At 43.9% G+C, this 126,527-nt stretch overlaps 1 protein-coding gene across 9 annotated transcripts; it reads right to left on the bottom strand.

Annotated features, from left to right (window-relative positions):
* Positions 1-8,004: 8,004 nt before the first annotated feature.
* Positions 8,005-96,117, bottom strand: PRPF40B (pre-mRNA processing factor 40B). 9 transcript variants are annotated; one of them, XR_012881389.1, is made up of 26 exons: positions 96,083-96,117; positions 94,787-94,867; positions 80,463-80,606; positions 78,503-78,571; positions 73,273-73,326; positions 70,780-70,890; positions 65,716-65,836; positions 64,540-64,567; positions 60,682-60,867; positions 59,020-59,128; positions 57,460-57,524; positions 40,002-40,166; positions 37,066-37,177; positions 35,826-35,976; positions 35,541-35,674; positions 34,592-34,706; positions 32,046-32,137; positions 31,081-31,197; positions 30,855-30,992; positions 27,105-27,200; positions 22,194-22,349; positions 17,884-17,986; positions 17,736-17,797; positions 17,477-17,644; positions 17,264-17,362; positions 15,657-16,116 (listed from the first exon to the last, which is right to left on the bottom strand). XR_012881389.1 is itself a non-coding variant. In XM_075852229.1 (25 exons), exons 1-25 carry the CDS (start codon positions 96,083-96,085, stop codon positions 8,774-8,776), a joined length of 2,577 nt encoding a protein of 858 aa, XP_075708344.1. In that variant the 5' UTR covers positions 96,086-96,117; the 3' UTR covers positions 8,005-8,773. The 9 variants fall into 9 exon arrangements, 7 of the variants coding, with proteins under 7 accessions (XP_075708344.1, XP_075708343.1, XP_075708341.1 ...); XR_012881388.1 differs by having other exon boundaries at positions 17,238-17,362; XM_075852229.1 differs by lacking the exons at positions 15,657-16,116; positions 17,264-17,362 and adding an exon at positions 8,005-8,866 and having other exon boundaries at positions 31,177-31,197.
* Between the last annotated feature and the right edge of the window lie 30,410 nt (positions 96,118-126,527).

The following is a 126,527-nucleotide window of genomic DNA, read 5'->3' on the forward strand; positions in this document are numbered from 1 at the left end:
GCTGCCTAGACACTTTAAACAATACCACAACTGCAATCCTGTCTCTTTGATGATCCGTGGTATTGAACGTGTACATTGTGGCATCAGAGGGGGGAATCTGAGGAAGGTTCTAGCCCAAAAGGAGTGTATGTGGATCGTCAAATTGGGATCCATGACACCCGTCGGCCTTAATGAACAACTTAATTTCGCCTCTTTCCTATAAAATCCCCTACTACCACTGGCTTTTAATTTGGATTTTAACTGTTTGTGTCTGTTTTTTAACCATATAGGTACTCGCTATACCATGGTTCTGATAGCTCCTTGTGATGAGAACCCGTCCTTCCTGATTTGCATCCACTCTGAAGCACGGAGGGAGAAGAACCTCTGGCTATCCGCAGACCCACCTATGCTGTGGATCCATTCTTCTTTTTATTACATGTCTTTTCTCTTTAACATCGTCTCTGTCTGTATGGTGCATGTTACATGCAACTGTTTATTTATTGATTTTCCTGCTTCTCGCAGTATATTTGTACTCATATTTTTGTATTATATGGATTATATCTGTGTATAATCCGTCACCATAGGGTTCTTGAATGTATTCAACCTGTTTGTGTATCCACCTTCTATGGATAGATATTCCTGCTTTTTGCAGTATATTCAAATTTATATTTTTGTATTATATGGATTCTATCTGTCTGTAATCCGTCACCTAGGGTTCTTGTATTTATTCCACTTGTTAGTGTAATCACCTTCTAAGGGTGAATATCCTTCCTCCTCATATTTTATTATGTCGTGGATCTTATGCATTGTTTTCTTTTCTCACTTTTTAGTAGTATACTTCTACCATTCATAACACGTTATTGTTGTAAACATCAATCCTTTCTTTTCCATAGAAGTTTTAGCATTGCACATGTAATATTGTCCTTTTGACAGTGCTTATTCTAGCTTATTCTAGTTCCGGATCGCATTAGAGGCATATCTATGTGGCTCACTTCTTAGTAGTGGGACATCGATACATACCTCCTTCCACCTCCTGTGTTTTCTATCCAATCAGGTGCGCACATCGTCTGCGTGACGCTGGTCTGTGGCCGGCCCCTTCCCTTGCCCCCTGTAGCGCACTGCGCATGCCTTGGATCCCTATACGCGTCGGGGATCCTCGGTATGCGCTCTGGCGCTGGGGGCTGGAAGTGGGGCATGCCTCACTTCCGGTCTCGGCAGATGACGTGCGCCGTAATCTCTTTGGACTGAAGTAACACTCAATTCACCTGGGGCTTGTCCTATTTATACTCCTCACTTCCTTAGACACTTTACACCCCTTGAGGAAGCACATCGCGAAACGCGCGTTGGGGTTTCGTTTTACACCAGCTTGACTCTCTCAGTTACCGTTTACTATGGGTAAGTTATCTTATGAGTGGGTGGACTCTTGGCTTACTTAGGCTTCAGACCTCACACTTACTCTCTATACATGACTTATGGTCTGTGTATCTTTTCCAGGTGCCTGTGTTGCTAGTAGGTCCTGTACTACCTGTTTTCATGACATTTACCTTTATGAGCATAGCTACCACTTTGCTGCCTCATATTGTTGTTGTAAACTTACTCTTCTCATGATATCCTTAGTCCATCTACCTGATTCTATGTATCTTATACTGCCCTGCATTATTGTATCATAGAGAAAGTCCTTTTAGCTGTGCTACAGTGAAATTACTCAGAGTCCTCATTTCCAGCTCTGTACCTTTTTATTCCTTGTGTATGTCCTTATATGTTCAATAAAGTTTTTCCTTTTTACTTTTGGCTATCATGCTCCATTTTGTCTCTAGTGTATATCAGTATATATAGGAGTTGCCTCCTTTCAGTACTAGGGTAGTATGCTATACCGTAAGCATCTAGCCCCACATGTGCTGTATGAGTTGTTTTGTATATTCTCTAATCAGTAATGTAGTCACTGTATGATCTGCAGTGAGATGATGGGTGGTGTGATTATGATAGGATTTATTTTTTGTGAAACGGCATCTCCCAGCATATCCTTACCATTGTTCGGGCTATGCTGGGAGCTGTAGTTTTACGCCGTACACACCTATACGGCATGGGTTGCACTAAATTGAGCTGTATTTGTTCTGGGGCTGTATATATGTATCGAGCTTGATTCTGGTGTTGTGTATAGAACCATATTGCTTGTGAAATGTACAAATAATTTTATGCTCGCGTTACATAAAAAGAAATGACACGTCGATTGGTAGAGAAAACAAACACGGTGAAGGGGAAGGAGATGTCGGGAAAGAGGTTGGGGGGGGGGGGGTGCCAAACTGAATCTTTGCCCCGGGTGCTGGAGAACCTAGCTACGCCTCTGCTTACTGGTAATTCGGTTTCTAGGAATCCTCCATGACAGCACCCTTATTTCCCTTCCTAAGGTTCTTAGGCGTTTTGCGATGTTAAGGGTATGTTTACACGGCTTATTTTTGGACGTTTTTCGGGCCGAAAAATCGGAAGTAGAACGCTTCCAAACATCTGCCCATTGATTGCAATGGGAAAATGGCGTTTTGAGAAACGGCCGCGTAAAAAAACGGCCGCGAAAAAGTGTATGTCACTTCTTGAGCCGTTTTTGGAGCTGTTTTTCATTGACTCTATTGAAAAACAACTCCAAAAACGGGAGCAAAAAACGCTGCGAAAATCGCGAGTGTCTTAAAAAACTTCTGAAAATCAGGAGCTGTTGTTTTCCTTTGAAAACAGCTCCGTATATTCAGACGTTTTTGAGTTTGTGTGTGCACATACCCTAATAGTTATTTGTAAAACACTGATGGAGTTAGGATGGTGAGGGGCTTTTAACCTCTCTGTGTTTCCTGTCTCTATTAGGGTGTGGAGTCAACTTCCTGTGGTGCTGTCATGGGGGATTCCTAGAAAGCGAATTACCGGTAAGATCTAATTCTGTTTTTGTTGTGGAAATCATTGCAGATTTTCCAAAGAGGTTTTATCTGTAGATTTAGTGTGAAACATAGATGGTAGCAAACTTTATGTGCATCAGTGGATTTCCAGTGTTTTTTTGCAGCGTTACCGCTGCGTAAACACTGTACAAACCACAACAACACTTTGCATATTTTAGTGTGGAATTTATGCTCCCTGTTCAAGTTTATGACGCAAACACACAGCATCTCCGCTCAGAATACGGAGCATAAATTAACCTGCTGCAGTTTTAGAACGCTTTTTTCCACACAACTTTTCTATCTTCTTTCTGGCCGCGTGTGGCTGAGATTTGCAGAAATCTCATCCACTTTGCTGCTACTGTAGATGCTGCGGTTTTTCTACATGATATTCTGTTAAAAAAAATACATGCAAAATGTGGAATTTCTTCAAGCCAGAACCAGGAACAGAAAAAAACCTGAATAAATATATAAAGGAAGGCTTTATAGTTCTGCTCTCCTCCATCCACTCCTAGTATTGGTTTAAAAAATGCATACAAAATCTGCAGCAAATCACTGTGTGAACAAGGCCTAAGGCCGGGTTCCCACAGGTTAGATACACTGTGTAATAACTGTGCAGCGTATCCGACCTGGAACCCACAGCATCGATTCTGTCAAAATAACGGAACCCCTATGGAACGGTGACAAACAGAAACCATTAGCAAAGCTTCCGTCACCATTGGGATCAATGGTGATGGAAACGGAAAGCTATGGTTTCCGGTTGCCTTTCCAATCAGCTGTTCATCCGATGGAAAGTTCAGACGGAACCCCTCAACGGAAACACAACGCTGATGTGAACAGGCCCAAAATTGAGATGCTGCTGATATAACATACGCACCGCAGGTCAATTTATTAACGTTAATGCTGCGTTTTTTTCCGCAGCATGGGCATGAGATTTACAAAATCTCATGCACTTTGCTGCTACTGTAAATGCTGCAGAATTTCCGCAGATTATTCCATTGCGGAAATTCCGCACTGTTTTTGATACATGGGAACCCAGCCTAAGGGTATGTTCACATGGGCTATTTTCAGCTGTTTTTGGGGCCGTAAACGTCCCAAACAGCTGAAAATCGGAAGCAGAACGCCTACAAATGTCTGTCCATTGATTTCAATGGGAAATACAGCGTTCTGTTCCGAAGCAGTGTTATTTTACGCCTCATTTTCAAGGGAAAACAGCTACTGATTTTCAGCAGTTTTTTAAGCAACTAGCGTTTTTTGCAGCGTTTTTTACAGCTATTTTTGTAGCTGTTTTTCAATTGTCATTGAAAAACTCCTCCAAAAATGGTTCAAGAAGTGACATGCACTTCTTTTTACGGAACAGAACGCCGTATTTCCCATTGAAATCAATGGGCAGATGTTTGTAGGAGTTCTGCTTTCCGAATTTTCAGCCGTTTATCAGGACGTTTGCGGCCCAAAAAACGGCTGAAAATAGCCCGTGTGAACATACCCTAAGGGCACGTTCAGAAGTGTCAGAATTTTTCCGCTGCAAATGTTGGTGCAGATTTGGTGCAATTACGCAACGAATCTGCACCAACATTTGCATATTTGACAGGTAATTCAGATGTTGCAGATATCACAGCGGACTTGCCACAGATTTCAGTTTTTGCATTGCGAAGGCTGAAATCTGCAGTGAAATTCCGCTTCTTCTCCACAACATAATGTGCATGCTCCGGAGGGAAAAATCTGCACCGCAGCCTGATTTCCACACAGTTATTTTCTGCAACGTCTGAACTAACTTTCCTAAAAATGTATAGAAACAAATGTAAAAAACGGCTGCTGCAGAATTCCACTGTGGACTGTCCACAGCAGAATTCAACAGCAATTCCGCCACGTGTGAATGTGTCCTAAGGGTGCAGTCACATGAAGCAGATTTTGTAGCAGAAATGACTGACTAAAATCCATTCCATTTTTCTGAATGGGGTTGTTGCTGCAGCAGGTGTATAGATTTTTGCAAGTTCCATTCAAATGCATGGAACTGATTTTTAGTCGCAGAAATATTTGCAACAAAATTTGCTGCATGTAACTAATTTTTCGGGTAAGTCCACACCTAGCGTAAACCCTTCTGAATTTTCGTCGAGATTCCACAGATTTTTCGCAAAAGAAATTGATATGCTGCAGACTGAAAATCAAGTACATTTCCGCACGTCTTCTGTGCAGGTTTTTTCTGCAGTGTGTGGATGAGATTTGTTGAAATCTCACCCACTTTGCTGCTATTGCTATTTCCGCACAGTAAATTCTGAGCAAAATCGTTCGGCTAAAACAGTGTAAATTAATTGCTAAACGATTTTGCAGGTAAACCGCTTTTTTAACCACAAAAACATGCGTCTATTAACAAGCACTTTGAAAGCCGCGACAAACAGGGAGGCAGAGTGGCCATATTTTAGAAGCCATAACTTTTTTTATTTTTCTGCCGATGCAGCTGTGTGAGGGCTTGTTTTTTGCGGGATGATGTGTAGATTTTATTGGTACTATTTTGGAGTACATGTGACTTTTTGATCACTTTATCAACATTTTTTGAAAGCAGAATGAACAGAAAACCGCAATTCCGTCATTGTTTTTTTATTTTTTACGGTGTAGTTGGGGTCGTAACGGACAAGGCAATACCAAATATGTGTAACTTTTTTTTTTTTTTTTTCATAAAGCATTTTGTAAGGGGAAAACATGGTTTATTTTTATTTATTTTTTACTTGGGATATTTATTTATTATAACCTTTATAAAAGTTTTTTTTTTTAGTCCCACTAGGGGACTTCACTATGAGATTATTTGATCGCTTTTATAATACACTGCAATAATTTTGTATTGCAGTGCATTACTGCATGTCTGTGTAAAACTGACAGGCATATGTTACGCCATGCCTCTGGCCTAACAGGCATTGACTAAAGGCAGGCCTGGGGGCCTTTGTTAGGCCCCTGGCTGCCATAGAAACAACCGACACCCTGCGATCGCATCGCAGGAGTGCCGGTGGGGTGAGAGAGGGAGCCCCCTCCCTCTAAAACCACTCCGATGGGGTTAAACGGGCGGGATCGATACTGATTTAGATCCTACTCATTCGAGCAGGTCTGCTCCCAGCGGCATTTATTTATTTTGATGCAGTGTCGTAAAATAACTACTGCATCAGTTAAAGCTCGTTAGTGGCCACCGTAAAAACACCAATGGGCGGTCACTAACGGGTTAAAAAATCTCATCCAAACGCTCCGGGAAAAATCCTCTGAGAGAATGTGCATCAATTGACTAGCAGTGCAGATTAATCCACAGCATGTCAATTTATGCTGCGGAATCATTGCACTTTTTTCCTATTAAGCTCAATTGGGAGGTAAAAGCCGCAACAAATAAAAATGTTGCAATTTTTGCGGCGGAAAACCTGTGATTCTGATGCAAAAATGACAAAACTGGAAAAAAAAACAGTTTGTTTAAATCTAATAAAGTCTACTTACTTCCTTGGCATTGTCATAGTGGCAGTTCCTTGTTGCCCGGGCTGCTAGCCTCCTGAAATGAAGTTTCATCTCATGTGACTGCTGCAGCCAATCACAGGCTGAAGGGGTCACATGGGCTGCATCACAGGAGGCCTGGCTGCACGGAGACTAGAGTTGGGGGAGCATGGATGCGTTGCTATGGCAACTCCAGTGAAGTTAAATACTGACTTTTTTTTTCTGCTCTACTTTCTGCAGCGGCGATTCCAATCGAATATTTGCACTACAATTTGGTGCAGTCTTTCGGCCGGAATTCGCTGTGGATTCTATGTTGGATAAACTGTGTACTTTTACACAGCGTATACGACCTGTCTGAACATACCCTTAAGGCTGCAGATTTTGTTGCAGAAATTTCTGAGAAGGCTGTAACACTCTGAATTGTTGCTATAATCATGCCTCCAAATTTTCAAGTATTGCAAAGAGGGACAGCTGATGTGGTGCGCGTAGCCTCCAAACCTGCCCAATCCCCACCCGGTTCAGCCCACACAGTATCATGCTCCCATAATGCCTCCCTACAGTATAATGCCCAAACAGAACCCCCACACAGTATAATGCCCCTATAGCTGCCACCCACACAGTATAATGCCCCCATTGTCCTTCCCACACAGTATAATGCCAAATAGCTGCCCCCACACAGTATAATGTCCAGATGCCTCCATACATTATAATGCCCACAGATGCCTCCACAATATAATGCCCACAGATGCCTCCATACAGTATAATTCCCCATAGCTGCCCCATACGGCATAATGCCCTCATAGCTGCCAAATACAGTATAATGCCCCCATAGCTGCCACCATAATATAATGCCCCATAGCTGCCGCCATATAGTATAATGTCCCCATAGCTGCCCCCATACACTATAATGCCCCATAATGCCTAATAAAAAAATTATAAAATACTTACCTAGCCCCGATCCCTCTGCTCCTCCGCTCTGTACTGTGTACTATGAGTGGCTCGGCGCAGACAGACGTGATGACCTCACTGCATCGCACCTGTCTGGGCCGAGCGGCTCACGCCGGCTTCACACAGTGAATACTGAGGCAGGGAGCTGACGGTTCTTTGCTTCAGCATTGGATTCAACTATATCTGCATCCTGAGGATGCAGTTGTCACGGGACATACCATTGGTCGCCCGGAATCCAGGACGGCTGAGAGATATGCTACAAGTGTGTCAGAGAATCACAGTACAAGCAGATAAGGAGTGAAGAGGAAGCAGCGGCCCCTTCTAAACAGCTGATCGGTGGGGCAGCTGGGAGTCAGACCCCCACCGATCAGATATTGATGGCCTATCCTGAAGATAGGCTATCAATTTCTTATGACTGGACAACCCCATTAAATGCAATGTAATAGACAAATGGAAGCAATTTTAGATGTATTTTAAGGTGGCATTGTTTCCTCTAACATACTGGGCCCTTGTGCAGCTGCATAGGTTGCACGTGTGACTGCCCCTGACCACACTGCATTGCTACTATAATTGAATATGCAAACAAAACCATTTGTAGTACAGACATGACAGAGTCTCTGTGTCTATTTAGCACACAGCTCAAAAGGTGGGGAAACACCGTAGAAAACACTGCAATGAGAATAGGATTTCTTTGGCTTTTTTTTAATAAACATTTTCCACTATACAACAAATTTGTCAGCCTGACCCTTACCGGTGACTGTACAGTGACAATGACTAGTTGTGTAAAATCCTTACGCTTGCTGATGTTTTGCAGAAACCGCAGTCAGATTCTGTGAACTGATAAGGTTGTCTGGGATTTTTTTTTCAGAAAAAGCACTACTCTTGTCTATGGACTGTCTGGAATTGTAGCCTATCCCAATTAAACTGACTAAGGTCTCTTTCACACGGCAGTACTTAGGTCAGTATTTAGGTCAGTATTTTGCATCAGTATTTGTAAGCCAAAACCAGGAGTGGAACCTGTAAAAAGTATAATGGAAAGTTTTACACCTCTTCCGTATTTTGTAACCACTCCTGGTTTTGACTTCCAAATACTGACGCAAAATACTGACCTAAATACTGATGCAATGCCAGACACAGCCCATGGCCAAGAGAGGCACTGGTGTCTGGAAAATAAACCAGAGACTTTTTCTCACCTCAAACAACTCCTTTAAAATGAACATTGGGAATTATGTTTAAAAACGAGTACAAATGATGAACAGTGATGCGGCTTATTGCAACCAATCAGATTACAGCTCTCATTTAACAAATGAAAGAAAGCTGTTGACTGTTTGCCAGGGGCAACCAACCTGTTTATATTTTGGACTATCTTTTATACAAGACCTCCGAAAAGTGCAAACCTATCAGCTCAAACAGTTGAAATGCATGACCATAATAGCACTCCGGTGTGTGAAAGCCAAATCTATCTACTGATCATCATCCAGCTGCTGGAGTAGACATCGTCGCTTCTTCTCCAGTTCTCCTTCACTCAGCTCGCTCTCTGATGTGTCCCAGCCTGTCTAAAAGATAGACAGCAATGAAAAACGGAAAGATGGGCTAAATTAAATAACCGGACACATGGCTGGAATGCAGACATACAAAGCAAAAGGGACAAGAAAGAAAAAACGTATGACGCATTATACAAGTCCATTGGAGTAATATGTCAAACCTGTGTCTGCAACGTGTTCTGGGTGTTGCTGGTAACGTAGTTCCATATATACAACCTCTCATCTATATACTCACAACATTTACTAAAGTCCAAATCTCTGAGCCTCCCTGTCCATCTGATCACACCAGTCACTGTTCCCACTGCTCGTGTGTCCACGATTGTAAGTTTGGTCACCTCAGTAACTGCTTCACTCAGGATGTTATACATTGACTAGCTCATAGACTTTAATAACCAAATGTATGCCAAAAGAGTGTCTTTTTGACATCTGTTTAGCTGGTATACGTTGAGATAGTTAATATCAGATCAGTGTGGGTCCGATTCCCGGCACCCCCGATGAGCTGACTGAAGGGGCCACAGTGTTTTTCGCCACGGCCTCTTCAGTGTTTCCCAGGCACAGCGCCATACACATCCGTAGCTGCTGTGCCTGGGATTGTTATCCCAGGAATGCTAAGGTTCCATCAATCGGCTGATGAGCACGGGCGCCGGGAGTCGGACCCCTACCGATTTGATGTTGATGGATGTAAGGATAAACCATCAGTATAAAATGGCCTGGGGAACCCCTTTAATCTAGGTCTCCATGATCATTTATGCTAGAATGGTACACATAAGGACGCAGCATTTTTTTTTTAGTTATTTTTCCATCTCCGCATTGCAAAAGTCTATTTTTTTTTTTCACTTTTCCAAGAGAGTGCCGAATATTTATTTTACATATCTCAACTGGGTTTGGACCCTTTTTCGAGCACCAAAGAAAGCCAGGGCTATCTGAATACCTATATAGTAACTTCGGACTTTTACCTGTCTGAGCAATTCTGAAATTGTTTTCTCGTGACATATTAGTGGAAAAATTTGGTCGATAAATTCATTGCTTATTTGTGAAAAACACCAAGATTTTTCTAAATTTAAAAGTATCTACTTGTAAAACAGATAGTAATACCACCCAAAATAGTCACGAATTAACATATCCCATATGTCTACATTAGATTGGCATCGTTTTTTGAACGTCCTTTTTTTTTCTAGGACATCACAAGGCTTAGAAATTTAGCAGCAATTTCTCACATTTTCAAGAAAATTTCAAAAGGCTATTTTTTTCAGGGACCAGTTCAGTTCTGAAGTGGCTTTGAGGGGCCTTATATATTAGAAACCCCCAATAAGTTACCCCATTTTAAAAACTGCACCCCTCAAAGTATTTAAAACAGCATTCAGAAGGTGTTTTAACCGTCAGGCATTTCACAGGAATTAAAGCAAAGTAGAGGTGAAATTTACTAATTTCATCTTTTTTTTGCCGAAATTCATTTGTAATGCGTTTTTTTCTGTAACAGAAAGTTTTACCAGAGAAACGCAACTCAATATTTATTGGCCAGATTCTGCAGTTTTTAGAAATATCCCACATGTGGCCCTAGTGTGCTAATGGTCTGAAGCACCGGCCTCAGAAGAAAAGGAGCACCTAGTGGATTTTGGGGCCTCCTTTTTTATGGTTTGAAAAGGTCTTGTGGTGCCAAAACAGTGGAAACCCCTCCCCCCCCCAAAGCAACCCAATTTTGAAAACGACACCCCTCAAGGAATTTTTCTAGGGGTATAGTTAGCATTTTTACCCCACAGATTTTTTGTTGAATTTATTGGAATTAGGCCCCATGTACACGTACCTATTTTTTCCAGTCCGTAAATACTGGCGTAAATACGGGTCCTTGGTCACACGTATTCGACCTGTATTGCACCAGTATTTACGGACCCGTGCCCGTAAATACGGGTCCGTTGTCACCAGTATTCCACCCGTATTTACGGGCACGTTTTCGATGCAAAATTGCACTGCACTAATCGGCAGCCCTTCTCTCTATCAGTGCAGGATAGAGAGAAGGGACAGCCCTTTATGTAGTAAAAGTAAAAGAAATTCATACTTACCCGGCCGTTGTCTTGGTGACGCGTCCCTCTTTCGACATCCAGCCCGACCTCCCTGGAAGACGCGGCAGTCCATGTGACCGCTGCAGTCTGTGATTGGCTGCAGTGGTCACATGGGCTGTAACGTCATCCCAGGAGGCCGGACTGGAGAAAGAAGCAGGGAGTTCTCGGTAAGTAGGAACTTCTATTTTTTTTACAGGTTGATCTACATTGTGATCGGTAGCCACTGTCCAGGGTGCTGAAACAGTTACTGACGATCGTTTAACTCTTTCAGTACCCTGGACAGTGACTATCCACTGACGTCGCCTAGCAACGCTCCCGTAATTACCGGTGCAAAACGTAGTCACCCGTAATTACGGGATCCCCACAGACTTCTATGGGCCTGCCCGTGCCGTAATTACGGCCTGAAATAGTACATGTTCTATATTTTTCAACGGCACGGGCACCTTCCCGTAAGCATACAGGGAGGTACCCGTGGCCAATAGAAGTCTATGGGCGCGTAATTATGGGCCGTAATTACGGCCCGCGATTACGGGCGTTTTTACATTCGTGTGCATGGGGCCTTAGTCTGTGAAGATGAAAATCTTTTTTTCTGAAAAAACATAGAATTTTATAATTTTTACAAAGAAAAGAAAAGGCACCAGAACATTGGTAAAGCAATTTCTCCTGATTACGGTAAGAGCCCATATGTGGTAATAAACTGCTGTTTGGACCCATGGCAGGGCTCAGAAAGGAAGGAGCGCCATTTGGATTTTGGAGCGCAGATTTAGCTGGAATGGTTTTCGGTGCCATGTCACATTTGCAACGCACTGGAGGGACCAAAACAGTGAAAGCCCCCCCCCAAAAGTGACCATTTTGGAAACTACACCCCTCAAGGAATTTTTATAGGGGTGAAGTTAGCATTTTGACCCCACGTTTTTTTTTTTGCTGAATTTATTGGAATTGCTTTGAGAAGATGAAAAGCTACTTTTTTCTGAAAAAACATAGAATTTTCAAATTTTTACAAGGAATAAAGGAGAAAAAGCACGATAACTCGCGAGTACGGCAATACCCCATATGTGGTCATAAACTTCTGTTTGGACACATGGCAGGGCTCAAAATGGCAGGGGTGCTACTTGGCATGCAGACTTTGCTTGATAGGTTTTTAGGCGCTATTTTGCATTTGCAGAGCCCCTGAGCTACCAGTACAGTAGAAACCTCCCAGAAGTGACTCCATTTTTGAAATTACACCTCTCAGGGCATTCATCTAGGGGTGTAGTGAGCATTTTGACGCCACCGGTGTTTCATAGATTTTTTTAGAATTAGGCCGTGAAAAGTAAAAATAATTTTTTTTCCTAAAATATGTCGTTTTCGCTCCCAATTTTTTTTATCTTCACGAGGGGTAATGGGAGAAATTGAGTAACAAATTGTGTGATGTTCTTTTCGCCTAAGTATGGCAATACCCCATGTGTGGCCCTAAACTGCTGTTTGGGCACATGGCTGAGCTCAAAATGTAAAGAGCGCCATTTGGCTTTTAGAGCGCAGATTTTGCTGGATTGGTGTACGGGCACCATGAAGAGTTTTCAGAGCCCCTGAGGTACCAGAGTACAGTAGAAACCCCTGAGAAGTGACCCCATTTTGGAAACCACACCCTCAAGGCATTTATCATTTGCCAAGGCTCAGAATTGAAGAGGACCATGCGCATTTGAAGTTTATTTTGGTGATTTCACAGCATTGACCCGCAATTGCAGGGCTCTGAGGTCAAATAGTAAAACAAACCCCCAAGTAGTGACCCCTATTTTGGAAACTGCACCCCTCAAGGCATTTTTTAAGGGGTGTATTGAGCATTTTGACCCCACAGGGTTATTTTTTTATTTATTTATTACAAATGAATGCTCAGTGGATGGTGCAAAGTGAAAATTGCAATTTTCCACTGATATGCCATTTTAGTGCCCAATATATTGTGCTCAGTTTGTGCCACTGCAGACAAATATCTTATAAACTGTTAAGCGGGTTCTACCGGGTATGGCGATGCCATATATGTGGAAGTGAACTACTGTTTGGGCACGCTGCAGGGCTCCGAAGGGAGGGAGCGGCATTTGGCTTTTGGAGCGCAGATTTAGCTTGGTAGTTGTTCTGTTTGGGGTTTTGCTGGTATTTCATGTTATAATGTGGGGGCGCATGTAAGCTGTGTGGGGTACATCAGGGCATATGTAAGCTGGGCAGAGTACATCAGGGCATAGTAAGAGGGTATAATAATGTAGTAAATAAATAATTATCCGCAGATGTGTGGCCAGTTGCGCACTGATAAATGGCGCCCAATCTTATCCGCTTTAGGAACACTCTGCATATTTTGTGTTGCCATATTCTGAGAGCCAGAACTTGACCACGACATCTAAGGGGTTAAACTGCCAGGTTCCCAGCCGTTAGCGTGAGGTGTCGGCTGTACAAAACAGTCAGAACCCTCATGTGATAGCAAGAGCACAGCTCCTGTGCCTGCAACATCAATGTGTCGTAACAGTATGGTGGTTCATGGGAAAAAACTGCTCACCGCGATTTACTATAACGGTGCAGGGGAGGAAAGAGTTAAAACATGTTCCTGTTAGACAGCTAAGGGTAAGGCAACACGGTGCATCGTTGACGTGATTTTGTTGCGTTTGAAAACCGCATGCGGTCAACTGCATGCGTTTTTTGTCTCTGTAATGCTGCCGTTCTGTTGCATTTTTAAAGGAAATCATTGATGGACATAGTTTTCACCCATGATGAAGTTTGTTAGGTGCTTCCTGTATATAGTTCATTACAATGCATTGCAGAACTGTTCGCAAAAACACAAGTAGTTCAGCAACAACTTCGGCAGCGCGGTCAGTAACTGCATGCAGTCGGACATTATGAAGATGCCGTTAACTGCACAAAAAACACATTGTAATATAATAGCAGCAGTCTGTCCATAACAAACATTTCACCATTCACTTCTATTGAAAAATGACTTGCTGCAGTTTAAAAACGCAACAAAAACGCACCGTGACTGCACCGTGTGGCCTTACCCTAAAGCAGAGGTCGATTGTCAAAGGGACAGAGGGATCAGGAGAAGAGCATTCCTGGCTCCACAAAGAGTATTCGCCTGCTACAACATGTTCTCTGGTGCCTAACTGGATTACAAGCCAAAAGATCTTTTTTTTTTTTTGAACATTCTGTGGTTTGGAGATTTGGAGCCTGTCTTGACCCTAAACGAAGCGCAACATTTTCAGCCATAAAATTCTGATATAAATGCATTTACCTTGACTCTCTGAAAAATTACCAGTACTTCCCTTGTGAAAACGATTCTCTGTTCTATCTTCGAATCCAACCTGGTTCTGCTCAGATGGGTGAAAAATTGCCCTTTAACCCCTTAATGACCGGGCCATTTTGCACGTTAATGACCAAGGATTATTTTTTGTTTTTTCACGGTCGCATTCCAAGAGTCGTAACTCTTTTTTTATTCCGTCGACATAGCCGTATAAGGGCTTGTTTTTTGTGGGACGAGTTGTATTTTGTAATTGTACCATTTTTAGATGCTTATAACATATTGATTAACTTTTATTAACTTTATTTTAGGAGAGAATTGAAAATAAGCAGCTATTCCAGCATTAATTTTCACGTTATAAATTTACGCCGTTTACTATGCAGCGTAAATAACATGTTAACTTTATTCTATGGCTCGGCACGATTACGGGGATACCAAATATGTAAAGGTTTTATATGTTTTTCCTACATTTGCACAATAAAAACCCTTTTAGAAAAAAATTACTTGTTTTTGCATCGCCGCATTCCAAGAGACGTAACGTTTTTATTTTTCCGTCGATGTGGCCGTACGTGGGCTTGATTTTTGCGGGACAATGTGTCGTTTTTATTAGTACTATTTTGGGGTACATAGGACTTATAGATGAACTTTTAGTTTATTTTTTATGGGGGGAATGGGAGAAAAGAGAGAATTTTGACGTTGTTTTTTGCGTTTTCTTTGGACGCCGTTCATCCGGCGGTTTAATTAATATGTCCATTTTATTGGTCAAGTTGTTACGAACACGGGGATACCTTATATGTGTATGTGTGATTTGTTTTGACCGTTTTACTAAATAAAACCACTTTTTGGGCCAAAAAAGTAGTTTTATTTGACTTTGACTGTAATTATTTATTTATTTTTTTCACAAACTTTATTTAACTGATTGACATTTTTTTTTTAAGTCCCACCAGGGGACTTCACTATGCGATGTGCCGATCGCATTTATAATGCTTTGGTATACTTAGTATACCAAAGCATTATTGCCTGTCAGTGTAAAACTGACAGGCAACCTGTTAGGTCATGCCTCTGGCATCGCCTAACAGGCAGATGCTGAAGACAGACCTGGGGGTCTTTGTTAGACCCCCGGCTGTCATGGAAACCCGACGGCGACCCGCGATTTGTTTGCGGGGGCGCCGATCGGGTGACAGAGGGAGCTCCCCCTCTGTCAAACACATTAAATGCCGCTGTCACTATTGACAGCGGCATTTAATGGGTTAAACTGCCGGAATCGGCGCGCGCTTCGATTCCGGCAGTTGCAGCAGGAGCCAGGCTGTGTATAACAGCCGTGCTCCTGCCTCTGATCGCGTGGGTACAGTCTCAGTACCCGCGCCATCACAGGACGGATATATCCGTCCTCCTGCGCGAACTAGCAGCTGCTGAGGACGGATATATCCGTCCTTCGGCGTTAAGGAGTTAAGCCGTTACATTTATTTGTTGCTCATCAGTAATCTCTTCATTGATATACTGTGCCAATATGTCATATGTCTGAGATCCCATCACTTTCATGTACTAAGACTGCATTATTGCTGAAACCAATCTGTCCCCAGACCTGCGTCGTAATATACTCCTCTAGATCCATGTTTTTCTTCTGGCAGAACATCTAGGCAGTTAGCACTGTGAGCCCTTCCTTTATTGATGGTCTGTTTCACCCTCCGTCATAGAACTAGCCTATTGTCAACCATCCCTACTGGACTTCACCACCATCCCATTCAATGGCTTTTCTGAACAGGTGCTTTATTTTTACTTGGAAGGTCTATCCAGTACGCCTCCGATAACCAAGCTCAAAGGAATGTTCTGAATCAATAGTTGCCATACTTCCCATACAAATCTGGGGCTTGCTTTGCCAGTCTCTTACTACTTTCTTGCATATATCACGCCTAATGGAGAGACTGAGACACCTTATTTATCTGTGGAACAAGATAATAAATAAATACTAATTAAAGCTTCCAGAATTGCTAAGAAGTCTGTCTACTCCTTTTCTATGTTTAACTTCTAACAAACTACCTTTCAAATGGAGAGGTTACGGGCTAGAGCAGGGTCCACAACTGGCAGACTGCAAATGCCAGTTGTCCGAACCAGTTGCGTCGCCGGGTGGATTCCTGGGCGACTGCTACATTCAATTGTATCTGCGTCCTCGGGACGCAGATACAATTGAGTACTATGGCGGAGCAGGAACATATCAACTCCCTGTTCCGCCATTCACTAGGCTGCAGACCACCTTAGGCCTGCAGCCTAGAAGACGCTGGGAAAGGATCCCTACGCAGGCGTCACTGCATAGCGCCGGCCTACAAAAGGGTCTCGGCTCATAGGCTACAGGCCTGACGTGTCTATGGAGCTCCGTTTCTTGCGGGAACGGGGCTAGGTGAGTAAAAAATGTTTTATATGTTTGGGGGACACTATCTACAGGTGGCATTGTGGCACTATCTACGGTGGTATGGCACGATCTACATTGGGCACAATACACAGGGGGTGTGGCACTATCTACAGAGGGCACTGTGGCACTATCTACAAGGGGGCTGTGTGGCACTATCTACAAGTTGGGCTATGTGTGGCAGTATCTATAAGGGTGTATAAAACTATCCACTGGGGGTGTGTGGCATCATCTACAAGGGGGGATGTGGCACTATCTATAGGGGGCTGTGTGGCACTATCTACAGGGGGGGGTGTTTGGAGCTACAGTATCTACAGGGGTGTGGCACTATCTACATGGGGATGTTTGGCACTATCTACAAGGTGGGTGGCACTTTCTACAGACATGGTGTTTTTGACACTATCGATAGATGTGGTGGCACTTTCAATGGGGGGTGCGTGGCACTATCTACAGGTGGTGTGTGGAACTATCTACAGGGGAGGGTGTGGCACTATCTACAGGGGACACTGTGTGGCAACTATATGCAAAGGGCACGATGTGTGGCTCTATCTACAAGGGGAACTGTGTGGCACTGCCTATAATAGGCATTGTGGCAGAGAAGTCACAATAAGTCAAAATGGCCTATGGCAAATCTGTCCCGTATGAATATAGCCTTACTGTTGGTGTTCAGCTCGGACCTTCACCTGATGGCAGATCCAGGTGAACGGACCTTCACTAAAAATAGTTGAGTACCCCTGGACTAGAGTACTGTTTCCGTATTCTTAAAGATGAAGTGCTTGCTCCTATATTTAATAACAAATGTTATACAATAATAACCCTAACACACAACCAATTCTGTTTATAAAGTACCGTACATCAGCAATAAAGATTTTACTTTGTCCCCTAAAAACACTCACTTTTCCCTTCCGTGTAGCCTGTTTTAGTGACCTGTGGCGACTGTCTGCAGACTCTGTGTCTTGATCATAGTCTCTATCTTTCACTCTCTCTTTCATCTGTTCATTATCTTGATCTCGTTCTCTCTTACTCCTCTCTTTTTCCTTTTCTGCTTCGCTCTCAGGACTGTTCTAAAAAAGAAACTATGTTTCATTGTTGACTTCTCTTCTGTTACTCAACACTCTATAGAACCTTATGAGGAAGGCTTTTGTACAGACTCACAGATTTGTGTCTCTTTTTTTTATTCTTCTTTTTCTGTCTCTTGGATTTCCTGGAACTATGTTCTGGGCAGAAATAAAAAACAAAGCAAATAACAGCTCACTGACACGAAGTACCACATCAAAGGACTCCACATAGGTGAAAACTATACCTGAATCACCTGATGATGACACTTCAGACCCTGATTCTGAATGGTTTCTCTTTTTTCTTTTTTGTGGGCGATGCTGGTAATTTTCCTCCTCTGTTTCTGATGTCTATAAGAATCAAATATAACAAAGAATTTATAACAATGTAAGGTAATTTTTCAAATGCTGCAAGAAATAGCGAAGTGCTCAAGTACCAATCATCAGTAACTAAGGCTCAGTTAGGCCGCATGCACATGACCGTAGCCATGTGCACGGCCGTGAATTTCGGGTCGGCCCTTCAGCGGAGTGTCACCCGCGAGCCACCCGCAAATCGCGGGCCGTGCACATGGCTGCGTCTATTATTTACTATGAGCCACGGTCGTGTGCATGGCCCCATAGAAATGAATGGGGCCGCAATTCTCCCGTGGATTTTCGGGGGAATTGCGGCCGCAAAAGCACGTTTGTGTGCATGGGGCTCTGTTCACACTTGCACTATGAGCCTCCATTTCGGATGCATTGCTTTTGACAACAAAAATAAGTGTTACGGAAGCCCTGATGGACCCCATTAATTAGTCAATAGGGTCCGTCGGGCTGTCATGACACCACTGTGAACAGAGCCTACATGTAATAATTGTCATTAAGATTTAAACAACTCTAAGAAAAGTGAAACTGTTGTTTATCATTGATGAATATTTCTTGTTATATTATTGTTATAGTTGTTTATTATATATGGTTATTGTTGTCAAGTGGTTAAATGTTCACGATCGTCCTCCGAATTTCCTATTAAGCTGCATTTTCACAACAATTAAAATTGTATTTGAAATAGGTCCGAGAACGTATGATAATTGTAATAATGTATATGACTATTTTATGCTTGGAAAGATTTTGTGAGTATGGTTAATGGGCGGTTTATGAATAAAGACACGTTTCAATCATTGTAGATGCTACAAGATTTATATAGATGACTTTGTCAAAATTTCATTTCATTTAGATGTAAGGTCGGGTTCCCACAGGTCGGATATGCTGCATAAAAATCACGCAGTGTGTCCGACCTGGAACCCGCAGTACATTCCGTCCCAAAATTCTCACCACATTGTGGTGCGGTTTTTCGAACTGAATTTCCGCTGTGGAAGAAAGTGCTCATACTTACCCACTCGGACTTCACTGCACGTAGTCCGGCCTCCTACGATGACGTTGCAGGCCATGTGATGCTGTACACTGAGATTGGCTGCGGCGGTCACATGGGATAAAACGTCAACCCAGGAGTGCAGAAAGAAGGAGGGCGTTCTGGGTAAGTATGATTTGTTTTTGTTTTCCGTCGTTGCGATTTTTGGGGCATAATCGCTGCGAATACACCGCAAAAGTCGCAACACTTCGCTTTCGCAACGGAAAATCAACGAAAACGCAGCATAAATTGACATGTTGCGGAATTAAATTCCGCACCGCAGGTCAATTTATTAACGTTTACGCTGCTTTTTTTTCCGCAGCATGGGCATGAGATTTTCTAAATCTCATCCACTTTGCTGCTACTGTAAATGCTGCAGAATTCCCGCACACAATTCAGTTGCGGAAATTCTGGTGGAAGTGGGTGAAAAATCATTTTTATGTAACCTATAATTATCTTTTAAGAAGGCTCTGTACCTTTAGTATTCCGTTTTTTAGTGTTCCTGAGCATAAGAGTCATATAGTCGTTTAAAAAGAGTCATATCTTCATTCATCAAGCCTTTCCGAGTTGACCCCGTCTCCTTACTTTTGATTGACAGCTCCTTGCCTTCCCCAGCACGCACGAAATCCCACGCTTGTGCATCGATGTCCCGTTCTGAAGCGTTCGCACAACGGAACACCATAGCGGGGCGTGCGCAGTAACTAGATTTGAGGCCCGGACAATGCAGGGAAGGGTGTCGGAACATACATGACTGGCGCATGCGCGATATCTCAGATTTCGTCATTCAGGTCGGGCCAGTTTTCAGCGGTGGGCGGGCATAAGAAGAGAAACAAACTAAACTGCCGGATTATTACCATAAAAGGTGCGAAATGTTTGCAGCCTGTTATTTACGGTCGGAGGAGGCGTTTAGGAGAGGGGATAACGGCAATGAACTTTTGACAGCAGCGGGTTCCCTTTTAATTCAGACAACCAATATATTAGGAGACACCGTCTCTAATGAAAATGCTTGTGATTTCTTCAGGTAACAAAGTTAAAGAGTTCCCCCATTTTAAAGGCTATGTACACCTTTGAGGGGCATTTTTTTTTTCTTATAAAATAGGTCAGTCAGTGTGTTTGGTGCAACTTTATAATTAGTCTTTATTAGAAATTCGTTTTACTTTTTTAGGTACAGCTGCTCTGTATTCTCTATACAGAGCAGATGTATCGTTCGCTATTACCTGAATCCATCAGTCCCGCGGACCTGACGGGTTCGGTGTCAGCGGGTCCTGCATGTCTCTGACACACAGGATCTACCTGTAATCTATCACATATGAGTTATGAACTTAGATGTGATAGTTTACAGGTGGATCCTGCGTGTCTGACCCGCTGTCACTGAACCTGTCAGTCCCGCAGAACTGACGGGAGCAGGATTTAGTGCTAGATACAGCTGCTCTGTATAGAGAATACAGAGCAGAAGTATCTAAAAAAGTAAAACTAATTTTTAATAAAGACTAATTATAAAGTTACACCAAACACACTGACTGACCTGTTTATTAAAAAAAAAATGCCCATCAAGGTTTACATAGCCTTACCCATTAGGGAGCATTTCCAGAATATGGCCAGGCTGATACTGAGTTATAGGGAAACACAACCATGGATATTCACAACATTGGGGAACAGCAGGGGATTCTATGTTCCCCTGCTAGAATCTTCCTTCCAAGAACTGAAGGGCTGGATATTTATGGATAACTGGGTAAACCGGTCACAGATCTGGTTGTTAGGCTCACATATCTATTTTTGTAACTTCAATCTCTATGAGCTTCCATAATGCTTTTAGACAAGGGTTTAAGCAGGTGACAGGTCAATTCTTAGTTTAAGAACAGAGGTTTATCTGGGAGGTTGAATTAGGTACTATCACTGAGGGAACCACAATGTAAATGTCCATTACTTTCCTCTCTTTACATTTAAAATTGCCTAGTTTTTTTTTTCTTCCCTTCTTCGCCTGATCACCTAACTGTAAGGCTGGGTACACACGAGCATGTTACGTCCGTAATGGACAGAACGTATTTCGGCCGCAAGTCCCGGACCGAACACGCTGCAGGGAGCCGGGCTCCTTGCATCATAGTTATGTACGATGATAGGAGTCCCTGCCTCTCCGTGGAACTACTGTCCCGTACTGAAAACATGATTACAGTACGGGACAGTTGTCCTGCAGCGAGGCAGGGACTCCTAGCGTCGTACATAACTATGATGCTACGAGCCCGGCTCCCTGCACTGTGTTCGGTCCGGGACTTGCGGCCGAAATACGTTCCGTCCATTACGGACGTAACATGCTCGTGTGAACCCAGCCTTATAGAACACAGGAGAAATGGTGGTCTAGACGAGGCATCCAATTTAAGAACAGGGCAGAATATTCTTTCTTTGGCACTCTTAACACAGTATCTACATCTACAGTTCTAGACATATCTACAAAGAAATGGTTCGCTGGTCTCTCCAGTGCAACGTGCGGTCTGTTGATGAATCTGCTGTAATCATAAAACAATGCCAGGTCGGACCTCGCATGTTTTCCAAAACTTTTCTACTTGTCCACTTGAGATCTTTGCTAAATGAGACTCTGAAGCTTCTCCCACTTTTGCCAATACATTCGTATGTGTCAAAAAAGGTGACACTGTGGCTTCATGAATATGGCTTTTAGAATGAACGCCATATTTTTTTAATGTATTTACAGTAGAAAACTGTTGTAAATACATTAAAGGGGTTGTCCAGGCACAGGGCGGTTTTTCATACTGATGATCTATCCACAGAAGAGGTCATCAGTATATGATCGGTGGTGGTCAGACAACCGGACCCCGAACAATAAGACATTTCGGCTGCCTTTGGGCACCCCAGCCGTGACGGAAGCAGATGGCTCCGGTCACAGTATAGCAGTCGTGCTGAAGTACTGCAAATCTGGCCCTATTCAAGTAAATAGGTACAGTGTACAGAGCTATCTGATTCCCGGAAGCAGCCGGAACAGCTGATCGATGCGGGGTCTGGGTGTCGGACCCCCACCAATCATATAATGATGACCTATCCTGTGGATAGATCATCAGTATGAAAAACCGACCCGTGCCTGGACAACCCCTTTAATTAATCTGCTGGATTAAAAGACACTTCTTTAGTGTACCCTATGTAAAAGTAATGCCAGCTTACTTTCTCTACTGCTCCAGCAGTATCCCATGTAGATATGTCTGGGACCTTCTTCCTCCCCCACTCCGCAGGATTAGGTGACTGAGAATGCTTACGGTGGTGCTTCTTGGATTTTTTTGAGTGTTTTTTGCCCTTGAGATGGTGATGCTGACATTCATTCTGCAAAAATATCAAACAAACATCATGAAATGCAGAATAAAAGCCTGAAACAAGATTCTTCAATGTTTAAGAGAAAACAAATCTACATTTATAACAAATATTAATCACAAAATATTTGAATGCAAAATTACAACTAGGGTATGTTCAAACGGGCTATTTTCAGCCATTTTTCGGGCCGTAAGCATCTCGAAAAACGGCTGAAAAATCGGAAGCAGAACGCCAACAAACACCTGCCCATTGATTTCAATTTGAAATACGGCAATCTGTTCCGACGGGGCGTTTTTTTACGCCTCGTTTTCCGATAATGGCACGCAAAAAGACGCCCGCGAAAAAGAAGTGCATGTCACTTCTTGGGACGTTTTTGGAGTCGTTTTTCATTGACTCTATAGAAAAACAGCTCCAAAAACGGCCGTAAAAAACGCCACGAAAAACGCGAGTTGCTAAAAAAACGACTGAAAATCAGGAGCTGTTTTCCCTTCAAAACAGCTTTGTATTTTCAGACGTTTTTGGTTAAAGAGGCTCTGTCACCACATTATAAGTGTAATATAGATTACAGCAGTGTTTTCATGGAGTTATGACCTATTTTAGATTTATGCTAATGGCTTTCTTAATAGATAACTGGGCGTGTTTTTACTTTTGACCAAGTGGGCGTTGTGGAGAGAAGTGTATGACGCTGACCAATCAGCGTCATACACTTCTCTCCATTCATGTACTCAGTGCATAGTAATCTTGCAAGATCACGATGTGCTGTCACTTACTCACACACTAACTTTACTGGTGTCTTGAGAGTGAATAGACATCGCTTCCAGCCAGGACGCGATTTCTATTCACAATCCCGACACTTCGGTAATGTTTGCGTGTCACTTACTCACACAGCACATCCAGATCACGCTGTGCTGTCATTTACAGCGAGATCTCGCGAGATCACACTTGCTGTCATTAAGTCCCGCACAAATGTTACCAAAGTGTCGGGATTGTGAATAGACATCGCGTCCTGACTGGAAGCAATGTTCTATTCACTCTCAAGACACTTCAGCAAAGTTAACGTGTGAGTAAGTGACAGCACATCGTGATCTCGCAAAATCACTATGTGCTGAGTACATGAATGGAAAGAAGTGTATGACGCTGATTGGTCAGTGTCATACACTTCTCTTTACAACGCCCACTTGGTCAAAAGCTAAAACACGCCCAGTTGGGCATTAAGGAAGCCATTAACATAAATCTAAAATAAGTCATAACTTGGTGAAAATTGTTCGTTTTTCTAAATAAAAAACACTGCTGTAATCTACATTACAGCGCCGATCACATTATGTACAAAATAGGCCACTTACAATGTGGTGACAGAGCCTCTTTAAGCGTGTGAACATACCCGTACAATCACTCCCTTCAGTCAGCATATAGAAGAGGCACATTTGCAGCAAATACAGCCTTGAATCTATGGGCACAGATCTCTATCAGCTGGGTGCCTGTGGTCCAGTAGTAAACAGCTTTTTTTTTTTTTAACTGGATTCACACAGAGCATTTCTTCTGCATTTTTTTATGTTTTTCGTGCCGTTTTTTGCGGTGTTCGTTTATGCTTTTTTTTTAGTGTGGCCAGATGTTACATTAATGTCTATAGTAAAATATCAAATGCACTACACACAACTGCGTTTTGATTTGTGGCGTTTTGGAGGCAATTTTGTGGTCAGTGGCGTTTTTTTTCCAAACGTAGCATGCTCTGGGTATGGCATTTGTTCAGGCGTTTTTCCCATAGGCTTCTTTACAGGACCTCAAAAACGCCAGAAAAAAGGAATGTACAAAATAATATCAAATGAAAAACGGCACTAAAAACGCAATAATTAAATGCATGTTACATTTTAATAAAGCGTTTTTGTTGGTGCAGTCAAAATTGCCAGAAAAATTCTGTGTGTGAAGGAGGCCTAAGGCCAGGATCACACACAGTTTTGATGCAGTTTTTGGCTCAGTATTTTTGCCCAAACAGAAAAGGACACAAAAGAAAGTAGATGCATCAGTCTTTTCTTTATACCTTTCCTTCCTTGATCCACTTCTGGCATTGGCTCGAAAAATTGAGTCAAAAATGGCATCAAAACTCCAAGTATGATCCTGGCCTAAGCCACAAATTCTTAACTCTGAAATCGTTGCAGAAATTACTGAGACTGATCCAAACATTTGAATGGGGTTTGCAAAAAAAAAAAAAATGTACAGTAGTGTTAAAAAAAAATAGCAGTCCAACATTAACCTGATGAATCAATGTTTTTGGTAGAAGTGATATTTTTACATCAAATAAATTACTCGTACGTGTAGTAGAAAAAAAAAAAACAGAGCCAACAACTAGGACATGCATGCCGCTCATTCTGATTCACTAATTGTTCAAAATAATAGCAGTGAGGAGTTAAATTGGTGAGGTCATACATTCTGTGGAATGACAGGTGTCAAGTTTGACCCTTATTTCAGGTAGGAGGGGGCAAATATTGTACATGTTGGTTACAGTGCATTTTCTTCTCAAACACTGGGGAAAATGGGTCATTCCACACATTGTTCTGATGAAAAACGGACTTTGATTAAAAAGTTGATTGGAGAGGGAAAAACATATAGAGAAGTGCAGCAAATTATAGGCCGCTCAGCTAAAATGATCTCAAATTCCTTGTGGCAACCAAAACCTGAAAGACGCGGAAGGAAGCAGAGAACTGCTGTTGGAATGGATGGAAGAATAGCAAAAATGGCAAAGGCTCAGCCAATGATCACCTGCAGAAAGATCAAAGAAGCTCTGAAGTTACCAGTGAGAACTGCTACAACCAGAAGACGATGAAGTGAAGTCAAGTTACCAGCAAGAACTCCCAGCAAAGTCATGTTGTTGAAAAAAAGACGTCCTGAATAGGTTAAAATTTGCCCACATTTTGTGGACTGATGAAAGCAAAATTGTTCTTTTTGCGTCTAGTGGCCGCAGACAGCATGTAAGCCCCTGAGCACTGAATTCAAGCCACAGTACATTGTGAAGACAGTAAGGCATGGTGCTGCAAAAATTATGATATAGAGATGTTTCTCATACCACGGTGTTGGGCCTATTTATCACATACAAGGGATCATTTTGAATATATCAAAATACTTGGGGAGATCATGTTGCCCTACGCCAAAGAAGAAATGCCCTTGAAATAGGTGTTTCAACACGACAACAACCCAATCACACTAGTAAGCGAACAATATCATGGTTACAGACAAACAGGATTGAGGTAATGGAGTGGACATCCCAATCCCCTGACCTCAATCCCATAGAGAATTTGGGGTGACATCAAAAATGCGGTTTATGAGGCAAAACCCAAAAATGCAGAAGAACTGTGGAATGTCCTCCGATCTTCCTGGACTGGATACCTGCTCAGGTGACAGAAGTTGGTCGACTCCATGCAGCACAGATGTCCAGCCGTTCTCAGAAACAATGGTTATGCCACGAAATATTAGTTCAGTAAAGTGAAATCTGAAACTATTTTTCCGTTTATACATTACATTTTGAGTTATTAAAGAAAAATGCTGGCACTGCTATTTTATTGAACAGCCTAATATTCCTTTTTCTTTACTTTCTGTAAAGAATTAACACAAACTGGATCAATGTTGTTATTCTTTTGTGTAGTATTTCCAGTGCATTTGCATTGAGGCAAATAAACGTTATTATAATGATTTTGTGCTTTATTTGCTTTTTTTAAAACTCTCACTATTTTTTTTTAACACGACTGTAACTGTTGTACAAACAATCCGATTCAGATGTATGGCACAGATTGTTTTTTTGCAGACATGTCTGGAACAGATCAGCCACATGTGAAGATACTCTTAGGGCGGATTCACATGAACGTGAATTGCGTCCGTGCAGGCCGCGTGGTTTTCACGCGTCTCGCATGGACCAATAGAAGTCTATGGGGCAGTACAGACAGTCCGTGCTTTTTGCGCAGCGTTTGTCCGCTGCGTAAAAAGCGCGACATGTTCTATATCTCGGCGTTTTTCGCGCATCACGCACCCATTGAAGTCAATGGGTGTGTGAAAACCACGCATGCCGCACGGAAGCACTTCTGTGCGAACTGGCTGTTTCGCGCAACAGCTGTCAAAAGGATGAATGTAAACAGAAAAGCACCACGTGCTTTTCTGTTTACAAACATTCAAATGGCGTGTCATAATGATGGCGGCTGCGCGAAAACCACGCAGCCGCGCATCATATGCTGCTGCCTCACGGAGCTGTCAAGTGGCTTTTGCGCAGGCAAAACGCCACATTTTTTGCGTGTGCAAAAACGCCACGTTCGTCTGAATCAGCCCTTACAGTGAGGATTTATGGTAAGTACCATAAGTATTGAGAATGAAGAGTTATGAATTCAATTATGATGCTGAAGAAAATATAGATTGCTTCGTAGGCTTAAGTAGGTTTAAGCAGTGCATGAAGGCTCTGTAGCTCCCTAGTTTGGAGCCGCACAGCCTCCGTGTTATGCTATCCTGTACCATGCACCTCTATGGGAGCTCTACTACGGCTCGGCACAAAAAGGAGCTGTAATATGCCCATGTGCATGAAGCCTAACATTTTCTAAAGTTTATCATTGTTACTCAATATAACTTGAAAAAAATCCAAGAGGGTGAAATTTTATTAAGAGGCACTGTAAATGAAAAGAATGAGTATATGAGTGTTCTATGAAATACATCATTCATAATGCTCATGCATTCATCCTAGGATCCAAATATGAAACAGAAAGATATGCAGATAGGAAGTTGTGGTCAAACCTCAATAGACAGCATAAATTCCTTGAACAGACGGATCCTTTCTGATTCCACTGTAATCTGGTCAAAAGCAGTGTCACCAACAAAACGCTCTCGTACCTGCACAAATATAAGTAGGATCTCACTTACAGATTCTAGTAACAAAGGCATGAGGATGAGGCTGAATTTAGAGACACCATAGTAAATAATAAGAAGCCACCAGACCAAAAGATGATCCATAATTCATGATGATGTTCAGGCCCAATACTAAGCATTAAAGATAAAAATCACGAAGATAAAAATAAATACATAAATCCCCTTTTCCTGTGTTAGTCTTTTATATTTTCATTCAACCATTTCTCATAGCTGACATATCTGAAGGCTAGCTAACAACCAATGTGGCCACAATTTCAAATCCCAAGGAACTGTCACCCAGCTTTATGGGACCACTAAATGGCGAATCTATGTAGGTATGCAGTGACACTTTATCAGCTCCGTACTCGTGGATAAACAGGCCAGGGGCGGACATACCATTGGTGCAACCTGTGCCGATGTCACCTTAAATCAGTCTTCTTCTGTCTATTAGATTGCATGTAAATGCCTGAGCTATTGAATTGTATGGCTCACCATTACTGATGGATTGTTAGAGACATAAGGGGGTGATCTATGATGAAATATTGGAGAACAAGGGCCCATATACTGTTCTTGGACAGGGACCCCCTGAAATAGGCAGAATTGCAGGACAGGATTCCATGGGAAATGTAGTGTCAGCCATACTGGTCATTTTTAGATCCAGAATTCTGCGCTGATTAATTTCTTAACCCTTTCCAGACTGGGGCAGTTTTTATTTGTTTTATTTTTTTCATCCCCGCCTTCCATGAGCCATAATATTTAAATTTTCCTGTCAACATAGCTATATGAGAGCTTGTTTGTTGCGGGACAAGTTGTAGTTTTTAATGGCACCATTTAACGTACCATATAATGAACTGAGAAACTTTTCACAATTATTTTGTGATGTGGAATGGAAAAAAAAACGAAATTAGTTTTTTCTGTGGTAAAAATTACATGTTAATGCCATTTTAAGGTACATGTGAGCTTTTGATCACTTTTTTGTTCATTTTTCGAGGGAGATGAGGTGACTACCAAAACAGCAATTCAGGCGTTTTTCATTTTTCTCTTTTATTTTTACGGCAGGATAAATAACATTATATTTTAAGAGTTCAGACATTTACGGAAGCTGCGATACCACTTAGGTTTATTTTTTTATTGTTTACATTATTTAAAAAAAAAAAATCTTAAAAGATTTATTTTTTTTAACTTTTTTTTGTATATTGTTCAAAACCTTATTAAATTTATCCCGCTAGGGTGCTTGTACATGTGGTCGATTGATCACTGGTACAATGCACTGCAATACTTATTTAATGCAATGTATGGGACTTTTAGCGGGGCTTAACAGGAGGACCAAAGGGCAGACCTAGGGGGCCTTCATTAGTCCCCCGGCTGCCATGACAACCCTTCCGGACCTCCATAATTGCATCGCGGGGGGCAATGGGATGACAGAGGAAGACATCCCCCTCTGGCTAATGTCATGGTTGCTATTAACAGGGTAAATATATCTTTACAGCTGTCAGAGTTACGATTTTTTTCAATATATAGCTCCAAAACAACTACATAGACGTAGAATTAAATAATAAAGTGCTGCCACCACTAGGGGGAGTTTAGGAGCTTATTGCATACTGTGCTATTATTGAGTTCAATGTATAAACATTTAGCAGTCCACTCCTATGTTCCCCCTAGAATTTTGTCTTTTTACTATGCAGGGGACTTGGAGATTTGTATTAAAAAAATGGAACTCCAACTGCTATAAAGATAAATGAAGAAATTAATCAGCACAGAAATTTGGACCTAATAAGATTTAAAAAAAAAACAAAAAGGTGTCCATGGATGGATATTCAATTTGTTGAACATGAATAGACCGTAGTCTGCTACTTTTTATATATGCTAACTTGCTTTTTGTTCATATCTTCTCTACTTGCTTTTTGTTCATATCTTCTCTACAACAGATCCAAATAACACTGCCATCTTTTTTATCCTGTCCTTTCTATTAGGGTATGTGCACACACACTAATTACGTCCGTAATTGACGGACGTATTTCGGCCGCAAGTACCGGACCGAACACAGTGCAGGGAGCCGGGCTCCTAGCATCATACTTATGTACGATGCTAGGAGTCCCTGCCTCGCTGCAGGACAACTGTCCCGTACTGAAAACATGATTACAGTTGTCCTGCAGCGAGGCAGGGACTCCTAGCATCGTACATAAGTATGATGCTAGGAGCCCGGCTCCCTGCACTGTGTTCGGTCCGGTACTTGCGGCCAAAATACGTCCGTCCTTTACGGACGTAATTAGTGTGTGTGCACATACCCTTAGAAGTCACAAAGTTTATTGATCTCTATATATGGATCAAAGACACTTCTATGTCTTACTTTCACCTTTAGGCTGGATTCACACGAGCATGTTCGGTCCGTAATGGACGGAACGTATTTCAGCCGCAAGTCCCGGACCGAACACACTGCAGGGAGCCGGGCTCCTAGCATCATAGTTATGTACATCGCTAGGAGTCCCTGCCTCTCCGTGGAACTACTGTCCCTTACTGAAAACATGATTACAGTACGGGACAGTAGTTCCATGGAGAGGCAGGGACTCCTAGCGTCGTACATAACTATGATGCTAGGAGCCCAGATCCCTGCAGTGTGTTCGGTCCGGGACTTGCGGCCGAAATACGTTCCGTCCATTACGGACCGAACATGCTCGTGTGAATCCAGCCTTAGGGTCTATTCACATGGCCGTGATTGGTCTGTGAGATACGGATCGTTTGTCGGCCACAGTTCCTGGACCGAAGACAGTTCAGGGTGCCGGAGTTCCTAGATTCATAGTTATCTACGATGCTAGGAGTCCCAGCCTCCCCACAGGAATACTGTCCGATACTGATTTCAGTACAGGACGGTAGTCCTGCAGAGAGGCAGTGACTACCAGCGTCATGGATGACTATGATGTTAGGAGTCCGGCTCCCCGAACTGTCTTCAGTCCCGGAAATGCGGCCGTGTCTCACGTGTGAATAGACCCTTACTTGTTTAAAAATCTGGATAAAAATCTGGATAAAAAAGAACACTCGTGGCTCTTCATAAGATTTATATACAAAAAAGCAGTAGTGTACAAAGAAGTGATGGATCACCATTATGGTGCTGGCTTTTGCAACACAGGACACCCTTTTTATGACCGATGAGCCAATTCCCGAACCCTTGCAAACAATGCAGTTGAGAGAGAGAGAGAGAGAGGAGTCCTACCTACACAGTTCCTCACCACTTAGTAACAAAGGGGTTGGAATAACCAGGGCTATGGAAGAGCGTCATTGCAGCCGTATAGTCTGCCACTATGGTAAGTATGCCCTTGTCGATAAATCATGCACCCTTTAGGCGTGACGCTTTGTGCATTACACTGAATGAGAACTATAAACGATATACAAATGCTGTATTCATGTGTATAGTGAGGACGCTTCATAAAGTACAAACATATAATTATAAGTATGATCTATTACTGAGCCTCTGCAATTGTGGCACTGCTATTATTTTATGAGGCCAGGATACACCACAGACATAAGCACACTCACAACCAAGAGGCAGTAACATCTAGATAGAAGCTGCTTTATGACATAAATCTGTGAGATATGTCCACAAATTGGTGGCACATAAGTTTCCATACATTGACCTCTTACATCATCCCAGCTGCTGTCTAATTCTAAAGGTGGAGCCGCCTGCTTTAACATGCTTTTAAATGTAGCTTCCTTCCTTCGAAACTTGCGAGCTTCTTCCTTTCCCCGCTCACGTTCCCGAGCCTCTGCTTTCTCCAGCAGCTAGATAAAATGAAAAAAGAGTTAATTCCCAGTATGGCTTATTCTCATTCTGTACGTTTCGTTTATTCTATCCCATTGTATCACTTACACTATTAAATGTTAACTTGATGTTCCCTGCATCAAGTGTGGCCGCCCGCTTGTCAAAACTGATAATGTGTGCAAAGTCTTCAAATGTACTATTTACCTCAACACTGAAGTTACGATCCTGTTAGAGGGAAAATCTTACAATGAAAAGAACATAGAGTAGATGTAGTCACTGACGAAACATGCATTGCCATACTGGGTTTTCACATAATCCCCATTCACATAACTTTAGTAATAATGCTGCAGAGCTCTGTGATGGGGGAAGCATTCGTTTGCAGAATATGCATATTATTGGCAGATAGGAATCAAATCAAATTAGTTCGCTCCAAGTTGAACCTTTTAACAAAATTAGGCTACATTCACATGAACGCAGCCTACCTCGGACGTGAAAAACTGCCGCTTTCCACGTCCAAGGTGGACCCGTTGTCACGGATCCCCCATAGACTAGAGTTTATGGAGGGATGCATGACACGCGGTCGTGAGAACGGCCCTATTGAAATACATGGGTCCGTGTGACGGTCGTTGTTTTAATGGCCGTCACACGGACAAGATTCACGTTCGTGTGAATGAGCCCTTAGACCGTGATATATAAAGTACTGCGAATAAGTATTTGTACCCTCATAGATGTCATCTGTTATTGTATATTTTTTACACTAGTCTCTGATCATTAAACAACACGTCCTATTAATCATATAATACCTGATTAAACACATAACACAATTATATTTTATTTATTAAAATAACATTATGGCTGTATTTATTTTAGTTAAAGTAGTCACCAATAAGCATAGTATCCTCCATTGAATGTTGTAGTATAGACCAAGAGGAAGACTCGGTTCCATGATATGGGACTTTACATGGAACTATGCAGGCTGCAATACAGCACCATACTGCGGGACTTATTGCACATAGTTGTAGGCATGAGACCTTATTATAATTTTCATCTTTTAGCTAGTTTGCTATGCTCACCTTCAGAATATCTTTTATGATCTTTTTCTCATCATGGAATCGAGCCTTCAGATCCTCCACATAGAACTTAAATAGGTCGAGTGGAGTAGAGCCTGAAGCAGAAGAGATTAGATCATAAAAATTATTTACAAACAAAATTTACTAAAGGCCAATGATTGGGTGAACGAGCGCCTGTTACGTACGCTCGTTCCCAATCACTGTCTTGTGTAAACAGTGCCACAATCTGCCAAAAATTGATAAAACGATCGTTAGTCAGCTAATTGCATCTTTTATGTCGGTAGCACATCTTCCTGTGTAAACATGTGTTGCAAAATGTGTGGGAACAAGCGATTGTATTAATAATTGTTCATCCCCATACTTGCTCATTGCTCTGTTTGAATGGAGCAAACATGCGCTGATTGACATGTTGTAATGTCGATCGGCGCTCGTTTAACGGGCAGGACCATAAGACACATTGAGTAAACTAGAGGAACCAATGAGTTGTGATAATATGCGTTTTTGTCATAACTACATATGAAATCAGCGTGCTATAAAATGTCACACACTTTCAAAATAATGAAATAATGTTAATTTTATTTGCACTTTTTTCAAAATTAAAGAAGGACTTCGGTATTCTGGTTACAAGTAAGCTAAGCAGCAGTGCTCAATATCAAGCAGCAACTGCAAAAGCAAATACGATTTTATGGTGTATAAAAAGAACACCTGTGATCCCAATGTAATGTTGCCCCTCGATAAATATCTCGAATATGAGATTCAGTTTTAGCTCCACATTGTAAAAAAAATATAAGGTAGCTGGAGAGGGTTCAAAGCCAGACGACTAAATTAATAAATTGGATGGACTTATTCAGCTTAGAAAAAAAAGTCGTATTAAAGGTAATCTAACAGGTATAAATTATTTGTGGTCAAGACAAACAACTGCCATATGATTTATTAATTTCCAGGACTCTACAAAGCATCAGGAGACATTCTTTTTACGTATGGAGGAAAGGCGAATCAGACATCAACACAGAAAACGGCTCTGTACATTTACAGTAGTCAAGCTATAGAATGCCCTAACCCCAAGACCACAATGGCAGATACAATGACAAAATTCAAAAAAGGGCTAGAATAATAATTCTCAACCTTTTTAGCATCAGTACCCCTGAAAAAAAAATTCTTAGATCAGGGAACCTCAACCAATCAATTTTTTTCAAAAGAGAATAAAAGGCTAAAATCAAGTAATAAGCAAATACTTCTAAATGTATCCCGAAAATAAAGATTTTATTTGTAAGCAGAATAATAATTCACCCAGACCCCTAAATTAATTCAGACCCCAGACCAGACACCTAAATTTAATTTAGACCCCCGACCAAACCCTAAAATTAATACTGACACCAGACCCCTAAATTAATTCAGACCACAGACCAGACCCCTAAATTTAATTCAGACCAACGACCAGAGCCTAAATTAATTCAGACCCACGATCAGACCATAAAATTTATTCCGATTTGAGACAAGACCCTACAATTAATTCAGACCCCTAACCAGACCCCTAACACTTAATTCAGACGCCAAACCAGATCCCTAAATTAATTCAGACCCTGACAAGACCCTAAAATTGATTCAAGCCCCTGACCAGACCCTAAAATTAATTTAGACACCAGACCAGTCCCTAGAACTAATTTAAACCCCGGACCAGTCCCTAATTTAATTCAGACCCCAGGCAAGGGCCCTAAATGAATTCAGACCCCAGACCAGACCCTCTTCACTTTCAGCTGCCGCCGCACACAACGTCCTGATGCTGCCAGGGCCTTGTGTTCCAGGTGGTAGCTTTGCCACTGCCGAGACACTACCCTCCTCCAATGCATCTATGACGGCAGGTCTGCAGGGTCCGACAACTGCAGAACTCTTGTCGTGGTCCCACTGAACCTCGGCTGGGAAAGACTGGGCTACATGCTTATATAATGACAATTGGCATAGTGGGCCACAATTAATCAAGCAATTAAATAAATATAATTGATTGGAGAAAGATTGAACCAGAGAAGAAAGAAATCAGTATTTTCCAAATTGTCTAATTTGATCAAACTTGGAAAAAAAAATAGCCTTGCTGTCCATAGCAACCAATCAGAGCTCAACTTTCATTTCTGATACTGCCCTGGAAAAATTAAAGTTGAGCTCTGATTGGTTGCTATGGACAACAAAGCCAGTTTTACTCAGTTTTGATAAATGAGGCTTCTAGAGTTACTGTACACTTTGCAAAAACCGATAAATAATTATTAGTGAACCTCTAATTTGTGGGCCTGGTAATTTTAACCACATTTATCGATAACTGTTCCTTGTTTTGTTAAAACTAGAAAATAGCATGACACTAACAGGCTCAATTCACCTTTCTCACTCCAGTGACAACTTAAATTCCACTTACATCTGGAGCATTTGCGATTAAGGAATGTTACGTAGCGTTTAACCATTTGAAGCTCTAACATAAGTAGTCGATTACCACTAAATAATTGTCACTTCGTAAGATCGCTCTATTGTTGGAGGCAGAATTCAAAGGTAAAGAGAATCACCTGTCTGTCCTAGCATGTTAGAAAAGCGAGAGTCAGTGCTTACTGACGGGTACAGCTCCATCCAAGTAGACATGGAGTGCAACTGACCAGTTTCATGCAGCTCATCAAGAAACACCTGGAAGAAGAGCAAACAGAATAATAGTGTTCTATAATGTTACCAGAATTCCGTATAAAACAAGAAAATAATGATGGATTTGCATAAAGTATAATAGTGAAAATAACAAACCATGGAAGTGTTTGCTATGTTCAGGATACCTGGCTTTTGGTTAGATGTAAAATGCTGCTCCGTGGTAGTAATGTTGGCCAAAAAAAATTAATTCAGGAAACAGTAATACCTGGACTGCCCTCGGGTGATTAGAAGTGATAAAAAGTTGACTGGTTCTCATAAAAAATATTAATCAAGTCTAATAATATTAAAGAGGACCTGTCTCCTCTTCGGGGATGTCTATTTTAGTAAATACACCAATGAATATTCTCCATGAAATAACAATTCTGGAACATCTTTTCTTGTGACATTCCTCTGTTATTCCTTCTAGAAATGTATGAATAAATTACCATTCCTTTTGTCAAAGGGGTGTGTCCCAACAGTCTCACTGTCAGCACTGATTGGACATTGTCAGTCTGCGTAGAGACACACCCCCAACTGGATACACCCAGTTGTTAATTTATTCATACATTTCTAGGAGTAATAATGGAGTAATGGCACAATGTAGAGCTCTAAGAAAAGATGTTCCAGAACTGTTATTTCATGGAGAATATTTCCTAAAACAGACATGTCAGGAGAGGTGAGAGGGCCTCTTTAATTGAAATAATACAAGAATCCAATAAGTGTAACAATGGGACAATGACGTAAATTGATGGGTGCTCAGAAGTATGGCAGTAAATTTTACACTGAGCCTCGCCATATGAATACTATTTGTAGAATACTTGCGACGTATTTAAGATATACCTGGAAAGTTTCGCGATTTTTACGTTGCTGACGCCTTTCACGAAATCTACTTTTTTCCTTGTCCTCAACTTCATCTTTTTCCAGAACCCGGATGTGCTCCTCAAAGCAAATGAGTGCATCTTCTTTATCCATATCTAGAAGAAAATCAACACCAAGTGACTACACCCCCTAGCATTTACAGCAGAATCACTATCTTAGTACCGTATGTTGTTTTCCAAGAGTCTAAAGAATCAACCACTAATGCTTCATTCCATCACAGATTTGCCACAGGTGTTATATACTCACTCTGCAGTTCTTCATCCTCAGCAAACATTGGATTATCCATTAGGTACTGTTGGGCCTCTGACCATGTTGTTTGGAAGCTGACATTGCTCATATTATCGAGGATATTTTTCAATGCTTGTACATTGCGTTTCCTCAGCTGCTTTGCTTGTTCCTAGATAGATAGATAGATAAAACAAACAAACTTGTCTTCCACATCTCAGCTCTAATGGGTATGTAAATACTTTAGACACTTATCTGTAATAGGACAGGCTGAATAAAATACTATCTGCAAATCTTAAAAACTAATAAAAGATTAGAAATGTAAATTTTTTTTAAAAATAAATAAATGAAATGTGTGGGGAAAAAGAGAGCCCTGTGGATCTGAGAAAAAAAGAGAGAGCTAAATTGGGTAAGAATTGGGTAAGAATAATGAATTCCTAATGGTATCATTGCATTCTAGCAGAAAATTTGGGTCCTGAGAGTTGTAACCAGGATGAAGACAAACATTACACAGGTTAACAATAGCTTTAGTAAATGACAGTAACCTACCCTAGACCTGAAACCCAGAGGAAAGCCCTGAATTGTCTGTATCACATAAAGTTTCACAAAGAAACTAAAAAAAGGCACCCAAATTATTTTACACCTGTACTTTACCTATAAAACGGATAAGACTAAACTATTGTTAACAGTGTTAAAATAACTCTGTTCACATTGAGTTTTTTTGGTGTGTTTTTTGACGTGGAAACTGCATCAAAAACCACGCCAAGAAACAGCCAAAAATGCCTCCCATTGATTTTAATGGGCGGCGGAGGCGTTTTTTCCCGCGAGCATAAAAAATTGCCCACGACAAAAACAAGCGACATGACCTATCTGGAGGAGTTTTCCGCCTCAAAAATGCCATCAAAATCAATGGGAGACGGTAAAAAACGCCACGAGTGGCCACTGCGTTTTTTTGACGCCACTTTTGCTGAAATTATCTGCATAAAACGACAGAATGCTGGAGCTCAGCATCTGACAATAAGCCGCCACTATGCTTCAAAAGTGTCAATTTGATATCAACTGTCAGAATATGAAATGTAACGGAGCGAAACTTAGCAAAGGTGGACTGACAATGTCACAATTTATTGAGGAGTTCAAGTTAGATGAGTTCTTCTGTATGAAGCTCCAATATACGGTGCGAAAAAGTTCTAAATAAGCACAAATGCTATGAAGATGACATAAATCCTAACAGAAATGATGTAAAGGGAAAAAAAGTATTTACCTTTTCTTTTTTTGCAAGAAAGAATAGCACATCATCGTAAATTTCTTTGCGATCTCTTTCCGGAACAACTGACCACACTTCTTCATGTTCTCCAAACATTTGCTCAGCTTTCCTACAAAAACAGACACATTTACTGATATTGTTTTACTAATAAAAATGAACAATTTTAATCTTTAAAAAACATGTAACAAAGACTACAAGGACTTCGGTAAAGAGTTCAGTGCACTTTTCATGGATTGCTGCAATAGTTAACTGCGCATCTGAATCCTGGGGGTATGTTCACACGCTGAGTCAAAGACGTCTCAAAATACGGAGCTGTTTTCAAGGGAAAACAGCTCCTGATTTTCAGACGTTTTTGAAGCTACTCGCGATTTATTTTCGCAGTGTTTTTTACGGCCGTTTTTGGAGCTTTTTTCAATAGAGTCTATGAAAGACAGCTCCAAAAACGTCCCAAGAAGTGTCCTGAATTTCTTTTTCGTGCCCGTTTTTTACGCGCCCATCGGAAAAAACGGCCCATCGGAACAGAACGCCATATTTCCCATTGCAATCAATGGGCAGATGTTTAGAGGCGTTCTGCTTCCAATTTTTCATCCGTTTTCGGCCCAAAAATGGCCGAAAATAGGCAGTGTGAACATACCTTTACACAGAGCCTTATATCCTTATATCACACGGACGCATGTATTTCAATGGGGCCGTTCACAAGGCCGTTGTTTTAATGTACCGTGTGAAGGGTCCGTTGGGAAATAGAGCATGTCCTATTTTCTTCAATTTTCACAGATCCCTCGATAGATTCAAGCCTTTGAGGGATCTGTAAAAACGTGTGTTGCACGAGTACAATTCGTACATGAAAAACGGCAGTTTTTCATGTCCGAGTTTGAACTCGTTCGTGTGAATAAGCCCTTACTCTTGTAAACTCCGCCAGTTTTGCTCTTGATTTTCTTGCCTTTAGTTTTGGACACCTACCATTGTCATCCACATAAGCTTTCAAAGAGCCACTTCTTATGTCACCTGGTGACCCAGAAAGTCCTCCAACTCCCAATCTTATTAAAAGTAAGAGAACCTTCCTCTTCCATCCTTCTTATAAGGTGGAGATATGTTTGACTTTATGAATGCCTGTAGATTATTTAACATATAAATGTTTATCACCCTCTCAGACACATACCCTGAGCAGTTATGGTTTAAATATCTAGAAATATGCTTTATGTATAATCAGTTTTTATAAAATGTTTACAATTTGAAAAATTATACCAAGAAACAAATGCAAACACTTAAGAAAAGTCATATACAGTAAATAGTATGTAGCAAACCCAAAGCCCTAGAACAGAGAACCCCAACCTTTCGCACCTTGTGAGCCACATTAGACTTTGAGTGATAGTTGGGAGCCACAATCAACTCAAAAATGCAGGATAGACATAGTTACATGGAGAAACAAGAAAACATGAAATTGCAAACATTTTCAGATAAATATTGCATTGTGAAATTGTTTGGGAAGTTAGGATATGTCTACAATATTGTTTATTTGCATGTCGTATTTAAGCTAGTGCATATGGTTATGATCATGACTCCCGAACCACTGGTTCGGGACCACTGCTTTAGAGCATGTTACAGTTGATGTCTGTAAAATGAATGATTTTCTTAATTTGCAGATTAAGGCTGGGTTCACACACCCTATTTACGGACGTAATTCGGGCGTTTTACCCCCGAATTACGTCCGAAAATACGTCTCCAAAGCGGCAGCAAACATCTGCCCATTCATTTGAATGGGTTTTACGATGTGCTGTGCCTGCAACATGCCATTACGTATGAAATTCCGGAGCTGTTTTCTCCTGAAAACAGCACCGTAATTTCAGCCGTAACGGAGGCTGCCGTGTGAACATACCCTTAGGGTTCAAAGCCCTGGATGTATCAGTGACCACAGAGTTTAGTCCATCGTTTGTCCCTATACAGTATGAATATTGTCGACAGCACATCCCCTGTTTATACAGGGAGATGTCGTGCAAACAAATGACCACTTTTATGGCAGCATAAAAGATCATGCGTTTTCTTGTTCGTCGTCTGATTGCTGGCATGTTTATACAGGCCAACGATTGGGAACAGACATTCATACGAGCGCTCGTTCACCTGATTAACTGCCCGTGTAAAAGTGTCTTAACTGTACTGGTCATATGCGTAAAAAGGACCTGTCATACATTAATCTGCTGCCGTACCTGGGTTGCTGTTTCCCTCCAAATCTAGCGCCGTTTTTTTTATGTTTCAAGGGGCTTAGTTCCATGCTTGGCAGTGGGGACCACCCAGTTGTCAATGTATTCATAAATTAGCATATCAGCCGCCGTAATGAACGAGCTAATTGCAGAAGTACGGAGGCACCTAGCAACATGAAATAAACGGCGCTGGAATCGGGCGGAAGGCAGCAATCCAGGTTTGGTGGCGGATTAACTATTCCGGGGACATAACAGGTCCTTTTTTAAACTTGTGGATAGAAAGAAGACAGTTGAAAAAAAAGGTAGTAATGTACACAGAACTAGCGGTTTGTTTGATTGGTAAAGGGTTATTTTTGTGGTAGAATTAGGCTAAAAGATGTTGAAAAGTGGTTGAAAGGAAACTGGAACATTAATCTGTAATATGCGTAAAAAGGACCTGTCATAAATTAATCTGCTGCCGTACCTGGGTTGCTGCTTTCCCCACAAATCTAGCGCCGTTTTTTTTATGTTTCAAAGGGGCTTAGTTCCATGCTTGGCAGTGGAGACCACTGTACAAGTACAGAGTCAGTTCTCATATTGATCTCAATTGTTATTTTCCCAAATAGGTAATCTATAGTTAGCACTGTATATTATAATTTTGCTATAAGAAGAAAGAAGTTGTAACATATTGATTTAAAAAAGTTGACCCTTGAAATTGTATTATTTATTTCTGATGGGACTATATAGCTTCAGTACCTGTATCGAGTGATTGATGTCATCTTCTCATGCTGTTCTAAGAAACTTTGCAGCTTCTCTTTAGCTTCCTTAGCCCTGAGTCTAGTTTCTTCCTTCTCTTCTTTTTCACGCTGTGATTTGTAAGCATTGAATGCCTGCTTCTTTTCACTCAGTTTCGGCAGTGCACTGTGCAAAAATAGATTTGGGAGTATAACCCATCAACACAGTAAATAAATCCAGACTAACAAGCTCAACAAAATGCGGTATGTTGTGTTCACAAACGGAGACCATGGAGGCCAATCCTCCAGTTCAGAACATGTGCATGCACCCTTTTATCCTTTACCAATGACTGAATTTCAGCTGAATATGGGATAACATAAGAAGAAAAATAATATATTCATCTTTTAAATCCCCAGCTGTTCCAGCGATGCCGATCCAGTGGTCCCTTGCTGCTCTGTGTGTACACTGCTAAAGCGATGACGTCACACAGCACGTGACCACTCCAGCCAATCACTGGCTGGAGTTGTCACAACCCTAGCAATATAAACACAGACAAGTGTGAGACCCCTGGATTGGTGGCGGATTAAAAAGGTGAGTAAAATCATAACACTTAGCAGCAATTTATCTGCTTAATTGTCAATTCCAAATGGGGTTGTAGTCTGCTGGACCTCATGGACCTTGTCATGGTTGGCCTCATTTTCATGTCAGAACCTGGTAGGATTCTATGATAGGCCAATACAACCCTGTACATATATAGACTTACCCAAATCCCTTAGCATGCTGCCTATAGATATTTGATAAGTTAAGCTGATATAGGCATGACGGCATTAGATGTGATAAGTATATTAGAAGATGAGAAAAAAAGAAAAATAACATTAGTTTAACCAGGTAATTAAACCAGGTATTGGTACTTTTGGCAGTGTGGGCAGGTGCCAAGTCCTGCTGGAGAATGAAATCAGCATCTCCATAAAGCTTGTCAGCAGAGGGAAGCATGAAGTGCTCTAAAATGTCCTGGTAGACGCTGCATTGACTCTGGACTTGATATAAAACAATGCACCAACACCAGCGGATGACATGTCTCCCAAACCATCACTGACTGTGGCAACTTCACACTGGACCGCAAGCAACTTGGATTGACGCCTCTCCACTCTTTCTCTAGACTCTGGGACCTTGATTTCCAAATGAAATGCAAAATTTACTGTCATCTGAAAACAAGACTTTGGACACTGGCCAACAGTGTTGGTCCACTGTGTTATATCAAGTCTAGAGTCAACGCAGCGTCTACCAGGAAATTTTCGAGCACTTCATGCTTCCCTCTGCTGACAAGCTTTATGGAGATGCTGATTTCATTTTCCAGTAGGACTTGGCACCTGCCCACACTGCGAAAAGTACCAATACCTGGTTTAATAACCACAGTATCACTGTGCTTGATTGTCCAGCAAACTCGCCTGACCTAAACTCCATAGAGAACCTATGGGGTAATGTCAAGAGGAAGATGAGAGACACCAGACTCAACAATGCAGAAGAGCTGAAGGCCGCTATCAAAGCAACCTGGGCTTCCATAGCCCCTCAGCAGTGCCACAGGCTGATCGCCTCCATGCCACGCCGCATTAATGCTGTAATTCATGCAAAAGGAGCCCCAACTAAGTATTGAGTGCATATACTGTACACACTTTTCAGTAGGCCAACATTTCCGTATTAAAAATAATTTTTTAAATTGGGCTTATATAATATTCTAATTTTCTGAGACTAAATTTTGGGTTTTCATTAACTGTTAGCCATAGTCATCAACATTAAAAGAAAAACATGCTGGAAATAGATCACTCTGTGTGTAATGAATCTATATAAGATAGGAGTTTCACTTTTTGAATTGAATTGCTAAAATAAATATACTTTTTGATATTCTAATTCATTGAGAAGGACTAGTATAGTGCAATTTCATCATAATTTTTTTAACGTGGCAGAACCTTGGTGAATTGGATGGCTGTAATATATTTAAATTAATTTTCCTGAAAATGTTAACAACAGAAAACCTGGGTTAGGGCGTATACTGTCCATGGGCGATAATATGAAATGTGCAATTGTAAAGGTCATATCATGGATGTAAGGCTTTGGTGTTAATTTCAATGTTAAAAAATAAACCAAAACAGCCTAAGACCTTATTTACACGGTGTGTCCAAAAAATGGACTGTTTTTCATGCATATGAATGTCTGTGCTGCATCAGTGTGTTTTCCATTTGTCATCCGTTTTTCTCGTCCCTTTTTCTCCTCTGCAAGCACTTTCTGCTTTCACTTTTTTTTTTTTAATCTGCACTTATTTAGCAACTGATCAGCGAAAAACAGACAGCATACGAATGTCATCCGTGTGATGCTGTTTTTTTTTCATGCAGCCATAGACTTTAATGGGCTTCTGATCTGCAAAAATAGACTAGAATGGGGGGCGTGGCCAGCTATGAGAGTGTGAGGACGTGTTTCCCTGAGCTCCTCCACCAGCTTACCTGCAATCAGCTACCATCCTGCGTTTCCAATGGGGAAGACGTCTAAAAGGACCAAGGCATCCTCCTCTACACGTCCCGCGTCCCCATAGGGTGACATCGGGACGTTTTTCGGAAGACAGACCACGATGCAACTCCTGGTTTCACTCTGGTCTGAGGCCTGTGAGCAAGATGGCCGACCGCCATCTCTGCCTGTGCTGCCCCAGGGATCCGGGAGCACTGCACAGATGTCTGCCGATGTTTCCCTACCTCCTCAGGTGCCGATGCAGGGGACAGCGAGCTGCTCGCTCCGTTCCAGGGGCATAGATGAAGCTGGGCCCCGTGTATCCCGGCCCGCCGCCATCCGAGATGGACGCCCGGATCGCCCCACGGTCTATCCTGAGCCTGCTGCTGTGTCCCAGCCGTCCTCACCTGCTGGGGAGGCCCGGAGTGCGGGGTCTCCACTGAACTGCCTTGCTGCCGCCGTGTCTGCTTCTGGAGCCGCCGCTCCACTCCCGGTCACGTGTGGGGCCTTCCAAAATGGCTGCCGGCACTCACCATCAGGGCAGCAGCGGCCGGAAATGAACGCTTGGCCCTCTCTGAAGCCGGCACTCCTGCAGGCCTCGTCTCCGCTGCCTGCGGTTCCTCCCCCTGCAGCATCTACCTGTCTGCTGTCCGCACCTGCTATGTGCCCATCTGTAATAGAGGATCCGGGATCCGCCGACGCAGACCCTCTGGACCTGCCTCGTCCTGCAGCTGCTCCATCCCAGGAGACCTTGTCTCATCTCCTTCACGGGAACTGTGAGTACGGAGGTCACGGACCTCATGTCACCGGGCCCACTGCTGCGCCTTCAGGGTCAAAAGGCCAGATCCCCCTAGGGGTGGCCCCCTCGTGGTCCTCCGGCTCTCCATGGGGTGGCTCCCCGCATGTCCAGCCGACCACTCCGCCCTTGTTGCTCCAGTGATCTCCTCCACACCATTGGCCTCTGTCCTCCTCCCATGTGCCTAGTCAAGGTTCCGATATTTTTTCTTCCAGTCCTCCTGTCCTGGACTCTGCTCACGACCCGGACGACATTTCGGCTGTTTTCAGATTAAGTCACCCAGACTCCTCATCTGTACCTGTCTGTGAAAATCGCTAGGCCACTCTTTTGGATATCTGTCAGATAGTTCAAACGTTACCCACTAGGGCGGATATGTCTTCCTTTGCCAAGCAGATTGTGGACGAATGTAAAATGGAGTTTACACAGTTTCGTGCTGAACTTTCTTCACTCTCTACGAGAGTGGATGCTCTCGCTCATGACCGTGTCACTGACTCTGCTACATTGGCCATTATGCAATCTACCCTGCAACAACATTCTGCTCATCTGTTTACTCTGTAACAACATATGGATGATATTGAGAATCGTAATCGGAGGAACAATCTTCGTGTTCGGGGTCTGCCTGAATCTATCCCTGCTTCAGATCGTTTCTCTACTCTGTCTACCATCTTCAATAACTTATTGGGTCGTCCGCCAAATACGCATATTGAACTTGATCGTGCTCATAGACCTCTGCGCTCACTGAATCTTGATGACCAGCGGCCCAGGGATGTCATTTGTCGGATTCAGTTCTATGCCATAAAAGACTCTATACTACAAAAAACTAGACAACAACCTAGCATCTTCCATCAAGGTACGCAGATACGTATCTTACTGGATCTGTCTAGACACACCTTGGCGCAACGATCTGCTCTCAGGCCACTTCTGGAGGTACTTTGGAACCGAGGCATCATCTATAGATGGGGCTTCCCCTTTGCCCTAATGGTCCGACAAGAAGGACATCTCTACACTTTGAGGGCTACGAGTGACTTACCTGACTTCCTTCGGGATCTAGGCCTTCCTCCCATTGCTATACACGAATGGCCTTCATTGTTGTCTTCTGGTGGCAGAGGCTCTCACACAGGATGCCCCGCGCGGTCGCAGAATACGGTCTGGTCACGGCCTCGACAGGGAGCCTACACCGCCTAGAGATTCTGCCCGTTCAGCCTGATAATTTGGGGTGTACGTTGTCCTGTTTATAGACTTTAGGACTTATTTTGCTATCTGCCATTGACTTTCTAGGTCCCGGAAGTCTTCTTTCGTTCCCGATTACTGTAGGATGTCTAATTTGTTTTCTGCCTCAAGTATTGTTTTTTCCTGCTGTTCTTCCCCTCTATTTTCAGCATATCTATAATAATAGCTGTTTATATTTATATTTTTGTTATTATACGCTGGGGAGCACGGATTGCTCTTATGTATAGCTGTCTCCTTCCCCCTGTAGGTACCGGACCAACACGGCGTGCAGTCGACGCTTCCTGGTCCTTCACATTTTTTTGCTTCGTTTTTGCGGCAGTCTTGATTTTACTGCCTTTTTTGTTGATGCTTTTGTTTTTCTTTAATGCTGTGATTTCGCTCCCGAGACTGTCCCTTCCCCTTCTCTTCCTTGTGGTGATCCTGGACTCCTGCTTTTTCTGTTAATTTCGGAATGTTTCAGAGAGCGGTTCTACCTACGTCCATAGCTGACTTCACTGTAGCCTCCTTCAATGTGAAGGGGTTGAAAATGCCTGAAAAGAGAGCGCAAATCCTGCATATCTTCATAAGCGTAAGGTACATATTGAATGTTTTCAGGAGACACACTTTAAGGAGGGTCACTCCCCTGCTATTAGACACAAATTTTACACACACTGTCATTTTAGTAACAACTCACTTTCCAGATCGTGTGGAGTTGCCATAGCTCTCCGTAAATCCCTCACTCATCAGGTCATCAAAATCGTTTAAAAAAAAACATTTCAATTTCTGCATCAAAGGTACGAGAATCAAATCCCGCGTCACCTCAATCCCCAAGTACCGCATTTGTGCAACACATTGGACCGAGCTCCCTATTGTATCCACAGGCTCAACCAGGGGGTCTATCAGAAGTAGCGCTGATTTCTGCCAATTAATAGTAAGGCCAGAGAGATGCCCAAACTAATCCACTAAGGACATAACCGCTGTTAAAGAGGGTCCCGTATCTCCCAAAAAGAGCAATGCATCATCCGCATACAAGGCAATTTTATTCTCATAATTTCCATGCATAAAACCTGTGAATGCTGGGGAAAGCCGAACCACTGCTGCCAAAGGCTCTATAGCAATTGCAAACAAAAGGGGCGAAAATGGACACGCTTGTCGTGTACCCCTGTAAAGCTGAAATCTCTCCGACAAACCCCCATTAGCCCTAATTCCAGCCTTGGGACCAGAGTACAAAACTTTAACCCAGGAAATGGAAACCGGGCCTACCCCCATACTTTCAAGCGCATGCCATAGATAGGGCCATTCAACACTGTCAAATGCCTTAGCGGCTTCTAACGACAGGATGGCTCTGCTACCCATATTATCCGGCGGAATCTGTAGTCTAAGAAACAGACGCCGAATTTTAACAGATGTCGCCTTACCTGGCATAAAGCCCGTTTGATCATAATGAATAACGGAGGAAATTACCTTATTCAACCGGTTGGCCAGTGCTTTTACAAGAATTTTGACATCCATAGACAACAGGGAGATAGGGCGGTAGGACTCGGGAAGCAGTGGGTCTTTACCCTCTTTGGGAATCACAATAGTGGCCTCACGCATGGATTCCGGCAAAAATCCCACCTCAAGGGACTCCTGAAACACCTCTAACAGCCTAGGCAACAACACATGCCCATAGTTTTTGTACACTTCCGTGGGCAATCCGTCCACGCCCGGGGCTTTCTCATTGGCCATACCACACACAGCCTCCTGCAATTCCTCCAGGCTAAGAGGACCATCTAACAGGGCCCTATCCTCACTATTCAGACTGGGGAGATTAGCCTTCCCAAAGAAATCCCTAATATCTGCAGTAGTAGGGGACACCTTTGAGGAGTACAAGGAAACATAAAAGGACTGCAATATTCCCAGGACCCCCGGGGTATCAGAAATTAAGGCACCCGCACCGTCTTTCAAAGCAGCAATATGGGAGGACACTTGCTGAGCTTTAGAAATCACAGACAACATGTGACCAACCTTTTCCCCCTCCGCATAGAACCTCTGCTTAGCAAACTGTCTCTTCCTATCTGCCACCTCTAGAAGGTGGGTTCTCAGGCACGTCTGAGCCTGTTTCAAGCGCTCACTGGTAACCGACACTGGATTCGTTGTAAAATCGACCTCGGCAGCCGTCACATCCGCATGCAATTTATCATCTAGAGCCTTTGACCTAGACTTCGTAATATTGATGAACTTAATCACTATCCCTCTCAAGTAGGCTTTCATAGCCTCCCATACTGAATGCACCGATGCCGACCCCGCATTAAATTCAAAATATTCCCGTAACAACACTGGAACCTGTTCCCTATCATGCATAATATTTAACCAAAATGGGTTAAGCTTCCACCCCCGAGAACCGGTATATCCCACTACGGGTTCCAGAACCACCCGCAAGGGAGAGTGGTCCGACAAGGATCTAGGCATATACTCCACTTCCCTTAACCTAGGGAGCAGCGCCGGGCTGCAAAGGGCCAAATCAACTGTCGATAGCGAAGCATATGTGGAAGAGAAACAGGAAAACTGCCTATCCTGGGGATGTTTAACCCTCCATACATCTATAAGACCTAGTTCAGTGATAAGGACCCCAAAAGGAGTTTGTTCCGATCCTACAGATTGGCCCGTAACTCTACATCTATCCCAGGCCGAATCAGGGACATTATTGAAGTCTCCAAGCAAGAGACAAGAGATGCCAGGATGCAAGGCTACAAAATCCAATATCTCCATCAGCAAGGCCGAGAAAAATGGAGGAGGAATAAATACTAAGGCCCCATGCACACGAACGTAAAAACGGCCGTAATCACGGGCCGTAATTACGGGCCCATAGACTTCTATTGGCCACGGGTACCTCCCCGTATGCTTACGGGAAGGTGCCCGGGTCGTTCAAAAATATAGAACATGTCCTATTTAGGCCGTAATTATGGGGCTCCCGTAATTACGGGTGACTACGTGTGTGCACCCGTAATGACGGGAGCGTTGCTAGGCAACGTCAGTGGATAGTCACTGTCGAGGGTGCCGAAAGAGTTAAACGATCGGCAGTAACTCATTCAGCACCCTGGACAGTGGCTACCGATCACAATATAGATCAAACTGTAAAAAAAAAAGACATTCATACTTACCCAGAACTCCCTGCTTCTTCCTCCAGTCCGGCCTCCTGGGATGACGTTACAGCCCATGTGACCGCTGCAGCCAATCACAGGCTGCAGCGGTCACATGGACTGCCGCGTCATCCAGGGAGGTAGGGCTGGATGTCGAAAGAGGGACGCGTCACCAAGACAACGGCCGGGTAAGTATGAATCAAAAACGTGCCCTTAAATACGGCTGGAATACTGGTGACACCAGACCCGTATTTGCGAGCACGGGTCCGTTAATACTGGTGCAATACGGGTCGAATACGTGTGACCAAGGACCCGTATTTACACCAGTATTTACGGGAGGACAAAAATACGTTCGTGTGCATGAGGCCTAAGACAAGGACAAGAAGCTGTTGGTCAATTCTACAAAGCAAACAAATATAGCGGCCCTCCACATCAATACTCTGCGCCATGCCCTGGAATGGTATCTCTATGCACCAAGATGCTAACTCCTCTAAAGTTATGAGAATAAACAGCATGGTAAGCAGAGGTTATCCACGGCCGTCTCAGTAAATCTATTTTGTCCACAGTAAGATGCGTTTCTTGCAGGTAGTATATGGCAGGACGACATTTCAACATAAACCTAAATACACTGTGTCGTTTGGTAGCATCAGAGAGCCCTCTGACATTCCAGCTAATTATCGGCGATGCAGACATAATTCACATTGTTACCATAAGGGGAGATACAGACGGACGTTGCGTTTTTGCGCGCGCAAACAACGCTGCGTTTTGCGCGCGCAAAAACAATTTGACAGCTGCGTGTGTCATCCGTGTCTGATGCGCGGCTGCGTGATTTTCGCGCAGCCGCCATCATAGAGATGAGGCTAGTCGACGCCCGTCACTGTCCAAGGTGCTGAAATAGCTAACTCTTTCAGCACCCTCGACAGTGAATGCCGAACACAATATCGAAAAACCTGTTGAAAAAAAAGAAAAAGTTCGTACTTACCGAGAACTTCCCGGCCGTTGCCTTGGTGACGCGTCCTTGGTGACGCGCCTCTCGACATCGGGCCCCACCTCCCTGGATGACGCGCCAGTCCATGTGACCGCTGCAGCCTGTGCTTGGCCTGTGATTGGCTGGAGCTGTCAATTGGACTGAATTGTCATCCCGGGAGGTCAGACTGGAAGAAGACGCCGGGAGTTATCGGTAAGTCAGAACTTCGTTTTTTTTTACAGGTTCATGTTTATTGGGATCGGTAGTCACTGTCCATGGTGCTGAAACAGTTTAACTCTTTCAGCACCATGGACAGTGACTATCTCCTGACGTCGCGTACCGATAATTTTTTTGCCGGGTTCGGCCAAAACGTGTTCGGCCGAACCCGGTGAAGTTCGGTTCGCTTGTCCGGCTTCGCTCATCGCAAAGACACTCCGTTTGGATGTTCGGAAACAGAAAAGCACGTGGTGCTTTTCTGTTTACATTCATCCTTTTGACAGCTGTTGCGCAAACACGCAGTTCGCACGGAAGTGCTTCCGTGCAACCTGCGTGGTTTTCACGCACCCATTGACTTCAATGGGTGCATGATGCGCGAAATACGCAGAGTTATTGAACTTGTCGCGCTTTTTGCGCAGCAGACAAACGCTGCGCAAAAAGCACGGACTGTCTGTACTGCCCCATAGACTTGTATTGGTCCATGCGTGCCGCGTGAAAACCACGCGGCCCGCACGGACCGAATACACGCTCGTGTGAATCCCCCCTTAATACAAAGCAGACGCATCCCCAAAGCCCGCCCCCTCCCAAACCAGAGTACACAATATGGTCGAATCCCCACCTCCTCAACCCTCCCAAAACCTTTTTCCCCATAACTAAACAGCACTACCGCAATCAATACAATAATCAGGATCAGATGAAAAAAACAAAAAGAACAAAAACATTGGGGTTACTGTAACACATTACCCAACCAATGCAGAAACAGTGAGAAAGCAGTACCCCTCACTCCCCCTCTACCCCTGCCACCCCTAGGAAAAAGTCCAAGGGGGCCAGAAGCAAAAACACAGCAATATGACGTTGCACCAAACATTAAGCATGTAAACGGGTCCATTAACCCCTTAATGACCGGGCCATTTTGCATGTTAATGACCAAGGATTATTTTTTGTTTTTTCACGGTCGCATTCCAAGAGTCGTAACTTTTTATAATTCCGTCTACATAGCCGTATAAGGGCTTGTTTTTTGTAATTGTACCATTTTTAGATGCTTATAATATATTGATTAACTTTTATTAACTTTATTTTAGGAGAGAATTGAAAATAAGCAGCTATTCCAGCATTGATTTTCACTTTATACATTTACGCCGTTTACTATGCAGCGTAAATAACATGTTAACTTTATTCTATGGGTCGGCACGATTACGGGGATACCAAATATGTAAAGGTTTTATATGTTTTCCTACGTTTGCACAATAAAAACCCTTTTAGGAAAAAAATTACTTGTTTTTGCATCACCGCATTCCAAGAGACGTAATTTTTTTATTTTTCCGTCAATGTGGCCGTATGTGGGCTTGATTTTTGCGGACCAATGTGTAATTTTCATTAGTACTATTTTGGGGTACATAGGACTTATAGATTAACTTTTATTTAATTTTTTATGGGGGGAATGGGAATGGGGGAAAAGAGAGAATTTTGCCGTTGTTGTTTGCTTTTTTTTTGGACGCCGTTCATCCGGTGGTTTAATTAATGTGTTCATTTTATTGTTCAAGTCGTTACGATCGTGGGGATACCATATATGTGTAATTTGTTTTGACACTTTTACTAAATAAAACCTCCTCCTGCATTATAATTGTACCTGTGTCGATAGGACACAGGTACAATTAGAAGCAATGAATGACCGGGCACGTTCCGTGCCCGGCTATTCAACGCTTTTGCACCAGTGAAGCTACTGGTACCTTTTGTACCAGTGAAGCTTCCGTCGATGAAAGGCGCTGATTGACAGGGAAAGTCATCCTGCCCAGCCAATCAGCGCCTTTCATAGACCCTTCGTTCAACCCGCAGGAGACCTGCGCATTGTAATAAAAAAGTGTGTGGCTGTATCTACAGGGGGGACTTTATGTACAAGTGGGACTTTATCTACGGGGGGGGGGGACTTTATCTACGGGGGGGACTTTATCTACACGTGGGGGGCTTTATCTACGGGGGGGAGGGTGTCTCTACAGGGGGGCTTTATCTATGGGGGGGGTGTCTCTACAGGGGGGGCTATATACTGGGGTGGGCTATCTATGGAGCACCATATACAGGGGTGGGCTATGGCTACTTGGGGGCTATATACAGGGGTCGGCGATCTATGGAGCACTATATACAGGGGTGGGCTATATCTACAGGGGGTCTATATAGTATATAGCCCCCCTGTAGATATAGCCCACCCCTGTATATAGTGCTCCATAGATCGCCCACCCCTGTATATAGCCCCCCTGTAGATATAGCCCACCCCTGTATATAGTCCCCCTGTAGATATAGCCCACGACTGTATATAGTGTCCCACAAATAGCTCCCCCTATAGTGCTCCACAGAAAGCCCACCCCTATATATAGCCCCCCTGTACATATAGTCCACCCCTGTATATAGTGTTCCACAGATAGTCCACCCCTATATATAGTATATACAGGGGTGGGCTATCTAGTGGAGCACTATATACAGGGGTGGACTATATGTACAGGGTGGCTATATACAGGGGTGGGCTATCTGTGAAACACTATATACAGGGGTGGACTATATGTGGAGCACTATATACAGGGGTAGGCTATATCTACAGGGGGGCTATATACAGGGGTGGGCTATCTGTGAAACACTATATACAGGGGTGGACTATATGTGGAGCACTATATACAGGGGTGGGCTATATCTACAGGGGGGCTATATACAGGGGTGGGCTATCTGTGGAGCACTATATACAGGGGTGGGCTATATCTACAGGGGGGCTATATACAGGGGTGGGCTATCTGTGGAGCGCTATATCTACAGGGGGCTATATACAGGGTTTGGCTATACGTGGAGCACTATATACAGTGCTGGGCTATCTGTAGAGCACTATAGGGGGAGTTATTTGTGGGACACTATAAACAGGGGTGGGCTATATGGGGGCACTATCTACACGGGGCTCTATGGGGGCACTATCTACAGGGGGCTCTATGGCAGACTATCTACAGGGGGCACAGTGTGTGTGTGGGACACGGTGGATGGTGCTATTATAATTAGAGGTGCAGTGTATGGCGCTATTATATTTAGGGGCGTAGTGTGTGGTATAATGAGAACTTTATCTTTATTTATAGGTGTAGAAATGTTGGAAAAGTGAGAAGCTGAAGACATCTGAGCGGCAAACTGCAGAAATGTGCTGTGACCGGGAGAAGTCATCATAGAGGTCTGGACCAAATGGAGAAAAATAACTAGAATCTGAGACGTCACCGGTGAGTCACTTAATGTAAATGTTTATTCTGCCTCTTATCAGCACTGTAGTCACTGTATGATCTGCAGCGAGATGGGTGGTATGATTATGACAGGATTTATTTTTTGTGAAACAGCAACTCCCAGCATATCCTTACCATTGTTCGGGCCGTGCTGGGAGCTGGAAACAATTTAGTGTGAATCTATACGTCAGGGGTTGCACTAAATTGAGCTGTATTTGTGCTGGTGCTGTATATATGTAATGAGCTTGGTTCTGGGGCTGTATTTATGTACTGAGCACTATTCTGATGTTGTGTAGAGAACTATATTGCTTGTAAAATGTACAAATGTTTTTATGCTCGCGTTACATAAAAAGAAATGTGGAAAAGAAATGACACGTCGATTGGTAGAGAAAACAAACACGGCGAGCGGGAAGGAGATGTCGGGAAAGAGGTTGGGGGGGGCGCCAAACTGACTCTTTGCCCCGGGTGCTGGAGAACCTAGCTACACCTCTGCATATATAATGCTTTGGTATACTTAGTATACCAAAGCATTATTGCCTGTCAGTGTAAATCTGACAGGCAATCTGTTAGGCGATGCCGGAGGCATTTGCTGAAGGCAGACCAGGGGGTCTTTGTTAGGCCCCCGGCTGCCACGGAAACCCGACGGCGACCCGCGATTTGTTTGCGGGGGCGCCGATGGGGTGACAGAGGGAGCTCCCTTCCTCTGTCAAACACATTAGATGTCGCTGTCACTATTGACAGCGGCATTTAATGGGTTAAACTGTCGGAATCGGAGAGCGCTTCGATTCCGGCAGTTGCGGCAGGAGCCAGGCTGTGTATAACAGCCGGGCTCCTGCCGCTGATCGCGTGGGTACAGTGGCAGTACTCGCGCCATCAGAGGACGGATATATCCGTCCTCCTGCGCGAACTAGCAGCTGCAGAGGACGGATATATCCGTCCTTCGGCGTTAAGAGGTTAAAGACACAGATCCTCTCAAAAATTAAAAAAGAAAAGAGAGAGGTCCCTCCAGGGAGACACCTCACGTGTCAGGAGGTGCATGCTCCAGGCGAAGTTGTCCCTCATGCTGATCGAGCCACTGCAAAGAGTTATTAGGATCCTCAAAGAAATGGGTGCCACCAAAGCTGCCACCAGAAGTTTGGCGGGAAACAGCATCGAGTAGACAACTTTCAACTCTCTCAAACGTTTCTTGATATCCATAAAGCAGGCTCTCCTGTTCTGGACCTCTGCCGAATAATCCGGGAAGAGAGAAATTTTGCATCCATTAATGCTGAGGTCCGGCATATCCCGAGCTCTACGTAGCAAAGTGTCCCGATCTTTAAAGTGAAACACTTTGGCCGGAATTGGGCGCGGTGGTCATCCTGGTGGTAATGGTCTGGTGGGCACCCGATGCTCCCTCTCAACGGCAAACAATGGTGACAATACATCCTTCCCAAACTGTTGGGCAAACCAGCCTTCAATAAAGTCCGTGGGGTTAGTTCCTTCTGCCTTTTCCGGGACCCCAGTAATGCGGACATTGTTGCGTCGAGATCTATTCTCCAGATCGTCCACCTTTGCCCATAGAGCAGTGGAATCTTGCACTGCCCTCCGAGATGTCTTCTTAACTTTAAGCATGTCATCCTCCAGGGTCGAGGTTCTAGCTTCCATCTCAGTGGTCCTCTCAGAGATCTTATGGACATCTTGTCTAAGGACAGACAGCTCTTGTCTCATGCCTCCCACCTGTAGTGACAGGAAACTGATGGCGGTGTTACACTTAGAGATAGCCTTAAGCACATCTCTCAACGTGGGTTCGCCAGTAGCCCCCCCAGGGCTGCCACGTGTTTCGGCCTGCGACCGTTGCGGAACCTGTACTACTGCATTCACCGTATCATCCTCGGACGACATCTCTGCCGAGTCAGACCCATCCGGCCCACTCTTCTGGGGCCATGCAGCCGATCCCTCCTCTGCCGCGCTACCATGTCTGGCATACTGTCTGAGGCGATCAGCAAAATCCGACTTCCTCTGAGCCTGGGTCCCTGACCTCCCTCTCGGTGCCATCTTGGAAATCGGCATGGCGCCCGGCTTTCAAAGAAGTTTTACCGCTTTTCCACGGAATAGCGAGCAGCCCAAGGTATCCCCAAGAGCAGGACGAGCAGGAGATCCCGTTACCGTGCAGAAGCACCAAATGTGTTCACTAGTAGTCAGTGCAAACCAGATAAATGACCGGAGTGGAGGCAAGAGATGTGAAGCGTGCGTCTCACTCCATGCACGGTCAGGCCACGCCCCTTTCATGCCTTTGTCTAGTGAGATGGCTGAGGAGATGGAAGCTGATTTTACCTCGCCGGAGATTCTTGCAGTTATTAAGGACCTCCCGGGGGGAAGGAGTCCCGGACTGGATGGGTACACTGGCAAATTTTATAAAACATTGATTGACTGTTTGGCGCCACTTTTGCTCCAAGCCTTTAATTCTGTCTCCCCTGAAGCCTTGTTCCCCACTGGCTCCACCTTGGCCCATTTTACGGTCATTCCTAAGTCGGGCAAGGATCCTCAGCTTTGCTCCAGTTATCGCCACATCTCCTTGCTCAACGTCAACCTTAAAATGTATGCCAAATTGTTAGCAAACAGATTGAATAAACATCTCCCTAGCTTAGTACATCCAGATCAGGTGGGATTTGTGCCTGGCCGGGAGGCGCGCGATAATACCCTTAAAACCTTTGATATTATCCATCATGCCCAGACTCACCACATCCCCAACATGATTCTGTCTCTAGATGCCGAAAAGGCATTTGACAGGATATCATGGCCTGCCCTTCATCAAACTCTTCAACACATAGGACTCGGGCCTTCCTTTCTTAGTAAGCCCTTTATCACTCCCCGTCTGCCCAATTAAAAATAAATGGCTCCCTCTCTGCGCCATTTGCTATTCATAATGGCACCAGGCAGGGCTGCCCTTTGTCCCCATTGTTGTATGTTCTCGTTATGGTGCATCTCATGGCTTCCATTCGGAACAGCACGGATATTAAGGGTGTTCTCATAGGTGGGACAGAATATAAGTACTCTGCATTTGCTGATGACCTGTTTGTTTATCTCACGAACCCGCATATATCTCTTCCCTCGTTGATATCCGAGCTGTCCCGTTTTGGAACATGGTCCAATTTTAAGATTAACATCTCCAAGTCTGAGGCTTTGAATGTATCCCTCCCATCCTCGACGCAACCACTCCTCAAAAGTAATTTTCCCTTCTCCTGGCCTGCTACGGGTATAACATATTTGGGTGCACGTATAAATTCTGATCTCTTGCAACTGTTTGCCGATAACTTTACCCCTTTACAAGCTTAATTTCGCACAGATCTCGCCTCTTGGCATAAAAAGGAATTCTCCTGGTTTGGCCGTATTAACATTATTAAAATGTCACTCCTCCCCAGGTTGCTGTACCTCCTGCAGACGACCCCTATCTCCATCCCATCCTCTCATTGGCTACGTATCCAACTATGTTTTGGATCCTTCATATGACCTATGGGTTGTCCCCGACTGAGTAGGACAATTCTTACTTGCTCCAGGGAGACGGGTGGGGTTGGTCTGCTGGACTCACGCTCGTGTCCTTGACTTCTTTCATAATCAATACTCTAAACTTTGGGTTTGTCTAGCCCAACAACTCTGTACTCGTACCCTATCTACTCTGCCATGGACCCTGCCTGGGAATATACAGACTCCCGCCTCCTTTGTGGTTCTCCATACCCTCTTGGCACTGCAGTCCTCTGTGGCGGGGGGCTCACTGGTTGACCCACTGGGTCCACTGACCCCTATTACCGGTAACCCTGCCTTTCCTACTGGGGAGGCGCGTCTTTCCTTCCTGGGTAGGTCTCCTGCCAATCCCATGTACTTCACTCAGGTCCTATCCGATTCCTCTCTACTCCCATTAGCCACTATCTGCCCAGCTGATACGCCCTCACCACGTCACATATTTGAATACTCCCAGTTAAAACATTTCTATAGTGTTACTAAGCGCCGGGCTCACCTTCACCGGCCGCTTACGGACTTCGAGCGTTTGTGTCTCCACCCTGTCCCCTACGCGCGCCATTTCCATACTCTATAAAATATTCCTCTCCCAGCGATCTCCTCAGCTCCTATCCTTCTGCAGGGCTTGGGAGACAGAATTGAACGCAACATTTTCTGACGCGCAATGGAGATGTTTTTCCCTTTCCCAGAAAGCTTCGATAACCATACAAGCTCAGGAAACTAGCTATAAAATTATTTCTAGGTGGTATCAGTCCCCACGGCCCTGCATAAATGGTACCCATCTGTACCTGACACGTGCCGGCATTGTGGGCCGACAGGGGCAAATGTCCCATATTAGGTGGAGTTGTCCCCCCCTTGCGGAGTTTTTGGGAGAAGGTTCTCCAAATTATATTAGTGGTTACTGGGGTCTCGGTCCCTAGCTCACCCGAGGCGGCCCTTTTACTTATGTTCCCTATGTCATTAACCATTTACAAACGCTCTCTACTTAGACACCTCCTCCAAGCTGCCAAATCAGTTATTCCCCGCAGGTGGCGAACGGCAGTCCCTCCACTGCTGGATGAGTGGTTCCAGGAGGTTGCTTTGCTACAACGAATGGAGCAGCTTCTGGCTCATTCTGCGGCTGCTTCTACCAGATACATGGACACTTGGTCCCGTGGCTTATGTTCCCTTCTTCTTCCACCTACCGTAATGCGGTGACTTGAGATACACTGCATATCCTCTCCCGAGGGACTTCCTCGGGCGGGGACTACATACAGATGTGTGGGGATTTGCTTGCTGTCTCTGCAAGGTGCATAGCTGCTTCTTATTTACTCACGATAATCCAGAATCGGGGGCCAGGTTCACCATGAACCCCCCCCCCCCCCCCTCCACCTTGCCTCTTCTTTTCCCTTGTCTGTTTCTATCTTCTCCTTCCCTTCTTGTGTTTGTCTCAAGTGGTCATTGTCTTCCTGTGATTGCGCTTATCCACTTTTGCCATTGCATTTTAGGGCGTATGAGAAGGTGAACTGTTGTATTTTTTTTTTTCTTTCTTAAGCAATGCTCCTTTCTCATATACTTCCTTAGACTGCTGCAGTATTTTGCACTTTCTATAGGATGTGATGTTCACTCTCATGTTTGGGCTGTGTCCTCATTTGCCAGGTTTTTTCTATTGTGGGGACACATTTTCCCTAACTGTGTTTGTACCTGTTTGTCTTAAGACCAATAAAAATTTTGAATATATAAAAAAACAGACTAGAATGGGGCATGCTGTGAGATTCTTGCAGCAGACACACGCCTCATGAAAAAATACAGATGTGTGAATAGCTCCATTAAATTGAATGCGTCAGTGAGCTGTCTGTTGTGGAAACGGACAGCACACTGAAAAATACATTTGTGTTAATAAGGCCTAATATGGATGTGACATTTAGAGACAAAGAAATATGACTCTTACCTGTACCGTGGATCATTTATAATCATTTTCATTGCTTGTTCCCATGATGCATTCGAAGGAACACCCTAAAACCAGTAATTCAATAATATAAGTTGTCCTGTATGGAGGTGTGATCAATTAAAGCCGGCATTTTTTCCCTATTAGTGTGAATAGGGACAAAAAGAGGATCTGCCACTTACCTGGCATGTCTGTTTTAGTAATTACTCGTATTCCCCATGAAATAAAAATTCTGGAGCAATTCTCTTTGGAATGCTTCATTATGCCATTCCTCTGTTATTCCTCCTGATAACGTATGATAAATTGACAACTGGGTGTTAACAATTCCCTTGTCAAAGAGTGTTGTCAATGTATTCATATATTTCCCGGAGGAATACTAGAGGAAAAGCACATTTTACGGCTCCTCTTTAACTAAATATTTCAAAGAGAACAATAAGCCATTCATTTTTATTTAAAAAAGGAGACACATGGTTTTTAAACAATTTTCTCAATTATTATTGAGTTAAATTCATCAGCAAGTAATCTATTTGGGGGAGGTAAGTAAATTACAGAGTACTGGGAATATGAAGGGTCTCTGAGGAGTTTATGTGCAATATATTTAGTTGAGGACTGATCTTCAGATTGCACTATAGTCTATCAAGGTCCAAACTTAGGTCCTATTAAAATTGAATAAATACTTTTCTTGACCCAGTGGTTGGCATTATTGCCTGGCAGCGCATGGCATGGAGTTTGTATGTTCTCCTCGTGTTTGCATGGGTTTGCTCCAGGTTCTCTGGTTTCCTTCCACACTCCAAAAACATACTGATAGTTTAAGGCCGAGTTCACACGTAGAAATGGTTTTCAATGCGGAAAATCTGCAGTGTATTACAGTAGCAGCAAAGTGGATGTGATTTGAACAAATCTCATCCACACACTGCGTAAAAAACTTAATCGCTGATTTTCTGTTGCGGTTTTACCACATTGAACTCAATGGGAAGGTCAAACCCACAACAAAAGATAGATGCTGCCTTTTTTGCGGTGGAAATGCTGCGATTCGGCCGCAAAATTCGCAACTCAGAAAAAAAAAAGCTATACTTACCCAGAAGTCCCTGCCAATCACAGGCTGCAGTGGTCACATTGGATGAAACGTCATCCCAGGAGGCCAGGCTGCAGGACCTCAGAGGGAGATGTGGTGCGGTTTTTCGGACGAAATGTGCCGCGGATTCTAAGTCAGATACGCTGCGTGGTTATACGTAGTATAACTGACCAGTGTAAACCCGGCGTAATTTGGAATTTAGATTTGAGCCTCGATGGGGACAGGGACCGTTATGAGGGACCTATGTACAGCACTCTGGAACATGTTGGCGCTATATAAATTAATAAAAAAGTAATAATAAAACAAATAACTCTAACTAGTTCAACAAATGGTTTTATATTGTGAATCAATGTTGATGTCATCATCAACGTGGAGAAGAATAGCCTGCTTGAATACATAAAAATGTCTTCTGCATAATGTGACGTATGCTGCGACTATTAAAAATACTAATATCTGAGACATTGTAATAAAAGTACATTATATTTTACCTTATCTTTCAGAAGATCTTTGAATAACTGCTTAGCTTCTTCTTTTGTGCTCCAGTGATAAAATCGTTTCTCCGGATCTATTTTGCTATCTTCCATTTGTAGGTTTTCACTGCAAGACAGAAAAAATGTTAATTGATCAGGAGCATGCATTCATCCATTCACATGATCGGGTGAATATATTACAGCTACACATTGTCATTTTAAAGCAAGAAAAAGGGATATTTGATCAGATGAAGATAAGTCACATACAATGTGCTACTCAGTGGAGTCTTATGGGAATGACTGTTGCACAAATGCACATACAGAAACAATCTGTAGTCTTGCTTGTTTCTATTGTGAACACAATGAAAGGGGTTTTCCGGTAGTCAACCACTGAAGGTCTATGTTTAAGATACACTATTAATGTTTGAATAGTGGGGATCTGACCCCTACCGATCGGAAGAATTAATGGACTAGATGGAGCAGCATGGTCCCAATCATTGTGTCTGTACATACAAGTCGTTATGCCTGGTACTAGCTTAGTAGGTCATCAACTTTTGACTCCTGAAAAAGTCTTTTAGAAAGCATGTATGAATGATGATAAGACTCCAGGATCGGGCTGGCCGAGTATGACCTAAATCAACATCACAATTATTTAAACATGTAACCTCTTTTACGATTAATGACCGATTTAGACCACACCTCTTATTCACATGTCACGCCCCTATTTGCATGCCACACCCCCTATGGTGAAAAAAATTATTCTGACCAAGCAAAATTTGCTCCATCAGTCAGAACAGTTCTCATTTATGCTTCAAAATGTTTCTCAGTCATTAGTGGTAAACTCTTCCACGCAGTGTTTACTTTATCTTTGGTAAAGAAAATAAATCATGTGGGACGTGACATAATTCATGGGAATTCTTATAGTGTATCTGTTCATGTTTGACCCGTTCCTGGTTGCAAATAAAAATCTGAATCTTCATCATATAAGATAAAAACAATTTTTACGTCTATGGCTAGATTCAATCCAATATAAGTCCAAATGATTTTGACTTACCATTATTATACACAGACGAGTCACATTATAATGACCACATCCTACTTTCGATGTCGGCAGCATATCCCATGAAGGAAGTGATGTGTCGTGGGCTGGCTTGGTGGGTATATAAGATGTGCGATAGGCTGTCTGAACACATATCACCATTGTTGCCATGGGTAAAAGGCATGCTTTATCAGAATTGCAAATAGGGATGATCATTGGCTAAGGGTGACGGTATTTCTCAAACAGCGCAGTTTGTGAACTGCTCGCGTGCTGCTGTGGTGAAAGTGTATCGTGAGTGGACAAATGGCACCATTGAGAATAACCGACGTGGAAACTGCGGAGCACCACGTGCCATTGATGTGACAGGTGAACGTCAGCTACGAAGGTGCGAGAGGGCCGAACGACACGCTACAGTGTAGCAGCTCTCTGAAAATCAACCAGGGGGGTACCAGACGTGTGTCTAAAACAATAGTTCAGCAAACCCTGCTTACACATAATAATTATATTTATGTATTTTGCCATATTTTGCCATTCTAGAAAAGTGAGTGGTGGAAAAAAATCTGCATAAAACCAGTAACGTACAACTTACTTATTGGGGGTCCTTACATGGATGAATGCTGCTAACAGATCAATGACCCCACCTATTAAGTAGCTCCTTCTGGTTAAATGTAGCATCGTCTTGTGGTTTCTCTGTTTCAGCGGTGTCAGCTGGCTCTGGTATACAGGGCGGCAACACAGATACCTCCTCAGTAGGTGTCATTTCAGTTTCAGACAAAGCTGGCGTAGAATGAGGACTGGAGGCTGCAGACTTATTTTCATGATCAATTCTGTAAATATTATGAAAAGTCTGTTTTAGATTGTTGCTTATTACCTCCTTTATTCATATTAGCTGTATGCGGGAACGGATGTCATGATATAAAATTATACTTTCTCAGTCAGGTAAAGTGTCAGTACACACACAGGATAGGTGATGATTGTGTGATCGTTGGGGGCCCCACTGCTGGGACCACCACCAATCGCAAGATCAGGGATCCAAAAATCCCCTGTTTCTCCTCACTGAAGCCCCGCAGTGAGGAAAAGCTTGAACATAGCAGCGGTCGAGCATTCTCCATTCACTGTCTATGGGACTGACAGAAACAGCCGATTGCTGTACTCGGCTGTATCCGTCATATTCATAGACTTTGTATGGTGCGGCAGCGCGCATGCTTGACTTCAATGTCCTCCTCAATGCGGTGGGGCCCCCAGCAGTCAGATAATTATATAATTACATGGCTTCACGTTTAAACAATAATTGTTATTTATTTTAAGGGGTATTTCTACCAACAGGACATTCCATAAATGTCTGATAGGTAGGAGCCCCACCTCTGGAGCCCCCAGCTATTGGGCGAATGAGTGTCCCGTGATGGGATTGAGTGTTTGGCTGTTACTATAGCTCCCATAGACTTCAGTGGAGAGAGCCATGCACATGGGTAGCTAACTCTGACCGTTCTTTCCTGGTATTTGTGGCTGCCGCTGCCCATGTTGGATTACCAAGTCGAAAGGGAAGGTCTGGCATATTCTATCCATATGACATAAATGTTGGTTGGATTATCCTTTAAAGGCGTTTTCCAGTTGCAGTAAGAACGTTTATTAAAGGGGTTGTTCGGGATTACGTATGTATAGTTGTTTTTATTTTAGAATTGGCTATAAGTGGCCATGATACCATAAATATATTAACTTTCTAATTTAGTTGCATTCAAAATTCTGCAAATGTTATAATCTGGGCATGGCAGCCACACATGTACCCCCACCCGTAGCACATGGCCTTGGCTACTTTATCCAATAGATCTCCTGCTGATGTTTGGTTGAGGGGAGACCGTGTGTGCAGAATTTATTTGTAGTAACATGGCCACTACTGACCAAAACTTGAAAAAATTAAAACCACTTAAAGGGATATAATTGTGTCAGCAAATAAATGGAATTCGCTATATAATGAATATGTATACAATTTTCTAAAATACTTTCTATATCAATTCCTTGCGGATTTTAAGATCTCTGCTTGACTATCCAATAGGAACCCTCATTGTTTATTTCCAGTGGATAAAAATGTCTATGGTCATATGATGGGCACACAGGTTATTCCTGTATCCAGACTAATCATTGACTTTTTGTTACTGTAGGGAGGGTGAATAATTTATCCCCAGGATCAGGGCAGTGGGGACTGGTCTCACTGTCGACTACGGTATTCATCCCGTTAAAACGACGGAACCCTTGCACAACGGAGACAAACTGAAACCATTGTACTGGATCCATCACCATTGAAATCAATGGTGATGGAAACGGAAGCCTATGGTTTCAGTTTGTGTCAGTCAGGGCTCCACTTCGACAAAAAGCTCCAATGGAATGTCGGAACGGATCCCTGACGCTGATGTGAATGAAGCCTTAGAAAAAGAAAATGAAATAATTTATCAGTAAATATTGGGCGTAGGAACTACCTGCCATATTTTCTGATGTATTTACTCTGTTGCTGTGACTTATGACAGATGATACTTATAACTGTTCTATCAGAATTTTTCACATTACATTTGTTCTTGTTTTTGACACTATGTTTAATTAATGAAATAAAAGATCACAATTGATTTTCTTTATTTCATCATTAATCAATCAATCAATCAATCTATTTTTTGTTGTTTTATTGACTTGAATGTTAAAACCTTAGTGAAAATCGACAGTTTTTTTTCAATGGTAATACTTTTTTTTTATTGTGTATAACTAAATGAAAATCTGAAATATGACTTAGAAAAACACTAGCATGAACCCTAGGTTGGCATGGCTGATGAATGGGGTCAGGGAAGAGGGACACATTTACACATCCTAATCTTGTGTGTCAAAGCACCTTGTCCCATCCCTATACTGTGATATCTCTGTGTCCATTATCTCTGTGTATTTGTAATTTATTTTTCCTGGAGTGTGACATCAATGTGTGTATTATTTTTGTGCTATGAAATCGCAGGTGTGATATAACAGGTGATATTATGTGATAAAAGTTAACCTCCGGTCCCGCAACAACATTTTAAATATGATGGGGTATATGAAGTAACATTTTCCTGCTGCCCTCCAATTGTGCCCCTCTGCTGCTTTGGGGTCCTCTCTGAGTTGTCCCTACATGGCTGCAGCGCTTCTTATACTTCGTGTCTGAGACACACCCACTGTTCTCGGATTGGCCAGAGCTGCTCCAGTGAGCAGTTCTGGCTAATCCGACAACAAAGAGAGTGTCTTAGACTCAGTCTATGAAGTGCTGTAGCCATTTTGGGACAACACAGAGGGGACCCCAAAGCGGTGCATCCACGGTAGAGGGGCACAACAGGAGGGAACCAGGTAAATATTACTCCATATACCTCATTACATTTAGAATTTTGTCATGGGACTGGAGGGTCACTTTACTACATGCAGTGATATCATAGCACGGGAATAATGTTCTCAGTGACATCACAGTACAGAGATGATGCAGACAGTGATGTCTAAGTACAATGAACAAATTGATATCACAGTACAGCAACATTACAGAACAGGGAAAATAAGCAGCAATGTCATAGTACAGAGGTATTAAACACGCCAATGGAACAAAACAGGGTTAATAAACGCAGTGATGTCACAGCTAAGGAATAATGCACAGTGATGTCAGAGTTAAAGGAGAATGTAAGAAGTGATTTCACTGCATAGGGAAAATGCAGACAATGATGTTGCTATACAGGGAAATCACACAGTGATAATAAGAACAATGATGTCACATCACAGCACAGGAATAATAAACTAGTGGGTAAACGGACAGTTGTGGTTGTGCAGTCTAGAACATATTTCCTCCTGAAGGAGAGTGCCTCAACAAGGTGGATCAAAAATGGAAAAATAGACAAACTAAACAATGTCTAGCACAAAGTGCGGTTTCAGGAGGAATTTCTATTAGCTCCAGTTCACACTGAGTTTTTTTGGTGCTGATTTAGTTGCAGAAACCGCGTTGGAATCAGCGACAAAAAACGTCCAAAATCCCCCCCCCCCCCCCATATTCCAATGGGAGGCAGAGGCGTTTTCTTTCCTGGGCTGGTTTTAGCCGCTCGTGGAGAAAAAAAGCGGCATGTCCGTGGTTACCCCTCCTATTGAAAGCCATGGGAGTCAGAAAAAACCAGCAGATCTAGTTTACAAGCGTTCTTTGCTGCATTTTTTGCCCGCAGTCCTTGAATTGGCTTCAATGACCGTGGGTGAAAAACACTGCGAAAAACGTGGCAAAAAGAAGAAGACAGGTCAAAATATGCCTCAAAACTCTGTACGAACTAGGCCTTATAAACTTTAGCCTTTAAACTGAGCAAACAAACAAACAAACAAACAAACAAAATCCCACAATGACTGGATGAAATTGGTGTTACAACATATTCCAATTATGACATCACAGACATGTCATAAGATACCACTATCTCCCATGAAACCCTCTAGAAGCAAGGTTATCTGAAATATATGTTACTCACCCAGCTTCTTCCTCTTGCTTTATCAATACTACAAAATAAACACAGAAGCTGTATTAGGATATCGCTCCAAAATGTGTACTTCTAAGCGTAGTTCACACAACCCCTTGTACCACACAACTATATGATCAATCTCCGGCTAGAGAATACAGGTATCCATTAAACAAGTCCTGTTTACCTTGCTATATATTGGCATCAGTTTAATGAAAAGATTCCGTCAAGTTTGTTTTACCATAGCATCAGCTTTTTCAGGGGTGTATATTGAAAGTAGGTGATGTATTTCTTTAGCATTGTTTTTCCGCACCATGTTAGTGTAAGTAAAGGCAGTGGTAAAAGCTTGTGTCTGTGTTAAATAATTGAAAGGCAGCAGTGATCTGCAAGGTCATGTTAGAAACACTACCCTTCCCAATGAAACTGATGAGGTATAATGCCAAAAACCCTACTAATCTTCAACCATTATTCCATACGGATTGATTACGTGCTAGCTGACTACCATCTCTTTTATTCACCCACTACTTTATTACTGCCCTAGTAGAAACGCGCTCATTCCTTCCTGTTAGGCTACATGCACACATTGCGTATTTTGCTGCGGAAAATACGCAGCAAAACCGCAGCAACACACAGGAAATTCGCAGGTAAAAACCGTGCAACGTTTTGATGCTTTTTTCGGCATGTTTTCATGCTGCAGGTTTTGGTGTGATTTCCCTAGGCAGATACAATTCGCAAGCGGAAACGCAAGATAAATTGACATGCTGCGGATTTTAAAATCTGCACCGCAGGTAAATTTATGTGCGGAAAAATACAGCAGCGTGTTCATGAGAGTTCCTGGAATATCATTGACTATGCTGGTACTGTATTACGCTGCGGTTTTCCGCACGTAATATGCATCCTGTGCATTAACCCTTACAGTGCCAAGTGATCTTTTAGGAAGCATTCGCCTTTAAGCTAGCCAAATATCCCAAAAAGTTTGGCATATTGCGCATGTTAACTATGTATGTAGGGCTCAGCAAACCCACAATAATGCTCTGGAATAGTTGAAACTATTTTGGACCTTAACCACGAGCTGAAAAATATGCAGTCGCTGCAAACATGGTAAAAAGCTTGTTTTACAGAATTATGGGACTCACGCACTCAGAACGAATGTTTGCTGTCTGCCAAACATCGCTGCATATTCCTTACCCTCTAATTCCTCTAAGTCTTTGGGTTTGGTCCAGCGGGACTCCTTGGTCTGTGAGTTGTAGTAATATGGTTTGCCCATATCAGATTTATATTCCTTCCAGCAACACTGTGACAGAAGAAGCTGCGAATGAAAATGCAAATGCTTCAAGTGATTAATTCCCAGATATTTTACAGATTTGAGGCCCTTTGATGTTCATTATACAGTCCGTCCTTATCTACTGCTATTCTTTCATTACAAAATATACACAACCTGGAAATATTATGGACATGTTCGGGATCAAATAACTTTTACAGCAGAAATATTTAAATAAGTAGTAGAAAGTAAAAGGTACAAATGCAGCAAAGCTTTACAACACATAGTATAGAAATACACATCACAGTGTGTTTAGCTGTGGTTTTCCATGGAACTTTAGTTACATTTTTTCTTCTGCTTGTATTGATGCTTATTTCTTCCAGTGACAGACGGGTCAATATTACACAAGATTATAGTGATATTGTGAGTACAGATACAGTACTTAACGGAGAAACTATAACAAGACATAATCTTATACTGTCATAACCATAGCAGACCCGGTGTATACTGTACATGAGAGCTAAATATCATCCTACTTACTAAAATAAGATATGTCTGGCTCAAGGATTGAGAAAGCTCAGATGGCAAAAGTAGCAGCAGCTTATTGCTCCAAAAATGTACAGGGTGGGCCATTTATATGGATACACCTAAATTAAATTGGAATGGTTGGTGATATTAACTTCCTGTTTGTGGCACATTAGTATATGGGAGGGGGGAAACTTTTCAAGCTGGGTGTTGACCATGGCGGCCATTTTTAAGTCAGCCATTTTGTATCCAACTTTCATTTTTTCAATGGGAAGAGGGTCATGTGACACATCAAACTTATCGATAATTTCACAAGAAAAACAATGGTGTGCTTGGTTCTAACGTTACTTTATTCTTTCATGAGTTATTTACAAGTTTCTGACCACTTATAAAATGTGTTCAAAGTGCTGCCCATTGTGTTGGATTGTCAATGCAACCCTCTTCTCCCACTTTCACACACGGATAGCAACACCGCAGAAGAAATGCTAGCACAGGCTTCCAGTATCCGTAGTTTCAGTTGCTGCACATCTCGTATCTTCACAGCATAGACAATTGCCTTCAGATGACCCCAAAGATAAAAGTCTAAGGGGGTCAGATCGGGAGACCTAGGGGGCCATTCAACTGGCCAACGACGACCAATCCACTTTCCAGGAAACTGTTCTTCTAGGAATGCTCGGACCTGACACCCATAATGTGGTGGTGCACCATCTTGCTGGAAAAACTCAGGGAACGTGCCAGCTTCAGTGCATAAAGAGGGAAACACATCATCATGTAGCAATTTCAGATATCTCGTGGCCTTGAGGTTTCCATTGATGAAGAATGGCCCCACTATCTTTGTACCCCATATACCACACCATACCATCAATTTTTGTGTTCGAACAGTCTTGGAGGGATCTATCCAATGTGGGTTAGTGTCAGACCAATAGCGGTGGTTTTGTTTGTTAACTTCGCCATTCACATAAAAGTTTGCCTCATCACTGAACAAAATGTTCTGTGTAAACTGAGGGTCCTGTTCCAATTTTTGTTTTGCTCATTCTGCAAATTCAGTGCGCCGATCTGGGTCATCCTCGTTGAGATGCTGCAGCAGCTGGAGTTTGTAAGGGTGCCATTTGTGAGTAGCTAATATCCGCCGAAGGGATGTTCGACTGATGCCACTCTCCAGTGACATGCGGCGAGTGCTACGCTGTGGGCTCTTGCTGAATGAAGCTAGGACAGCCACTGATGTTTCTTCATTAGTGACCGTTTTCATGCGTCCACATTTGGGCAAATCCAACACTGAACCAGTTTCACGAAACTTGGCAAGCAGTTTGCAAACTGTAGCATGGGAGATGGGTGGTCTCGTAGGGTCTTGCATTGAAATCTGCTGCAATGACCCGGGTACTGCGTTCACCAGACATCAACACAATTTCTATCCGCGCCTCACGTGTTAACCTCTGCGACATGTCAATGGCTGTAAACAAAGAGAAGCTTGTAAATAACTCATGAAAGAATAAAGTAACGTTAAAACCAAGCACACCATTCTTTTTCTTGTGAAATTCTCGATAAGTTTGATGTCACATGACCCTCTTCCCATTGAAAAAACTAAAGTTGGATACAAAATGGCCGACTTCAAAATGGCCGCCATGGTCAACACCCAGCTTGAAAAGTTTCCCCCCTCCCATATACTAATGTGCCACAAACAGGAAGTTAATATCACCAACCATTCCCATTTTATTTAGGTGTATCCATATAAATGGCCCACCCTGTATAATAAGTGAATGGGTAAACCCCCTTGTAGGGAATCCCCCTTTTACATACAAACAGAGGTGACTGTCATATACCCTGTCATATGTCGTATGATATATACGTGACTGTCATGTAATTTACAAAGCAGCAGGTTAGACATCACAGTCTGTCGTTTTTACGTAATTCCCCTCCTCACAACATGATGTCATGTGCATACACATAATTACATAAATACGCTGCTTCCAGCAAGTGAAGCATATGTTCTTCAAAATAACTTTCATTACCGTGTTTCCCCCTTAATATTAATAAAAATTACCAGTAAAGTTATTGAGTTATCCTAAATGAAAGATGAAAAGATGCTGTACTACTAGAAAAGAATTATGCCGAACCTTCTCATTAGTAACGTGATTCGTGGTACAATTGTGGCATTACTGCACTTGACCTGAATTTTTCCCTATGGGAGAAAAAGGCATGGACAGCTTGCTATGATCGCAAGAATTCCTACAATGTTGTCTTGTGTGCCATTTTTGTGATTGACACCCTACTTCCCCCATATGGAAACATTGCCATTGTTCAGCGATTTTCATGGTTCCCCGTGTAGCCATGAAGTATACGTCATTCAGACTCCATAATGAATCATTTTATGAAGGATTTGTTGGCTTTGTTTGGTTCATTGCTAGCAGTGGATGTTGCTGGGTGATGGTGTCACATCCACATTCCCACTCTCCTGTGGAGATCTGGGTGCGTCACACTATACTAGTGATAGGTGCGCAGCTTGTATTAATACTCACTCCTTGGGAGTGTGGATATCCAGGTAAGTACTTTATCTATAAGGCAGGTGTGAAAGAGGGCCAGCGAGGTTTCAGTAGTTCGCTTGTTACCTTGCAGCATTGAATTTCTGGGTTTCAACTAGACCAGTACACGTCTCCATTGAGTTTACATGTCCCCACCATCCCCCTCATGTTTGCTGGGCTTCCTTCCATACTCAAAAACATAATGATAATTTAACGGCACATGCACACGACCGAGTGTGCCGTCCGAGTCCCGTCAGTGATCCGAGGAAAGATAGCACATGTTCTATCTTTCCTCGGATCGGAGACTCGGACCATTTTTCACGGACCCGATTCACCTGTCAAAGTGAATGGGTCTGTGAAGACGATCGGGTGCCACTCGGATGCTGTCAAAATCGGCCCGAGCGGCAGAACGGTCGTGTGCAAGAGGCCGTGTTTGCCTATAAATTGATCGAAGTATATATGCATGTGTGTGTGAGATAGGAACATTAGACTGTAGTCCTAATGAAAAAAGAGACTGATATAAGTGTATGCACACTGTGTCCAGTGCCGTGTACAATGTTAGTGCTATAATAATGACGGTAATAAATGAGTCTCTTTCCCACACATTATATATATTTTTTCTTCCGTCATAGCCATATGCATGTGTAGCATACTGGCACTGCATCACGCCTACAGCACATCTGCAGTTCGTCTATGGACATTGGGATGAAAATAAACATTCTGTATATGCAAGTAATCACCTTTTAACTTGCAGAACAAGCTTGGACCATAATAGGCAATACATACCGTATTTTTGAAGTAGAAGATGAACTTCTTAGTAAAAAAAAAAAATCTGAAAAACGGTGTGTGTTATAGCTTGAAGTCAGAGTGCCTGGTGGAGCCAGATCCCTCTGACCATTTCCTTAATGATCAGGCAGCGTGCTCATGGTTTGCCTGATCATAGAAAGAACAGTAGGCTACTCAATCATAGCCGCACAGTCCTCTCTGTCCCTGCCTGGTATTGATTTGTATGATCAGTGCAGGCCGATGTTCTCAGCTTCCTGTAAGAGAGACAGGACGCCGCAGGACACATTGTTGGAGCCTGGAAAGGTGAGTATATAAGGTGCCGTTTCCCCTTCATTGTCCTGCTTGGAAGGGGGTACTGAGGTTAGGCCCCCTTAAATCAAGCATTGAGGGCCAGTCCTAATCATAGGCTATCAATGTTATAGTACCCCTTAAACCCCTCCATTACCCAAAACCATCATTGAAGCAGCCGTTACCCCTTCCATTACCCTAGAGCACCAGGGAAGCAGGAACTAACCCCTCCACTTTCTAGGACCACCAGAGAAGCAGATATTAACCCCTTCCCTACCCTAGACAGCCAGAGAAGTAGACATTAACCTCTCTACATACCCTAGACTACCAGGGAAGCTGACATTAACCCCTTCGGTACTGTAGTCAATCAGCAAAGGTGGCATTAACCCCTTTATAACCATAAACAACCAGGGGAGCTGACATTTACCACTTCACTACCTTATATCATTAGAGAAGCTAGCATCAACCCCTTCACTACACTAGACCAAAAGGGAAGCTTCAATTACACCCTCCACTGTCCTCGACCACGAGGGTGGCCTGCCATTAGTCTGAAATATTTTCTTCCTTATTTACTGTTGTCTAAACTTGTATGCATCTTATAGTCCAAACATATTTGTAAGTACATTGCTGCATTTCTAATTTCATATTGTTTCAAGAATATTTAAATAAACCAAGAGCTCCTTTATACCACAACATAAATTATTCCAAAAATATCCGCAACATTTTAAACAACATCCTGAAGGTGGCTAAGGACTGTTTATATATCTAGCTAATGGCAAGACTTTTATCTTAGGTTTCCTGTGTGACTGCACAAAAGAGCTTATAGGCTTGTAGTGTGTCCGTTACCTATGTACCATCAACTATAGTTCTTACCTCTGTTTGAGATTTTAGCTCATCTGGCTTCTCCCAGGTGGACTGCTTGGTTTCGGTGTTGTAGTAGTAGGTTCGCCCATCTGGGGCTTTGTGCTCAGTCCATAGAGACTTCTATGGAACAAAAAAGAAAGAATTTTATTTTTATTTTATACAAATACATGTCACCATACTACCCTGTGCAAGTCCCAGCTTATCTTAGAACATAACGTATTTCATTCTGAGAATGGCAAGGTGTAAACATGGAAAGATCTGGGCCATAGTAACATGCATGAGTAACAGCGAATTCACTGAAATGTGACATCTTGCCAATGTGATTAAATAAGCTTAAAAAAAAAGTACAACAGCTACATGTAAACCTAGGGAAATGATTGCTCTTTGACCCTGAATGTCAATTACTTAATTGAATTAAAGCAGCATCCTGACAAGTGTTGCCCAGTCTGAAAATAAAGCTTAATAGCTGTTTAACGAAACGTTATGTCCCTTTCTGATATAGGAATCAATTCCTCACAATTTTCTCAAAAGCCAGAGGCTGAAAAACCCAGACCTAAGGCCTTATTCACACGAACGTGTCCGTTTTGCACGTGTAAAAAACGCAGCGTTTTTCCTGCGTTGCAGTTCCGTGTGGCATTCATGTACGGTGTGCGTCTGCGCTTTTTACGTGCGTATGTCATCCGTATCTCATGCGTTTTTTACGTCAGCAAAAACAACTGAAGGAGATGTTTTTCTTATTCTCATCATTTCTTTAGCAACTGTTGAGTGAATCACGGACAGCACACAGATGTGCGTCCGTGTGCTTTCCGTGATTTTCACGCACCCATTGACTTCAATGGGTGCGTGATGCGCAAAAAAACGCACAAGTATAGGACATACAGTGAGTTTCACGCAGCGGACACAAGCTGCGTGAAAAACACTGGAAGTCTGAATGGTCCCATTAAATTGCATAGGTCCGTGTGACGTCCGTTTTTTTTAACGCGCGTAACATGGACTTGAAATACGCTCGTGTGAATAAGGCCTAATACTAATACAAACCTAATACTGTCAGAGTTGTTTGTTTCAATAGTATCCAGTCTAGACAATCCTTTGTGATCTAAAAAGCTTCAAATCCAGGGTGATTTTACCTACACTAATACACTGTTGCTATTAAGAAAAGTAGAGAGAAAATTCTGGACTGGATACACTTGTAGCATACCCTCAGCTGTGAGAATTATAGGTCTGTATGGGCTTTTCAGCCTGTCGAGGCAAACTAGAATATTTTCATTCACTAAGAGAAAGCAGAGAGCTTGAAAATTAATAGGAATTAAAACACAAAATATATTAAAATCTTTCATTATACTGTGATTATGTTTTCTACATAAGACCAGACGTCTTTAAAGGGGTTATCCGATGAATTATTTTCATACCAACAATCCCTAAATGCTGTTAATAGCTGTATTAAAGTATTATTTTTTTATTATTTTTTTAAAGTAGTGTTTCTAGCATAAGAAAAAAAAATTCTCAGCTTTTTTTTTTGCTTCCCTGTATCCCACTTTGTGCTGCTGCTAATCTGTGCTGCTGGAGCAGCATCAGTCTCCTTTCCCCTCGGGCAGCCATCAATATAATTTCTCCTTGACTTTTCCCTGCAGAGAGGTAATATGGGATCCAGAGTAGTGAAGATATATACTGTGTGACATCTGCAGTATGCACTTCCTTAGAAACCAATGAAAATATAATGAAATAAAACAATAATGGCTAACTGGGCATGTGCAGAGTTCGTATCTGCTGTCAGTATAAAGAGCGTTACAGTCCTAACAAGCTGAAAAGAAGGCGTCTCCGCAGCTATGCTGCCATACTACTGCAGAGGATCTGCTCCTTCCCTGACGAGCAGGGCAGAAAGCTATTTTTATTGGCTACGCTCCAGTAACAAAGGATTACTATTCAGAGAATTTGTTGCAGGGAGAGTGAGCATGCGTGTCCACCAACACTCACCTTAGGTGGCCATGCACATTGCTATACACTTTGAACAACAGGTGGCACCATACTTTTTAAGTAATAGTCCTAAATCTTCACTGGATCGTTTCTTTAACAGCATTTAAATGGCAAACATCGTCCATTTTTTATAATCTATTCAATGAATATCATATTAAATGGCGGGACAGACCCTTTAATGTTTATAATTTATCTTACATGGGTTAGGCTGAATTATTAATTTTATTAATATACAGTAATAACAATGTATAGTTCTTATCAGTCCCACATGTGCCAATGTGTTGCAGATTAAATATACAGTTTTACTATAATGTGAAAATAAAGCCTGCAGTTATTTATAATAAAAATACAGTGTGATGATAGCAAAACCTGTAATTTACACTATGAAAGCGTATACAGTATGTTTAGAAGGAAGTGGCGGCGTTGCCATGCCAAGAAAATGTGACAATGCTGCATGCATGGAAATTTACAATTATTGGGTATAGAAGAATACAGTAAAGAAAAATGAATATTGAGGAGGGGGAGTACCCTTATTGAAATGTCTTGTGAGGATGAGTTCTCTTCTGCAGTTGTTTTCAGTGTCTGTAAATGCACAGTACACAAAGAGTTGTTATAAAGAGTACACACTTTTTTTTATCTTCAGAAAACATATGAACCAGTTGTACTTTATATTCTCTATGTGCCTAAATATACAAAACTTTATGCCGTGAATCGACACAAATATATAAGGGTAATGTTAAAAAAAAATAAAAATCTTATACATGAGAATGGTCCAGGAATTGTACAGATAATTTCATCTTAAGCTGCCATGTTGCATATACTTGTTCCCACTTATTACTCTCTTTCACAGATAGTAGGTTGATGTTTCAGGGTCTAAACTGACCCCTGTACTTGTTTTGCAGCTATGCTCCCCACACCACTTCTGAGTGCTCCATGCCACATACACTCACCAAGGAGCTATGGGAAGATGCTGTAAAACAAAGCATGTGCCTCCCATAGTCTAGTCTAGGGTTCTGCTGGCATTTGTTCCTTGCTGTCATTATAATGAGACCGCACAGGCTATAGTAACTGTCCTTATACACAGAAATGCCGGAGACTTAGTATTAGGCACTGTAAAATGTGAGATGACGTGAGACCACAGAGGGAAGTAAATAAGAATTTAGATAGAAGCCTGTAGAGTTCTGTAATACAATTTATATCACTGCAGTGAGCACATCTCTCATCATTAACTGTAACCTTATTGCTTGTCTGGGTTGTTGCAAAGCTGTTCTACAGAAAACAAGAGGACAACTGGTTAAGAATTTCCATAAGATGGACCTGTCAAGGGGGATAAGGGGCAACGAGCTTAGCAACATATAGGTTTACTAACCGTTCAACAAACTTCTGACATGCTATAGTGACATGTTAGAAGTTTTGATTGGTGGGGGTCCGAGCTCCCAGACCAGACATGGGCAAACTACGGCCCGCGGGCCACATACGGCCCGTTAGGCTTTTTAATCCGGCCCGCCGAACTTGTCCAAGATATATCCGTCCTCAGCAGCTGCTAGTTCGCGCAGGAGGACGGATATATCCGTCCTGTGATGGCGCGGGTACTGACAGTTTACCCACGCGATCAGCGGCAGGAGCACGGCTGTTATACACAGCCTGGCTCCTGCTGCAACTGCCGGAATCGAAGCACGCGCCGATTCCGGCAGTTTAACCCATTAAATGCCGCTGTCAACAGTGACAGCGGCATTTAATGTGTTTGACAGAGGGGGGAACTCCCTCTGTCTCCCGATCGGCGCCCCCGCAAACAAATCGCGGGTCGCCGTCGGGTTTCCATGACAGCCGGGGGTCTAACAAAGACCCCCAGGTCTGTCTTCAGCATCTGCCTGTTAGGCGATGCCAGAGGCATGACCTAACAGGTTGCCTGTCAGTTTTACACTGACAGGCAATAATGCTTTGGTATACGAAGTATACCAAAGCATTATATATGCGATCGGCATATCGCATAGTGAAGTCCCCTGGTGGGACTAAAAAAAAAAAAGTAAAACCGTTAAATAAAGTTTGTGAAAAAAAAAATAAAAAAAATTACAGTCAAAGTCAAATAAAACTACTTTTTTGCCCCAAAAAGTGGTTTTATTTAATAAAACGGTCAAAACAAATCACACATACACATATATGGTATCCCCGCGATCGTAACAACTTGACCAATAAAATGAACACATTAATTAAACCGCCGGATGAACGGCGTCCAAAGAAAACGCAAAAAACAACGGCAAAATTCTCTCTTTTCTCCCATTCCCCCCATAAAAAATAAAATAAAAGTTCATCTATAAGTCCTATGTACCCCAAAATAGTACTAATGAAAACTACACATTGTCCCGCAAAAATCAATCCCACGTACGGCCACATCGACGGAAAAATAAAAAAATTACGCCTCTTGGAACGCGGCGATGCAAAAACAAGTAATGTTTTTCTAAAAGGGTTTTTATTGTGCAAACGTAGAAAAAACATATAAAACCTTTACATATTTGGTATCCCCGTAATCGTGCCGATCCATAGAATAAAGTTAACATGTTATTTACGCTGCATAGTAAACGGCGTAAATTTATAACGTGAAAATTAATGCTGGAATAGCTGCTTATTTTCAATTCTCTCCTAAAATAAAGTTAATAAAAGTTAATCAATATGTTATAAGCATCTAAAAATGGTACAATTACAAAATACAACTCGTCCCGGAAAAAACAAGCCCTTATACGGCTATGTCGACGGAATAAAAAAAGAGTTACGACTCTTGGAATGCGACCGTGGAAAAACAAAAAATAATCCTTGGTCATTAACGTGCAAAATGGCCCGGTCATTAAGGGGTTAATGTGGCGCGTATTTCTCTTTATTTCACTTTAATTTTCACTTCGTTTCACGTCACCATTAAGCCCTTCGGTTTTCAAAGAGTACAATATCAGCCGTCACTTTGCCACGAAGCATGCAAACTATGCTAGCAAGCAGTCAACACAAGAACGGGCGGCTACTGCTCAGAGGTTGGCAGCTAATTTACAGAGTCAACAGAACTTTTTTCTTGATAAATCACAGTGCGTATGTTATTTTAATCTATTTACATTTCCTCCTCCCAGTATCTGCGAAATAGTATGTAAATGCCATATCTTGCATATTCCTTGAGACAAATTTATTAACTGATAAGGGCTATTTTTCACATTTGAAAGACAGTTAATAAATTGGGTTGTAGTGTTCTTACTGTGCTATGAGGTTTGCACACACTACATTTAATGCTTTAGTATATCCGGCCCAAACACTCCCTCCAAATGCTCCTGGCCCGGCCCCTCTGTCAAATTTTAGAACCCATTGTGGCCCGCGAGTCAAAAAGTTTGCCCACCCCTGTCCCAGACCCACACCAATCGCTAAAATGAAGCGGCAGAAGTGCCCGTGTGAGTGCTGAGTCGCTTCATTTCTGTTCGGGTTTTTACGGAAAGCTGATGTGGCGGAGTACGGGCTCATAGACTTTCTACTGAGCCCATACACCGTAATATTGATTTCTGGAAAAAGCCGAACAGAAACGAAGCGGCTGAGTGCTCACACAAGCACTTCTGCCGCTTCGTTTTAGCGATTGGTGGGGGTCTCAGTGCTTGGACCCCCACCAATCCAAACTTCTGACATGTCACTATGACAGGTCAGAAGTTTGTTGAATGTTTAGTTACCCTTTAAGAGAAACAAGCTTGGTAAATGATGGCTGGAATCACCGAGTGAGCCTATGAGTCCCACTTCGCCTGACCACAGAAAGTGATTGACAGTTTTCCCAGTATAAGTGTGTATACATGGAAAAAAATCTGCATGGATTTTATTGCATGCTGAAGATTTTAGCACCTTATTGTGACACGAACGAGCGTGACAGTTGCCAACTGAAGGCAGACATCTGTGGAAAAGTTGATCTGCCGTGTTGGATTTTTTCCGATGTTGTCGGGTGCAGTCCTTGGAAAGTTGTTCATGCCAGACAACAGATCTGCATCCCATCAATAAATTCCCAGACCAGGCCACAGATGAAGGCTGGATTCACACGAGCGTGTGCGTGTTGCGCGTGCAAAAAACGCTGCGTTTTGCGTGCGCAAAAGGCACTTAACAGCTCCGTGTGTCAGCAGCGTATGATGCGTGGCTGCGTGATTTTCGCGCAGCCGCCATCATTATGACACTCAGTTTGTATGTTTGTAAACAGAAAAGCACGTGGTGCTTTTCTGTTTTCAATCATACTTTTTACTGCTGTTGCGTGAATCACGTGCGTCCCACGGAAGTGCTTCAATGGGTGCGTGATGCGCGAAAAACGCACAAATATAGGACATGTCGTGAGTTTTACGCAGCGGACTCACGCTGCACAAAAATCACTGACTGTCTGCACGGCCCCATAGGCGAACATAGGTCCGAGCGACGCACAGAAAGTGATTGACAGTTTTCCCAGTATAAGTGTGTATACATGGAAAAAAATCTGCATGGATTTTATTGCATGCTGAAGATTTTAGCACCTTATTGTGACAAGAACGAGCGTGACAGTTGCCAACTGAAGGCAGATATCTGTGGAAAAGTTGATCTGCCGTGAAAATCACGCGCATTGCACATAGGTATATCACGTAAGTGTAAATCCGCCTGAAAGCAGTGGTTGACCATCGATTTGTAATTTTAACTTCTGGAGTTGTCACCCAAATCTCGCGAGATTACGGAGCTAAACGAGATTTGGTTTCACTTGCCGGAATCTCACAAAAAAGAGTCAGAAGTGTCAGGATTCTGAGTACACATAACGTCCAGGCTGGATGGTCATGTGTATTCATTATCAGGACACTAGTAATGTTAGGGCTTGTGTATGAGGCTGCACATAGCGATATATCTATATCGCTAGTGCAGTGTAAATGAATGGAGAGGAGTACATGATGCCGATTGGTCAGCGTCATACACTCCTCTGTACAACGCCCACTTGGTAGAAAGTAAAAGTACGCCCACTTGGGCATTAAGAAAGCTCATTAGCATAAACCAAAATAGCTCCCAACGTTGTGAAAAAAGATCGTTTTTTTTAAATAAAAAGCATTAATGTCACCTTCATTACAGTGCCCATCTCCTTATATAGGAGATAGGGCACTTATAATGTGGTGACAGAGCCTCTTTAAGTGTGATCGATATTAGCTGGACATCAGCTTTCTACCGAGCTGTAAGTTCAGCTGAACTGACAGACGCGGCTTAAACAATACAGCTTCTATGTATACAGGATACATAGAAGCTGTATCTTAAAAAGGAAAAAAATCTTTTCATAAAAGTGAATTTGAAAGTTACATTAAAACACTAAATACATTCATTTAATAAAAATAAAATGCTAGCAAAAGTGTACATATCCTTTAAGAACATGTGTTCTAAATGATTTACCATACATGCAAATGAAATTACTTGAATGAACAACACTGGTGATTAGTTTTGAGGACCATTTCAACTTTCCAAATATGTTTAGTAATTTTTCTAAGTTATCAGAATGGATAGCCCTGCAGAAATGCTCCCATAATGGATCAATAAAAGACTAAAGAGCAAATTGCAGTGCAGTCGATGTAGTTCAATTTAAGAAGCAGTTGTAGAAAATTTTCCTAGAATTGCTACTATGTAAAACTGCAATCCTGCTCACTACAATATAAATGACAACAAACATAGGTAACAGAACATATGACCATGGCATTATTATAAATCTGGAGTAAAATAATTCTACTTCCCATTTGTATCAGGAAATACTGACTTTAGTAGTGCTGGTTGTTACAGCTGGCATCATCATAGTCGGCATCAGTGGTGGCGCAAGACTTGGGGGCTTTGATAAAAAACAAAATTAAACCGGCCCATGTTAATTTCTTTAAGACAAGATCCGGATATTGTATGATGTGATATTGATGTGATGTGTAAGTCAGTTACTCATGAGTTATTAGTAAAACGGTGCATGTATTTACAAGTGCCATTCAATGTGATGTTTCATGTGAAAGAACTTGATCACGTCCTCTATTGGCACTGACGCTGAACATGTATACTCTAGCTGTAACGTCTATGGTCGCTGACCACGAACTCCTTCCATCCGGTCGACGCCCTTCTCTCCAGAGATGCCTGGACATGCGGCCGTCCTGTTCCACAGTGACCACCAGGGTGCGCTCGCGAGCTCAGTCCAGACAAGGAGCCAGGTCGCACACAGGTGGGAGATTGAGCTGATTGCTCCCAGAGCACACTGGACTATAAGAAGGGCCCTGCCCCTTCCTGCCATGCCTGAGACTTGTTGTCAATATCCTAGTATGTCTATGTAAATAGTCTCCTAAGTGCTTTCCAGTGCTCCCGTTCCTGCTACCTGTAACCTGTATCCCGTCCTATCCTGGGCAAGTGCCGTGTTGAGCTGAAGTCGTGCTGTGCTGTGTACCACGCCTGTCCTGCTGCACCACGCCTGGCGCCTGCCTGCTGCCTAGTCCCAGCCGAGCCTGTCTTGCTACTGTCTGAGCTACCCCAGGTATACTATATGAACTATAGACTGTGACCTCTGTTCTGTTGGCCAGCTGCCATATCGTCAAGGCGGTACGGCCCAGTGGGTCCACATACCCAACGTGACACTAGCTCTAGTGATTTACAACTTATGAGTAAGTGACTTTCTTTCTTACTATTGGAAGTACATTTCTATTAAGAAAAAAAAAGTTCCGTTTTGGAAAAATCTCTTATAGTTTTACAAGCTCCTATTTTGATAATGCTATCAGCTCAATGATCCTGTGATCCAAATATAGAATTAACTACCTAAATATAGTTATTTCACTTGGGATACCTCCTGATGTACACAACCTATATCACATTCTAATAGCAATGACTAGAATCCAGACATTTTACTGAGTTGGTAAAGGGAGACTTGATAATGCATATAGGGGTACTTCATCTCAGGTAAGCAAGAGGACAGGACTAAGGGTCCTCTTACAGGGCCCGACGTAGGCCGTGTAAACGAGCACCGATCAACGAGACAGCTTGTTGATCTGCACTCGTTTGCTCCTTTCACAAGGGGCTATGTACGTATCTATGCTCGTTACTATGATCGCTCATCCCCATACATTTCTATCATGTCGGCAGCATATCCCCGTTTATACAGGGAGATGTGCTGCCGACAACGATAATATTTTCAGCTGCATAAACTCTAAAATCAGCCGATAAACAAGTGTTTGCTCGTTCATCGGTTGATCGTTGCCCTGTTAACACATTAACACAGGGCAATTATCGGGAACGAACATTCTGTGAACACTTGTTTGCCCGATAATGGGCCCGTGTAAAAGATGACTTTGACAATGGTACAATCAGCAAGTAACACATCTGGCTACATTGATCTCAGATTAAACATTTTCCACACTGTTAGAAATCTTTTGACATGTCTTAAGATAGCGGGATAAGTAGGAGATTGACTTTCATGGTTCTAGTTCTTGTACTTGATATGGTGATACACAACTTAGTATTCCTGACACTTTATTTGCATATGACAAACCTCTAGCTAGAACATAACATCAGAATAAAATAGAAGGATATTCAGCTTATTTAGAAGACATTTGCATATCTTTGCTAACATCCAAAATCAAAAAGTGGACAATTTTTAGAAACAAGACGTACAAAGCAATTTAAAACCACACAGGATCTCTATTTATAAATTATAGACTGTGATGCAGCAACAGCCATGTCCGAAAAACTAATACCTGAGAAAGAGGAGGTGGTCCTGCCATGGGTGGGATCATAGGTGGCATCATTGCATGTGGAATTGGGGGCATTGCTGGTGGCCTCTGTCCTATTGGCGGCAGTCCAATTGGTGGAAAAGGAGGTGGAAGGCCAGGGGGTGGCATCTAGGAAAAAACATAAGAATAAAGTGACTCACTAAAACAAACTAAACATTCTAGATACAAATAAAATGCAAAACAAAAGTAAAAACTCAAACGATCATTTTTACATATTTCAATCAAGTTTGGTAAAAAGAAGTAATGTAGCTCAGTTGTGAACCATTTCATAGCCATTAGATACCCAACATATAAACCACACTTTAATATTCAGTTACAAAATATCCCCTATATTGGTCTCTTATCTATTCAGAGGTTTCTTATCTGTAGGAAAGATGAGTGACAACCAATTTGGACACCTTTACAGTTTATTACAAGTTATATGTATTAGATTACTGGAGTTGGGTATTTGATCTGAAGATTTATTCTAATTTGAAGGTTTGGAAGGAATTTTGTTTCTATAAACTGGAAAAAATTGTCTTCTGCCAGTAAGAGGGGTTGTTTTGTCTCCCTCTGGTTTAGCACTGCAGGAGAATAGGTTGTACTATGTATTTTTTTTAAACCCTTCTAACTATGTACCTATGTAGTTATGCAGTGATACATCTGCAAAGATAGGCAGCTATATGACGCCTCAATTCTAATGGGAGTTGTAATGGTGGCCATATTGGTTTTTAACCTGCTCTCTCAGAAACAAATATAACCTAGAAATGAATAAATAGACAGTATATTAAAATTCTACATACAAGAGGACAACTTGAGGACTTTATTTATATTTGTGTTTTTTTTAGATTTTAGGGGAAAACATTATTTAAGATATATGTAAAATGTTAATACACCTAATCAACAGAATGTCTACAGGTAATTTATAACTCTTGTTACTTGTGACATTATATGTAATAGGAATAATCTACTTTGTGAGGATTTACAGGAGTAAAGGCCCTTTTACAGAGGCCAATGATGGAGCAAACGAGCGTTCATATAAATGCCCGTTCCCGATCATTCAAACCATCAGAAAACGCTCGTTCATCGACTGATCATATCATTTATGCATCCATAAATATTTACTTTGTTGGAAGAACATCTCCCTGATTTCGACATGATTGCAATGCAACGTAACAACACTCACTCGTCCCTATACATGACCAATCATAGCTCCTTGCGAAGGAGTAAATGAGCGCCGATCAACAAGCTGCGTCGTTGATCGTTGCTTGTTATCGCAGCCAATATTTGCCAGTGTAAAAGGACCTTAAGTGTCTCTTTTCTAATCAGACAGAGATCACAATCAGTGAATGTGACTTTAATGTGACAGTGTTCACTGGCAGCTGTCCCCTTCCACTAACCTATTTATTTTTTTAGTACCATAAAATAATCAGAATATTAATAAGATACAAATAAGAGTAACTGAACTGGCTAAATATAATGCACTAAGCCGAAAACTGTGTTGAGTTTTATACTACCTTGCATATTAAAGGATATCGGTCATGAGGTCCCTATTTTATTTGCTTTACTACACAGAGTATTATGCACTATACAGAAAGCAAAAAAATAAATCAAAAAATATATATATACACAGTGGCGTAGCTATAGGGGTCGTAGCCAGCAGGCCCCCCTCACCACACTAACGCTGACTGAGCTGTACTAAGGAGGAGTCAGGAAAATCACACTGCCGCACTCCACGCTGTATCAGGCAGCAGTGGTGAACGTGCATGCGCTGCTGTGCTCTTAGGCTGGATTCACACGAGCATGTTCGGTCCGTAAAGGACGGAACGTATTTTGGCTGCAAGTCCCGGACCGAACACACTGCAGGAGCCGGGCTCCTAGCATCATAGATATGTACGACACTATGAGTCCCTGTCTCGCCGTGGAACTACTGACCCATACTGAAAACATGATTACAGTACGGGACAGTTGTCCCGCAGCGAGGCAGGGACTCCTAGCGTCATACATAACTATGATGCTAGGAGCCCGGCACCCTGCAGTGTGTTCGGTCCGGGACTTGCGGACGAAATACGTTCCGTCCTTTACGGACCAAACATGCTCATGAATCCAGCCTTACCTTCCAGTCATTAGGATGAATTTGCTGTGGGCACTGGTCTATATGCCTGGGTTATTCTCCCCCTTCCCTCCTGCAAAGACTTTCAGGACATTGTAATTTGACAGATGAGCTGCCGAATAACTTTAGATAAGACTAGGACTGCTCAGTCTGCAAGCACCCTGCCCTCCGGTCTTATCTTCTCTGCATTTGCCAAGGAAAGAGAAAGAAAAACTCTGATTTCTTTCTTCTGAACAGTGCAGAGATATTTCGATCTCTATTTAAAATGTGTGCTGCTTTGTATATCTTAGTGCATGTTAACTATACTGTACCACTTTATGGTTCACTGTCCATGAAAGATATGAATATATGGTATGGGTGGTAATGAGGAATAGTTTAAAGCCCATGTAAATCTTTGGAGGGCAACTTATTATTTATTCTATTTTTTTATATAGAAATAAATGGATAATGGGGTGCAAGTGTGTGAAACATGGAGGGATAGTGTGTACGTCATGAGGCACAACGTGTATAGCCAGGTAGAAGCCTATTTGTGACGCCTTGATAGTTCATAGAGCGGGCTACCCAGCTTGCTATGCCAAACAACAACACACCATGCTCTCCCAGCATCAAAGACCCGGCTGTGTCCAAGAGAAGCGAATATACGTAATAATGAAAAATACCTGGGGTATTAGTGATCATTTTGGCCAAAAGGACGCAAGCTCGCAATCGACAACAAGGATCCCCAGACTTGCGAGTCCCTAACTCCTTAACTGGAACAGAATGTTCCTGATGCACAGACAGAACCGCCTATATTTCACTTATAGTTTTACACTTGCACACACACTATTAATTTATTATTTCTTACTACACATCCCATGCACCACACACACCTCTCCCCTCAAGACTAGTGGGAGTGGCTATTATTATTTAAAGCACCTGCTCACTCCTTCATCAGCGTTTCTGACCTGGCTGTGTCCATTTGTAAGTATGGCCTTTTTCGGTGTTTTTACAATAGATACTTTGTCCATGAAGACTTGTCATGAGACAATCCACAGTCATGCGGACCCCACAGTCTGTCTCAGCATACTGCAGGAGGTATTATTAATTTAGGAGGCTCAAAGGGGATTATTACTTTGGGGCACTAGTACTGTAATGTTGCACAAAGGAGTGTACTATTACTCTGTAGGGGCACTGGGGGTAGCAGCAGCAAAAGACGTTTGTGTGCAAATACGAGTCATGGCTGGAACTTCGAAGAAGTCAAGAAGGGAAGGAAAAGACGTCACCTGTAAGTCATTGGATGTAACTGTACTGTGCTCACTTTTCACTGTGTAGAACTGTTATCATTATTGGGGGCTGCATTATTTAGAGGTATGGGGGGGCGGTACAAAACATATGTCTTGAGGTTTGGGTCCATGACCTTTTTAGGCCCCAGCAATGCCCCTGGCTACTTGTGCTTCATTAATGGGTCACTTAAAGAGGCTCTGTCACCAGATTTTGCAACCCCTATCTGCTATTGCAGCAGATAGGCGCTGCAATGTAGATTACAGTAACGTTTTTATTTTTTAAAAACGAGCATTTTTGGCCAAGTTATGACCATTTTTGTAGTTATGCAAATGAGGCTTGCAAAAGTCCAAGTGGGTGTGTTTAAAAGTAAAAGTCCAAGTGGGCGTGTATTATGTGCGTACATCGGGGCGTTTTTAATACTTTTACTAGCTGGGCGCTCTGAAGAGAAGTATCATCCACTTCTCTTCAGAACGCCCAGCTTCTGGCAGTGCAGATCTGTGACGTCACTCACAGGTCCTGCATCGTGTCGGCCACATCGGCACCAGAGGCTTCAGTTGATTCTGCAGCAGCATCGGCGTTAGCAGGTAAGTCGATGTAGCTACTTACCTGCAAACGCTGATGCTGCTGCAGAATCAACTGAAGCCTCTGGTGCCGACACGATGCAGGACCTGTGAGTGACGTCACAGATCTGCACTGCCAGAAGCTGGGCGTTCTGAAGAGAAGTGGATGATACTTCTCTTCAGAGCGCCCAGCTAGTAAAAGTATTAAAAACGCCCCGATGTACGCACATAATACACGCCCACTTGGACTTTTACTTTTAAACACACCCACTTGGACTTTTGCAAGCCTCATTTGCATAACTACAAAAATGGTCATAACTTGGCCAAAAATGCTCGTTTTTTAAAAATAAAAACGTTACTGTAATCTACATTGCAGCGCCGATCTGCTGCAATAGCAGATAGGGGTTGCAAAATCTGGTGACAGAGCCTCTTTAAGAGACCCAGCAACGCCGCTGAAAATTACAGGTGGACGGGGGGCCCAAGCTGAATTTTTGCACCAAGGCACAAGAGCCTTTAGCTACGCCCCTGTATATACAGATCTCCATTTACCGAGACAGCAAATTCCCTATTTTCTGTTAGGTCCAGAATTATTTGGAAAGTGACACAATGTTCATGATTTGGGTTCTGAATGCCACCACATTGGATTTAAAATGAAACAACTGAGATATAATTGAAGTGCAGACTTTCAAGTTTAATTCAAGGGGTTGAACAAAAATATTCTGTGAAACGTTTAGGAATTGCAACCATTTTTCTACACAGTCTCCTCATTTCAGGGGCTCAAAAGTAATTGAACAAATTAACATTATCATAAATAAAATAAAAAAAGTAAATACTTTGTAGAGAATCCTTTGCAGGCAATGACTGCCAGAAGTCTGGAACCCATGGAAATCACCAAACGCTGGGTTTTCTCCTTTGTGATGCTTTGCAAGGCCTTTAGTTCAGCTGTCTTCAGTTGTTGCTTGTTTGTGGGGTCTTTCTGCCTTAAATAGGCTTTGTCACCAGATTATAAATTCCCTATCTCCTACATAATCTGATTGGCACTGTAATGTAGATAACAACAGTGGTTTTTATTTTGAAAAACTATCAATTTTGAGCAAGTTATGCACAATTTTAGATTTATGCTAATTCGTTTCTTAATAGACAACTGGGAGTTTTTTACAATTTTACCAACTGGGCGTTGTAAAGAGAAGTGTATAACGCTGACCAATCAGCGTCATACACTTCTCTCCATTCATGTCCATTTGTATTCACTAGACAGCATGATCTCACAAAATCATGCTGTGCTGTCACATACACCTACATTAACGTTACTGAAGTGTCTTGAGAGTGAATAGACATTGCCTCCAGCCAGGACGCGATGTCTATTCACACTCCCGACACTTTGGTAAAGTTTCTGTTGGTAAAAAGGTAAAAAACACCCAGTTTTCTATTAAGAAATGAATTAGCATAAATCTAAAATTGATCACAACTTGCTCAAAATTGATCGTTTTTCAAAATGAAAACCACTGTTGTTATCTTCATTACAGCGCCGATAAGATTATGTAGGAGATAAGGCACTTATAATGTGGTGACAGAGCCTCTTTAAGTTTTGTCTTAAACAAGTGAAATGCATTGCGGGTTGAGATCTGGTGATGGACTTGGCCTTTGTCACGGTGTGTGGGTATTTGGACCCACTAGACCGCACCGCCGTAGCAGGGAGGCAGCTGGCCAAACAACAGGGAACTCCAGCAATACAAAGTCCCGCACAAGGGTACCTGGACTGTCCAGACAGTGGTAGCAGCTCTAGCATGGATGGAGATGGGTGCAACAGGCAACGCCAGACATGGCGGATGACAGCAGGTGCCGCAGGTTGCGCCAGACGTGGCGAATCCCTCTGGACGTGGCAGATGACACAGGTGCAGTAGACACAACTGCAACTAGTAGGCACAGGAACAAGAACACAGCACGGGATATAGGAACAGGTAACAGGGCACGGGTAACAACTGGAACAGGAAATACTAAGGTACCATTTGCAAGACAGACTTGGGAATTACTAACAATGCTCAGGCAAAGATCAGTAGGGCTGGGGCCTTCTTATAGTCCAGGAAATGTGCGCACGCTGGCTCTTTAAAAGCGGGCACGAGCGTGCGCACGCACCCTACGGGACACAGCGGACCAGAGCGGAAGTGAGCGCTGGCGTCTACTGGGAAGGAGGTGGGGACCAGCGCTCACAGATCCATGGCTGCGGGCGTCAGGAGGTGAGTAGACCCGACGGCCCGCGGTCATGGACGCTACAGCCATTGCAGAATATTCCACTTCTTTGCCTTAAACTCCTGGGTTGCTTTCGCAGTATGTTTTGGGTCATTCTCCATCTGTACTGTGAAGCGACGTCCAATCAACCTTGCTGCATTTGATTGAATCTGAGCAGAAAGTATATCCCTGAACACTTCAGAATTCATCCGTCTGCTTCTGCCTTCAGTCTCATCATCAATAAACACTAGTGACCCAGTGCCTTTGGCAGCCATGCATGCCCATGCCATCACACTGCCTCCACCATGTTTTACAGAGGATGTGGTGTGCTTTGGATCATGAGACGTTCCAAGCCTTATAGATACTTTCATCCTCCCATCATTCTGGTACAGGTTGATCTTAGTTTCATGCTGTTCCAGAACTGGGCCGGCTTCTTTACATGTTGTTTGGCAAAGTCTAATCTGGCCTTTCTATTTTTGAGGCTGATTAATGGTTTGCAGCTTGTGGTGAACCCCCTGTATTTTCTCTCATGAACTCTTCTCGTTACGGTAGACTTAGATACTGATACACCTACTGCCAAGAGAGTGTTCTTCACTTGGGTAGATGTTGTGAAGGGGTTTTTCTTCAGCATGGAAATGATTCTGTGATCATCCACCACTGTTGTCTCGCGTGGACGTCCAGGCCTTTTGGAGTTCACGAGATCACCAGTGCGCTCTTTTTTTTCAAGAATGTACCAAACTGTTGATTTGGCCACTCCTAACATTTATGCTCTCTCTCATGGATTTCTTCATTTTTTTTCAGCCTAACGATGGTCTGTTTCACTTGCATTGGTAGCTCCTTTGACCTCACGTTGTGGGTTCACAGCAACAGCTTCTAAATGCAAGTGCCACACCTGGAATCAACTCCAGACCTTTTACCTGCTTAATTGATGATGGATTAACGAGGGAATAGCCCATGCAGCACATTTAATAGTTTTTGAGATAATTGTCCAATTACCTTTGGTCCCTTGAAAAAGAGGCAGCTACATATTAAAGAGCTGTAATTCCTAAACCCTTCCCCAAATTAGGATGTGAATACCCTCAAATTAAAGCCCATATTGATTATATAACTGTATATGCAATATTTTTTGGTACACAGATAAAATGCCAAAATGTCACTGTCCAAATAAATCTGGACCTAACTGTACCTGCTCACTCCTGGGCAGGCAGAGACAAACAGAAGTGTCTACACCAGAAAGCAACTGCCTGCCCAGTAGTAAGCGCTGTTTATACACTATAGAATGAAGTCCTTGCAACCTTTGCTATCCTCTTCTTACTCCTAGAATCTTCATTATTATTTAGAATATTGAGTCCCACTCCTGCGGATAAGTTGCCTAGTATATTATAATGTGGTTTTGATGTGAACTTGTACTGCTTATAATATAATTGCTATTGTGGACATTTTTAATCCTCTAGTTTAATCTTCTAGTTCTGTACGTTTTACTCCTTGTTATGCAGTTATTGACTTATATCTTATTTAGATCCCCCGGCGAGGGGTTTAATGTAATGAATATAACTGTAATGAATATAACTGCGATCTGTTTGCTTGTATGCCAATAAATATGTTTTGAAACTAAAATGCAGTCCCTGCTGAGTGTTTCTTACTTTAAAGGGAAGGTCCACCTATGAATACATATATATGGTACCCTACATATAACGTTCAGTAACTTGTGATTCCCAGTTCTGCTGCTTGTCACTGGAAGCTTATCATCAGATACATCCTCAATAGTTTAGCCGAGCTCCTATTCTGCAGTAGTTAGTTTTTTCTACATCAGATTACTGTACAGCCGTGAATATGCCATAAAAGTTTCAGTTGAGAATACTCCTTTAGGCCCCACGCACAAAACCGTGCCTGTAATCACAGTCCGTGGTTACGGGCACGGCCGGCCGCCGACGGCTGCAGACAGTCGCCTGCATTTGCGGGCCATGCTCCTATATAAAGTATGGGAGCACGGTCCGTAAAAAAGCAAAAAACAGGACATGTCCTATCTTTTGTGGAGACTTTCTACGGCACAGACACCTTTCTGTAAATATTCAAGGGAAAACAGCTCCTGATTTTCAGGCGCTTTTTTAGCAACTCACGTTTTTCGCTGCGTTTTTTACGGTAGTTTTTGGAGCTGTCTTTCTATAGAGTCAATGAAAAACTGCCTTTTATTATACTGTTTATTTATTCATTTCTAGGTTATATTTGTTTCTGAGAGAGATGGTTGAAAACCAATATGGCCAGCATTACAACTCCCATTAGAATTGAGGCGTTTTCAAAAGGGCCGCGTAAAAAATCGGCCCGTCGGAGCAGAACGCCGTTTTTCCTATTGAAATCAATGGGCAGATATTTGGAGGCGTTCTGAACATACCTCAACTGTTTCCTGTGGCTGACAGAGGAATGACTGATTCCTGTGACAACTGCACACTCGCTGTGGTTATAAAAACAGATCTACAACAGTTGCACTTTTCAGAAGCCTTACAAGCTATAAACCCAAACCCCAAATGTTAATTCCAGCAAATCCACTTAGAAAAGCTGTAACAAATTGTCTTTTATATATATATATATATATATATATATATATATATATATATATATATATATATATATATATATATGTATATGTATATGTACCTGAGAGAAAATACTAGTTCACACTACCGTTACTATCAGTTTACCTCTCTTCCGTCAGAGGAAGAGAGGATCGATACATTAAACGGAAAGCAACGGTTCCGTTAGAATTGCCATTGATTTCAATGGTAATTCTTTTGTATCAGTTGCTTTACGTTTATCTCCATTCGCTAGCTTTAAGTTTTTTTTGAACGGAAACAAAAGTGCAGTCTGCAGAACTTTAGTTTTCGTTCAAAACAACGGAAACCTAGCGAACGGAGACAAACGTAAAGCAACTGATACAAAAGAATTACCATTGAAATCAATGGTAATTCTAACGGAACCGTTGCTTTCCGTTTAATGTATCGACCCTCTCTTCCTCTGACGGAAGAGAGGTAAACTGATAGTAACGCCAGTGTGAAAGAAACGGGGAACTATTAAAAAAGTGACTACACTTTCATCAAACGTTTGATATGTCATAGAGACATATCAAAAGTTTGGATCGGTAGGGGTCCGGGTGATGAGACCCCAACCATTGCTGAAACAAATGTGCAGAAGTGCTTAGTGGAGTGCTTTGCACCTTTGTTTCAGCAATGGTGGGGGTATCAGCACCTGGACCCCCACCGATTCAAACTTATGATGTGTCCCGATGACATTTCAAAAGTTTGATAAAAGTGTAGTTACTCTTTAAGCACCACTATTATTACTATGATTACTGATGATGGTTATTAGCTAATTTACCCTATAACATTAGGAAAAAGTCGTTGTTGTTTTTTTTTTTACTGTGGTTGCCCCAATATGCCATCAGAAGCTATAGACATCCATTTGCGGCAACGTTGCTGCAACTCCCTGATAAAGTACCTAGAAATAGCTGCAAGAGGAAAGAGAGGTATTGTATTAAAACAGGCTCTTCATAGAAAAACAGCTCCATTTACCGAATCTTGATGCTTTGTAAGGGTATGTTCACACGCAGTGTTTTCAGACGTAATTTGGGCGTTTTACGCCTCAAATTACACCTGAAAAACGCTCCTAATATGCCTACAAACATCTGCCCATTGTTTGCAATGGGTTTTACGGTGTTCTGTTCCCATAAGGTGTAATTTTACGTGTCGCTGTCAAAATATGGCACGTAAAAAGACGCCCGCGAAAAAGAAGTGCATGTCACTTCTTGGGACGTTTTTGGAGCCGTTTTTCATTGACTCCATTGAAAAACAGCTCCAAAAACGTCCGTAAAATACGCCGCGAAAAACACGAGTTGCTACAAAAACTTCTGAAAATCAAGAGCTCTTTTCGCCTGAAAACAGCTTCGTATTTTCAGACGTTTTTGGTCAATGCGTGTGAACATACCCTAAGGGTACGTTCGTTCACAGAGGTTTTTGTCAGGCATTTCAAAATCTACCTCAAAATTCTTTCAGGACTGCATATTTTGAAATGTCTGCGCTTTCTTGGAGCTCTTTTTGCTGTGTTTTTGAGGCGTATTTTTTTGCCAGTTTTTCAGGAGTTCTTTTCAAATTAAAAAAATGCAGGCAGTTTTTGGTAAAAAAACAAAAACGCTTCAAATGGGTGGCACATTTTTTTTTTTTTTGGCCTCCCATAGATTTTAATGGAGGTTCAGAGCCACTCCAAGATAGGGCATTTCGCTATTTTTTTTTCCTCAAGCGGTCAAAAAACGCCCAGGGTGAAAAACTACTTCCACCATTGAAAGCAATGGGTGGATATTCAGGGCGTATGAATTGGGCCTAAGGGTTTGGACACTTTGTTGAAACAAGGTAATGTAAATATATAAAATATACAAAATACTAGTTAAACACTTAGGCCTCATGCACACAAACGTATTTTTTTCCTCCCGTAAACACTGGCGTAAATACGGGTCCTTGGTCACACGTATTCGACCCGTATTTACGGGCACGTTTTCGCTAAAAAATTGCACTGCACTAATCGGCAGCCCTTCTCTCTATAAGTACAGGATAGAGAGAAGGGACAGCCCTTTCCGCAGTAAAAGTAAAAGAAATTCATACTTACCCGGCCGTTGTCTTGGTGACGCGTCCCTCTTTCGACATCCAGTCCGACCTCCCTGGATAACGCATCAGTCTATGCGACCGCTGCAGCCTGTGATTGGCTGCAGCGGTCACATGGGCTGAAACGTCATCCCGGGAGGCCGGACTGGAGGAAGAAGCAGGGAGTTCTCGGTAAGTAGGAACTTCTATTTTTTTTACACGTTGATCTATATTGTGATCGGAAGTCACTGCCCAGGGTGCTGAAACAGTTCTGCCGATCGTTTAACTCCTTCAGCACCCTGGACAGTGACTATCCCCTGACATCGCCTAGCAACGCTTCCGTAATTACGGGAGCCCAATAGACTTCTATGGGCCTGCCCGTGAGTACGGCCTGAAATAGGACATGTTCTATATTTTTCAACGGCACGGGCACCATCCCGTAAGCATACGGGGAGGTACCCGTGGCCAATAGAAGTCTATGGGCCCGTAATTACGGGCCGTAGTTACGGCCCGTGATTACGGCCATTTTTACGTTCGTGTGCATGGGGCCTTATACAGTCTCATAAATTCAGAAATGATCTTTTTCCCTTACGGAAAAAGTCGACTACGGTATTCATCCCGTCAAAACGACGGAACCCTTGCACAACGGAGACAAACTGAAACCATTGGCACCGGATTTGTCGCCATTGAAAGCAATGGTGATGGAAACTTTTGGTTTCAGTTTGTGTCAGTCAGGGCTACGTTCCGACTGAAAGATCTGACGGAACGTCGGAACGGAGCCCTGATGCAGATGTGAACGAAGCCTAAGCTAGATAAAACCAGTAACACATTAAAATAGTCTACAGGTATTAAAAAAGGAATAATACACAACTATATAGCCACTAAATGTGTAAATGCCACAAAAGTGGAGTCACATTTTATAACTCAATCCTCTAATATACTTGTATTACTGGAACCACTTGGACTGATGTGGTAATAAAGCAGGTCTGAAGCAAATTTTCTGTGTCCGTCCTGTGATGCAAATTATAATCTCCAGGAGTTTTTTCATACTCTATATCATTCTCACTCATAAAGGGAGAGATTACGGTAATAGGAACATATTATGGAATTGCTAAATAAGCCGTTATCTCATATATGAGTTCAGGTTCTCTAGGGATGAATGTCAATGCTAAATCAGTTCTTCCCATACATATTATAATGGGGGAACCCCTGAACAATTTTCTTACTCCTAGGGAACCCCTACTCCCATTACTACGTGTGGCTAAGGCATTCTACATTTCTTACCTAGATGTGTTGACTGTTTTTCTAAGCATCTTTGACCAAGAATCTTTGCCATTCTTCCTGTAAGGGCTTGTACACACATAACTGAATTGCTGCAGAAAATTTCTGCGGAAAAACCGCACCATTTCTTGCGTTTTTTTACTGTAGAAAATAGTGCGGATTTTGCGGCGTTTTTTTTTAGTCCACTTTGCGGCGCAGTAATTTAGTCCACTTTCCGCAGCAGGAATTGACATGCTGCCGTACAAAAAGTACGCACCGCAGGAGAACTTCTGGATGGAAATTTTACGCAGCGTGTGGATGAGATTTGTAAAATCTCACCCACTTTGCTGCTACTGTATTCTGCTGCGTATTTTCCGTCCGCAATTCCGGACGGAAAATGCACAGCTATTCCGTTACGTGTGGACAAGCCCTAAGGGTTTGTTAACATGCGGCAGATTTGCGGCAGAAATTTCTGTGACTGTACCATAGTTCTGAATGGGAATTGTAAACATCCATTCACATGCCGCAGAAACAACTCTTTTGAAATGTATTTAATGAATTTTAAGACAGACATTCCTGCAAAAAAATCTGCTATGGGTGAACATACGCTAAGGCTGGGTTCCCCCACAGCATAAACACGCTGAATCTACCCAATGAAATTCTGAGCGGAAATTCCGCAGCATTTACAGTAACAGCAATGGGGATGAGAATTCGCATATCTCAGGCCCACACTGCGGAAATGAATCACTTTCAACTCCACAGCATGTCAACTTATGCTGCATATTCTGTGTGGAGTTGCTGGGTGTTTGGTCCATAGACTTCAATGGTGAGCGTAAAGTCTGCACTAAATATCGCAAGTTGAGCTGTGTCGGGGGTTTATACAGCGATTCAGCAGCGGAATCAAGGTCAAAATCTGCAGGTGCACATAAAACTTGCTATAATCAATGCTTCACACTAAAATCCACCCACTAAATATGAAAATATTGCATTTGCGCTGCACATATTGCTGCGGAAACGCTGTCGATTTTGTGCAGATTGCACATTTCCGCAGCAATATGTGCAGCAAAAACCTTTTTGGGAGATTCCGATGCCGATTTTCTGTTGCAGAAAATCTACAGTGTCTCCTGCCTGTGAGAACATACCCTAAAAGTGACCGGTCTAGATGCTGGAACCCCTGATGGTTGGGAAACACGGTGTCAGGCTGGATTCACACGAACGCGGCGTTTTGCGCGCGCAAAAACCACTTCACAGCTCCGTGTGTCATCCGTGTATGATGCGCGGCTGCGTGATTTTCGCGCAGCCGCCATCATAGAGATGAGTCTAGTCGACGTCAGTCACTGTCCAGGGTGCTGAAAGAGTTAACTGATCGGCAGTTAACTCTTTCAGCACCCTCGACAGTGAATGCCGATCACAATATCGAGAAACCTGTTAAAAAAAAATGAAAAAGTTCGTACTTACCGAGAACTTCCCTCCCGGCCGTTGCCTTGGTGACGCGCCTCTCTTGACATCTGGCCCCACCTCCCTGGATGACGCGGCAGTCCATGTGACCGCTGCAGCCTGTGATTTGCTGGAGCTGTCACTTGGACTGAATTGCCATCCCGGGAGGTCAGACTGGAGGAAGAAGCCGGGAGTTATCGGTAAGTCAGAACTTCTTTTTTTTTTACACGTTCATGTATATTGGGATCGGAAGTCACTGTCCAGGGTGCTGAACCAGTTTAAATCTTTCAGCACCCTGGACAGTGACTATCTCCTGACGTCGGTTCCGTTGTCCTGGTTCGCTCATCTCAAAGACACTCCGTTTGGATGTTTGTAAACAGAAAAGCACGTGGTGCTTTTCTGTTTACATTCATCCTTTTGACAGCTCTTTGCGCGAATCACGCAGTTCGCACGGAAGTGCTTCCGTGCGGCATGCTTGGTTTTCACGCACCCATTGACTTCAATGGGTGCGTGATGCGTGCAAAACGCCGAAAGAACGGACATGTCGTGACTTTTTTTCAGCGGACTCACGATGATGAAAAATCACGGACATGTCTGCACGGCCCCATAGACACATATAGGTCCGTGCAAATCACGCGCGTTGCACGGACGTTTTTCCCGTTCGTCTGAATAAAGCCTTAAATTCATGTTTCCCATATGCTGTCTGCATGCAAACAGGAAAGCAAGTGCACATTGAGATATCATGACAGTTATACCGGCTTGTCACATGGACTAACAACACACTGGACTAACATAGACTGAGCATGTACATATACTTACAAAAGGTGGAGGCATCAGAGGAGGAGCAGCGGGGAAAGGGGCCGCCTGACCAGGTGGAGCTGTTCCTGAGTCTGGTGCTGACTGGAAAATCACAAGATAACAGAGATGCTCAGATGTGTCACCAGCCGGTGCCCAATGATAAGCGTTCATTATACAAAATATGTAACAAATGGAAATTGCAAGAAAAACTTTGGAAGAATATGACAAATATATTCACAATTAGTTTTGTCCTGCTTTTTTTGATGCCTATTTGACTCCATGAGAAAGAATAGTAAAGAAGTGAACACAGTGGGTTCATGTACCAGTCTGTGCACAACAGAGAATAGCACAAATACATCACAAGGCATGGCGCCCAAATCCTTCAGCATATGTGTTCACCTATTATGCCACGTTTACCACCCAGAACCTGCGCACAACTCCGCATCCAACATTATCACCTTACAGACAATGACTGTATATATTTATTCAGTGTATAACTTGATATAGGTTCATATAAAGTAGAACACTGTAATACTACTCGGTCTTAGGTCACCCTCACCAGGTTGGCACATTTTTCTAGATTCCAGCATTAGGTCGGTGTAAGTATAAAACATCCTCAATGCTTCTGAATATTTGATGTGCAAAACGTGCACCATATTTATCAATACAGATCGCCATGTTTTCCACCAAGTACCAACTTTGCCAACAGTTTATTTAGAATTGGGCATGAGCGGGCATTCACAACTTTGTGACATGGATATCATCCTATTATGCCAGTTATGAGCGACCAAGACATGTATATAAAAAGCTAAACTTATGCCCAGACTTTATCTTAAGTTGTGAGACATTTACAAAATGTCTTTAACTTTATAAACATTTGCTGCCATTGTGGCTCCTAAAGTCTACAGCAAATTGTCTACTGCTTCTATTAATACATGATGCCCATAATGCCCTAGGAATGTAGCCAAGGTGCCAGGTCACATTCCACTGGTGACACTTCACTGTTGCTCACATGCCCCAAGCAGCATCTATGTGCCAGCTGAGGCTCTCACTGCTCTGTATTCCGACACTAGCCCTGTATATATATATGGTATAGCAGGATACACCCCCTGCACCAGCACTGTGTCTCATACTAAATAGTCTGATAATATCCCCACTGCCCCTTTATACTGGGCATTGCCCCCCCCCCCCCCCAGTGATTCACACAAGTGCCCAGGTTGCCCCTAGTAGTTCCTCCCCCATCTGCAGTGACTCCTCATACCCTTGCAGCTAATAAACCCCCTGAAGCCGGGACCCAGATAAACAAAGCTCCCTTACCATCCCTGCTCCAGCCGTGAGCTGCCGCAGGCTCCACCCCCTCAACAAGCTGCACGCCAATTGGCAGCGGTTGTCCTTGAGGGCGTGTCCAGCAGTGTAACCTGTGCTGTTCCAGGGACCATCTGTCAGCGGTCTTCTCGTACATGGGTTATCCCATGGTAGCATGTGTGCACAGTAATCACAGGGCAGTGCCTCCTGCCAGTCTCTTCTTGTATTACAGAGACACTTATATTATTATTTACAGAGTGTGAACTTTATAACGTGACCCCAGTAAGTGAAATGTCCTGCAAGAGTGAATCATGGAGCATCGTTCTGTAGAACTTCTGAACGAGTGAAGATCATGGACAGGTGTATGTGTGGTGCCCTCATAACGCTGCCAGCCTCAGTTCTCTCATGCCAGTGCTAGCCACAGTGCCATCAGACCAGCACCGTCAGTCCCATAACAGTGCCAACCACAGTGCCACTATACCAGCAACATTACCCCATAACAGTGTCAGCCACAGTGCCTCTATACCAGCAACATTACCCCATAACAGTGTCAGCCACAGTGCCTCTATACCAGCAACATTACCCCATAACAGTGCCAACCACAGTGCCTCTATACCAGCAACATTACCCCATAACAGTGTTAGCCACAGTGCCTCTATACCAACAACATTACCCCATAACAGTGCCAACCACAGTGCCTCTATACCAACAACATTACCCCATAACAGTGCCAGCCACAGTGCCACTATACCAGCAACATTACCCCATAACAGTGTGAGCCACAGTGCCTCTATACCAGCAACATTACCCCCGTAACAGTGCCAGCCACAGTGCCCCTATACCAACAACATTACCCCATAACACGTGTCAGCCACAGTGCCTCTATACCAGCAACATTACCCCATAACAGTGTCAGCCACAGTGCCTCTATACCAGCAACATTACCCCATAACAGTGCCAGCCACAGTGCCTCTATACCAACAACATTACCCCATAACAGTGCCAGCCACAGTGCCACTATACCAGCAACATTACCCCATAACAGTGTCAGCCACAGTGCCTCTATACCAGCAACATTACCCCATAACAGTGCCAGCCACAGTGCCCCTATACCAACAACATTACCCCATAACACGTGTCAGCCACAGTGCCTCTATACCAGCAACATTACCCCATAACAGTGTCAGCCACAGTGCCTCTATACCAGCAACATTACCCCATAACAGTGCCAGCCACAGTGCCTCTATACCAACAACATTACCCAATAACAGTGCCAGCCACAGTGCCACTATACCAGCAACATTACCCCATAACAGTGCCAACCACAGTGCCTCTATACCAACATTACCCCATAACAGTGCCAGCCACAGTGCCTCTATACCAGCAACATTACCCCATAACAGTGCCAGCCACAGTGCCACTATATTAGCAACATTACCCCATAACAGTGTCAGACACAGTGCCTCTATACCAGCAACATTCCCCCTTAACAGTATAAACCACAGTGCCACTATACCAGCAACATTACCCCATAACAGTGCCAGCCACAGTGCCTCTATAACAGCAACATTACCCCATAACAGTGCCAGCCACAGTGCCACTATACCAGCAACATTACCCCATAACAGTGCCAGCCACAGTGCCACTATACCAGCAACATTACCCCATAACAGTGGCAAGAACAGTGCCAATATGTCAGCAACATTACCCCATAACAGTTCCAGCCACAGTGCCACTATACCAGCAATATTACCCCATAACAGTGTCAGCCACAGTGCCTCTATACCAACAACATTACCCCATAACAGTGTCAGCCACAGTGCCTCTATACCAGCAACATTACCCCATAACAGTGCCAACCACAGTGCCACTATACCAGCAACATTACCCCATAACAGCGTCAGCCACAGTGCCTCTATACCAGCAACATTACCCCAGAACAGTGCCAGCCACAGTGCCACTATACCAGCAACATTACCCCATAACAGTGCCAACCACAGTGCCTCTATACCAGCAACATTTCCCCATAACAGTGCCAGCCACAGTGCCTCTATACCAGCAACATTACCCCATAACAGTGCCAGGCACAGTGCCACTATACCAGCAACATTACCCCATAACAGTGGCAAGAACAGTGCCAATATGTCAGCAACATTACCCCATAACAATGCCAGCCACAGTGCCACTATACCAGCAACATTACCCCCGTAACAGTGCCAGCCACAGTGCCACTATACCAGCAACATTACCCCCATAACAGTGGCAAGCACAGTGCCACTATACCAGCAACATTACCCCATAACAGTGCCAGCCACAGTGCCCCTATACCAACAACATTACCCCATAACACGTGTCAGCCACAGTGCCTCTATACCAGCAACATTACCCCATAACAGTGTCAGCCACAGTGCCTCTATACCAGCAACATTACCCCATAACAGTGCCAGCCACAGTGCCTCTATACCAACAACATTACCCAATAACAGTGCCAGCCACAGTGCCACTATACCAGCAACATTACCCCATAACAGTGCCAACCACAGTGCCTCTATACCAACATTACCCCATAACAGTGCCAGCCACAGTGCCTCTATACCAGCAACATTACCCCATAACAGTGCCAGCCACAGTGCCACTATATTAGCAACATTACCCCATAACAGTGTCAGACACAGTGCCTCTATACCAGCAACATTCCCCCTTAACAGTATAAACCACAGTGCCACTATACCAGCAACATTACCCCATAACAGTGCCAGCCACAGTGCCTCTATAACAGCAACATTACCCCATAACAGTGCCAGCCACAGTGCCACTATACCAGCAACATTACCCCATAACAGTGCCAGCCACAGTGCCACTATACCAGCAACATTACCCCATAACAGTGGCAAGAACAGTGCCAATATGTCAGCAACATTACCCCATAACAGTTCCAGCCACAGTGCCACTATACCAGCAATATTACCCCATAACAGTGTCAGCCACAGTGCCTCTATACCAACAACATTACCCCATAACAGTGTCAGCCACAGTGCCTCTATACCAGCAACATTACCCCATAACAGTGCCAACCACAGTGCCACTATACCAGCAACATTACCCCATAACAGCGTCAGCCACAGTGCCTCTATACCAGCAACATTACCCCAGAACAGTGCCAGCCACAGTGCCACTATACCAGCAACATTACCCCATAACAGTGCCAACCACAGTGCCTCTATACCAGCAACATTTCCCCATAACAGTGCCAGCCACAGTGCCTCTATACCAGCAACATTACCCCATAACAGTGCCAGGCACAGTGCCACTATACCAGCAACATTACCCCATAACAGTGGCAAGAACAGTGCCAATATGTCAGCAACATTACCCCATAACAATGCCAGCCACAGTGCCACTATACCAGCAACATTACCCCCGTAACAGTGCCAGCCACAGTGCCACTATACCAGCAACATTACCCCCATAACAGTGGCAAGCACAGTGCCACTATACCAGCAACATTACCCCATAACTGTGCCAGCCACAGTTCCTCTATACCAGCAACATTACCCCATAACAGCATCAGCCACAGTGCCTCTATACCAGCAACTTTACCCCATAACAGTGCCAGCCACAGTACCACTATACCAGCAACATTACCCCATAACAGTGCCAACCACAGTGCCTCTATACCAGCAACATTTCCCCATAACAGTGAAAGCCACAGTGCCTCTATACCAGCAACATTACCCCATAACAGTGCCAGGCACAGTGCCACTATACCAGCAACATTACCCCATAACAGTGGCAAGAACAGTGCCAATATGTCAGCAACATTACCCCATAACAATGCCAGCCACAGTGCCACTATACCAGCAACATTACCCCCGTAACAGTGCCAGCCACAGCGCCACTATACCAGAAACATTACCCCCATAGCAGTGGCAAGCACAGTGCCACTATACCAGCAACATTACCCCATAACAGTGCCAACCACAATTCCACAAACCCGACATGGCAATGAAAACCAATCCAGCAAAATCTGCGCTCCAAAATCCAAAAGGCGCTCCTTCCATTCTGAGCCCTGCTGTGGGTCCAAACAGCCATTTATTACCACATATGGGGTATTGCCATAATCGTGAACAAATGTTCGGTTGCTTTTTCTCCTTTATTCCTTGTAAAAATGAAAAAATTCTATGTTTCCACAGAAAAAAAGGTGATTTTCTTCTTCACAGACTAATTCCACTAAATTCTGCAAAAGAACTGTGGGGTCAAAATGCTAACTATACCCCTAGAAAAATGCCTTGAGGGGTGTAGTTTCCAAAATGGGGTCACTTTTGGGGGTTTCGACTGTTTAGGTACCACAAGACCTCTTCAAACCTGACATGGTGCCTAAAATATATTCCTAAAAAAAGGAGGCCCAAAAATCCACTAGGTGCTCCTTTTCTTCTGAGGCTGGTGCTTCAGTCCATTAGCACACCAGGACCACATGTTGGATATTTCTAAAATCTGCAGAATCTGGGCAATAAATATTGAGTTGCATTTCTCGGGTAAAACCTTCTGTGTTATAGAGTTTTTTTTATTAAACAATGAATTTCGGCAAAAAAAATGAAATGTTAAATACTTTTGTGTCAAAAAAGACAAAAGTATAATAGGTATGATACCTTTATTGGCTAACCATAAAAGTTCTATATGCAAGCTTTCAGAGCACAGAGGCCCCTTCTTCAGGCAGTTTACAAATGAATGACTTAGAAAAAAGCACAACATTTAGATGTTACACAAAGACAATTAGTACATGAGGTGATACATCATTAAGATAAGCCGGGGCAATAAAACTGAGGTTATAGGGGTGATGACTTAGGAGTTAAGGCATCTGGAGTCAGTCTGATGGGGGACGTGACGTGTGTCCATGTAGTGGCTCATAAATCCTGGTGTTAGATTGAGGCCTTGTGTCAATGACTGGAATTTTATCATCATCTTGAATTCCCAAATTTTTCTTTCTCTGTTGTTTTTAAAATGACCCTTCAGAATGAGTACCTTTAAATCTGCCAAACTGTGGTCTGGTCCAGAGAAGTGTTTTCCCACGGGTGTATCCACCTCCTGTTTTATTGTATGTCTGTGAAGATTCATCCTGGTTTGTAGTTTTTGTATTGTTTCTCCAATGTAGATTCCTTTATTGATGCACCTTGTACACAGGATCATGTACACTACATTGGAGGATGTACAGGAGAACGTGCCAGTGATTTTATAGTCCTGCTGCGTGTTTGGTATCTGGATGGTGTTTGATGACCAGATGTTGGTACAGGTCTTGCATTTTCTACTGTTGCAAGGAAAAGTGCCAGTTTCACCTCTACTTTGCCATAATTGCTGTTAAACGCCTAAAGGGTTAAAATACTTTCTGAATGTGGTTTTGAATGAGGGGTGCAGTTTTCAAAATGGGGTGATTTATGGGGACTTTCTAATATATAAGGCCCTCAAAACCACTTCAGAACTGAACTGGGCCCTGAAAAAATAGCCTATTGAAATGTTCTTGAAGATATGAGAAATTGCTGCTAAAGTTCTAAGCCTTGTAACGTCCTAGAAAAATAAAAGGACGCGAAAAAAAATTATGCAAATATAAAGTAGACATATGCGGGATGTTAACTAGTAACTATTTTGTGTGGTATTACTATCTGTTTTACAAGCAAACACATTTTTTTTTTTTTTATAAATTCTTTTATTTATCAATTTTACAAACAAACATATCACGTTAAATGTCGAAAGAATATGCAACCAAATAATACTCATGCACGCAGGCCGACAAATGTGGACATCCTGTGTATTAGATGTACAAACAAAGTATAGTCAAGCGATAAATGGGGCTAATCCCCTGCATCCCGAACCTGCAGACATGCATAGAGGCCCACCGCAAAACATAACTTGGAAGGAGGTCAGAAAAGAAATGAGAAAAGAGAAACGACAGGGGAGGGAAAGAAAGCGAGGAGTTCTGTTGTGAAGTGTCAAGTAAGAAGTGCACATCAAGCGGCTACGATATTCCTGAATTCCAAAGATGATTGAAACCTGACCCAATGATACCAAGTCTTGATGAACTTGGCGTGAGTACCTCTCATAGAAGCCGTGAGATCCTCCATCCTCATGATCTCCTGTATCTTATCGAACCACATGCTGAGCGACGGTGCAGCCGATTGTCTCCACAGCACTGGTATACAGGCCCTGGCAGCCAGGGGCGTAGCTAGAGGCTCATGGGCCCCGATGCAAAAATTCTTACTGGGCCCCCCCCCCCCCCCCGCAAACTTCTCATGGCCGACGGTCCACTTTCAGCTGCATCGCTGGGTCTCCTAAGTGACCCAACAATGCAGCACTAGCAGCCGGGGGCGTCACTAAGGCTGGGTTCACACACACTATTTACGGATGTAATTAGGGCGTTTTAGCATTGAATTACGTCCGAAAATGCGGCTCAAAAGCGTCGGCAAACATCTGCCCATTCATTAGAATGGGTCTTACGATGTTCTGTGCCGACGGTCATTTTTTTTTACGCGTCGCTGTCAAAAGGCGGCGCGTAAAAAAGTGCCTGTCACTTCTTCAGACGTAAATGGAGCCGTTTTCCATGGACTCCATGGAAAACCAGCTTCAGTTACTTCCGTAATGGACGCAGCAAAAGACGCCTCCACATGCCATTACGGCTGAAATTACGGTGCTGTTTTCTCCTGAAAACAGCACAGTAATTTCAGCCGTAACGGACGCTGCCGTGTGAACATACCCTCAGGGCTTAAAATGTCCGGGAAATAGCCCCAATACATATGTGTCCGCCCCAAAAAAAAGTGTGTATATGAGACAGCATAGCATATCTATAGCACTACGACCCTATAAACTATGGATAGGATTAGATACAGTGGCTGAGCAGACAGTATCACACATGATAGCATTAGATACAGTGGCTCAGAAGGCAGTATCACACATGATAGGATTAGATACACAGCTCAGCAGACAGTATCACACATGATAGGATTAGATACAGTGGCCCAGCAGACAGTATCACACATGATAGGATTAGATACAGTGGCTCAGCAGACAGTACCACACATGATAGGATTAGATACAGTGGCTCAGCAGACAGTACCACACATGATAGGATTAGATACAGTGGCTCAGCAGACAGTATCACACATGATAGGATTAGATACAGTGGCTCAGCAGACAGTACCACACATGATAGGATTAGATACAGTGGCTCAGCAGACCGTATCACACATGATAGGATTAGATACAGTGGCTCAGCAGACAGTATCACACATGATCGGATTAGATATAGGGCCCAGCAGACAGTATCATACATGATTGGATTAGATACACAGCTCAGCAGACTGTATCACACATGATAGGATTAGATACAGGGCCCAGCTCGCTGACATTGCGGCTCCAGCGCTGGACCCAGGATAGGTAAGAATAATAATTTTGCTTCTTTATGTGTTACTGATTATTTTTGTGTTTGTGTTTTTTTTACAGGTTCGGTTGTTGGACTTCGGATTTGAGGACTTCAATGACGGCGTTTTTTTTATTCTCAATAAAATGGTTAATGAGGGTTGTGTTTTTTTATTTCAATAAAATATTTTTTCTATGTGCTTGTATCTTTTTAAACTTTATTACTACCGCCTTAGTAATGGCCGCTGGCTGATTGACAACCTCCATTACTAAGGCGAGGCTTAATGTCAGCCGGTGCAGAGGCTACACTAACCCCCATTATTACCCCGGTACCCACCGCCACCAGGGGTACTGGGAAGAGCCGGGTACAAACCAGTACCCGACCATCTGTAGTGACGGGCAGGCACCGGGGTGGCCGCAGGCTGGTAGTATTAGGCTGGGGAAGGCCAAAAACAGTGGCCCTCCCACCCTTGTAATGCTGCCTGCTGCTGCTGTGTTGTATCTGGCTGGTTATGAAAATTGGGGGGGACCCGACATCATTCTTTCCAATTATTTTTTTTTAAATGACGTGGGGTCCCCCCCATTTTCATAACCAGCCAGATACAATAAAGCAGCAACAGCCTAGCATTACCAGGATGGGAAGGGCCACTGTTTTCGACCTTTCCCCTCCTGATAATACCAGCCTGCGGCCACCCCAGTGGCCAACCATCACTACAGATGGTCAAGTACTGGATGGTACCCGGCTCTTCCCAGCACCCCTGGTGGTGGTGGGTAACGGGGTAATAATGGGGGTTAGTGTTAGCCTCTGTACCTGCTAACACTAAGCCCCGCCTTAGCAATGGATGCTGTCAATCAGCCGGCGGCCATTACTAAGGCGGTAGTAATATAGTTTAAAAAAAAAACACAAAGACATAGAAAAAATATTTTATTGAAATAAAAAAAAAAACACAGTCCTCATTAACCATTTTATTAATAAAAAAAAAAGCTGTCATCGAAGTAGTCCTGGAATCCGCCGTAGTCCAACGACCGAACCTGTAAGAAAACACACAAAAAATGATTAGTAACACATGTGTTAGGGTATGTGCACACACACTAATTACGTCCGTAATTGACGGACGTATTTCGGCCGCAAGTACTGGACCAAACACAGTGCAGGGAGCCGGGCTCCTAGCATCATACTTATGTACGACGCTAGGAGTCCCTGCCTCGCTGCAAGACAACTGTCTCGTACTGAAAACATGATTACAGTACGGGACAGTTGTCCTGCAGCGAGGCAGGGACTCCTAGCATCGTACATAAGTATGATGCTAGGAGCCCGGCTCCCTGCACTGTGTTCGGTCCGGGACTTGCGGCCGAAATACGTCCGTCAATTACGGACGTAATTAGTGTGTGTGCACATACCCTAAGGCTTAGATACAGGGCCCATGTGTGATACTATCTGTGGGACCCTGTAACTAAGCCTACCACAAGGTAGGCTTAGATACAGGGTCCAGCAGACAGTAATCTTATACAGTATAAGATTAGTGTGTGCTGGGGCCCTGTATCTAAACCTACAGTGTGGTAGGCTTAGATACAGGGCCCAGCAGACAGGATCACGCATGGGCCATGTATCTAAGCCTACCATGTGATTGGCTTAGATACAGGGCCCAGCAGACAGGATCACACAATCTGTGATCCTGTCTCATGGGCCCCCTAAGCCTGATACATCGTAGGCTTAGGGGTTGTGCAGTCCCTAAACATTTATGGCCTATCCACAGGATAGGCTATCAATAGCTGATGTGTCGCCCGGGACCCGCAAATCAGCTGTTTTGAAGCACTCGTACGAGAGCTGCTTCCCCTTCATTTCACTACTCGCCCACACTGTGAATCGCCGACACCGATTCACAGTGTGACCGGAATGAAGGGGAGCAGCTCTCGTACGAGTGCTGCGGCCCCTTCAAAACAGCTGATTGGCGGGTCCCGGGAGTCAGACCCCGCCAGTCAGGGCTAACCTTACCTTCCTCTTCGGCCGCGGCGGGAGTTCTGTATTCTCGATGCTGTGCGCGGCGGCATAGCGCTGTGACGTCATGCGCTGCGCACAGCGCTTGACGTCAGGACCTCCGCTGCGATCCGGAACCAGGAAGGTAAGTAAAGTATGTTACTATAGTAACAGGGGCCCGCGGCCCGAGTTACTATAGTAACTTTTTATTGATGTGGTGCGGGGGGCCGTGGGCCCCCCTGGCTTCGGGGCCCGGTCGCAATTGCGACCGCTGCGACCCCTATAGCTACGCCAGTGCTGGCAGCATTCACCAGATGATGGACCACAGATCGACAATATGTGATCAGCGGGATCCCGCACAGATGGAGCAAAAAGAAGGCCGGTGTGAACGGGAGCGGGTAGTGCGTGAATTTGGAGGTGATACGCCAGTCAGCCGCGGGCACTCCCAAAAGACATGTAGAATCGTTCCCACCTGGTCAACGCATCTCCAGCACAGCGGTGTGACTGCCGGAATCATAACGTGTAGTGTAAAGGATCTGCCAGGCACAGCTTCGGGGTTAACGCCCATTGATAATCAGTCTGCACCTGCTTCTATGTCTGTGAGACTGACTCCATCTTCCACCACTCAGGGTGGCAGGCTTAGGAGTGGGAGAACCTATCATAGCCTGGCCAGACGGAGCTAGCTCCCGCCCTCTGTCTATTTATACCTGCCTTTCCTGTTCCTCCTTTGCTTGTGATTCTTCTCGTTTGGTTTCCTGGCCCTGCTGCAGATTCTTGTACTATTGTCCTTGCTTCATATTGACCCCGGCTTGCTGACTACTCTCCTGCTCTGCGTTTGGTACCTCGTACACTCCTGGTTTGACTCAGCTTGTTCACTACTCTTCTGCTCTGCGTTTGGCACCTCGTACTCTCCTGGTTTGACTCGGCTTGTTCACTTTTCTTGTTGCTCACGGTGTTTCCGTGGGCAACTGCCCCTTTCTCCCCCTAGCTCTGTGTACCCTTGTCTGTTTGTCTGTCATGCACTTATTGAGCGTAGGGACCGTCGCCCAGTTGTACCCCGTCGCCTAGGGCGGGTCGTTGCAAGTAGGCAGGGACTGAATGGCGGGTAGATTAGGGCTCACTTGTCTGTCTCCCCACCCCCGTCATTACATAATCACAAGCCCATACCTAGTCTACCCTGGTCCCTGACACCACTATGGACCCCCTTGAGACCCTGGCTCAGCAAATGCAGGGTCTCTCCCTACAGGTCCAGGCCCTGGCTCAGAGGGTCAACCAGCCTGATGCTACCATGGTAGTCCCCCTCACCTCACCTCTTGAACCCCACCTCAAGTTGCCTGACCGGTTCTCAGGGGACCGGAAGACTTTTCTCTCCTTTCGGGAGAGTTGTAGGCTCTATTTTCGTTTAAAGCCCCACTCCTCAGTTCTGAGAGCCAGCGGGTGGGTATAATTATGTCCCGGCTCCAGGAAGGGCCCCAAGAATGAGCCTTCTCCTTGGCTCCTGACGCCCCGGAACTTTCCTCCGTTGATCTTTTCTTTTCTGCTCTCGGACTCATCTATGACGAGACTGACAAGACTGCCTTTGCCGAGAGTCAGCTGGTGACCTTACGTCAGGGTAAGAGACCTGTTGAGGAGTATTGCTCTGACTTTAGGAAGTGGTGCGTAGCTTCTCGGTGGAATGACCCTGCCTTAAGGTGCCAGTTTAGGTTGGGTCTGTCGAACGCCCTGAAATATCTGCTAGTTAGTTATCCCTCTTCTGACTCCCTAGACCAGGTTATGGCTTTGGCGGTACGACTTGACCGACGTCTCAGGGAACGACGACTTGAACGTCTTGATGTTTTCTCCTCTGACTCCCCCATGATGCCTCCCGAGGTTCCGTTGCTTCGTTCCTCCCCGAAAGACTCGGAGGTACCTATGCAACTCGGGGCCTCCGTGTCCCCCCAACAACGTAGAGATTTCCGCAGGAAGAATGGTCTCTGCTTCTACTGTGGGGATGACAAGCATCAAGTGAACAACTGTCCTAAGCGTAAGAATGCAGCCGGAGAACTTCCGCGCCTAAGTGATCATCGGGGAGGTCACTTGGGCGCACAGGTATTTCCCGTAAATATGAAACGTAATAAAATCTTGCTTCCCTTTCAGGTCTCTTTTGGTGGTAGGTCTGCTACCGGCAGTGCCTTCGTGGATTCAGGGTCTTCTGCTAATATCATGTCTGTGGAATTTGCTATGTCTCTAGCTATGCCTTTGATTGATTTGCCTAAACCTGTCCCGGTAGTGGGTATCAACTCCACTCCTCTTGCTAATGGTTATTTTACACAGCATACCCCTGTTTTTGAACTCCTTGTTGGCTCCATGCATTTGGAGCAGTGCTCTGTACTGTTAATGCAGGGATTATCGTCCGATTTGGTTTTAAGCCTTCCCTGGTTGCAGTTGCATAATCCCACGTTTGACTGGAATTCTGGGGACCTTACCAAGTGGGGTAATGAATGCTTGACGTCATGTTTTTCTGTTAATTCTATTTCTCCCCCTGAGGAGGTGAACACGCTACCTGAGTTTGTTCAGGACTTCGCCGATGTTTTCTCTAAGGAGGCCTCCGAAGTGTTACCTCCTCATAGAGAATATGATTGCGCAATCAATTTGGTACCAGGAGCTAAGCTCCCGAAGGGTAGGATATTTAATCTCTCTTGTCCCGAACGTGAAGCCATGAGAGAGTATATCCAGGAATGCCTGGCCAAGGGTTACATTCGCCCCTCTACTTCTCCGGTAGGTGCTGGCTTGTTCTTCGTAGGGAAGAAGGATGGTGGTCTTAGGCCATGCATTGACTACCGAAGCTTGAATAAGGTCACTGTAAGGAACCAGTATCCCCTTCCTCTGATTACTGATCTCTTTAATCAGGTTCAGGGGGCCCAATGGTTCTCTAAGTTTGATCTACGGGGGACGTATAACCTTATCCGCATCAAAGAGGGGGATGAGTGGAAGACTGCATTTAACACGCCCGAAGGTCATTTCGAATACCTCGTCATGCCCTTTGGGTTGTGTAATGCTCCCGCGGTCTTCCAGAATTTCATAAATGAGATTTTAAGAGACTACCTGGGGGTATTTCTTGTAGTGTACCTTGATGACATCCTTCTGTTTTCCAAGGACTGGTCCTCCCACATTGAGCATGTCAGGAAGGTGCTCCAGGCCCTTCTGGAAAACAAACTGTTTGCTAAAACCGAAAAATGTGTATTTGGGGTGCAGGAGATACCATTTTTGGGTCAAATCCTCACTCCTCATGAATTCCGCATGGACCCCGCCAAGGTGCAGGCTGTGGCTGAATGGGTCCAACCTGCCTCCCTGAAGGCGTTACAGTGCTTCCTGGGGTTCGCTAACTATTACAGGAGATTTATTGCTAACTTCTCGGTCATTGCTAAGCCTCTTACGGATCTTACTCGCAAAGGTGCTGATCTCCTTCACTGGCCTCCAGAGGCGGTCCAGGCTTTTGAGGTCCTTAACCCCTTAACGCTCCATGACCTACTATTAGGTCATGCTAACTGTAGCGTTCGCGCTCAGTGACCTAATAGTGGGTCATGGAGTAAACACGGCGCCGTTCGCGCGGGGCGCGTTCATGAGCTGTGATAGCTGCTGTTTCCGACAGCAGACTATCACTGCTCAATGTGCCGGGACCGATCGCGGAGCTCCCCCACCGATTAACCCCTCAGAAGCCGCGTTCAATAGCGATCGCGGCTTCTTAGGGGTTAATCCGCCATCGCCGGCCTGCTACACGATAGCGGCCGGCGATGGTGACTATGGCAACCGGACACCAAACAATGGCGTCCGGCTATGCCATAGACGGAAGCCTAGTGGGTCCTGACAACGTCAGGACCCACTATGCTTGCTGTCAGCGAGTAGCTGACAGTTCTAATACACTGCACTACGCATGTAGTGCAGTGTATTAGAATAGCGATCAGGGCCTCCTGCCCTCATGTCCCCTAGTGGGACAAAGTAATAAAGTTAAAAAAAAGTTAAAAAAAGATGTGTAAAAATAAGAAAATAAAAGTTTTAAAAGTAATAAAAGTAAAAGTCCCCCCTTTTTCCCTTATCACTCATTTATTAATAAAAATATATAAACAAACAAATAAACTATACATAATTGGTATCGCCGCGTCCGTAACAGCCTGAACTACAAAATTATTATGTTATTTATCCCGCACGAAGAACGCCGTAAAAGAAAATAATAATAAACCGTACCACAATCACAATTGTTTGGTCCCTTCACCTCCCAAAAAATGGAATAAAAAGAGATCAAAAAGTCGCATGTACCGAAAAATGGTACTGATCGAAACTACAGTTTGTTACGCAAAAAATAAGTCCTCGCACGGCTTTATTGATTGAAAAATAAAAACGTTCTGGCTCTTAGAATAAGGTAACACAAAAAGTAAATGATTGTTTACAAAACGTATTTTATTGTGCAAACGCCATAAGACATAAAAAAAACTATAAACATCTGGTATCGGCGTGATCGTATCGCCACGCAGAATAAAGTGAATATATCATTTATAGCGCACGGTGCACGCAGTAAAAAAAAAAGAATAAAAAAACAATAGTAGAATTGCTGTTTATTAGTCACCACGCCACCTAAAAATAGAATAAAAACTGATCAAAAAGCCGCATGCACCCCAAGAAAACTACAATGGATTCCTCAAGCGGTCTAGTTTCCAAATTGGGGTCACTTTTGGGGAGTTTCCAATGTTTTGGCACCACAAGACCTCTTAAAACCGGACATGGTGCCTAATAAAAAAGAGGGCTCAAAATCCGCTAGGAGCTCCTTTGCTTCAGAGGCCGGTGCTTCAGTCCATTATCACACTAGGGCCACATGTGGGATATTTCTCTAAACTGCAGAATCTGGGCAATACGTATTGAGTTGCGTTTCTATGATAAATCCTTTTGTGTTATAAAAAAAATGGTATAAAGAGGATTTTCTGACAAAAAAAAAAAAGTAAATTTCACCTCTACTTTGCTCTAAATTTCTGTGAAACACCTAAAGGGTTCATAAACTTTCTAAATGCTGTTGTGAATACTTTGAGGGGTCTAGTTTCTAAAATGGGGTGTTTGATAGGGGTTTCTAATATATGGGCCCCTCAAAGCAACTTCAGAACTGAACTGGAACCTAAAAAAAATAAATAAATGAGGCAATACTTCGCTCCTCACATAATACTGATAATGAGCCGTGCCCACCCCGAGATTACCCCAGTTTTGACCGTTTGTATAAACGGAGACCCCTATTAGACCGTTTCAGTGCCCGGTTTTCCCAAGCATTCATCCCCGAGAAGTGTATTTCTATTGATGAGTCCCATGTACATTTTAAAGGGAGGGTTAAATTCCGCAAGTACCTGCCGGGTAAGAGGGCAAGGTATGGCGTGAAGATGTATAAGCTGTGCGAGAGTGCATCAGGGTATACCTACAGATTTAGGATATATGAAGGAAAGGCCACCCCCAAACCAGACTGCATCCTGGACTACAATAGGTACATGGGAGGGATGGACTTGTCAAATCAAGTCCTGAAGCCCTACAGCGCCATGCAGTGTGGTATAAGAAGCTGGCCGGGCACATCATACAGATGGCTTTGCACAATGCGTACGTGCTACGTCGATGTGCAGGCCAGAGGGGAACTTTCCTGGAATTTCAAGATCTAATCTTTATGGACCAGGAAGGGGGGGCACCCAGTACTTCTGGAAGCGAGGCCACACGCATCGTACCAGGGCAACACTTTCCAGGAGAAGTTCCCCAAACCGGTGGAAAGGGAAAGAGTCAAAAGAGGTGCAGAGTCTGCTATAAGAGGGGGATAAGGAAGAACACAATATACCAATGTGACACGTGTCCCGAAAAACCAGCGCTCTGTATAAAAGATTGTTTTAAAATGTATCATACATCCCTTGATTTTTAATTTACCCTGATGCACTCCGCACAGCTTACCCCCCTCATCTTTCCCTTCTAAGCCCTGCCGTGTGCCCAGGCAGCTGATAACAGCCACATGTAGGGTATTGCCGTACCCAGGAGAACCCATATTACAATTTAAGGGGTGTATATCTCCGGTGGCGCATGCTGGGCACACTATATCGGACACTGACATGCCATATATATATATAAAATTGCAAATCTCACTCTGCACCATCTGCTGCGCATTATCTTTTACACAGTACCTGTGGGGTCAAAATGCTCACTACACCTCTAGTTGAATGTCTTAAGGGGTATAGTTTTTAAAATGGGGTCACTTCTCGGGGGTTTCAACTCTACTGGTACCTCAGGGGCTTCTGCATACATGACTTAGCACCAGAAAAGCTCCTGTAGGCCAAATGGTGGTCCTTTCCTTCTGAGCCCTCCCATGGGCCCAAACGGCAGTTTATCACCACAAATAGGGTATTGCCGCACTAAGGACAAATTGGGCAACAAAATGGGGTATGTTGTTCCCTGTGAAAATAAGAAATTTTGATCAAAAATGACATCTTATTGGAAAAAATATCATTTTTTTCATTTCACAGCCCAATTCAAATAGGTGCTGTGAAAAAACTGTGCGGTCAAAATGATAACAAAAACCATAAATGAATTCCTTGAGGGGTGTAGTTTCCAAAATGGGGTCACTTCTGGTGGGTTTCCATTGCTTTGATACCTCTGGGGCTCTGCAAATGCGACATGGCACCCGAAAACCAATCCAGCAAAATCTGGACTCCAACAAACACATAGCGCTCCTTTCCGTCTGAGCCCTCCCATGGGCCCAAACGGCAGTTTATCACCACAAATGGGGTATTGCCGCACTAAGGACAAATTGGGCAACAAAATGGGGTATGTTGTTCCCTGTGAAAATAAGAAATTTTGATCAAAAATGACATCTTATTGGAAAAAATATCATTTTTTTCATTTCACAGCCCAATTCAAATAGGTGCTGTGAAAAAACTGTGCGGTCAAAATGATAACAAAAACCATAAATGAATTCCTTGAGGGGTGTAATTTCCAAAATGGGGTCACTTCTGGTGGGTTTCCATTGTTTTGATACCTCAACACCTCTTCAAACCTGGCATGCTGCCTAAAATATATTCTAATAAAAATGAGGCCTCAAAATGCACTAGGTGCTTCTTTGCTTCTAGGGCTTGTGTTTTAGTCCAGGAGCGCACTAGGGACACATGTGGGACATTTCTAAAAACTGCAGAATCTGGACAATACATACTTAGTAGTATTTCTCTGGTAAAAACTTCTCTGTAACAGAAAAAAATTGAATAAAATTGAAATTCAGCAGAAAAAATGAAATTTGCAAATTTCATTTCCACTTTGCTTTAATTCCTGTGAAATGCCTGAAGGGTTAAAAAACTTTCTATATGCTGTTTTGAATACTTTGAGGGGTCTAGTTTTTAAAATGGGGTGTTTTATGGGGGTTTCTAATACATAGGCCCGTCAAATCCACTTCAGAACTGAACTGGTACCTTCAAAAAAAGGCTTTTGAAATTTTCTTAAGAATATGAGAAATTGCTGTTTATGTTCTAACCCTTGTAACGTCCAAGAAAAATAAAATAATGTTCAAAAAACGATGCCAATCTAAAGTAGACATATGGGAAATGTGAACTAGTAACTATTTTGGGTGGTATAAGCGTCTGTTTTTCAAGCAGATGCATTTAAATTCTGAAAAATTCTATTTTTTGTAAATTTTCTCTAAATTTTGCAATTTTTTTACAAATAAAGACTGAATATATCGACCAAATTTTACCACGAACATGAAGCCCAAAGTGTCACGAGAAAACATTCTCAGAATCGCTTGGATAGGTTTAAGCATTCCGACGTTATTATCACATAAAGTGAAATATGTCAGATTTGAAAAATGGGCTCTGAGCCTTAAGGCCCAAACTAGGCTGCGTCCTTAAAGAGGCTCTGTCACCAGATTTTGCAACCCCTATCTGCTATTGCAGCAGATCGGCGCTGCAATGTAGATTACAGTAACGTTTTTATTTTTAAAAAACGAGCATTTTTGGCCAAGTTATGACCATTTTTGTAGTTATGCAAATGAGGCTTGCAAAAGTCCAAGTGGGTGTGTTTAAAAGTAAAAGTCCAAGTGGGCGTGTATTAGGTGCGTACATCGGGGCGTTTTTAATACTTTCACTAGCTGGGCGCTCTGAAGAGAAGTAACATCCTCTTCTCTTCAGAACGCCCAGCTTCTGACAGTGCAGATCTGTGACGTCACTCACAGGTCCTGCATCGTGACGGCCACATCGGCAGCAGAGGCTACAGTTGATTCTGCAGCAGCATCAGCGTTTGCAGGTAAGATCGACTTACCTGCAAACGCTGATGCTGCTGCAGAATCAACTGTAGCCTCTGGTGCCGATGTGGCCGTCACGATGCAGGACCTGTGAGTGACGTCACAGATCTGCACTGTCACAAGCTGGGCGTTCTGAAGAGAAGAGGATGTTACTTCTCATCAGAGCGCCCAGCTAGTGAAAGTATTAAAAACGCCCCGATGTACGCACATAATACACACCCACTTGGACTTTTACTTTTAAACACACCCACTTGGACTTTTGCAAGCCTCATTTGCATAACTACAAAAATGGTCATAACTTGGCCAAAAATGCTCGTTTTTTTAAAATAAAAACGTTACTGTAATCTACATTGCAGCGCCTATCTGCTGCAATAGCAGATAGGGGCTGCAAAATCTGGTGACAGAGCCTCTTTAAGGGGTTAAGAAGTGCTTTATCTCGGCCCCAGTGCTGATTCAGCCTAACCAAACGGAGCCATTCATCGTGGAGGTTGACGCCTCCGAGGTGGGAGTGGGTGCTGTCTTGTCCCAGGGTACCAGGTCCCTCACCCATCTCCGTCCCTGTGCCTACTTCTCCAGGAAGTTCTCGCCCACTGAGAGTAACTATGATATTGGCAACCGCGAACTCTTAGCGATTAAATGGGCATTTGAAGAGTGGCGCCACTTCCTGGAGGGGGCTAGGCACCAGGTAACGGTCCTTACCGACCACAAGAATCTGGTTTTCCTAGAATCTGCCCGGAGGCTAAACCCGAGACAAGCTCGATGGGCGTTATTTTTTACTAGATTCAACTTTTTGGTCACCTATAGGGCTGGGTCTAAAAATATTAAGGCTGATGCACTGTCGCATAGCTTCATGGCCAGCCCTCCTTCGGAGGAAGATCCTGCTTGTGTTTTGCCTCCTGGTATAATCATTTCCTCTGTTGATTCTGACTTAGTCTCCGAAATTGCGGCTGATCAAGTTTCAGCTCCCGGGAACTTTCCTGAGAACAAGCTGTTTGTTCCCCTGCATTTCCGGCTAAGGGTACTCAGGGAAAATCATGACTCTGCACTATCTGGCCATCCAGGCATCCTGGGTACCAAGCATCTCATTGCCAGAAACTATTGGTGGCCTTGGTTGCTTAAAGACATTAAGGCCTACGTCGCCGCTTGTGAAATTTGTGCTAGGTCCAAGACTCCCAGGTCCCGACCAGCGGGCTTACTATGTTCTTTGCCCATTCCCCAGAGACCTTGGACCCATATCTCCATGGATTTTATCACCGATTTGCCTCCATCTCAAGGCAAGTCGGTTGTGTGGGTTGTAGTAGACCGTTTCAGTAAGATGTGCCACTTTGTGCCCCTCAAGAAACTACCCAATGCTAAGACGTTAGCTACCTTGTTTGTCAAACACATCCTGCGTCTCCATGGGGTTCCTGTCAATATTGTTTCTGACAGAGGGGTACAATTTGTTTCATTGTTTTGGAGAGCCTTCTGTAAAAAGTTGGAGATTGATCTGTCCTTCTCCTCAGCCTCCCATCCTGAAACTAATGGCCAAACTGAGAGGACTAATTAGTCCCTAGAACAATATTTAAGGTTTTTTATCTATGACTGTCAGTATGATTGGGTCTCCTTCATTCCCCTCGCCGAATTTTCCCTTAATAACCGGGTCAGTAACTCGTCAGGGGTCTCCCCCTTTTTCTGTAATTTTGGGTTTAATCCACGGTTCTCCTCCGTTTCACCTGGTAGTTCCAACAATCCTGAGGTAGATGTCGTTCATCAGGAACTGTGCACAGTCTGGGCCAAGGTTCAGAAGAACCTAGAGGCGTCCCAGAGCATACAAAAGACTCAGGCTGATAGAAGACGTTCTGCTAACCCCTTGTTTGTGGTCGGGGATCTGGTGTGGCTATCTTCTAAAAACTTGCGCCTTAAAGTCCCGTCCCAAAAATTTGCTCCCCGATATATAGGGCCGTACAAGGTCATTGAAGTCCTTAACCCTGTCTCCTTCCGACTGGAGTTACCCCTGTCTTTTCGAGTACACGACGTGTTTCATGCCTCCCTCCTTAAACGCTGCTCCCCGTCCCTGGCTCCCTCGAGGAAACCTCCGGTCCCTGTTCTCACCCCTGAAGGGGTAGAATTCGAGGTGGCCAAGATTGTGGACAGCAGGATGGTCCAAGGCTCCCTCCAGTACCTGGTCCATTGGAGAGGATATGGGCCTGGGGAGAGGAGTTGGGTACCTGCCCGGGTTGTTCACGCTTGGTTATTGCTCAAGAGGTTCCATCTTCGCTTCCCCAATAAGCCAGGTCCACCTAGAAAGGGTCCAGTGGCCCCTCTTAAAAGGGGGGTACTGTAAAGGATCTGCCAGACACAGCTTCTGTGTCGACGGCCGTGGGTAATCAGTCTGCAACTGCTCCTAAGTCTGAGAGAGTGACACGATCTTCTACCAGTCAGGCTGGGAGGCTGAGGAGTGGGAGAGCCTATCACAGCCTGGCCAGACGGAGCTAGCTCCCGCCCTCTGTCTATTTATACCTGCATTTCCTGCTCCTCCTTTGCCTGTGATTCTGTCTGCTTCCTGGCTCTGCTGCTTGAACATTTTGTCCTCTGCTTCATTTTGACCCTGGCTTTACTGACAATTCTACTGCTCTGCGTTTGGTACCTCGTACACTCCTGGTTTGGCTCGGCTCGTTCACTACTCTCCTGCTCTGCGTTTGGTACCTCGTACACTCCTGGTTTGACTCGGCTTGTTCACTACTCTCGTTGCTCACGGTGCTGCCATGGGCAACTGCCCCATTTCCCTAACTTCTGTGTACCCTTGTCTGTTTGTCTGTCTTGCACTTATGGAGCGTAGGGACCGTCGCCCAGTTGTATGGCGTCGCCTAGGACGGGCCGTTGCAAGTAGGCAGGGACTGAGTGGCGGGTAGATTAGGGCTCACCTGTCTGTCTCCCTACCCCGTCATTACAGATACCTCCGCTATGTCCGGGTTTGAGCGAACCCGGCAAAGGAGGGGCTCCAGGCAAAAAATAAAAATCAAGGGTGACAGGGGGCATCCCTGCCGTGTGCCGTTGGAGATAGAGAGCGGAGAAGATAAGGTGCCATTAACCTTAACTCTGGCTGAAGGAGATGAGTAGAGGCTCGAAATCCATTGCATCATGTGGGAGCCCAACCCGATATGCCGCAAAGTAGCCGACATGAAGTCCCAGTCTACCCTGTCAAAGGCCTTCTCCGCGTCTGTGGACAGCAGCAGTGTGGGCAGAGACGAGGCAGTCGCGTGATAAATCAGATTAATTGCCCTAGTGGAAGCAAATACATTTAAATTTAGAAAAATGCAAATTTTTGCTAAAATTTGAAGTTTTTCACAAATAAATATTGCATTTATCGACCAAATTTTTTCACTAACATAAAGTACAATATGTCATGAGAAAACAATCTCAGAATCGCTAGGATATGCAAAAGCATTCCGAAATTATTACTACATAACGTGACACATGTCAGATTTGAAAAAATCATCTGTGTCCACAAGGCCAAAACAGGCTGTGTCCTAAAGGGGTTAACATTATTTAGGGTCTATCTATATGAATTGACACACACCTACAGACATATATAAACGATTACCCCCCCCCCCCAAAAAAAAAAAAAGATAAAGAAGGGGCATCAGATCTCTACCCACCATCCACTTCCCTCCTATCTCTCCCTCCCCTCCAGTAACTAAGGAAAACAATTAACTGCTTGAGGACTGCCCAAGGTATATATGACGCAGATTTAAGTTTGTTGTCCGAGGGATTTGGCAACTGAATGTCGGTGGCTGAATAAAACTGATTTTCAGTCGCAGAAATTTCTGCAACAAAATCTGCCATGTGTGACTTCACCCTAAGGCCAAATGCACACGATGCGTATTATGTTCGAATTTGCAGCGCGTATTTTCGTGCGGCAAATCCGCATTGTAATACAGTACAAGCAAAGTAAATGGGATTTAAAGAAATCTCATCTACACGTTCCAGATTTTTTTCTGCACGTATATTGACCTGCGGTGCGTGTTTTAAAATCTGCGGCATGTCAATTTATCTTGTGTTTCCTTTTGCGAATTGTATCTGACTAGTTTTAAAAAAAATGCACCAAAATCTGCAGCATAAAACCGCACCTATTTCCGCATCAAAATGTAAAAAGCATAAAACGCACTATTAGGCCGGGTTCCCACGGGTCAGATACGCTGCGTAAAAACTGTGCAGCGTATCTGACATGGAACCCGCAGCACCTTCCGCATGAAAAACCGCACCACATCGTGCACCAAATTCCGCAACGTGTGCATATAGCCAAATAGTGCCTGGCTTAAGGTCTGTGTTTGCGTCAAGTAGCACACTAGGGCCGCATATGGGATATTTCATTTGTGTTTGTCCTGGTCACCTGCTGTGTTACATAAAAATATGGATTACAATTTAATATCTGCAAAAACAAATTGTAAAATTAATCTTTTAAATTTCACATCTACTTTGCTTTAATTCCTGTGAAACGAATAAAAGATTAAGAATCATCCTAAATGTTGTTTTGAATACTTTGAGGGGTGCAGATTTAAAAAATGGGGTGATAAATGTGGGGGTCTCTAGTATATAGGCCCCTCAAAGCTTTATAGAACTGAATTGGTCCCTGATAAAATAGGTCTGGGAAATGTACTTGAAAATGTGAAAAATTGTTGCTAAAATTATAAGCCTTCAAACGTAATTTGGTAAATGTTAAAGGGTAACTAAACTTTCAAAAAACTTCTGATATGTCATAGTGACATTTTAGAAGTTTTGATCGATGGGGATCTGAGGACTGAGACCCCCGCCAATCGCTAAAACAAAGCCGGGAGAAGCACTCGAGCGTTTTTGCAGCTTCGTTTTATCGATCGGTGGGGGTCTCAATGCTCGGACCCTCACCAATCAAAACTTCTGACATTTCACTATGTCATGTCAGTAGTTTTTTTACAATAACATTTTTATTGATTTTAAATGTAGCACAGAATAAAAATAAAGCAAAATATAATTGTCAAATCCTTTTCAGAACATTATAACATAAAATGTATACAGGTACCTGGATACCCTGGATAGTAAAAGTCAAGAGATGTGAACTTACAATCAATCAGAAGTAGTTTTTTTTAAAGTGTTTCGTTACCCTTTAATTAGTAAGTACTTTGTGTGGCATTACTACTATCTCGAAATCACTTGGATTAGTAAAAGCATTAAATTAACACGTCAGATTCAAACATGGGGCTGTGCCATACATGCTGCTCTATTTTGTCCTGCATTTTTGACTGGATCTGCGAAATTGGCTCTTAATGGAGCCTCCGACGCAGATGTGAACACAGCCTTGTACGTCACAGCTGAATGAGACTGCACTACTGTTTACATAGCTCACTGCTGCCCCCCAGCGTCTAAAATATTGTACAACCACTCATTCCCCATTAACTTTCTGAATACTTTTTATTAAAAATTATTTTTATTTTTGGAGATACAGCTGCTTTGTATTTTGTAAAATGAGCAGCTGTATCGTACGCAGAGACACACAGGACTCGCTGACACTGAACCCGTCAGTGCCACTAACCTGACATATACAGGTTTCAGCGCTGGATACAGCTGATCTGTATGCAGGATACAAAGCAGCTGTATCTCAAAAAGTAAAAAATATTTATTTTTTTATAAATTCTTTTATTTATCAGTTTTTCAAACATAACACGATGAAGCATAAAGAATCTGCAGGTATATAGCACGTCGGCACGCACACCGAAAAATGAGGTCAACTTGTAGGATGTATGTGTAATCAGAGAAATATCAACATTAATTGGGGCTAGGCCCTTGCATCCCGAACTTGCGGACATGCACGAGGCCCACAGTGAAGCATAACTGAAGAGGGGGAAAGAACAAGGAGAAGAGAAAAAAGGAAAGACAGGGGAGGGAGAGTAAAGGACGAATTCTGGTGATGTATGCCCTGCAAAGGGTACCAATCAGGAGGCTACGATGTTCCTGAACTCCACTGATGACTGAAACCTGACCCAATGATACCAGGTCTTGATGAACTTGGCGTGAGTACCTCTCATGGATGCCGTGAGATCCTCCATCCTCATGATCTCCTGTATCTTATTAAACCACATGCTGAGCGACGGCACAACAGATTGTCTCCACAGCGCTGGTATGCAGGCCCTGGCAGCGTTCACCAGGTGGCGGACCACAGAGCGACGATATGTGGATAGTGGAACCTCGCACAGATGGAGCAAGAAGAATGCCGGTGTGCCTGGGAGCGGGAAGTCCGTGAATTTAGAAGAAATGCGCCACACTTCTGACCAAAAGTCAGTCAGCCTCGGACACTCCCAAAAGACATGGAGAATCGTTCCCACCTGGTCACCACATCTCCAGCACAGCGGGGAGACCGCCGGAATCATGGCATGTAATCTGGAAGGCACCCTATACCATCGCGTTAAAATTTTAAATCCCGCTTCTTGATACCTGCTGGCCATGGACGATTTATGTGTCATCGTGTAAACCCTATCTTGTTGTTCAGCCGAGAGAGAAATTCCCAAATCCCTTTCCCATCGTAGCAAATATGTGGGTGTGGATAGGGTAGATGGGGAGATCAGTAAGGAGTATAGTCTGGATAGAGTGTGCTGCACCGAGCCCGTGCCTGCGCAAAGGAGTTCAAACGGAGTTTGGTAAGGACATCAGGAAGTGTCTCAGCTGAGTAACCTGCCAGGGAGTGAGGGGGAGAGGATCTGTCAAAGACGTCAGTTGCGGGCCAGTCATCCATGACTCCCCGTGCAGGTAATGGGAGGCGGGGCCCCTGCCTGCCTGCAACCAGCTCAGAAAAGGACCCCCCTCCCGCCCTGGAGGAAACGCCGGGTTACCTAAGACCGGGAACATGGGGGACGGAGATGGGGAGAACTCTTTCCGGGGAAAGACCTTTAACGCTACTGTCAGTGAGGGCCCTATCGTCGGATGTGCCTTTGCTATCAGAGGGGTATCGCTGCCCAGCCAGGGCAGAGCCTGTAGTGGGACAGCTATAGAAGACTGTTCCATCGATACCCATTGTTTGACCTCCGTGTGGCGAAACCAGTCCAGGATACGCGCCAAGTGCGAGGCCTGGTGGTAGGAAATAAAGTCAGGGAGCCCCACGCCCCCTTCACTCTTAGAGTGAATGAGTGTGGAGCGGGCTATACGAGCCGGTTTCCCCATCCAAATGAAGCGGTGGAGCAAGGACAACAGAGTTCGGAAAAAAGTGCGGGGAATGTGGATCGGTAGGGCTTGGAAGAAGTACAATATTCGTGGGAGAATATTCATTTTGAAGATTGCACATCTGCCGAACCATGTGAAGGTGCCCTTCGTCCAGGAATCCAAATCGTTCTTTACCCGTTGCATGAGAGGAGGATAGTTAACTGCGTAAAGGCGAGAGAGATCCCTGGAGAGCTGGACCCCCAAGTATTGAAGCGAGTCTCTAGCCCACTTGAAGGAGAAGGACCCCGATAAGTCCTCAACTAGGGACTGTGGCAATGATATGTTTAGAGCCTTAGATTTCTGGTAATTAATTTTAAAATTTGACAGCTTCGAGTATCTACTCATCTCCGCCATAAGGTTGGGCAGGGAGATCCTGGGTGCAGTGAGGAAGAACAGAAGGCCGCCACTTTATGCGATCTTCCCCCCACTAATACCCCCGCTATATCTGGATTGGAACGAACCCGACAGAGGAAGGGTTCCAGACACAAGATAAAGATCAAGGGAGACAGGGGGCAACCCTGCCGCGTGCCATTGGAGATAGAGAGCGGAGATGATAAGGTACCATTCACCTTGACCCTGGCAGATGGAGATGAGTAGAGGCTCGAAATCCATTGCATCATGTGGGAACCCAGTCCAACTCTGAAGTCCCAGTCCACTCTGTCAAATGCTTTCTCCGCGTCCGTGGACAGTAGCAGCGTGGGCAGAGACGAGGCAGTCGCGTGATAAATCAGGTTAATTGCCCTAGTAGTATTATCCCTAGCTTCCCTCTGGGGCATGAAGCCCACCTGATCATAATGGATCACACTGTGGAGAAGGGGGGTAAGTCTATGGGCCAGGATCTTTGCAAACAACTTGAGATCTACATTTAGCAGGGAGATGGGACGGTAATTTTGGCAGCTGGTGGGGTCCTTCCCTTCCTTGGGTATGACCGTAATGTATGCCCGCAAGGCATCCTGGGGGAGAGGACACCCGTCTGTGAGGGAGTTATATGCCTGCAGGAAATGAGGCCCGAGAAGGTCTGAGCAAACCTTGTAGTACTGAATGGGAAGACCATCCGGGCCCGGCGCCTTCCCCACCGTGGAATCCTTCAGGGCCCAGGACCACTCCTCTAGAGAAATCGGCTCTTCCAAGGCCGCTAGAGCTTCCTGTGGGATACTTTTCATCCCCGAAGAGCGGAGGTATGCCTCCATCTGCTCCCGTCTAGTTCCCCCCTCTGCGGAAGGGGAGGTCCGCGGGAGATTGTAAAGTGAGTGGTAGTACGCCCGGAAAGGCTTCCGAGATGTCCTGAGGGCGATGTACACTCCCGGCTCCGGGTGTCTGCACTTGGGGGACATAGGTTAGTGACCTGGTTTTCCGCAGTGCCCGTGCCAGAGTCCTGCCTGGTTTGTTACTGAATTCATAGAAGTGTCGCCTACACTCTATTAGGGAGACCCTAGACTTAGCAAGACAAAGAGACCGGACCTGAACACGCAACTGCCCCAGCTCCGCCCCCACCATCCGGCCCAGGGAAGCCTTGTGGGTCTGCTGGAGGAGGTGTATACGGGATAACAGGTCGCCCAAGTGAGCCATCCGTTCCCTTTTGAGTTTAGATCCGATCCGAATAAATGAACCTCGGATCACGCACTTATGTGCCTCCCAGACACTAAGCGGACTTACATCTGGAGTTACATTCGTAGCAAAGTACTTCCGTAAGTCCCTGTATATTTCTGAGATTACCGTCGGGTCCTGCAGGAGCGAGTCATTTAACTGCCACTGCCAGGAGCGAGGGTGTGCTGCAGGGAGACAGAGAGAGAGTGTAATGAGGGCGTGATCCGAGAAGGTTATGTTGTCTATAGCGACTGAGGAGAGAGTGGAGAGATGGGAGTGGCGCAGAAAGAAGTAGTCTAGTCTGGTGTATATGTTGTGGGGGGCCGAAAAGAAGGTGTAGTCTTTAGTCGTCGGGTGCATAAGCCTCCACGCGCCTATCAGTTGGTGGTCATGTAGCAGCCGCCGCACCCGGCGATGTGCCGATCTGGGTAGCGACGAATGTCCCCGTGAGGAGTCTATAATCGGGTCCAATGTAAGGTTCAAGTCCCCCCCTAGTATGAGAGTGCCTTCCGAAAAACCATCCAACTCCGTCAAGACCCCTTCAAAGAAGGCGACCTGACCAGTGTTAGGGAGGGAGATAGCATGTGGCCAGTGTGAACAGTGTGTTAGCCAGCCTACCCTTCACGAAGATATACCGTCCCGCTCCATCTGTACGAGTCTCCACGTGTTCCCAGGGTAAAGAGCGGGAGATCAGCGGGAGATCAGGATAGAGACCCCCTTGGTCTTGGAGTCCGTGTAGCGAGAGTCCGTCAACCGTGGAACGCTGTCCGCCCGGAAGTGAGTTTCCTGGAGGAACACCACGTGCGCTTTCTTTTTCCATAGGAGACGGAGGATGGAGGATCTCTTCTCTGGAACGTTCAGGCCCTGTGCATTCAGGGAAACAACCGTAATGTTAGACATATGGAGCCACAGAAGGGAAACAGAAAGGGGAAGGAAAGGCGGGAAAAGAAACGGAGACCCCCGTATAGAAGAATGAGGGCCGAGGAGAGGGACACTAGCGCCCCACTAACAGCGGGGTACAGAACCCCTAATCAATACTTTGCGTGTATTGCCGAACCCGGGAGGAATTATCCCCTAAGCACGACACTACAGCGCGGAACCTAGTGGGGAACGTAGGACAACAGCGTGAAGAGGTGATCTCCCTGGGACTCGCCACCAGAAGAGCCTGAGGTAGTAAGTGCCAAAAAGAGCGCTGCCCGGAGCTCCGGACTCATGCGGCCAACTGCAACGGGTGCATGAAGGTTCCCGACCTCCCACCGCGGCGCGGAGTGAAGGGGGGAAAGGGACCCTCAGACAATTTCCTGGACCACACTGACAAAACCCCCCTGGCCCACCTAAATTCCCCTTCGGCCTACTAACAATCCCTCCCGCCAAAACCTGAGAAGAAACCTGATGAGAAAAAGAAGGGGGGTTAGACACTCAAATCAAACAAAACAGACCCCCACAGTCTCCCTTATAGATACAATGGTCCATTAGCCTTCTGGTCGCAGGTGGATCAGTTTCTTTGGGTCGACCGCTGTCCAGATGCTCGTTGCTCTCGAGGACCGTCTCTAGGATGTGGCAGAGGAGGGCGCGTAGTATCCGAATGCAGACCCCCCCTGGGGAAGAGCGACGGTGGCGGCTCCGTCCAGTCTGGAAGGCGTACAGGAGAGATGTCTAAGAAGCGGAAGGCTTCTTCCAAATCATCCGGTGAGCGAACAGCAAAGGATTGCCCCTGTCGGCGGAGAATGACGTGGAAGGGATGACCCAATCTATAGGAGGCGCCCGCTTCTTTGGTTGCCTCTAGCAAAGGGCGAATCACCCTGCGCATATGTAGGGTCAGCCGAGAAACATACGGCAAGATGGACACCTCCTCACCCTGGAAGGGGACGGCCCCCCGCTCCCAGGCTCGTCGTGCAATGTCCTCTTTTTGCTTGTAGAAGTGCACCCTGCAGATGACATCTCGCGGGCGGTTGCTGTCTCTGTTCCGTGGACCTGCTAAGCGATGCACCCTGCCCATTTCAATGGCCGAGTCACGAGGTCTGTCCATAAGCTTGTTAAAAATATGGGTGACAACTTCGTATAGATCCTCGGGCAGCACAGATTCTGAGATGCCCCTCAACTTTAGGTTGTTCCGCCTCCCCCTATTCTCCACGTCGTCCAGGTGCAGGGAGAAGGCTCTCATTTGGGTAGCATGAGTGTCCATTGACTGAGAGAGAACCGAGATATCCGTGATGTGATCAGAATTCTGGCGCTCCAGGGAGTCTACCCGTGCAGTTAATAATCTTAAATCCTGGGACACCTCCCCTATGGCCCGATCATGTTTCTCTTCCATACGGACGAGACGAGCATCCAAATCTGATTTCGTGGGCAATGCCCTCACCATCTCCCATAACTCTGCCAGTGTCCGTTCCATGGAAGGAGGGGAGCCAGTAGGAGAAATTGGGTGGGGGTCCACGCGGTCTGCGGAGGTGGTGAGCGGGTCCCTTAATATGGCTGGTGTGCCCTGGCTCAGGGGTGTAATATCTTCCACGTGGGGTTGCGGGAGGGCGGCGGAGGGAAGTGACGCCTTATCAAACGCACCTTTTAGTGCCCGGCGGCCATGTTCCTGTCTGGGCTCAGGAGGAATCTGCTGGGGGAGGGGAGCGGCAGCTCTCCCCGGAGGCACCGACCCTGCCACGGTCCCTGTATCTGGACCTACCTCCAGGGATGAAGCAGTGAAGGCCCCATCCTGTTGGTCCCTGGAGGATCCGGCGAGAGCTGCGGTGCCGGAGGGCGGAGAGTCCCCACGCGACATCGGGGATCGGCTGCGGCCTACAGCTAGAAATGGAGGAGGGCCGCGTTGAGGACCCGTCATGGCTGGACCGGAGGTATCGGTCCATCGAGGAGGGACCCGGAGTGACCGACTGGGATTTGCGCGGTCTCCCCTTGGTCATCGCATCGACGGAGTGAGACCCGGGATAATGTGGAGTTAATAATGCGGGTCCGGAGCTCCAAGCTCACGCGTCCTCACTCCGCCATCACCAAGCCACGCCCCAGTAAAAATTATTTTTAATAAAAAGTATTTTAAATTGTTGCACAAACACACTGAAACAAATATGTCTGCACTAGTTTGGCTGACAACTACTATGGTGGCCAGTATCTCTCTCTGGTTATCTGGTTGTATACAGGCAGGTGATGTCTCACTTTATCACTAGGGCTAGACGATATATGCTGACCACTACTGGTAGCATAAAACCCAGCATAGATAGTGCCACACTCAGTGCCCCTTGTAGACAAAAGATGGTGCCCCACACTGCTTCCTGTAGATGCCACAGTGCCACTGTAGATAATGCCACACACAGCCCCCTGTAGATAGTGTCACATGGCGCCCTCTGTAGATAGTGTCACATGGCGCCCTCTGTAGATAGTGTCACATGGCGCCCTCTGTAGATAGTGCCACAGTGCCCTCTGTAGATAGTGCCACAGTGCCCTCTGTAGATAGTGCCACAGTGCCCTCTGTAGATAGTGCCACAGTGCCCTCTGTAGATAGTGCCACAGTGCCCTCTGTAGATAGTGCCACACAGCCCCCTGTAGGGAGTGTCACACCCCCCCTGTAGATAGTGCCAAACACCTCACTTGTAGACAGTGCCACTCGGCCCTCCTGTAGATCGTGCCACATTCCCCTTGTACATAGTGCCACACAACCTCCTTTGTAGATAGTGCCACACACAGCCCCCCTTGTAGATCATGCCACACAGCCCCTCTAAAGATAGTGCCACCTTCTGTAGATTGTGCCCGAGTGCCAACCAAACAAATAAAAAAACCTTAACCACACTGGGGCAGATTTATCCACCGAGAAGTGCGACTCATTTACCAACAATCTCTGTCACTTTTCTCTTTCAGAAGAGCATAAAAAACAATGCTAATCTGACTTATGCTTGTCTTTAGCAAACGCCACGTTCATCAAAATCACATGTGACCTGTTGATGAATGTGGTGATCACTGCATGGGGACGCAGAGATAAATGGTACAGATAA

Source organism: Rhinoderma darwinii, chromosome 2, assembly GCF_050947455.1.
Source record: "Rhinoderma darwinii isolate aRhiDar2 chromosome 2, aRhiDar2.hap1, whole genome shotgun sequence".
Taxonomy (NCBI): Eukaryota; Metazoa; Chordata; class Amphibia; order Anura; family Rhinodermatidae; genus Rhinoderma; species Rhinoderma darwinii.

What these genes read in the sequence shown, in the direction of transcription:
- PRPF40B (XM_075852226.1), bottom strand. An exon ending in CTCTGATGCCTCCACCTTTT is followed by an intron (nt 80,607 to 94,786) that starts GTAAGTATATGT and finishes GTTTTTTCCTAG; the next exon opens with ATGCCACCCCCTGGCCTTCC. An exon ending in ATAAATGATCCACGGTACAG is followed by an intron (nt 40,167 to 57,459) that starts GTAAGAGTCATA and finishes ATTTTTGCACAG; the next exon opens with TGCACTGCCGAAACTGAGTG.